General features: G+C 45.6%; 31 non-coding genes and 2 pseudogenes across 31 annotated transcripts; all 33 read left to right on the forward strand.

Moving 5' to 3' along the window:
* Positions 1-889: 889 nt before the first annotated feature.
* Positions 890-1,080, forward strand: LOC141205931 (U2 spliceosomal RNA). Its single transcript, XR_012276603.1, has one exon. It is a non-coding gene; the product is annotated as a U2 spliceosomal RNA (small nuclear RNA).
* A 1,115-nt stretch (positions 1,081-2,195) lies between these two features.
* LOC141205933 (U2 spliceosomal RNA) lies at positions 2,196-2,386 on the forward strand. The gene has a single exon (XR_012276605.1). It is a non-coding gene; the product is annotated as a U2 spliceosomal RNA (small nuclear RNA).
* Positions 2,387-8,833: 6,447 nt separating this feature from the next.
* LOC141206303 (U2 spliceosomal RNA) lies at positions 8,834-9,029 on the forward strand. The gene has a single exon (XR_012276940.1). It is a non-coding gene; the product is annotated as a U2 spliceosomal RNA (small nuclear RNA).
* Positions 9,030-10,144: 1,115 nt separating this feature from the next.
* LOC141205934 (U2 spliceosomal RNA) lies at positions 10,145-10,335 on the forward strand. Its single transcript, XR_012276606.1, has one exon. It is a non-coding gene; the product is annotated as a U2 spliceosomal RNA (small nuclear RNA).
* A 1,115-nt stretch (positions 10,336-11,450) lies between these two features.
* On the forward strand, positions 11,451-11,641 carry LOC141205935 (U2 spliceosomal RNA). Its single transcript, XR_012276607.1, has one exon. It is a non-coding gene; the product is annotated as a U2 spliceosomal RNA (small nuclear RNA).
* A 1,112-nt stretch (positions 11,642-12,753) lies between these two features.
* Positions 12,754-12,944, forward strand: LOC141205936 (U2 spliceosomal RNA). Its single transcript, XR_012276608.1, has one exon. It is a non-coding gene; the product is annotated as a U2 spliceosomal RNA (small nuclear RNA).
* Positions 12,945-14,059: 1,115 nt separating this feature from the next.
* LOC141206024 (U2 spliceosomal RNA) lies at positions 14,060-14,250 on the forward strand. Its single transcript, XR_012276692.1, has one exon. It is a non-coding gene; the product is annotated as a U2 spliceosomal RNA (small nuclear RNA).
* Positions 14,251-21,879: 7,629 nt separating this feature from the next.
* Positions 21,880-22,070, forward strand: LOC141205937 (U2 spliceosomal RNA). The gene has a single exon (XR_012276609.1). It is a non-coding gene; the product is annotated as a U2 spliceosomal RNA (small nuclear RNA).
* Positions 22,071-23,185: 1,115 nt separating this feature from the next.
* Positions 23,186-23,376, forward strand: LOC141205939 (U2 spliceosomal RNA). Its single transcript, XR_012276610.1, has one exon. It is a non-coding gene; the product is annotated as a U2 spliceosomal RNA (small nuclear RNA).
* A 1,115-nt stretch (positions 23,377-24,491) lies between these two features.
* LOC141206009 (U2 spliceosomal RNA) lies at positions 24,492-24,682 on the forward strand. The gene has a single exon (XR_012276678.1). It is a non-coding gene; the product is annotated as a U2 spliceosomal RNA (small nuclear RNA).
* Positions 24,683-25,797: 1,115 nt separating this feature from the next.
* On the forward strand, positions 25,798-25,988 carry LOC141205940 (U2 spliceosomal RNA). Its single transcript, XR_012276611.1, has one exon. It is a non-coding gene; the product is annotated as a U2 spliceosomal RNA (small nuclear RNA).
* A 1,115-nt stretch (positions 25,989-27,103) lies between these two features.
* On the forward strand, positions 27,104-27,294 carry LOC141205941 (U2 spliceosomal RNA). Its single transcript, XR_012276612.1, has one exon. It is a non-coding gene; the product is annotated as a U2 spliceosomal RNA (small nuclear RNA).
* A 1,115-nt stretch (positions 27,295-28,409) lies between these two features.
* Positions 28,410-28,487, forward strand: LOC141206381 (U2 spliceosomal RNA; annotated as a pseudogene).
* A 5,564-nt stretch (positions 28,488-34,051) lies between these two features.
* Positions 34,052-34,243, forward strand: LOC141206222 (U2 spliceosomal RNA). The gene has a single exon (XR_012276887.1). It is a non-coding gene; the product is annotated as a U2 spliceosomal RNA (small nuclear RNA).
* Positions 34,244-41,091: 6,848 nt separating this feature from the next.
* LOC141206281 (U2 spliceosomal RNA) lies at positions 41,092-41,264 on the forward strand (annotated as a pseudogene).
* A 1,109-nt stretch (positions 41,265-42,373) lies between these two features.
* On the forward strand, positions 42,374-42,564 carry LOC141206052 (U2 spliceosomal RNA). Its single transcript, XR_012276718.1, has one exon. It is a non-coding gene; the product is annotated as a U2 spliceosomal RNA (small nuclear RNA).
* Positions 42,565-43,673: 1,109 nt separating this feature from the next.
* Positions 43,674-43,864, forward strand: LOC141206062 (U2 spliceosomal RNA). Its single transcript, XR_012276728.1, has one exon. It is a non-coding gene; the product is annotated as a U2 spliceosomal RNA (small nuclear RNA).
* A 6,384-nt stretch (positions 43,865-50,248) lies between these two features.
* On the forward strand, positions 50,249-50,437 carry LOC141206237 (U2 spliceosomal RNA). The gene has a single exon (XR_012276899.1). It is a non-coding gene; the product is annotated as a U2 spliceosomal RNA (small nuclear RNA).
* Positions 50,438-51,546: 1,109 nt separating this feature from the next.
* Positions 51,547-51,737, forward strand: LOC141205942 (U2 spliceosomal RNA). The gene has a single exon (XR_012276613.1). It is a non-coding gene; the product is annotated as a U2 spliceosomal RNA (small nuclear RNA).
* Positions 51,738-52,846: 1,109 nt separating this feature from the next.
* Positions 52,847-53,037, forward strand: LOC141205943 (U2 spliceosomal RNA). Its single transcript, XR_012276614.1, has one exon. It is a non-coding gene; the product is annotated as a U2 spliceosomal RNA (small nuclear RNA).
* A 1,109-nt stretch (positions 53,038-54,146) lies between these two features.
* Positions 54,147-54,337, forward strand: LOC141206084 (U2 spliceosomal RNA). The gene has a single exon (XR_012276750.1). It is a non-coding gene; the product is annotated as a U2 spliceosomal RNA (small nuclear RNA).
* Positions 54,338-60,722: 6,385 nt separating this feature from the next.
* LOC141206318 (U2 spliceosomal RNA) lies at positions 60,723-60,914 on the forward strand. Its single transcript, XR_012276953.1, has one exon. It is a non-coding gene; the product is annotated as a U2 spliceosomal RNA (small nuclear RNA).
* A 1,109-nt stretch (positions 60,915-62,023) lies between these two features.
* On the forward strand, positions 62,024-62,214 carry LOC141206034 (U2 spliceosomal RNA). Its single transcript, XR_012276700.1, has one exon. It is a non-coding gene; the product is annotated as a U2 spliceosomal RNA (small nuclear RNA).
* Positions 62,215-68,596: 6,382 nt separating this feature from the next.
* LOC141206254 (U2 spliceosomal RNA) lies at positions 68,597-68,786 on the forward strand. The gene has a single exon (XR_012276910.1). It is a non-coding gene; the product is annotated as a U2 spliceosomal RNA (small nuclear RNA).
* A 1,109-nt stretch (positions 68,787-69,895) lies between these two features.
* On the forward strand, positions 69,896-70,086 carry LOC141205945 (U2 spliceosomal RNA). Its single transcript, XR_012276616.1, has one exon. It is a non-coding gene; the product is annotated as a U2 spliceosomal RNA (small nuclear RNA).
* A 1,109-nt stretch (positions 70,087-71,195) lies between these two features.
* On the forward strand, positions 71,196-71,386 carry LOC141205946 (U2 spliceosomal RNA). Its single transcript, XR_012276617.1, has one exon. It is a non-coding gene; the product is annotated as a U2 spliceosomal RNA (small nuclear RNA).
* A 1,109-nt stretch (positions 71,387-72,495) lies between these two features.
* LOC141205947 (U2 spliceosomal RNA) lies at positions 72,496-72,686 on the forward strand. The gene has a single exon (XR_012276618.1). It is a non-coding gene; the product is annotated as a U2 spliceosomal RNA (small nuclear RNA).
* A 1,109-nt stretch (positions 72,687-73,795) lies between these two features.
* LOC141205948 (U2 spliceosomal RNA) lies at positions 73,796-73,986 on the forward strand. Its single transcript, XR_012276619.1, has one exon. It is a non-coding gene; the product is annotated as a U2 spliceosomal RNA (small nuclear RNA).
* Positions 73,987-80,155: 6,169 nt separating this feature from the next.
* On the forward strand, positions 80,156-80,345 carry LOC141206255 (U2 spliceosomal RNA). The gene has a single exon (XR_012276911.1). It is a non-coding gene; the product is annotated as a U2 spliceosomal RNA (small nuclear RNA).
* Positions 80,346-81,454: 1,109 nt separating this feature from the next.
* Positions 81,455-81,645, forward strand: LOC141206172 (U2 spliceosomal RNA). The gene has a single exon (XR_012276838.1). It is a non-coding gene; the product is annotated as a U2 spliceosomal RNA (small nuclear RNA).
* A 1,109-nt stretch (positions 81,646-82,754) lies between these two features.
* LOC141205949 (U2 spliceosomal RNA) lies at positions 82,755-82,945 on the forward strand. The gene has a single exon (XR_012276620.1). It is a non-coding gene; the product is annotated as a U2 spliceosomal RNA (small nuclear RNA).
* A 12,404-nt stretch (positions 82,946-95,349) lies between these two features.
* Positions 95,350-95,540, forward strand: LOC141205950 (U2 spliceosomal RNA). The gene has a single exon (XR_012276621.1). It is a non-coding gene; the product is annotated as a U2 spliceosomal RNA (small nuclear RNA).
* Positions 95,541-96,649: 1,109 nt separating this feature from the next.
* LOC141205951 (U2 spliceosomal RNA) lies at positions 96,650-96,840 on the forward strand. The gene has a single exon (XR_012276622.1). It is a non-coding gene; the product is annotated as a U2 spliceosomal RNA (small nuclear RNA).
* Positions 96,841-141,825: the final 44,985 nt, after the last annotated feature.

Raw genomic sequence — 141,825 nt, forward strand, 5'->3', positions numbered from 1 at the left:
CTCCCTTTTTACTTCCTTTTGAATAAACAGACATATTAGGCAAGCATTTTGGAGCTTTCACCTAAATAACTACAGGTGGTGAGATAAGCTGCACAATATAATTGACCTTTCAGTATATTGTTGCACACACACCATCTATTTAGCAAATGCCCTTGTTATCAACAGCAGCCTTTTAAACTCACCTGAGCTAACAGGTATGTGCGCTGGTTACTCTGCTGCGCTTAAAATTTCTTTTTTGGTTTGCTACAATGCCTTTTCTGAAACGTTGTCTCCCTCTGCTGGAACACTGACTTCTTTCATTTAATGCCTGCAGACTATAAAAGAGAACCCAACCCAAAAAGTTTGGTTGATTAGTCTGTGGCATTCTGTTAAACTGTTGCTTATGGCGGTCTCTGTGAGCTTCTCAGCGACATTCAGCCAGCCAGGTATCCTGCCTGCAGTAGATGGAATGTGGCAATGGAACGCTGGCTGCGCGTGTCATAATAGGCTCTGAGCCTTTATATACCTGTGCACAGCAGCAGCCACCTTCAGTCTGCTGCTGGACAGCCAGCAGCAGCAGCAGCAGGAGAGGTATGTAATCAGGAGCCCTCCTGCTAAGGGTAGACAGCTGCTCGTTCCACCCCACCCCCCGCCTTAATTGGTTCTCCTCCCTTCCAACGGTGTTGAGGCGGGTGGGAACAGCAGGGGGTGAAGGTGCTGTGTTTAAAGAGGTGGAGTTATGCAGATCTAAAACGCGTGGATTGCAGCAGCAGCAAGCCGAAAAGTGCAGGCATGTAAGGGATCTAGAGGTTGACAACATGTCTTCTTAACGGGAGTCCAGGAGCTCATCTCCACAAATGGACTTTTCAGGATCCTTGGGTGGCTCCGTAGTTTGAAACCAATTCTGGTTATCGCTTCTCGGCCTTTTGGCTAAGATCAAGTGTAGTATCTGTTCTTATCAGTTTAATATCTGATACGTCCCCTATCTGGGGACCATATATTAAATGGATTTTTAGAACAGGGAGATGGAAAAAGAGCTTGCTCTGTCCACTCCACGCATTGACCTGGTATTGCAGTATCTCCAGGACCGGTGCACCCCTTCTTTAATGCAGTTTCTAAAATCAGAAAGAATTGAATTCAATGTTTTTTGTTCATTTTGCTTGTTTGTCGGATTTTGGGATGGACTCTTTGGCTTTGCTTTTCTTCTCCTCATTGGATTTTTCATGTTCAAAGTTGCAGAAGCCAGATTACAAGCTCATTTTGGTTCAACTTCAGCAACTGTGCATTGCATTGCCATGTAATGTGATGCAATGCTATCTTTCTAGCTCTCCCTTTTTACTTCCTTTTGGATAAACAGACATATTAGGCAAGCATTTTGGAGCTTTCACCTAAATAACTACAGGTGGTGAGATAAGCTGCACAATATAATTGACCTTTCAGTATATTGTTGCACACACACCATCTATTTAGCAAATGCCCTTGTTATCAACAGCAGCCTTTTAAACTCACCTGAGCTAACAGGTATGTGCGCTGGTTACTCTGCTGCGCTTAAAATTTCTTTTTTGGTTTGCTACAATGCCTTTTCTGAAACGTTGTCTCCCTCTGCTGGAACACTGACTTCTTTCATTTAATGCCTGCAGACTATAAAAGAGAACCCAACCCAAAAAGTTTGGTTGATTAGTCTGTGGCATTCTGTTAAACTGTTGCTTATGGCGGTCTCTGTGAGCTTCTCAGCGACATTCAGCCAGCCAGGTATCCTGCCTGCAGTAGATGGAATGTGGCAATGGAACGCTGGCTGCGCGTGTCATAATAGGCTCTGAGCCTTTATATACCTGTGCACAGCAGCAGCCACCTTCAGTCTGCTGCTGGACAGCCAGCAGCAGCAGCAGCAGGAGAGGTATGTAATCAGGAGCCCTCCTGCTAAGGGTAGACAGCTGCTCGTTCCACCCCACCCCCCGCCTTAATTGGTTCTCCTCCCTTCCAACGGTGTTGAGGCGGGTGGGAACAGCAGGGGGTGAAGGTGCTGTGTTTAAAGAGGTGGAGTTATGCAGATCTAAAACGCGTGGATTGCAGCAGCAGCAAGCCGAAAAGTGCAGGCATGTAAGGGATCTAGAGGTTGACAACATGTCTTCTTAACGGGAGTCCAGGAGCTCATCTCCACAAATGGACTTTTCAGGATCCTTGGGTGGCTCCGTAGTTTGAAACCAATTCTGGTTATCGCTTCTCGGCCTTTTGGCTAAGATCAAGTGTAGTATCTGTTCTTATCAGTTTAATATCTGATACGTCCCCTATCTGGGGACCATATATTAAATGGATTTTTAGAACAGGGAGATGGAAAAAGAGCTTGCTCTGTCCACTCCACGCATTGACCTGGTATTGCAGTATCTCCAGGACCGGTGCACCCCTTCTTTAATGCAGTTTCTAAAATCAGAAAGAATTGAATTCAATGTTTTTTGTTCATTTTGCTTGTTTGTCGGATTTTGGGATGGACTCTTTGGCTTTGCTTTTCTTCTCCTCATTGGATTTTTCATGTTCAAAGTTGCAGAAGCCAGATTACAAGCTCATTTTGGTTCAACTTCAGCAACTGTGCATTGCATTGCCATGTAATGTGATGCAATGCTATCTTTCTAGCTCTCCCTTTTTACTTCCTTTTGGATAAACAGACATATTAGGCAAGCATTTTGGAGCTTTCACCTAAATAACTACAGGTGGTGAGATAAGCTGCACAATATAATTGACCTTTCAGTATATTGTTGCACACACACCATCTATTTAGCAAATGCCCTTGTTATCAACAGCAGCCTTTTAAACTCACCTGAGCTAACAGGTATGTGCGCTGGTTACTCTGCTGCGCTTAAAATTTCTTTTTTGGTTTGCTACAATGCCTTTTCTGAAACGTTGTCTCCCTCTGCTGGAACACTGACTTCTTTCATTTAATGCCTGCAGACTATAAAAGAGAACCCAACCCAAAAAGTTTGGTTGATTAGTCTGTGGCATTCTGTTAAACTGTTGCTTATGGCGGTCTCTGTGAGCTTCTCAGCGACATTCAGCCAGCCAGGTATCCTGCCTGCAGTAGATGGAATGTGGCAATGGAACGCTGGCTGCGCGTGTCATAATAGGCTCTGAGCCTTTATATACCTGTGCACAGCAGCAGCCACCTTCAGTCTGCTGCTGGACAGCCAGCAGCAGCAGCAGCAGGAGAGGTATGTAATCAGGAGCCCTCCTGCTAAGGGTAGACAGCTGCTCGTTCCACCCCACCCCCCGCCTTAATTGGTTCTCCTCCCTTCCAACGGTGTTGAGGCGGGTGGGAACAGCAGGGGGTGAAGGTGCTGTGTTTAAAGAGGTGGAGTTATGCAGATCTAAAACGCGTGGATTGCAGCAGCAGCAAGCCGAAAAGTGCAGGCATGTAAGGGATCTAGAGGTTGACAACATGTCTTCTTAACGGGAGTCCAGGAGCTCATCTCCACAAATGGACTTTTCAGGATCCTTGGGTGGCTCCGTAGTTTGAAACCAATTCTGGTTATCGCTTCTCGGCCTTTTGGCTGCGATCTAGTGTTGGTTTTACTGGCATTGGTTGTAGTTGGAAGGTGCCTGGGGTACCCCGCCTCTTGGCCTTGGGTTCGGGTCCCACTCTTGTAGTGGGGCTTAGGCCCTTGCTGCTATAAGGAGGTGGGCTTAGTCCCTGGGCAACGGGTTGCGATCCCAGCTGTACAGTCCTAGGATTGTTCAGCGACTCCTTAGTTGCGGAAATCCCCCATTATTGGTTGCGGAAATCCCCGTTTTCCTGTTGCGGAAATCCTTGTTTCACCATGGATTCAGATCCAGGTGAAATTCCGACCTATGCCCGGTTACGGCATACGGTGCGGTTTTACTTCCATGAGGGAGGTAAAGATAACAGAGGTTTACGTTTTATTGTGGATGATCTTCTTGTGAAATTTTTTTCAATCCAGAAATCCGAGATCCTGGCAATCCAAGACTACCCGAAGCGTGGTGTATACGATGTCACATTCACTGAAAAAGGTATCCACCAAGATTTTTGCCGTAAAGTGAATGATCCTGATATAATTTACCAGAGAAAGCCAATCTTTAAAGGTGTTAAAATTGTCGAACATGAATTAGATGTGATAAAAACTGTAATTGTTAAAATTTACTCTCCTTATACAAAAGAAAGCGATGTTATTTCATTTTTATCCAATTATTTCAGCAAAGTGGTAAGCCATGGAAAAGTTATGAATGAGTGCGGAGTTTGGGCGTGTAAGTGGAAATTTACGGTGACATGTATTAAGGACCCTTCAAGCCCGGGGGGCATAAGACTTCCCCCAGCACGTTTTAGAATTGGAAACACGAATGGTGACCTCTTTTTTAATGGGATGCCAGCATTCTGTAGGAAATGCAAAAAATACGGCCATTCTAACTGTGACATTACTTGTGTAGCCTGTGGGAGCAAAGACCATAAAACTGAAAATTGTACAACTGGAATTTTTTGTAGCAACTGTGTTTCCAGAGGTCATGCTTTTTCTCATTGTCCTTTTAGGAATACCTCAAAGAGAGCTCAAGCTGGGCAAACAGAGAGACCTTCACCCCCTGAACCAGAAAAGCCCTCACCCCCTGACCAACCCTCGGCTGGTTCGGACAAGCCCGCGGAGGAGAATGAGGGGGAGAGTATGGAAATACCGACCGAGGATGGTGAGCCATGGTGTACTGTTGGAAACTCGAAGCAAAAGAGGGAACGGCGTGGTAACCCACAAACAGAAACCCCTGCGGAGGGACCGAGGGTGGGTGCTACAGGCCAATCCTCACCTTCGAATCCTCCTGGGAATACTCAAGGGCGCGAACAGTCTGGGCCAAAAAAACGCAGGTTGCACGGAGTGGATAGGGCACCTAAGGAAGTACCCCCACCGGAACCCCCGAATGGAAGTGGGAAACCTCAAACGGTGCCTTTACAGGGTGAGGAGGTTGCCAATGTCCCACCCCCTTCAGAAATGGAGGGGGAGATGGAGATGGCTGACTCAGTGATCCTGGAAACTCCTGAAAATAAGTGGTCAACGTCTGAGATGCATGTGCTCGATACGATTCCCCCAGATGGTGCCTCGATAGGGGTCCAAATGGGGGTTCGTGAGCAAAGAGGCAGGCAATACGACCAAGCAGAGTTGGACAGAATGGAACAAGAGTATATCCTGGGAGGTCTACGGTCTGGGACACTAACAGATGAGGAGTCCTCCGTGACGGGCTCTCTGTTGACGATCAATGATCCCTCATCTCCTGGAATAGAAATATAAACCAGCTGAGGTAAGAGTTTGAAAGAATGCTAAATTTCCTTTTTTTCTCTTATGGCAGGGATTAGCGGTTTTTCTCTTAACGCTAGAGGGTTGAAAACTAAGACCAGAAGAGTTGCTCTCTTTGATTTTTTATCCTCTCTAACAGCTACAGTTTTCTTTTTACAGGAATGCTGCATCCCACACAGTTTAAATTATACAGAATATGAGACTGATTGGGCACATGGACCCTCAGTATGGTCAGGATCAAACGGGTCCAGGTCAGCAGGGGTCGCCATTCTTTTTAAAGGGAATGTTTTTATTGACTCTATTCAAGAGGTTTTACCAGGTAGAATTTTATTAGTAAAAGCTTTTATTGATGGTTTTAAATGGCAATTTTTAAACTTTTATGGAGCCACAGATAAGCAAGAAAGAGCTGATATGTTGAATATGTTACCCTTATTTATTAATGATTCTGTCCCTCTTATTTTATCAGGAGATTTTAATTGCATTTTAGGTGGAGAAAAAAGGTTCTCAAGCTCCACAAGTAGGAATTATGATAAAACGTCTTTTATGTTAAAAAATGTCATACAAGATTTTAATTTAACAGATGTTTTTAAGGAGTGTAATAAAGACTTGCCTGCAGAGGAATGGGTAACCTGGAGCAACGTGAATTGTAGCTCCAGGATTGATTTTATTTTCTGCTCTAAAAATGTATTGCCTTTTAAATGTGAGCTTTTATCTAATGTTTTTTCTGATCACAAACTTTTATCCTTTTATGTGAAATGTAATGATTTTAAGAAAAAAGGAAAAGGTACCTGGAAGTTAAACATTTCTCTTTTAGAAGACCCCCAAGTTTTATCTGATTTTACTGAATTTTATTTACATTTTAAAAGAATAAGAGACCCCCATATCCCTATAAGTAGGTGGTGGGAAAAGATGAAAAAGAACATAAGAGATTTTTTTATGAAGGTTGGGGTCCAGAAAGCTAAAGAGAAAAGAGAATTTTATTGGCAACTCAACACTAGATTGGAGACCTTATATAAATTGAAGAGCCATGAGATTGAAGTAGATAAAGAAATTAGTGACTTAAAAAGTGAAATTCAGCATACCTTAGAACAGAGAGGTAAAGAGTTAATTTTCCATGCAAAGGTCCAACATGTTGAAAATAATGAAACCTGTTCACGATATTTTTTTAAATGTATGGTGAAAAATCGTGTTTTTATTGAATCAATGGAAGGTAAACAAGACATAGAGGGTATTTTAGCTAAAGTGCATGAATTTTATTCCGAGCTTTTTAACACAAAATCTGTTGATGACCATTTTATGAAAAGTACTTTGGATGAAATTACAACTGTTTTAGACCCTGTCTCACAAGATGTTTTATTACAGAGTCTAACTGAAGATGAGATATCTGAGACCATAAGAAGCTTTAAGTCTGGTAAAGTACCGGGGCCTGATGGTATACCCATAGAGTTTTATAAGGTTTTTTATGATATTTTACAGGAGGATTTCTTTTATGTTTTTAGCGAGGTTTTTAATACAAAAACCCTACCGAACTCCTGGAAGAAAGGTGAGGTCTCCCTTATATACAAAAAGGAAGACAAAACGCAACTAAGACATTGGAGACCTATCACCCTTCTAAATTGTGATTACAAAATAATGGCAAAAATTTGTGCAAATAGACTTAAAAAGGTAATAGGTAACATAATCCACCCAAACCAAGTGTGTGGCATACCAGGAAGGAGTGTTTGGGAAAATTTGAATCTAATCAAAGATGTAATAGATGACACAAAGTCGAGGGGAAGTAAGCTGGCGGTCCTGTCTCTCGACTTTGAAAAAGCATTTGATAGAGTGTCACACCAATTCCTTTTTAATGTTTTAGCTAAAATGGGTATACCAGAAGGTTTTTTATGCTCTCTCAAAGCATTTTATCATGGTTGCACTAGTAAGGTTTTAGTAAATGGTTTTAAGACAAGTGATGTGTTTTTAAATTCTGGTGTAAAACAAGGTTGCCCTCTGTCCCCCTTGTTATTTATTTGTGCCCTTGAACCCCTACTCAGTGTCTTAAGGAGAGACAAGCAAATCCGAGGCGTCCATTTGCCAGGTGGGGGAGGGTTAGAAGCAAAAGTTACTGGATATATGGATGATGTAGCCATAACATGTAAAGATGCCCTGTCTATCCGGAAAACACTACGGCAAGTGGAATACTTCTGTGGTGGATCTGGTTTTAAAGTAAATTTTAACAAAAGCTGTATTTTAAATGTGGGGAATATGATTTTAAATGATGTACCGGTTCCTGAATGTGACTCTGTAAAGATTCTAGGTGTGATTTTTAACGAAACAAACAAAGGTAAAGAAAGCTGGGATCTTGTGGCACAAAAGGTAAATCAAAAACTATGTATGTGGAGGTTGAGGAAATTAACAATGGAAGGGAAGGTACTAGTTATAAAAATGGTAATTGTGCCTTTGTTATTGTACTTAAGTTTGGTGTTTCCCCCACCCACACATACCTTTACGAAAATAATCAAAGCTTGTTTCACTTTTTTCTGGAGCTCCAAGATGGAGAAATTGAAAAGAGAGTTAGTGGTCAAGCCTAAAGAGAAAGGCGGTAAAGATTTCCCCGATTTTAGAGCTTTTGTTTTAATAAGATTTTTTGTTTTATGTTTTAATGCACTGTCGAAAAATAGTTTATTGGTCATATTTTATCCGTTTTAACACAGGTTATTTTATGAAACGTCATGGATGGTTTGAAACAGTTTTAAGTTCCCCATATGCTCTTAATACACCAGAAAGCTATAAGATTTTAGGAACTATTGTAAACACGTATGACTTAAAAGGGAAAAGTGCAGAAGACTTAAGAGATAGCAAGATGATTTTAAATGGTTTCAAACAAAAGGAATCAATTGTACAGATTGGGAATTTTAATGATAATAAATGTACTGACATATGGAAAGTTATTAATGAACCCTATCTTTTTAATTCCCAGAAGGACCTGGCCTGGAGCTGTGTGCATGATTGTCTTCCATGTCGGGCATTCCAACACCGAAGAGGACTCGTGAGAACTGCCAGATGTCCAAGACAAAGATGCCTCGGAGATGAGACTGTTTTACATGTTTTATGGACTTGTCACTTTGCACGACAAACATGGACTACAATATTTCCTTTGCTTCAAAAAATGACAAACATTAAGGATCTTACTTTTGAAACTGTCTTATTTGGTCGTGTGGAGTGCCCCAACGCCAGCAAGAGGATCATCGCATGGAAGACAATCAGTACCATCAAAGAAGCTCTATGGAAGGCCAGGAACATCCTTCTTTTTAAACACGATGTTTTATCTGTGAAAGATGTTTTAGAGTTGGCTTTTAGTGAAATGTATATGTATTATTTATTGGATGAAAAGAGAAATGTAATTTTATCAAAACAATGGCTGGTAAAAAAATGGAACACAGCAATCTAAACACATTGTCTGTATTTTAATGTAATTTTACTGCCTTATTGAACTGAAATCAATTTATGTACGAATGCATTTTAAAATGTAATGATTTTATGTTCATATCTAATGTATTGTAATTAAGTTTTATCCAATAAACGGGTGTACCTATGTTTGGGTACATTCCAAGTCAAAAAAAAAAAAAAAAATCTGTTCTTATCAGTTTAATATCTGATACGTCCCCTATCTGGGGACCATATATTAAATGGATTTTTAGAACAGGGAGATGGAAAAAGAGCTTGCTCTGTCCACTCCACGCATTGACCTGGTATTGCAGTATCTCCAGGACCGGTGCACCCCTTCTTTAATGCAGTTTCTAAAATCAGAAAGAATTGAATTCAATGTTTTTTGTTCATTTTGCTTGTTTGTCGGATTTTGGGATGGACTCTTTGGCTTTGCTTTTCTTCTCCTCATTGGATTTTTCATGTTCAAAGTTGCAGAAGCCAGATTACAAGCTCATTTTGGTTCAACTTCAGCAACTGTGCATTGCATTGCCATGTAATGTGATGCAATGCTATCTTTCTAGCTCTCCCTTTTTACTTCCTTTTGGATAAACAGACATATTAGGCAAGCATTTTGGAGCTTTCACCTAAATAACTACAGGTGGTGAGATAAGCTGCACAATATAATTGACCTTTCAGTATATTGTTGCACACACACCATCTATTTAGCAAATGCCCTTGTTATCAACAGCAGCCTTTTAAACTCACCTGAGCTAACAGGTATGTGCGCTGGTTACTCTGCTGCGCTTAAAATTTCTTTTTTGGTTTGCTACAATGCCTTTTCTGAAACGTTGTCTCCCTCTGCTGGAACACTGACTTCTTTCATTTAATGCCTGCAGACTATAAAAGAGAACCCAACCCAAAAAGTTTGGTTGATTAGTCTGTGGCATTCTGTTAAACTGTTGCTTATGGCGGTCTCTGTGAGCTTCTCAGCGACATTCAGCCAGCCAGGTATCCTGCCTGCAGTAGATGGAATGTGGCAATGGAACGCTGGCTGCGCGTGTCATAATAGGCTCTGAGCCTTTATATACCTGTGCACAGCAGCAGCCACCTTCAGTCTGCTGCTGGACAGCCAGCAGCAGCAGCAGCAGGAGAGGTATGTAATCAGGAGCCCTCCTGCTAAGGGTAGACAGCTGCTCGTTCCACCCCACCCCCCGCCTTAATTGGTTCTCCTCCCTTCCAACGGTGTTGAGGCGGGTGGGAACAGCAGGGGGTGAAGGTGCTGTGTTTAAAGAGGTGGAGTTATGCAGATCTAAAACGCGTGGATTGCAGCAGCAGCAAGCCGAAAAGTGCAGGCATGTAAGGGATCTAGAGGTTGACAACATGTCTTCTTAACGGGAGTCCAGGAGCTCATCTCCACAAATGGACTTTTCAGGATCCTTGGGTGGCTCCGTAGTTAGAAACCAATTCTGGTTATCGCTTCTCGGCCTTTTGGCTAAGATCAAGTGTAGTATCTGTTCTTATCAGTTTAATATCTGATACGTCCCCTATCTGGGGACCATATATTAAATGGATTTTTAGAACAGGGAGATGGAAAAAGAGCTTGCTCTGTCCACTCCACGCATTGACCTGGTATTGCAGTATCTCCAGGACCGGTGCACCCCTTCTTTAATGCAGTTTCTAAAATCAGAAAGAATTGAATTCAATGTTTTTTGTTCATTTTGCTTGTTTGTCGGATTTTGGGATGGACTCTTTGGCTTTGCTTTTCTTCTCCTCATTGGATTTTTCATGTTCAAAGTTGCAGAAGCCAGATTACAAGCTCATTTTGGTTCAACTTCAGCAACTGTGCATTGCATTGCCATGTAATGTGATGCAATGCTATCTTTCTAGCTCTCCCTTTTTACTTCCTTTTGGATAAACAGACATATTAGGCAAGCATTTTGGAGCTTTCACCTAAATAACTACAGGTGGTGAGATAAGCTGCACAATATAATTGACCTTTCAGTATATTGTTGCACACACACCATCTATTTAGCAAATGCCCTTGTTATCAACAGCAGCCTTTTAAACTCACCTGAGCTAACAGGTATGTGCGCTGGTTACTCTGCTGCGCTTAAAATTTCTTTTTTGGTTTGCTACAATGCCTTTTCTGAAACGTTGTCTCCCTCTGCTGGAACACTGACTTCTTTCATTTAATGCCTGCAGACTATAAAAGAGAAACCAACCCAAAAAGTTTGGTTGATTAGTCTGTGGCATTCTGTTAAACTGTTGCTTATGGCGGTCTCTGTGAGCTTCTCAGCGACATTCAGCCAGCCAGGTATCCTGCCTGCAGTAGATGGAATGTGGCAATGGAACGCTGGCTGCGCGTGTCATAATAGGCTCTGAGCCTTTATATACCTGTGCACAGCAGCAGCCACCTTCAGTCTGCTGCTGGACAGCCAGCAGCAGCAGCAGCAGGAGAGGTATGTAATCAGGAGCCCTCCTGCTAAGGGTAGACAGCTGCTCGTTCCACCCCACCCCCCGCCTTAATTGGTTCTCCTCCCTTCCAACGGTGTTGAGGCGGGTGGGAACAGCAGGGGGTGAAGGTGCTGTGTTTAAAGAGGTGGAGTTATGCAGATCTAAAACGCGTGGATTGCAGCAGCAGCAAGCCGAAAAGTGCAGGCATGTAAGGGATCTAGAGGTTGACAACATGTCTTCTTAACGGGAGTCCAGGAGCTCATCTCCACAAATGGACTTTTCAGGATCCTTGGGTGGCTCCGTAGTTTGAAACCAATTCTGGTTATCGCTTCTCGGCCTTTTGGCTAAGATCAAGTGTAGTATCTGTTCTTATCAGTTTAATATCTGATACGTCCCCTATCTGGGGACCATATATTAAATGGATTTTTAGAACAGGGAGATGGAAAAAGAGCTTGCTCTGTCCACTCCACGCATTGACCTGGTATTGCAGTATCTCCAGGACCGGTGCACCCCTTCTTTAATGCAGTTTCTAAAATCAGAAAGAATTGAATTCAATGTTTTTTGTTCATTTTGCTTGTTTGTCGGATTTTGGGATGGACTCTTTGGCTTTGCTTTTCTTCTCCTCATTGGATTTTTCATGTTCAAAGTTGCAGAAGCCAGATTACAAGCTCATTTTGGTTCAACTTCAGCAACTGTGCATTGCATTGCCATGTAATGTGATGCAATGCTATCTTTCTAGCTCTCCCTTTTTACTTCCTTTTGGATAAACAGACATATTAGGCAAGCATTTTGGAGCTTTCACCTAAATAACTACAGGTGGTGAGATAAGCTGCACAATATAATTGACCTTTCAGTATATTGTTGCACACACACCATCTATTTAGCAAATGCCCTTGTTATCAACAGCAGCCTTTTAAACTCACCTGAGCTAACAGGTATGTGCGCTGGTTACTCTGCTGCGCTTAAAATTTCTTTTTTGGTTTGCTACAATGCCTTTTCTGAAACGTTGTCTCCCTCTGCTGGAACACTGACTTCTTTCATTTAATGCCTGCAGACTATAAAAGAGAACCCAACCCAAAAAGTTTGGTTGATTAGTCTGTGGCATTCTGTTAAACTGTTGCTTATGGCGGTCTCTGTGAGCTTCTCAGCGACATTCAGCCAGCCAGGTATCCTGCCTGCAGTAGATGGAATGTGGCAATGGAACGCTGGCTGCGCGTGTCATAATAGGCTCTGAGCCTTTATATACCTGTGCACAGCAGCAGCCACCTTCAGTCTGCTGCTGGACAGCCAGCAGCAGCAGCAGGAGAGGTATGTAATCAGGAGCCCTCCTGCTAAGGGTAGACAGCTGCTCGTTCCACCCCACCCCCCGCCTTAATTGGTTCTCCTCCCTTCCAACGGTGTTGAGGCGGGTGGGAACAGCAGGGGGTGAAGGTGCTGTGTTTAAAGAGGTGGAGTTATGCAGATCTAAAACGCGTGGATTGCAGCAGCAGCAAGCCGAAAAGTGCAGGCATGTAAGGGATCTAGAGGTTGACAACATGTCTTCTTAACGGGAGTCCAGGAGCTCATCTCCACAAATGGACTTTTCAGGATCCTTGGGTGGCTCCGTAGTTTGAAACCAATTCTGGTTATCGCTTCTCGGCCTTTTGGCTAAGATCAAGTGTAGTATCTGTTCTTATCAGTTTAATATCTGATACGTCCCCTATCTGGGGACCATATATTAAATGGATTTTTAGAACAGGGAGATGGAAAAAGAGCTTGCTCTGTCCACTCCACGCATTGACCTGGTATTGCAGTATCTCCAGGACCGGTGCACCCCTTCTTTAATGCAGTTTCTAAAATCAGAAAGAATTGAATTCAATGTTTTTTGTTCATTTTGCTTGTTTGTCGGATTTTGGGATGGACTCTTTGGCTTTGCTTTTCTTCTCCTCATTGGATTTTTCATGTTCAAAGTTGCAGAAGCCAGATTACAAGCTCATTTTGGTTCAACTTCAGCAACTGTGCATTGCATTGCCATGTAATGTGATGCAATGCTATCTTTCTAGCTCTCCCTTTTTACTTCCTTTTGGATAAACAGACATATTAGGCAAGCATTTTGGAGCTTTCACCTAAATAACTACAGGTGGTGAGATAAGCTGCACAATATAATTGACCTTTCAGTATATTGTTGCACACACACCATCTATTTAGCAAATGCCCTTGTTATCAACAGCAGCCTTTTAAACTCACCTGAGCTAACAGGTATGTGCGCTGGTTACTCTGCTGCGCTTAAAATTTCTTTTTTGGTTTGCTACAATGCCTTTTCTGAAACGTTGTCTCCCTCTGCTGGAACACTGACTTCTTTCATTTAATGCCTGCAGACTATAAAAGAGAACCCAACCCAAAAAGTTTGGTTGATTAGTCTGTGGCATTCTGTTAAACTGTTGCTTATGGCGGTCTCTGTGAGCTTCTCAGCGACATTCAGCCAGCCAGGTATCCTGCCTGCAGTAGATGGAATGTGGCAATGGAACGCTGGCTGCGCGTGTCATAATAGGCTCTGAGCCTTTATATACCTGTGCACAGCAGCAGCCACCTTCAGTCTGCTGCTGGACAGCCAGCAGCAGCAGCAGCAGGAGAGGTATGTAATCAGGAGCCCTCCTGCTAAGGGTAGACAGCTGCTCGTTCCACCCCACCCCCCGCCTTAATTGGTTCTCCTCCCTTCCAACGGTGTTGAGGCGGGTGGGAACAGCAGGGGGTGAAGGTGCTGTGTTTAAAGAGGTGGAGTTATGCAGATCTAAAACGCGTGGATTGCAGCAGCAGCAAGCCGAAAAGTGCAGGCATGTAAGGGATCTAGAGGTTGACAACATGTCTTCTTAACGGGAGTCCAGGAGCTCATCTCCACAAATGGACTTTTCAGGATCCTTGGGTGGCTCCGTAGTTTGAAACCAATTCTGGTTATCGCTTCTCGGCCTTTTGGCTAAGATCAAGTGTAGTATCTGTTCTTATCAGTTTAATATCTGATACGTCCCCTATCTGGGGACCATATATTAAATGGATTTTTAGAACAGGGAGATGGAAAAAGAGCTTGCTCTGTCCACTCCACGCATTGACCTGGTATTGCAGTATCTCCAGGACCGGTGCACCCTGTAACATACCTGGCGGCGTCCTTGCATAGTGGTCCATCTCCCACTGTGCAAGAGCGCGCACTTGATCTCCTGTCCAGAATGTCTCTCTGGCTTCCCTTCATGCTGTCTGTTTGTGTCTGTTTCTGCTGCTTAAGGGCGGCGCCCGATCACTTCCTGCTTTTTGTACCTGCTGTGGGTCACACCCCTTGTGCGTCCTCAGCCTATTGCTGTCTGTCACCTGGTATATAGCTCTGCTGCTCCCATCTATCCCTGCCTGAGCATAGTGTTTCATTCAGTGTGTGCTTGCACTCTGAAGGTGCCAGGTCCCGTTCTGTGTTCTCTTGTCTGCCTATCCTGGAGGCTGTATTTCCAGGCCTGTCTGAACACGCTCCTAGCCTGTTCCTCCTGCCTTCTAGGGGCCGATTACCTAGACCCGTTCCTGTATCTTGTCTGACCTGTCTGAACACGCTCCTAGCCTGTTTCTCCTGCCTTCTAGGGGCCGATTACCTAGACCTGCTCCTGTATCTTGTCTGTCCTGTCTGAACACGCACCTTGCCTGTTCGTCCTGCCTCTCTGGGGGCCGTATTCCCAGACCCGCTCCTGTATTCCGCTGCAGTGTCGGTCTCCTCCGTACACTCAGTTCCAGTCTGAACTCTCTCCTATCCTTTACCTGTTTCGCCTCTATGTCCGTTCCCTTCCTTTTTCTGCAGAGTCTGAACTCGTACCTAACTCCTGCTTGTTGTCTCTGTACTCCCGTTTGTGAGTTTGTGGTCCACTCGCTACTTCTCTGCTAGTACCCTGTGGGTGTCTGGCTCTGCCTTTCCCTTCCTGTCTGTTCCGTGTGAACAGAGCCCTGTCCCCCCTACTCAGCCTAGCCTGCTCTGACTCCTTTGCTCACCGCTCCGGTGGTTCTAGCCTGCTCTGACTCCTTTGCTCACCGCTCCGGCGGTTCTAGTCTGCTCTGACTCCTTTGCTTACCGCTCCGGCGGTTCTAGCCTGCCCTGCTTCTGCCCACTGCTCCGGCAGTCCTGTCCTGCCCTGCTTCTGCCCGCTGCTCCGGCAGTTCTGTCCTGCCCTGCTTCTGCCCGCTGCTCCGGCAGTCCTGTCCTGCCCTGCTTCTGCCCGCTGCTCCGGCAGTCCTGTCCTGCCCTGCTTCTGCCCGCTGCTCCGGCAGTCCTGTCCTGCCCTGCTTCTGCCCGCTGCTCCGGCAGTCCTGTCCTGCCCTGCTTCTGCCCGCTGCTCCGGCAGTCCTGTCCTGCCCTGCTTCTGCCCGCTGCTCCGGCAGTCCTGTCCTGCCCTGCTTCTGCCCGCTGCTCCGGCAGTCCTGTCCTGCCCTGCTTCTGCCCGCTGCTCCGGCAGTCCTGTCCTGCCCTGCTTCTGCCCGCTGCTCCGGCAGTCCTGTCCTGCCCTGCTTGTGCCCGCTGCTCCGGCAGCCCCGTCCTGCTCTGTTCTTGCCCACCGCTTCGGGCGTTCCCTCTCTGCTGTGGTTGTCTACCGCATCTGCGGTTCTGTGACCCAGTCTGTACTGGGTCTTAACCTTTCTGTGCTCCAGCCCGTCCTTTCGGCCAGTACCTCCCTGCCTGCATACTCGCCTGTATCCACCCATCTGCATACCTGCCGTGTTGGTTATATCCACCAGTCTGTGCCAGCCTAACCTGCCTGTTCCTGAGTCCCAGTGTGTACTGGGTCCTATCCCGCCTGTGTTCCTACCTGCTAGTGCCTCCCTGTCTGCACTCTAGCTGTGCTTGCCTGTACCCCTCTACCTGTATTGTTCCTGAGTCCCAGTGTGTACTGGGTCCTATCCCGCCTGTGTTCCTACCTGCTAGTGCCTCCCTGTCTGCACTCTAGCTGCGCTTGCCTTTACCCGCCTGCCTGCATACCAGTCGTGCCTGCCTATACCCTCCAGTCTGTGCGCCAGCCTAACCAGCCTGATCCAGTAATCCCTGTGTGGGTCAACCCCCGTGTCCGGAGTTTGACCTGGAGTAGCACCTGGTCCATCTGCCCGGTTTCTCCCTGGTGCACTGGCGTCGTATGCCGTCGTGCCATCTTGGTCGGATCGGCCAGATACTTAGTCACGCCCCTCCAGGCACTCTCCGGTTCATGGTCCAGTGGAATCACTACAATCACACGCACACGCCGCTCAGCCCGGGCGTGTGCATAACAGCATGCTCAGGCCATGGTTCCCATTGAGCCCCACGGCCTTCGCTCTCTGAGAAGTTTTCCAGCGAATACATGCATTAAAATAAATAAATAAATATTTTTTTTTTCCTTTAGCTGAGTTCCAGGCGAATTACGCACCCGTCCAGATGGATCTATCTGCTCTCGTTCCCGCGGATCCGCTACGTTATTATGGGGATCCTAGACAAAGTCGTGCATTTGTGGAGCAATGCATGCTACACTTCAAGTTCTACCCTCTATGTTTTCCCACCGATCGGGTTAAGGTGGCATTCATTATGTCTTACCTGGCGGGTGATGCCTTGGAATGGATCAACCCCCTATATGAAACACAGGATCCGATCCTCCTGGACCTAATGGCCTTCCTGGTGGCCTTTCTAATGGTCTTCGATGATCCTAACCCGGAGGCTCCTGCTGAAGCTTCACTTCCCAATATCCCGGAGCAGCCCCAATGGGTAATGTGTGTGGGTAGCGCAATAGTCCTCCAGCCCAATGAGACTACTGCCCACCCAGAATCCTCACAGGGTGACTACGCTTTCCGGAATACTTCTCCCAACCTCAAGAGGCAGTCCAGACGTGCTAGACGTAGAGGCAAGCCGTCACGCCAGGGTCTGTCCTCCCTGAGACCTCCTGACCCCAACCTTGAAGTCCCTACTGAAGCTTCATCTCCCTGTATCCCGGAGAAGCCCCAACGGGTAATGTGCGTGGGTAGTGCACCAGTTCTCCTGCCCGAAGAGACTTCTGCCCATCCAGACTCCACACAGGAGAACTTCCTGCACCCGGCATCAGATGCTTCACCCACTTTAACCGGTGTGCATGTCCAAGGATGCTCCAAAGCTGTGGTTACCTCAGAGTCTGTGCACCTCTACTACCTGGCGGAGGACCCCCTGTTGCCTCCTGAATCCTCCGGGATACCACTCGATGACAAATGGAGAGAGAATTCTCTACACCCGGTACTCAATACTTTGTCCGCTTCGTCCTGTGAGCCTGACAATGGGTACCCCAAAGTGGTAGTTACCCCCGAGTCTCTACACCCCTCCGACCAGGCGGAGGACCTCCAGTTGTCTCCTGAACCCTTCGGGGTGCTACCTGGTAGCGAAAGGACAGAGACTCTCCTATACTCTGTACCTGATACCTCGCTCGCTTCGTCCAGTGAGTCCAACCTAGTGTACTCCGAAGCAGAGGTTACTCCCGAGTCTCTACACCCCTCCGACCAGGCGGAGGACCTCCAGTTGTCTCCTGAACCCTTCGGGGTGCTACCTGGTAGCGAAAGGACAGAGACTCTCCTATACTCTGTACCTGATACCTCGCTCGCTTCGTCCAGTGAGTCCAACCTAGTGTACTCTGAAGCAGTGGTTACTCCCGAGTCTCTACACTCCTCTGACCAGGCGGAGGACCTCCAGTTGTCTCCAGAACCCTTCGGGGTGCCACCTGGTGGTAAATGGACAGAGACTTTCCTATATCCTGGATCTGATACCTCGCTTGCTTCGTCCAGTGAGTCCGACCTAGTGTACTCTGAAGCAGAGGTTACCCGTGAGTCTCCACACCCCTCTGACCAGGCGGAGGACCGCCAGTTGTCTCCAGAACCCTTCGGGGTGCCACCTGGTGGAGAATTGCCAGAGACTTTCCTATACTCGGTACCCGATACCTCGCCTGCTTCGTCCAGTGAGTCCGACCTAGTGTACTCTGAAGCAGATGTTTTCTCTGAGCCTCTGCACTCTTCTGACCCGGCGGAGGACCTCCAGTTGTTTCCTGAATCCTCCGGGGTACCACCAGAAAACAAAGAGACAGTGACTTTTCCTCATTATGTACCTGATAACCCGTCTATTTCTTCCTGTGAGCTTGACAAGATGTACCTCGAAGCAGAGATTACCCCCAAGTCTCTGTCCCCCTCCAACCCGGTGGAGGACTTCCAGTTGTCTCCTGTACCCTCTGGGGTGCCACCTGAAAATATGTGGAGAGAGACTTCCTTGTGTGCTGTTCCTGGTACTCCACCCGTTTCGTCTGTTGCTAAGGGTGGCTGGATGGGAGGTAGCATCCTAGCTACCCAGAGGAGACCAGTTTTTCCGGTGGACAGGGGAAGTGATCTCTTCGAAGTGAAGAATTGGCCCTCGAATTCCCTGCGGAAGATTCTGGCAGGCCTGAAGAAGAGGGGGCGTAAGGGGGGGGGTACTGTAACATACCTGGCGGCGTCCTTGCATAGTGGTCCATCTCCCACTGTGCAAGAGCGCGCACTTGATCTCCTGTCCAGAATGTCTCTCTGGCTTCCCTCCATGCTGTCTGTTTGTGTCTGTTTCTGCTGCTTAAGGGCGGCGCCCGATCACTTCCTGCTTTTTGTACCTGCTGTGGGTCACACCCCTTGTGCGTCCTCAGCCTATTGCTGTCTGTCACCTGGTATATAGCTCTGCTGCTCCCATCTATCCCTGCCTGAGCATAGTGTTTCATTCAGTGTGTGCTTGCACTCTGAAGGTGCCAGGTCCCGTTCTGTGTTCTCTTGTCTGCCTATCCTGGAGTCTGTATTTCCAGGCCTGTCTGAACACGCTCCTAGCCTGTTCCTCCTGCCTTCTAGGGGCCGATTACCTAGACCCGTTCCTGTATCTTGTCTGACCTGTCTGAACACGCTCCTAGCCTGTTCCTCCTGCCTTCTAGGGGCCGATTACCTAGACCTGCTCCTGTATCTTGTCTGTCCTGTCTGAACACGCACCTTGCCTGTTCGTCCTGCCTCTCTGGGGGCCGTATTCCCAGACCCGCTCCTGTATTCCGCTGCAGTGTCGGTCTCCTCCGTACACTCAGTTCCAGTCTGAACTCTCTCCTATCCTTTACCTGTTTCGCCTCTATGTCCGTTCCCTTCCTTTTTCTGCAGAGTCTGAACTCGTACCTAACTCCTGCTTGTTGTCTCTGTACTCCCGTTTGTGAGTTTGTGGTCCACTCGCTACTTCTCTGCTAGTACCCTGTGGGTGTCTGGCTCTGCCTTTCCCTTCCTGTCTGTTCCGTGTGAACACAGCCCTGTCCCCCCTACTCAGCCTAGCCTGCTCTGACTCCTTTGCTCACCGCTCCGGTGGTTCTAGCCTGCTCTGACTCCTTTGCTCACCGCTCCGGCGGTTCTAGTCTGCTCTGACTCCTTTGCTTACCGCTCCGGCGGTTCTAGCCTGCCCTGCTTCTGCCCACTGCTCCGGCAGTCCTGTCCTGCCCTGCTTCTGCCCGCTGCTCTGGCAGTTCTGTCCTGCCCTGCTTCTGCCCGCTGCTCCGGCAGTCCTGTCCTGCCCTGCTTCTGCCCGCTGCTCCGGCAGTCCTGTCCTGCCCTGCTTCTGCCCGCTGCTCCGGCAGTCCTGTCCTGCCCTGCTTCTGCCCGCTGCTCCGGCAGTCCTGTCCTGCCCTGCTTCTGCCCGCTGCTCCGGCAGTCCTGTCCTGCCCTGCTTCTGCCCGCTGCTCCGGCAGTCCTGTCCTGCCCTGCTTCTGCCCGCTGCTCCGGCAGTCCTGTCCTGCCCTGCTTCTGCCCGCTGCTCCGGCAGTCCTGTCCTGCCCTGCTTCTGCCCGCTGCTCCGGCAGTCCTGTCCTGCCCTGCTTCTGCCCGCTGCTCCGGCAGTCCTGTCCTGCCCTGCTTGTGCCCGCTGCTCCGGCAGCCCCGTCCTGCTCTGTTCTTGCCCACCGCTTCGGGCGTTCCCTCTCTGCTGTGGTTGTCTACCGCATCTGCGGTTCTGTGACCCAGTCTGTACTGGGTCTTAACCTTTCTGTGCTCCAGCCCGTCCTTTCGGCCAGTACCTCCCTGCCTGCATACTCGCCTGTATCCACCCATCTGCATACCTGCCGTGTTTGCTTATATCCACCAGTCTGTGCCAGCCTAACCTGCCTGTTCCTGAGTCCCAGTGTGTACTGGGTCCTATCCCGCCTGTGTTCCTACCTGCTAGTGCCTCCCTGTCTGCACTCTAGCTGTGCTTGCCTGTACCCCTCCACCTGTATTGTTCCTGAGTCCCAGTGTGTACTGGGTCCTATCCCGCCTGTGTTCCTACCTGCTAGTGCCTCCCTGTCTGCACTCTAGCTGCGCTTGCCTTTACCCGCCTGCCTGCATACCAGTCGTGCCTGCCTATACCCTCCAGTCTGTGCGCCAGCCTAACCAGCCTGATCCAGTAATCCCTGTGTGGGTCAACCCCCGTGTCCGGAGTTTGACCTGGAGTAGCACCTGGTCCCTCTGCCCGGTTTCTCCCTGGTGCACTGGCGTCGTATGCCGTCGTGCCATCTTGGTCGGATCGGCCAGATACTTAGTCACGCCCCTCCAGGCACTCTCCGGTTCATGGTCCAGTGGAATCACTACAATCACACGCACACGCCGCTCAGCCCGGGCGTGTGCATAACACACCCCTTCTTTAATGCAGTTTCTAAAATCAGAAAGAATTGAATTCAATGTTTTTTGTTCATTTTGCTTGTTTGTCGGATTTTGGGATGGACTCTTTGGCTTTGCTTTTCTTCTCCTCATTGGATTTTTCATGTTCAAAGTTGCAGAAGCCAGATTACAAGCTCATTTTGGTTCAACTTCAGCAACTGTGCATTGCATTGCCATGTAATGTGATGCAATGCTATCTTTCTAGCTCTCCCTTTTTACTTCCTTTTGGATAAACAGACATATTAGGCAAGCATTTTGGAGCTTTCACCTAAATAACTACAGGTGGTGAGATAAGCTGCACAATATAATTGACCTTTCAGTATATTGTTGCACACACACCATCTATTTAGCAAATGCCCTTGTTATCAACAGCAGCCTTTTAAACTCACCTGAGCTAACAGGTATGTGCGCTGGTTACTCTGCTGCGCTTAAAATTTCTTTTTTGGTTTGCTACAATGCCTTTTCTGAAACGTTGTCTCCCTCTGCTGGAACACTGACTTCTTTCATTTAATGCCTGCAGACTATAAAAGAGAACCCAACCCAAAAAGTTTGGTTGATTAGTCTGTGGCATTCTGTTAAACTGTTGCTTATGGCGGTCTCTGTGAGCTTCTCAGCGACATTCAGCCAGCCAGGTATCCTGCCTGCAGTAGATGGAATGTGGCAATGGAACGCTGGCTGCGCGTGTCATAATAGGCTCTGAGCCTTTATATACCTGTGCACAGCAGCAGCCACCTTCAGTCTGCTGCTGGACAGCCAGCAGCAGCAGCAGCAGGAGAGGTATGTAATCAGGAGCCCTCCTGCTTAGGGTAGACAGCTGCTCGTTCCACCCCACCCCCCGCCTTAATTGGTTCTCCTCCCTTCCAACGGTGTTGAGGCGGGTGGGAACAGCAGGGGGTGAAGGTGCTGTGTTTAAAGAGGTGGAGTTATGCAGATCTAAAACGCGTGGATTGCAGCAGCAGCAAGCCGAAAAGTGCAGGCATGTAAGGGATCTAGAGGTTGACAACATGTCTTCTTAACGGGAGTCCAGGAGCTCATCTCCACAAATGGACTTTTCAGGATCCTTGGGTGGCTCCGTAGTTTGAAACCAATTCTGGTTATCGCTTCTCGGCCTTTTGGCTAAGATCAAGTGTAGTATCTGTTCTTATCAGTTTAATATCTGATACGTCCCCTATCTGGGGACCATATATTAAATGGATTTTTAGAACAGGGAGATGGAAAAAGAGCTTGCTCTGTCCACTCCACGCATTGACCTGGTATTGCAGTATCTCCAGGACCGGTGCACCCCTTCTTTAATGCAGTTTCTAAAATCAGAAAGAATTGAATTCAATGTTTTTTGTTCATTTTGCTTGTTTGTCGGATTTTGGGATGGACTCTTTGGCTTTGCTTTTCTTCTCCTCATTGGATTTTTCATGTTCAAAGTTGCAGAAGCCAGATTACAAGCTCATTTTGGTTCAACTTCAGCAACTGTGCATTGCATTGCCATGTAATGTGATGCAATGCTATCTTTCTAGCTCTCCCTTTTTACTTCCTTTTGGATAAACAGACATATTAGGCAAGCATTTTGGAGCTTTCACCTAAATAACTACAGGTGGTGAGATAAGCTGCACAATATAATTGACCTTTCAGTATATTGTTGCACACACACCATCTATTTAGCAAATGCCCTTGTTATCAACAGCAGCCTTTTAAACTCACCTGAGCTAACAGGTATGTGCGCTGGTTACTCTGCTGCGCTTAAAATTTCTTTTTTGGTTTGCTACAATGCCTTTTCTGAAACGTTGTCTCCCTCTGCTGGAACACTGACTTCTTTCATTTAATGCCTGCAGACTATAAAAGAGAACCCAACCCAAAAAGTTTGGTTGATTAGTCTGTGGCATTCTGTTAAACTGTTGCTTATGGCGGTCTCTGTGAGCTTCTCAGCGACATTCAGCCAGCCAGGTATCCTGCCTGCAGTAGATGGAATGTGGCAATGGAACGCTGGCTGCGCGTGTCATAATAGGCTCTGAGCCTTTATATACCTGTGCACAGCAGCAGCCACCTTCAGTCTGCTGCTGGACAGCCAGCAGCAGCAGCAGCAGGAGAGGTATGTAATCAGGAGCCCTCCTGCTAAGGGTAGACAGCTGCTCGTTCCACCCCACCCCCCGCCTTAATTGGTTCTCCTCCCTTCCAACGGTGTTGAGGCGGGTGGGAACAGCAGGGGGTGAAGGTGCTGTGTTTAAAGAGGTGGAGTTATGCAGATCTAAAACGCGTGGATTGCAGCAGCAGCAAGCCGAAAAGTGCAGGCATGTAAGGGATCTAGAGGTTGACAACATGTCTTCTTAACGGGAGTCCAGGAGCTCATCTCCACAAATGGACTTTTCAGGATCCTTGGGTGGCTCCGTAGTTTGAAACCAATTCTGGTTATCGCTTCTCGGCCTTTTGGCTAAGATCAAGTGTAGTATCTGTTCTTATCAGTTTAATATCTGATACGTCCCCTATCTGGGGACCATATATTAAATGGATTTTTAGAACAGGGAGATGGAAAAAGAGCTTGCTCTGTCCACTCCACGCATTGACCTGGTATTGCAGTATCTCCAGGACCGGTGCACCCCTTCTTTAATGCAGTTTCTAAAATCAGAAAGAATTGAATTCAATGTTTTTTGTTCATTTTGCTTGTTTGTCGGATTTTGGGATGGACTCTTTGGCTTTGCTTTTCTTCTCCTCATTGGATTTTTCATGTTCAAAGTTGCAGAAGCCAGATTACAAGCTCATTTTGGTTCAACTTCAGCAACTGTGCATTGCATTGCCATGTAATGTGATGCAATGCTATCTTTCTAGCTCTCCCTTTTTACTTCCTTTTGGATAAACAGACATATTAGGCAAGCATTTTGGAGCTTTCACCTAAATAACTACAGGTGGTGAGATAAGCTGCACAATATAATTGACCTTTCAGTATATTGTTGCACACACACCATCTATTTAGCAAATGCCCTTGTTATCAACAGCAGCCTTTTAAACTCACCTGAGCTAACAGGTATGTGCGCTGGTTACTCTGCTGCGCTTAAAATTTCTTTTTTGGTTTGCTACAATGCCTTTTCTGAAACGTTGTCTCCCTCTGCTGGAACACTGACTTCTTTCATTTAATGCCTGCAGACTATAAAAGAGAACCCAACCCAAAAAGTTTGGTTGATTAGTCTGTGGCATTCTGTTAAACTGTTGCTTATGGCGGTCTCTGTGAGCTTCTCAGCGACATTCAGCCAGCCAGGTATCCTGCCTGCAGTAGATGGAATGTGGCAATGGAACGCTGGCTGCGCGTGTCATAATAGGCTCTGAGCCTTTATATACCTGTGCACAGCAGCAGCCACCTTCAGTCTGCTGCTGGACAGCCAGCAGCAGCAGCAGCAGGAGAGGTATGTAATCAGGAGCCCTCCTGCTAAGGGTAGACAGCTGCTCGTTCCACCCCACCCCCCGCCTTAATTGGTTCTCCTCCCTTCTAACGGTGTTGAGGCGGGTGGGAACAGCAGGGGGTGAAGGTGCTGTGTTTAAAGAGGTGGAGTTATGCAGATCTAAAACGCGTGGATTGCAGCAGCAGCAAGCCGAAAAGTGCAGGCATGTAAGGGATCTAGAGGTTGACAACATGTCTTCTTAACGGGAGTCCAGGAGCTCATCTCCACAAATGGACTTTTCAGGATCCTTGGGTGGCTCCGTAGTTTGAAACCAATTCTGGTTATCGCTTCTCGGCCTTTTGGCTAAGATCAAGTGTAGTATCTGTTCTTATCAGTTTAATATCTGATACGTCCCCTATCTGGGGACCATATATTAAATGGATTTTTAGAACAGGGAGATGGAAAAAGAGCTTGCTCTGTCCACTCCACGCATTGACCTGGTGTTGCAGTATCTCCAGGACCGGTGCACCCCTTCTTTAATGCAGTTTCTAAAATCAGAAAGAATTGAATTCAATGTTTTTTGTTCATTTTGCTTGTTTGTCGGATTTTGGGATGGACTCTTTGGCTTTGCTTTTCTTCTCCTCATTGGATTTTTCATGTTCAAAGTTGCAGAAGCCAGATTACAAGCTCATTTTGGTTCAACTTCAGCAACTGTGCATTGCATTGCCATGTAATGTGATGCAATGCTATCTTTCTAGCTCTCCCTTTTTACTTCCTTTTGGATAAACAGACATATTAGGCAAGCATTTTGGAGCTTTCACCTAAATAACTACAGGTGGTGAGATAAGCTGCACAATATAATTGACCTTTCAGTATATTGTTGCACACACACCATCTATTTAGCAAATGCCCTTGTTATCAACAGCAGCCTTTTAAACTCACCTGAGCTAACAGGTATGTGCGCTGGTTACTCTGCTGCGCTTAAAATTTCTTTTTTGGTTTGCTACAATGCCTTTTCTGAAACGTTGTCTCCCTCTGCTGGAACACTGACTTCTTTCATTTAATGCCTGCAGACTATAAAAGAGAACCCAACCCAAAAAGTTTGGTTGATTAGTCTGTGGCATTCTGTTAAACTGTTGCTTATGGCGGTCTCTGTGAGCTTCTCAGCGACATTCAGCCAGCCAGGTATCCTGCCTGCAGTAGATGGAATGTGGCAATGGAACGCTGGCTGCGCGTGTCATAATAGGCTCTGAGCCTTTATATACCTGTGCACAGCAGCAGCCACCTTCAGTCTGCTGCTGGACAGCCAGCAGCAGCAGCAGCAGGAGAGGTATGTAATCAGGAGCCCTCCTGCTAAGGGTAGACAGCTGCTCGTTCCACCCCACCCCCCGCCTTAATTGGTTCTCCTCCCTTCCAACGGTGTTGAGGCGGGTGGGAACAGCAGGGGGTGAAGGTGCTGTGCTTAAAGAGGTGGAGTTATGCAGATCTAAAACGCGTGGATTGCAGCAGCAGCAAGCCGAAAAGTGCAGGCATGTAAGGGATCTAGAGGTTGACAACATGTCTTCTTAACGGGAGTCCAGGAGCTCATCTCCACAAATGGACTTTTCAGGATCCTTGGGTGGCTCCGTAGTTTGAAACCAATTCTGGTTATCGCTTCTCGGCCTTTTGGCTAAGATCAAGTGTAGTATCTGTTCTTATCAGTTTAATATCTGATACGTCCCCTATCTGGGGACCATATATTAAATGGATTTTTAGAACAGGGAGATGGAAAAAGAGCTTGCTCTGTCCACTCCACGCATTGACCTGGTATTGCAGTATCTCCAGGACCGGTGCACCCCTTCTTTAATGCAGTTTCTAAAATCAGAAAGAATTGAATTCAATGTTTTTTGTTCATTTTGCTTGTTTGTCGGATTTTGGGATGGACTCTTTGGCTTTGCTTTTCTTCTCCTCATTGGATTTTTCATGTTCAAAGTTGCAGAAGCCAGATTACAAGCTCATTTTGGTTCAACTTCAGCAACTGTGCATTGCATTGCCATGTAATGTGATGCAATGCTATCTTTCTAGCTCTCCCTTTTTACTTCCTTTTGGATAAACAGACATATTAGGCAAGCATTTTGGAGCTTTCACCTAAATAACTACAGGTGGTGAGATAAGCTGCACAATATAATTGACCTTTCAGTATATTGTTGCACACACACCATCTATTTAGCAAATGCCCTTGTTATCAACAGCAGCCTTTTAAACTCACCTGAGCTAACAGGTATGTGCGCTGGTTACTCTGCTGCGCTTAAAATTTCTTTTTTGGTTTGCTACAATGCCTTTTCTGAAACGTTGTCTCCCTCTGCTGGAACACTGACTTCTTTCATTTAATGCCTGCAGACTATAAAAGAGAACCCAACCCAAAAAGTTTGGTTGATTAGTCTGTGGCATTCTGTTAAACTGTTGCTTATGGCGGTCTCTGTGAGCTTCTCAGCGACATTCAGCCAGCCAGGTATCCTGCCTGCAGTAGATGGAATGTGGCAATGGAACGCTGGCTGCGCGTGTCATAATAGGCTCTGAGCCTTTATATACCTGTGCACAGCAGCAGCCACCTTCAGTCTGCTGCTGGACAGCCAGCAGCAGCAGCAGCAGGAGAGGTATGTAATCAGGAGCCCTCCTGCTAAGGGTAGACAGCTGCTCGTTCCACCCCACCCCCCGCCTTAATTGGTTCTCCTCCCTTCCAACGGTGTTGAGGCGGGTGGGAACAGCAGGGGGTGAAGGTGCTGTGTTTAAAGAGGTGGAGTTATGCAGATCTAAAACGCGTGGATTGCAGCAGCAGCAAGCCGAAAAGTGCAGGCATGTAAGGGATCTAGAGGTTGACAACATGTCTTCTTAACGGGAGTCCAGGAGCTCATCTCCACAAATGGACTTTTCAGGATCCTTGGGTGGCTCCGTAGTTTGAAACCAATTCTGGTTATCGCTTCTCGGCCTTTTGGCTAAGATCAAGTGTAGTATCTGTTCTTATCAGTTTAATATCTGATACGTCCCCTATCTGGGGACCATATATTAAATGGATTTTTAGAACAGGGAGATGGAAAAAGAGCTTGCTCTGTCCACTCCACGCATTGACCTGGTATTGCAGTATCTCCAGGACCGGTGCACCCCTTCTTTAATGCAGTTTCTAAAATCAGAAAGAATTGAATTCAATGTTTTTTGTTCATTTTGCTTGTTTGTCGGATTTTGGGATGGACTCTTTGGCTTTGCTTTTCTTCTCCTCATTGGATTTTTCATGTTCAAAGTTGCAGAAGCCAGATTACAAGCTCATTTTGGTTCAACTTCAGCAACTGTGCATTGCATTGCCATGTAATGTGATGCAATGCTATCTTTCTAGCTCTCCCTTTTTACTTCCTTTTGGATAAACAGACATATTAGGCAAGCATTTTGGAGCTTTCACCTAAATAACTACAGGTGGTGAGATAAGCTGCACAATATAATTGACCTTTCAGTATATTGTTGCACACACACCATCTATTTAGCAAATGCCCTTGTTATCAACAGCAGCCTTTTAAACTCACCTGAGCTAACAGGTATGTGCGCTGGTTACTCTGCTGCGCTTAAAATTTCTTTTTTGGTTTGCTACAATGCCTTTTCTGAAACGTTGTCTCCCTCTGCTGGAACACTGACTTCTTTCATTTAATGCCTGCAGACTATAAAAGAGAACCCAACCCAAAAAGTTTGGTTGATTAGTCTGTGGCATTCTGTTAAACTGTTGCTTATGGCGGTCTCTGTGAGCTTCTCAGCGACATTCAGCCAGCCAGGTATCCTGCCTGCAGTAGATGGAATGTGGCAATGGAACGCTGGCTGCGCGTGTCATAATAGGCTCTGAGCCTTTATATACCTGTGCACAGCAGCAGCCACCTTCAGTCTGCTGCTGGACAGCCAGCAGCAGCAGCAGCAGGAGAGGTATGTAATCAGGAGCCCTCCTGCTAAGGGTAGACAGCTGCTCGTTCCACCCCACCCCCCGCCTTAATTGGTTCTCCTCCCTTCCAACGGTGTTGAGGCGGGTGGGAACAGCAGGGGGTGAAGGTGCTGTGTTTAAAGAGGTGGAGTTATGCAGATCTAAAACGCGTGGATTGCAGCAGCAGCAAGCCGAAAAGTGCAGGCATGTAAGGGATCTAGAGGTTGACAACATGTCTTCTTAACGGGAGTCCAGGAGCTCATCTCCACAAATGGACTTTTCAGGATCCTTGGGTGGCTCCGTAGTTTGAAACCAATTCTGGTTATCGCTTCTCGGCCTTTTGGCTAAGATCAAGTGTAGTATCTGTTCTTTTAAGAACACAAGAGCTACGATCTACACTTGACGAGAGTGATCGAACTCGGAAGGAGAAGAGCTTCGGAGCCCAGCTGACATCAGAGAACGAAGGCGGATATCGGTGGGAGGAAGAAGCTCTAAAGAATCCAGAAGAAGACGAAGACTCGGAGAAGAATCGGGCTGTCCTGTGGAATCTTCGAGGAAGAAAATCATCGAGACAAAGACCTTTCGGGGAATTTGTCCAGAACACGACGGGAGAAGAATCTGCATAGCTCCACCCATTCCGGGAAGAGTTCCAGATCCAGCTCCAAGAAGTAACTGCAGGAGGAAAGCCATGGCAAGCGCTGCGAGGAAGGCCGAAAAGAAGAGCCTGGAGCTGGGGACAGCCAGGAGGGCCCAGCCAGGAGCCGATTCTGACCCCAAGGACTCTGCCTCCACGACTGGCCAGCAGAAGGGACCCCAGAAGCCCCGCCACGAAGCTCCAGCCCTGGAGCCATGGATGCGGCAGACGGTGGCCCTGAAGCTGAAGGAAGTGGATGGGAGGGTGCCGGACATGTCCTCGGACGTGTTCTGCCAGAAGATGCTGCTGGATCGAGGCTTCTCCAGGTCGGACACCCTCAGCATCCAGACCTTCTTGACGGGGATCTTCTTCGTCACCTTCGCCACTGTGAACACCTGCAGGAGGTTCTGGGAAATGGTAAGCGCAAAAGGACCGGATAATTCTTTCTCTGCCTTTACAGGTAGCTGCCCTATCCAGAGGGATGAAAGGAGGATCACGGTCTCCATGCGCAACCCGCACACCCCAGGCCAAGACATCTGTACCTTCCTGAGACGCTTCTGTTTGGTTGTGAAGGAACCCTCTCACATCCTGAATGGACTCGGCTTCTGGACAGGTAAGTGGTCGGTGACCGTTAGACTTCACAGGGACCTGGCGTACTCAGACGGACTTCGGCACCTGCCCCCGACATTCTCCCTGGGCAACTCCTACGGCCTCATCTATTACCCGGACATGCCGCGGAACTGCAGGAGATGCGGCAAGAACGGCCACGAGATGAAGGACTGCAAGGAGGATGCCTGCAGGATTTGTCGAGTGACGGGACACAGCTCGAAGGACTGCCCGAAGAAGACGTCCTGCAACCTGTGTGGGCTGGCGGCTCATCTGTACAAGGATTGCCCCAGGCGTGAGAGATCCTGGGCATCGGTGGTTGCGACGACCCCAGCTACGGAGGACAAGGCCCCGACGACCAGGCCTGTGAAGGTCAAGGACGCGACGACCAAGGCCCCAGCGGCCAAGGCCGAGACGACCAAGGCCAAAGCGGTCAAGGAGTCGGTGGCCAAAGCCCCAGCGACGGTCCCAGCAGCTCCGAAGCAGAAGAAAAAGTCAAAGGAGGGTAAGAGTTCTGTCACCCCTCTCTCGATCCCTCCCCCTGCCACCCCCGTCCAATCCCCCCCCACCCCGGCCACCCCTGCTGAGGATTCCACTTCCTCTTCCTCCTTCCCCTACTCCTCAGCAGGTGTCCTTTCCCCTGCCCCGGCAGCCACTCTCCCTCCCCAGACCATGGTAGCGGTGGAATTAACCTTTCCTCCACCCGCCGCTATCTATTCCGAGGAGGATTTTCCCCTTCTTGTCTCCCCAGTTCCAACCCGGGGAAAGAGGAAGGTGGAGGACAGCCCTGCTACTGAATCCTCCAAAAAGAAGATTCTGGATTTCGTAGGCGAAAAGGAGGATACCCTCCCTGAGCCAGAAGAGATGGAGCACATGGTTGAGACCCTGGTGGCCGAGCCAGAAGAGGAGGAACTGGTGGTCGCCGAGATTGAGGCCGCGCTGCTTGACCAGATGGAGGAAGAGGGCCTGCTGGTGATCCCGTCACCAGCAGTCAACACCGACGAGGGACCACCCGACCGGAGTGGTAACTAAGGTGTATTGCCTGCGCTAACTTTTTCTTTTTTCCCTACATGATGGCTAATATTAACTTATTTTCCATTAATGTCAGGAGCATCAAGGACAAGTTCAGACGTCAGACTATTTATGCCTTCCTTACTTCCCAGTTGTGTGATGTTTATATGTTGCAGGAATGTTCCCTTCCCTCCTCTAGGTCCTTCAAACATCTGGCCAGGGAGTGGTCCCACGGTCCATCCTACTGGTCCGGTGGGGGTGACTGCAAGTCTGCGGGGGTCGCAATTCTGATCAGGGGGGGCGCATTCACGCTTGAGTCCGTCCAGGAGCTCATCTGCGGCAGGGCTCTTGTTGTAGATGGCAACTGGGCGGGAGAACCTGTCAGGTTCATCAACGTGTATGCGTCCCCACTGAAGAATGAGCGTTTGGAGCTTTTCCAGACCCTGCAGCTTCAGCTTGCCACCACCAGGACCTTAGTGATGGCCGGGGATTTCAACTGCCCCATCGAGGAGGACGGTCGTAGTTCTGGCACATCTGCCAAGTTGGACATCACGTCCAAGCTGCTCATCGAGATGGTAACCGAGGCCTCTCTTCAGGACGTGGTGGGCTCCATGGGGAGAGGCTCCACGAACTATTCGTGGAGCCGACCCGATGGCTCACTCCGCTCCAGGATTGACTTTGTGTTCACCTCTCGGGCAGTCAGGCAGAGTAGGCACTCGATGGTCTCCTGCTTCTTCTCCGACCACAGAGCCATTCACTTACAAGGTGTCCTCGGCGACGGTTTTCTGTCCGGCCCCGGCTCCTGGAAGCTGAATTGTGCTCTGCTGGCTCAGGATGAAGTCGTGGAGGAGCTGAGAGCAGCCTACGCAATGTGGCAGTCCTACAAGGGTAGCTTCCAAACAGTCTCTGATTGGTGGGAATATGTTAAACTTGAGTTTCGCTGTTTCTTTCAGGCCAAGGGTCGACAACAGGCGTGTGAGAAGAGGAGGGACTTCAGAGGGCTGCAGCGCGAGCTGCGGTCGCTGCAGGACCTTCTTCACTGCGGCTGGGACGTGAGGGAGGAGCTGGAGGAGACCAAGAAGAGCCTGAAAAGGCACTTTGAGGAGGAGTCCAAGCGAATCATCTTCCGTTCCAAAGTGGAGAATCTGGAGAAGGGTGAGAAATGTAACTCATTCTTTTTCAGGAAACTTCATGCCGGTCACACGCCCCTGAACGAGCTGCGAGACGAGAGCGGAAACATGCGACGTGGGAAGGAGGACGTGATGAGGGTCGTCAGCGACTTCTACAGCGAACTCTACTCCCACAAGACTACCGACCCCGACGCTGCTGATAAGTTCCTGTCAGGTATCACTAACCATCTTGATCCTGCAGGCACGGCAGCCTTGGACAAACCTCTGATGGTGGGCGAATTGCTCTCTGCCGCTAAATCCTTTAGGACCGGCAGGACCCCGGGCAGTGATGGTCTTCCAGCGGAGCTCTATGTAGCGCTGGGAGACCTCATCTGTCCGGACCTGTTGGACCTGTACGAGGAGATGGTGGTGGAGGGTAGAATGCCTCCATCTTTGAGGGAAGGAATGGTCACGATCCTGTACAAGCGGAAGGGAGAGAGGTGCGACCTGAGGAATTGGCGTCCCATCACTCTGCTCAACGTGGACTACAAGATCCTGGCCAAGACGATGGCGACACGACTTAAGACGGTCATCGGACGGATCATCCACCCGGACCAGACCTGCGGCATCCCTGGACGTCGCATCGCAGACAGCCTCGCTCTCGTGCGGGACACGGTCGAGTACATCAAGGTCCGCCGCGCACACGCGGCCCTGGTCTCCTTGGATCAGGAGAAGGCCTTCGACCGGGTTTCCCACGAGTTCATGGGCCGAGCTCTGCACCGGTTAGGTTTGGGTAACATGTTTTGTTCGTATGTCCGTCTGATGTATTTTGATATCCACAGCTCGGTGTTGGTGAACGGCTGGAAGACTGACCCCTTCCCTGTCCTCTCTGGGGTCAGACAAGGCTGCCCTCTATCACCTCTTCTTTTTGTTTGTGTTATAGAACTCTTCGCAGAGGCTATCCGGCAGAATGGAGAGATCAGAGGGATCACCGCACCGGGTCCGGGACGACACGAGGTCAAGTGCTCGCTCTACATGGACGACGTCACCGTCTTCTGCGCTGATCGTGGTTCAGTCGACGCCCTCGTCCAGACGTGTGAGAGGTTCGGCCGGGCTTCAGGGGCCAAAGTCAACTGCAGGAAGTCGGAAGCCATGCTCTTCGGGGATTGGCAGCCGGCCTCCTCCGCCCCCTTCCCCTTCAACATTCAACCGGATTTCCTCAAGGTGCTGGGAGTCTGGTTCGGGAAGGAAGGAGCGGCCCTCAAGTCCTGGCAAGAACGCTTGGCCAAGGTGAAGCAACGGATCGGACTCTGGAGCCTCAGACACCTCACTTGTGAGGGTAAGGCACTCGTCCTGCGTAATGAGGTCCTGCCCGTCTTGCAGTACACGGCGCAGGCCTGGCCCCCACACGTCACTGTGTGCAGGGCCATTACCAGGACAGTGTTTCACTTTGTCTGGGGATCCAAGATGGACAGAGTCAGGCGGGCCGTCATGTACAAGGAGCCTCGCAAGGGTGGGAAGGGCGTTCCAGATATCCCCACCCTCCTGCGATCCTCTTTTGTGTGTGATTGTGTCCGCCGGACTTTGCAAGTCAAGAATGGCTCCGCGGGCAGGTCCATGTCTCGCTTCTTCCTGCTTCCTCTTTGGAGGCGACTCGGCTGGGACAAGTGGGACAGCTCCTTCCCCTACAACTGGACGACGCCATGGTTCTACGGAGACGTCGTTCGATTTGTGGGGGAGCATCAACTGGAGGGACTCAAGCCCGACTTGTGGAAGCCCAAAACTATCCACAAGCTAATCAGAGCCAAGGATGACGTGGAGAACATCACAGGACTTCACCAGGACACGCTGGAGACTGTGTGGACAAATGTGTCGTCTGACAGGCTGACCAACGGGCACAAGGACTTGTCGTGGATGGCGATTCAGGGCGGACTGCCCGTCCGGTCATTCATGCATGCCCGGAACCTGTGCAAGACCCGGTACTGCCCAAGGTGCCCCTTCGTGGAGGAAACATCTTTGCACACTTTTTGGGACTGCGGATTTGCACAGCGCCTATTGACTGCACTTGAGGACGACCTGAGGAACTCTGTCCCCAGGGCGAGCCTATCGCACCATTCTGTGCTTTACGGACTCTTCCCTGGGGTTCATACCGTCGGAGCCATCCAGGAGGCTTGGCGCCTTATGAACTGCTTCAAGGATGCCGTTTGGGTCGCCAGGAACCGGCTCATCTTGAGGAGGGAGAGGATGTCCATCCAGGACTGCCGCAGGCTGATCCACAGCCTGCTCAGAGACTATTCCATCATGGACGGTCCGGAGGACGAGGACGAGGACTAAACCCCTCCTCCCCCTCTCCCCTTATGTGTCTTGTCTTTCAATAAAGCTTCGGGCCTGTGATTTTCCCCTCCCCATCCCCTTTTTCCCAATCCCCATCCCTTATCACGGTTCGTCGTACTGTATTGATTGACATGCTTTTTCTTTCAGATTGAGTGTTTTGTGTAGCATAGGGGTGTGATGTGTCTAGTTAGTGCGTCGTATCCTCATGCTATGTAAATATGATGTAGAATTCTGTGTGTACTGGGCTGCGGCACTGTACACTGTCTGTTAACTTATTTTTTGTGCTAATAAAAGATATATTCAATCAAAAATCTGTTCTTATCAGTTTAATATCTGATACGTCCCCTATCTGGGGACCATATATTAAATGGATTTTTAGAACAGGGAGATGGAAAAAGAGCTTGCTCTGTCCACTCCACGCATTGACCTGGTATTGCAGTATCTCCAGGACCGGTGCACCCCTTCTTTAATGCAGTTTCTAAAATCAGAAAGAATTGAATTCAATGTTTTTTGTTCATTTTGCTTGTTTGTCGGATTTTGGGATGGACTCTTTGGCTTTGCTTTTCTTCTCCTCATTGGATTTTTCATGTTCAAAGTTGCAGAAGCCAGATTACAAGCTCATTTTGGTTCAACTTCAGCAACTGTGCATTGCATTGCCATGTAATGTGATGCAATGCTATCTTTCTAGCTCTCCCTTTTTACTTCCTTTTGGATAAACAGACATATTAGGCAAGCATTTTGGAGCTTTCACCTAAATAACTACAGGTGGTGAGATAAGCTGCACAATATAATTGACCTTTCAGTATATTGTTGCACACACACCATTTATTTAGCAAATGCCCTTGTTATCAACAGCAGCCTTTTAAACTCACCTGAGCTAACAGGTATGTGCGCTGGTTACTCTGCTGCGCTTAAAATTTCTTTTTTGGTTTGCTACAATGCCTTTTCTGAAACGTTGTCTCCCTCTGCTGGAACACTGACTTCTTTCATTTAATGCCTGCAGACTATAAAAGAGAACCCAACCCAAAAAGTTTGGTTGATTAGTCTGTGGCATTCTGTTAAACTGTTGCTTATGGCGGTCTCTGTGAGCTTCTCAGCGACATTCAGCCAGCCAGGTATCCTGCCTGCAGTAGATGGAATGTGGCAATGGAACGCTGGCTGCGCGTGTCATAATAGGCTCTGAGCCTTTATATACCTGTGCACAGCAGCAGCCACCTTCAGTCTGCTGCTGGACAGCCAGCAGCAGCAGCAGCAGGAGAGGTATGTAATCAGGAGCCCTCCTGCTAAGGGTAGACAGCTGCTCGTTCCACCCCACCCCCCGCCTTAATTGGTTCTCCTCCCTTCCAACAGTGTTGAGGCGGGTGGGAACAGCAGGGGGTGAAGGTGCTGTGTTTAAAGAGGTGGAGTTATGCAGATCTAAAACGCGTGGATTGCAGCAGCAGCAAGCCGAAAAGTGCAGGCATGTAAGGGATCTAGAGGTTGACAACATGTCTTCTTAACGGGAGTCCAGGAGCTCATCTCCACAAATGGACTTTTCAGGATCCTTGGGTGGCTCCGTAGTTTGAAACCAATTCTGGTTATCGCTTCTCGGCCTTTTGGCTGAGATCAGGTGCAGTGATCTAACGGTTGCTGCCTTGGTCTTGGCTGAGAGGTGCCCGGGGTACCCGGCTCCTTGGCCTGGGGGGATCGTCTCACCTTTTGGTGGGACTTCACCCCCCTGCTGCTATTAGGGAGCTGGCTTAGTCCCCGGGCAACAAGTTGCGATCCCCAGGCGAAAGGCCGAGCCCGTAGTGACGGTAAGCCTTTGCCACTTTGGTGAGATGCCTTGTTCATTTCAATTTTCCACTGGCTCCGGCCAGATCAGGAACTCGGTGCGTATCGAGGTTCCAGCAAACCATGTCGGATATGACAACCCCCGTGAGTTCTATGTACAGATTTTGAGAGATCTGTTGAACGTGAAAGATCATGATGTTTACTGCCTGCAGGAGAAGGGGCAGAGTACATATATTCTCACGTTCTCGACCAAGGTTGCCTGCCAGCACTTTTACGAATGCGTTAAGGGCCACCGCAACAGCAAGCTGTTGGACGGAGTGATTTTTACAGGTCTATATGGCGGAGTTGACGTTCCCCTTGTGGTATACATGTTTAACCCCCATGTGTCCACAGATGATATTGAGCTTTTTCTGAGCAGATATTGTACATCTGTCAGATTTACGGGGAACGTCAAAGGTCGGAGCGGTTTCTGGAATGGGAAACGACGCTTTATGGTACGCTTCAGACTTGACCCTGGGGGTGTAGAAGGCCTTATGCACCCCCCCTCCACAGTGGTGCCGGGAAGAGACCATGGCTACCTCTTCTATGATGGACAACCATTCAGGTGTCGTAGGTGTGGTGACCTTGGTCACATACAGAGCGATTGTAAGAACGAGCGGATGAGTCAGTGCCACAATTGTGGACAATGGGGTCATGCCTCAAAGGACTGTAAGAACAGTAAGACCTGCAGTGGGTGCGGAATGTCTACTCACCTGTTCAGTAATTGTCCGATGCGGACAAGGTCTCGTGGTGGCTCTCGGGCGCCTGCGGCTAGTTCCGCAGGAGTTCCTGCTGATGCCAGCAGGGTCAGCCCGGGTGACCCCAGAAAAAGCTTTGTGGACATTACTAAAGGTCAAAAACAGTCTGACTCAGTCGATGCTCAGTCGGTACCTTTGCGGAAAAACCCGGCCTCTGTAGCCGAGGTCACGCCTTTGCCTACTCCTGCAGGGGTCCAGGTTTCACCTGGTGGGGAGATGGCACCTTCTCAGAGCGGAAATGAGAGGGAACCAAAAAAGAGGCGAAAATCTGGAGCTGTTGGTACCAATCCAGATGTCCATCCAGATACCCCTGCTGATGCCAGCACAGATGTTGGACCAGATGTCTGCCCTGATGCCAGTCCAGACGGATGCCCTGATGCCAATCCAGATGGATGCCCTGATGCCAATCCAGACGGATGCCCTGATGCCAATCCAGATGGATGTCCTGATGCCAACCCAGATGGATGCCCTGATGCCAGTCCAGATGGATGTCCTGATGCCAGTCCAGATGGATGTCCTGATGCCAGTCCAGATGGATGTCCTGGAACCATTCCTGATGGATGTCCTGTTGCCTGCCTGGATGATAGAGGTCGTGCAGTGGTTGGTGAACCTGTTGCTGGTCCTGATGGTCATCCTGCTCCGGAGATGATGTCCCTTGGTGCTCCTGGAGGGTCTGCGGGTATTCCACCTGCTGCAGTGCCTGGTGAGGATCGGGTGGATTTGGAGGATCGGATGGATCTCAGCGCCAGTGGTAAGAGAAGTCGTGAAGAGGCACAGGAGGAGCATAACCTGCCTCAGATGTCCCGTAAAGTCTTTCTATCTAGTGCTGCAAAAATTCTCAGCCCAGAGGGGACTAACTTAATTGAGGATTTCACGGACTCAGATGAAACGGACAGTTTACGAACTGTGTCATCCCTTCCTTCACCTTCTCTGTCACAAATTATTGATTCAGATTCAGAGTATAATGAATCAATAAAAAACACCTAACATGGCAGAAATCCGTGTTGCCTCACTAAATGTGAGAAGCCTAAAGAGCCCTGTTAGACGGGCTGCTTTGTTTGCTTGGTTACTGACTCTGAACTTTGACATTTTTTTCCTGCAAGAATGCGGTATTGATCACGATTTGTCATACCCCAACTTAAAAATGGACTGGTCAGCAGGACCCTCTATTTGGTCAGGGTCCAATGAAAATAAAGCTGCCGGGGTTGGGATTTTATTCAAATGTCAAAATGTTAATGTTTTATCCATCACTGAAATAGTTCCAGGTCGTGCCTTATCAACTCATGTTATTTTAAATGGTTTTACCTGTCGTCTTATTAATGTTTATGCATCCCCAGAGAAAAATGAGCGTGCTTCCCTTTTTAATGTCATCCCTTTGTTTTTATCAGGTCCGTCCCCTGTGATAGTGGGAGGGGATTTTAACTGTGTCATGTTGGGGGAGGGGAGGAGTGGAGGTGATACTAATGGAAGAACAGACAAAACATCCAGTCTGTTAAAACATTTGACAACGGACCTCAAATTATTAGATGCTTGGAGAAAGTCCTACCCTACTGACCCTGGGCATACATGGAGGGGTAGAGGGATGTCATCTCGTATTGATTTTATTTTTTCCTCTTCTGATGTTTTTAAACCTAGGAATGCTGGTCTAATAGAAAATATTTTTTCTGATCATGTATTACTATACAATGTATTGCAAACTCCACAGGAAGCAAAAGTTGGAAAAGGTATGTGGAAATTGAATGTGCTCTTATTAGAAGACGAACTGGTAAGGGCGGAGTTTTATGCAAAGTATGAGAGTTGGAGAAAACGGAAACACCCAAATCAGAGTATGTTGGGGTGGTGGGAGTGTGTTAAAACCCGTATTAAAGAATTTTTTATTAAAATTGGTAAAAGGAAGGCACGTGAAAAAAGGAAATGTTTTAAAGATTTTAATGTCAGGATGCAAACTCTCCATAAGCTTAAGGGGTGGGGAGTGCCTGGTGTGGATGGTGAGATTGCCAAGATCCAGACAGAAATCCAAAAATTCCTGGAACAAAAGGGTAAAGAAATTATATTTAATGCCCGTGTGAAATATTTGGAAGAGGGTGAGACCTGCTCAAGGTTCTTCTTTAAAAAAATGAGTGACAAAAAACAAGTGATTACTGAGCTAGAAGGACAATCTTCCACTGAGAGCATTTTAGAGCATACTGCTAATTTTTATAGAGATCTTTTTAGTATTAAAAATGTTGATGAACCTGCTTTTACAGAGAATCTTAATGTTTTATCCCAGTTTTTAAATAAAGATGACCAGATTTTTTTAGCTAAAGAACTTTTACCCAGTGAAATTGAAGAGACCCTTAAGAGTTTTAATAAAGGTAAGGCTCCTGGATCAGATGGCCTTCCTATTGAATTTTATCTTTGCTTTTGGGATCTAATTAAGGAGGATTTTATACAAGTAGTTTGTGAAGCCTCTAAGGCTGATTTATTACCATATTCATGGCGTAAAAGTATGATTACATTAATTTTTAAGAAAGGTGATAAATCAAAGTTGGAGAATTGGAGGCCTATTTCACTATTAAATACAGACTACAAGATTTTAGCTAAAGTTGTTGCTGGTCGTCTTAAAGCAGTTATTAAAAATGTAATTCATCCAGATCAGGTTTGTGGTGTCCCCGGGAGATCAATCTGGGAGCATCTAAACCTAATTCGTGATCTTATCTGGTTTCAAAAAGATAGAAAACAGCCACTAGCTATTTTATCTTTGGATTTTATGAAAGCGTTTGATAGGGTCTCCCACTTTTATCTTTTTAAAGTTATGGGAAAGATGGGGTTCCCTGATTCTTTTATTCAGAAAATTGCGCTTTTATACAAACAGTCATCTGCCCGGATTTTAGTCAATGGTTTTTTAACTAGAGAGGTGGAGCTTCTTTCCGGTGTTAAACAAGGTTGCCCCATGTCCCCACTTTTATTTGTCTGCTCCATTGAGCCACTGTTGTGCCTGCTGCGTCGGGACAAGGTGGTTAGGGGCATTTTTATTCCGGGTGGGGGTGGACAACAAGTTAAAGCCATTGGATATATGGATGACATATCTGTATATGGCACTAGCTCAGCATCTATTAACAGAGCAATTCTAATTACTGAAATTTTTAGTGCTGGGTCTGGGTTTAAGTTGAATATAAATAAATGTGACTGTATGATTATGGGTCAATGGGAGTCAGATCCGCCTAGGGTTCCCACACAAACAGTAGGAATCAAGATCCTGGGTGTCTTGTTTAATCCTGCTAATGATGGTATTGAAAACTGGGATTTGGTTTTGAATAAATTAAATCAGAAGATCTCTTTATGGCAAACTCGAAAACTAACAATGGAGGGCAAGATTCTTGTAATTAAAATGGTTTTGCTTCCTATCATTTTGTATGCCGCTATGGTTTTTCCCCCTAATTCTCTGTATCTTAAAAGACTTATGAAGCCCATGTTTTATTTTCTGTGGGGATCCAAAATGGAGAAATTGAGGAGGGAGGTGGTATGTAAAAGCAAGAAAAATGGGGGTAAAGGGTTCCCTGATTTAAAATTGTTTTTATTTATCAAGTTTTTTGTATTTTGTTGCAAAAGCTTGAATAATGTTGGGGCTTTCTCTTGTTTTCTTAGATATACAACTGGGTTTCTTTTCCGAAAGTTGAACTTCAGTATGACTGTTAATTGTCCTTTTCTCTTATCTCCCCCTAGCATTACAAGATCTTGGAGAAGGTCATTTCAGAATATGATCTGACCCAAGTTGATCGTCAGCTTTTATTTGATCAACGTAAGTTAACAGTTATTTGTAAGGGACATGAGGAGATGGAGGATGTGTCTAATTTTTCCATCTCCAGGTGCCGCCTGGTGTGGAACAACGTGGCCTGTCCTGCACTTAGCAACTCACAAAAGGATTTAGCTTGGCAGGTTGTTCACCAATGTCTCCCTACGAGAGCTTTTCAGCATCATAGGGGGCTGGTGGCTAGTGCTAGATGTCCCAGAGAAAGATGCGCCCCAAACGAGTCAGTGTTTCATTTACTGTGGGATTGCCCCTACGCACAAGAGCTATGGCAGACGGTGGGCACCCTCCTAAAATGGATATGTGGTATACAAACCCTTAATTGTGACATTATAATATATGGGATAATTAATTGCCCAACCATGAAACAAGCACGAGTCGCATGGCTTATAATAAACTGTTTAAAAGAAGCTTTATGGAAAGTGCGCAATATATTATTGTTTAAACGTGAATTTATTCCTGTCAAAGATTGTATTGGGCTTGCTCTTTGTGAAATGTTTACATACTACCTGAGAGATTGTAAAAAGATGGGAATCAATGAAGCAAAAAAGCTATGGTGTTTGCAAATTTGGAATATGTATTTATTTATGTAAATTATATGCAAAACTGTGTTTTATGCTTTTTATGCTTTTAAGTGCATTTTAATTCTGACTCTGTATTAGTTTTATGTCATATTTTATTCCAGTATTTGTGATTTGTTTCAAATATTGTATCGGATATGTTCTTTGTGAAAAGTTTTCATACTACCTGATTGTAAAAAGATAAAGTTAAAAAGCTATGGTGTTTGCATTTGACATATGTATTTATTTATGCAAATTATATGCAAAACTGTGTTTTATGATTTTTATGCTTTTATGCGCTTTTTAAATCTGACCTTGTATTTGTTTTATGTCATATTTTATTCAAGTCTTTGTGATTTGTTTGTAATTTATGATGTATGTCTGATTTAAATAAAGCTTGTTTGAAAACGGATCTGTTCTTATCAGTTTAATATCTGATACGTCCCCTATCTGGGGACCATATATTAAATGGATTTTTAGAACAGGGAGATGGAAAAAGAGCTTGCTCTGTCCACTCCACGCATTGACCTGGTATTGCAGTATCTCCAGGACCGGTGCACCCCTTCTTTAATGCAGTTTCTAAAATCAGAAAGTATTGAATTCAATGTTTTTTGTTCATTTTGCTTGTTTGTCGGATTTTGGGATGGACTCTTTGGCTTTGCTTTTCTTCTCCTCATTGGATTTTTCATGTTCAAAGTTGCAGAAGCCAGATGACAAGCTCATTTTGGTTCAACTTCAGCAACTGTGCATTGCATTGCCATGTAATGTAACGCAATGCTATCTTTCTAGCTCTCCCTCTTTACTTCCTTTTGGATAAACAGACATATTAGGCAAGCATTTTGGAGCTTTCACCTAAATAACTACAGGTGGTGAGATAAGCTGCACAATATAATTGACCTTTCAGTATATTGTTGCACACACACCATCTATTTAGCAAATGCCCTTGTTATCAACAGCAGCCTTTTAAACTCACCTGAGCTAACAGGTATGTGCGCTGGTTACTCTGCTGCGCTTAAAATTTCTTTTTTGGTTTGCTACAATGCCTTTTCTGAAACGTTGTCTCCCTCTGCTGGAACACTGACTTCTTTCAATTAATGCCTGCAGACTATAAAAGAGAACCCAACCCAAAAAGTTTGGTTGATTAGTCTGTGGCATTCTGTTAAACTGTTGCTTATGGCGGTCTCTGTGAGCTTCTCAGCGACATTCAGCCAGCCAGGTATCCTGCCTGCAGTAGATGGAATGTGGCAATGGAACGCTGGCTGCGCGTGTCATAATAGGCTCTGAGCCTTTATATACCTGCGCACAGCAGCAGCCACCTTCAGTCTGCTGCTGGACAGCCAGCAGCAGCAGGAGAGGTAAGTAATCAGCAGCCCTCCTGCTAAGGGTAGACAGCTGCTCGTTCCACCCCACCCCCCGCCTTAATTGGTTCTCCTCCCTTCCAACGGTGTTGAGGCGGGTGGGAACAGCAGGGGGTGAGGGTGCTGTGTTTAAAGAGGTGGAGTTATGCAGATCTAAAACGCGTGGATTGCAGCAGCAGCAAGCCGAAAAGTGCAGGCATGTAAGGGATCTAGAGGTTGACAACATGTCTTCTTAACGGGAGTCCAGGAGCTCATCTCCACAAATGGACTCTTCAGGATCCTTGGGTGGCTCCGTAGTTCGAAACCAATTCTGGTTATCGCTTCTCGGCCTTTTGGCTAAGATCAAGTGTAGTATCTGTTCTTATCAGTTTAATATCTGATACGTCCCCTATCTGGGGACCATATATTAAATGGATTTTTAGAACAGGGAGATGGAAAAAGAGCTTGCTCTGTCCACTCCAAGCATTGACCTGGTATTGCAGTATCTCCAGGACTGGTGCACCCCTTCTTTAATGCAGTTTCTAAAATCAGAAAGTATTGAATTCAATGTTTTTTGTTCATTTTGCTTGTTTGTCGGATTTTGGGATGGACTCTTTGGCTTTGCTTTTCTTCTCCTCATTGGATTTTTCATGTTCAAAGTTGCAGAAGCCAGATGACAAGCTCATTTTGGTTCAACTTCAGCAACTGTGCATTGCATTGCCATGTAATGTAACGCAATGCTATCTTTCTAGCTCTCCATCTTTACTTCCTTTTGGATAAACAGACATATTAGGCAAGCATTTTGGAGCTTTCACCTAAATAACTACAGGTGGTGAGATAAGCTGCACAATATAATTGACCTTTCAGTATATTGTTGCACACACACCATCTATTTGGCAAATGCCCTTGTTATCAACAGCAGCCTTTTAAACTCACCTGAGCTAACAGGTATGTGCGCTGGTTACTCTGCTGCGCTTAAAATTTCTTTTTTGGTTTGCTACAATGCCTTTTCTGAAACGTTGTCTCCCTCTGCTGGAACACTGACTTCTTTCAATTAATGCCTGCAGACTATAAAAGAGAACCCAACCCAAAAAGTTTGGTTGATTAGTCTGTGGCATTCTGTTAAACTGTTGCTTATGGCGGTCTCTGTGAGCTTCTCAGCGACATTCAGCCAGCCAGGTATCCTGCCTGCAGTAGATGGAATGTGGCAATGGAACGCTGGCTGCGCGTGTCATAATAGGCTCTGAGCCTTTATATACCTGCGCACAGCAGCAGCCACCTTCAGTCTGCTGCTGGACAGCCAGCAGCAGCAGGAGAGGTAAGTAATCAGCAGCCCTCCTGCTAAGGGTAGACAGCTGCTCGTTAAACCCCACCCCCCGCCTTAATTGGTTCTCCTCCCTTCCAACGGTGTTGAGGCGGGTGTGATCAGCAGGGGGTGAGGGTGCTGTGTTTAAAGAGGTGGAGTTATGCAGATCTAAAACGCGTGGATTGCAGCAGCAGCAAGCCGAAAAGTGCAGGCATGTAAGGGATCTAGAGGTTGACAACATGTCTTCTTAACGGGAGTCCAGGAGCTCATCTCCACAAATGGACTCTTCAGGATCCTTGGGTGGCTCCGTAGTTCAAAACCAATTCTGGTTATCGATTCTCGGCCTTTTGGCTAAGATCAAGTGTAGTATCTGTTCTTATCAGTTTAATATCTGATACGTCCCCTATCTGGGGACCATATTTTAAATGGATTTTTAGAACAGGGAGATGGAAAAAGAGCTTGCTCTGTCCACTCCACGCATTGACCTGGTATTGCAGTATCTCCAGGACCGGTGCACCCCTTCTTTAATGCAGTTTCTAAAATCAGAAAGTATTGAATTCAATGTTTTTTGTTCATTTTGCTTGTTTGTCGGATTTTGGGATGGACTCTTTGGCTTTGCTTTTCTTCTCCTCATTGGATTTTTCATGTTCAAAGTTGCAGAAGCCAGGTGACAAGCTCATTTTGGTTCAACTTCAGCAACTGTGCATTGCATTGCCATGTAATGTAACGCAATGCTATCTTTCTAGCTCTCCCTCTTTACTTCCTTTTGGATAAACAGACATATTAGGCAAGCATTTTGGAGCTTTCACCTAAATAACTACAGGTGGTGAGATAAGCTGCACAATATAATTGACCTTTCAGTATATTGTTGCACACACACCATCTATTTAGCAAATGCCCTTGTTATCAACAGCAGCCTTTTAAACTCACCTGAGCTAACAGGTATGTGCGCTGGTTACTCTGCTGCGCTTAAAATTTCTTTTTTGGTTTGCTACAATGCCTTTTCTGAAACGTTGTCTCCCTCTGCTGGAACACTGACTTCTTTCAATTAATGCCTGCAGACTATAAAAGAGAACCCAACCCAAAAAGTTTGGTTGATTAGTCTGTGGCATTCTGTTAAACTGTTGCTTATGGCGGTCTCTGTGAGCTTCTCAGCGACATTCAGCCAGCCAGGTATCCTGCCTGCAGTAGATGGAATGTGGCAATGGAACGCTGGCTGCGCGTGTCATAATAGGCTCTGAGCCTTTATATACCTGCGCACAGCAGCAGCCACCTTCAGTCTGCTGCTGGACAGCCAGCAGCAGCAGGAGAGGTAAGTAATCAGCAGCCCTCCTGCTAAGGGTAGACAGCTGCTCGTTCCACCCCACCCCCCGCCTTAATTGGTTCTCCTCCCTTCCAACGGTGTTGAGGCGGGTGGGAACAGCAGGGGGTGAGGGTGCTGTGTTTAAAGAGGTGGAGTTATGCAGATCTAAAACGCGTGGATTGCAGCAGCAGCAAGCCGAAAAGTGCAGGCATGTAAGGGATCTAGAGGTTGACAACATGTCTTCTTAACGGGAGTCCAGGAGCTCATCTCCACAAATGGACTCTTCAGGATCCTTGGGTGGCTCCGTAGTTCGAAACCAATTCTGGTTATCGCTTCTCGGCCTTTTGGCTACGATCAAGTGCTTTATTGCAGGAGATTGTGGTTGAAGGGCACTCGGGTACCCCTCTCCTTGGCCTGGCAGGATCGTCCACTTTGGTGGACTTAACCTGCTTGCTGCTATTAGGGAGAGGGCTTAGTCCCAGGGTAACGAGTTGCGATCCCCCAGCTTCCAGGTGTTTTTCGCTGCAAGAACACTGGGAGCGCAGATTGCAAGCGGCTGCAATTTGCAACCTTGTTGCGTTTTTCCATGGAGGTTGACCCTAACCTCGTGCCTCTTTATGCGAGGCTAAAAAACTCTATCCGAGTTCACTTCACGGCGGGTGGCTCGGATATGAGGAAATTAGGGTATGTAGTCCAGGACGTGCTCAGGAACCTTCTTGGCGTACAAAGGAATGAAATTCTCTCCATCCAGGATTATCCCAGAAGAGGTGACTATGACATCACATTCACCGGAGAAGGTATTTTTAGAGATGTACTAGAAAAGTTAAAAAAAGTTGAAAATAGTCCTGTTTTGAAAGGGATACAAATTGTTGAGCACGTCCTGGATGAGGTAAGACTGGTTATTGTAAAAGTATTTTCGCCCTTTGTTTCTGCTCCAGAAGTAATGTCATTTCTAGCAATTTATTTTAAAAGTGTTAAATGTATTGGGAAGATATTAAACGAATATAACATATGGACATCTAAGTGGAAATTCCTTGTGAAGTGTACAAGAGATCCAAATACACCAGGTGGTATACGGCTCCCCCCTGCCCGTTTCAAAATTGGGCAAACAAATGGGGATTTCTTCTTTTCTGGGATGCCAGTATATTGCAGAAATTGTGGGCGCTATGGTCATTCAAAAGAAAACTGTCATGTATCATGTAGAAATTGTGCTAGTGAAGAACATGAGACAAAAGAATGCCCTAAGGAAAAGAAATGCAGTTTTTGCCAGACTCCAGGTCACTTTTATTTTTCTTGCCCTCACAGATTTCGGGAAGATGAGCAAAAGGGGAAGTCCAAGACGTCCGACCAAGGACCAAAAGATCAGACCACCCCTCAGGAGGAGGAACAACAACCTGGAGCCTCTGGAGACAATAAGGGCGTACCAAATAGTGAAGTGTCTCCAGAGTCTATGACAGGTAAAATACCAAATCCCAAAACCTGGCTGCAGGACCTGCGGGAGTCCAAAAGGAGGGCTGAGAAGGAGCAGAAGGGCACTACTGGTAAGGTCAAAAGGGACCGGCAAAAGGCCGACACAGAAGCCCATGCCCAGTCTGGGTCTCCTAGGGCTGAGGGCGCTGAGTGGATAAAGGTGGGTCCTAAGAAAAAGAAAAAGGGTGGTTCGGAGGAGGCAGCAGGAGGTGAACAGATGGACACTTCTCCAGAAGGGGACGTGGACGCTGGACCCTCAGAGGTTTCGGTCTCCACTGCTACAGGTGGGGAACGGGATCTTGCTGCCTCTGAAGAGTCAGAGGCTCTGCCTTGTGCGCAACCTCCTCCTATAGGACGACCTTCTACAGGTCAAACAGGGGCGGCGGAACCCCTCGGGGACCCACCTGATGAGGAACTGCATGGCCAGCCAATGGAGACCCAGCGGGTTCTGCCAGCCAGCCCTCCGAGCTATGCCAGTGTAGCGTCGGGTTTATATAAATGTGGTAATCTTTCCTCCTCCACGGAGACTCTCGTGACGATACTATCAGATGAGGAGGGAGGTGCAAGCCCAGTGGTCTGATCAGGTTCATCGGACAGGTAAATCCGTTGCTCTTAGTTACCTAAGTAAAATTTTTACATTTTCTAATGATGGCTGAACTCAAAGGTATTTCCCTCAACGTGAGAGGCATAAAATCTAACATGAGAAGAACTGCTCTTTTTAATTTTTTTACGTGTTTTACTGCATCTGTATTTTTTCTGCAAGAATGTAATATCCCACATGAAATGTCATATCAAAAATATAAAGATGAGTGGAAGTGTGGGCCATCTGTCTGGTCCGGATCAAATGCTGCAGGATCAGCGGGTGTAGCCATACTTTTTAAAGGGAACGTTTTAATTGATTTTATTCAGGAAATTTTACCAGGTCGTATTTTATTAGTGAAAGCTTTTATTGATGGTATTAGATGGCAGTTTTTAAATTTTTATGGATCCCCAGAGAAAAATGAAAGAGCCGAAATGCTTGATCTTTTACCATTATTTATTAATAACTCTGAACCTTTTATCTTAGCAGGGGATTTTAATTGTGTTTTAAAAGGTGAAAACCGGCGCTCCAGCTCTGTAAGCAGGAACTACGATAAAACCTCAGGTATGCTACATGATATAGTCAAAGATGCTAAATTGATAGACATATATAAAGAGTGTCATAGTAACAGCCCAGAGGACGCCGGTTTCACTTGGAGCAATGCTAATTGTAGCTCTAGGATTGATTTTATTTTTGGTTCAGATAAAACAATACCTGCCAAATGTGAAGTTTTAACTAATATATTTTCAGACCATAAACTTTTATCCTTTACCATAAAAGTAAATGATAACAAAAAATGTGGTAAGAAAAGCTGGAAAATGAACGTATCCCTTTTAACCGACCCGCAGATTTTATCAGATTTTATTGAGTTTTATAGGAAATGTAGAAAAGGGAAAAAAACAAATGAGACTATGAGTGTATGGTGGGATAGAATGAAAGTAAAAATAAAAGACTTTTTTATTAAAAAGAGTATATGTAGAGCCAAAGAAAAATATGAAGAATATAGAATTTTAAATACCCGCCTACAAACATTATTTAAGCTCAGAGACAATGGGATAGATGTACAACTTGATATTTCAAACTTAAAAGAAGAGATTTCAAAATGGCTAGAACAAAAAGGAAAAGAGATAATTTTTCGTTCTAGAGTACAACATATAGAAGAAAATGAAAAGTGTTCCAGATATTTTTTTAGGAAAAATAAAAAAGAAAAAGTGATAATTGACCATATAGATGGTGAGAATAATATAAAAAATATGCTGGGTAAAGTTGAGGTTTTTTTTTCTAATCTTTTTAATGGAAAAAATATAGATAATAAATTAATGGATGATTCGCTGCAAGGACTAACAGCTGTTTTAGATCCTGCATCCCAAGAGTTTTTATCCCAAGTTTTAACGGAACAAGAAGTGTTAAAAACTATTAAAAGTTTTAAAACTGGAAAGGTCCCTGGTCCTGATGGCATCCCAATAGAATTTTATGTATGTTTTTATGATATTTTAAAAGATGATTTGTTTTATTTGTTTACTGAGGTTTTTAATAATAAGGTTTTATTAAATTCCTGGAAGAAAGGTGAAGTCTCCCTCCTATACAAAAAAGGTGATAAATCAAAATTAGAAAACTGGAGACCAATAACACTTTTAAATTGTGACTATAAAATAATGGCTAAAATTTGTGCAAATCGTCTAAAAGAAGTCATCAGCAAAGTTATTCATTCTAATCAAGTGTGTGGGGTGCCGGGGCGCAGTATATGGGACAATCTGAATTTAGTGAAAGACTGTATTGAGGATGTGAAAGACAGAAAGGGGAAAATGGCGATTTTATCTATTGATTTTGAAAAAGCATTTGACCGTGTCTCACACTTTTATCTTTTTAAAGTTTTAGAGAAAATGGGCATACCAGAAGGGTTTTTACTATCGCTTAAAGCATTTTACAAGGATTGTACAAGTAAGATTTTAGTGAATGGTTTTAAGACACAAGAGGTATTTTTACGGTCAGGGGTGAAACAGGGATGCCCTCTGTCCCCCCTACTGTTTATCTGTGCACTGGAACCAATGTTATGTGCAATACGCCAAAATAAACAGATATGCGGTGTCCCTCTGCCTGGAAGCGGTGGTTTGGAGGCCAAGGTTGTAGGCTACATGGATGACGTGGCGGTCTTGTGTACAGATGCACCATCACTTACGGCCACTCTCCATCAAGTGCAATCCTTTTGCCTAGCTTCTGGTTTTAAAATCAATTTTAATAAGTGTAACATTTTAAGTGTTGGGGGGATGATTTTACGTGATGTACCAATTAATGTCTCCGAATCCATTTCCATTTTAGGTATATCATTCACTGAAAATAATGATGGTTATAATAGTTGGGAAACAGTTACACAGAAAGTAAATACGAAAATATGTATGTGGAACATGAGGAGACTTACAATGGAGGGTAAAGTATTGGTTTTAAAGATGGTGATTTTACCTCTTTTATTGTATCTTAGCATGGTTTTCCCCCCGCCTGTTAATGTTTTAAAAAAGATAACCAAAACCTGTTTTACCTTCTTTTGGAACTCAAAAATGGAAAAGCTGAAAAGAGAAATCGTGATGAAATCAAAAGTAAAAGGTGGTAAAGATTTTCCAGATTTTAATAGGTTTCTTTTAATCCATCTGTTCGTTTACTGTTTTAATGCCCTTTTTAAGAATCACTATTGGTCCTTTTTTATGCGTTTTAATACAGGATTTTTTATGAGAAAGTTTGGATGGTATGAAGTTAATATATCTGTGCCCCATGCTTTTAATTTGTTGACGCATTATGAGATTTTAAGGAAAATAGTGTCCGATTTTAATTTAGGGACTAAGAAAATAGAGGAATTAAGAAATAGTAAGAAACTAATTAAAGAAATACGTAAAAGTGAGGAAATATGTAATGTTGACAGATATGATGATGACAAATCTATGTCTATCTGGAAAATGATTAACGTTTTCTATCTTTTTAATGAACAGAGAGATCTGGCTTGGAGTTGCATGCACCGCTGTCTTCCTTGCCGGGCATTCCAATACAGAAGAGGATTTGTGAGGTCTGCCATCTGCCCAAGAGCCGGATGCCAAGAAGAGGAAACGGTGGAACATCTATTATGGACATGTAATTTTGCAAAGGATTTCTGGAGAAGACTGCTCCCCCTACTGGAAAGGGTGGCAGACCTCAAGGACTTTACATATAAAACTGTGCTATACGGACTTATGGAATGCCCCACAATGGACCAGTACACAATGGCTTGGAAGACAGTGAACTGCGCCAAGTCATCTCTCTGGAAAGCGCGCAACATTGCTATTTTTAAACAAGATGTTTTATCAGTGAATGATGTTTTAAGTTTATGTTTATGTGAAATGTATACTTATTATTTAATTGACAAAAAGAAGAATGTACATATTTCCAAAAAATGGCTTGTTGACCAATGGAACCTAATTATTTAAAATCTTTGTATTTTTTTGTTTTGTAAATTTCATTTGTCTTTTAACGTTTGGTATTTGTTAAATTATGCTTGTAATTTGTTAAAGTTTTAATAAACGGTTTTATCCCTCTGCAGGGGATAGCCAAATTAAAAAAAAAATCTGTTCTTATCAGTTTAATATCTGATACGTCCCCTATCTGGGGACCATATATTAAATGGATTTTTAGAACAGGGAGATGGAAAAAGAGCTTGCTCTGTCCACTCCACGCATTGACCTGGTATTGCAGTATCTCCAGGACCGGTGCACCCCTTCTTTAATGCAGTTTCTAAAATCAGAAAGTATTGAATTCAATGTTTTTTGTTCATTTTGCTTGTTTCTCGGATTTTGGGATGGACTCTTTGGCTTTGCTTTTCTTCTCCTTATTGGATTTTTCATGTTCAAAGTTGCAGAAGCCAGATGACAAGCTCATTTTGGTTCAACTTCAGCAACTGTGCATTGCATTGCCATGTAATGTAACGCAATGCTATCTTTCTAGCTCTCCCTCTTTACTTCCTTTTGGATAAACAGACATATTAGGCAAGCATTTTGGAGCTTTCACCTAAATAACTACAGGTGGTGAGATAAGCTGCACAATATAATTGACCTTTCAGTATATTGTTGCACACACACCATCTATTTAGCAAATGCCCTTGTTATCAACAGCAGCCTTTTAAACTCACCTGAGCTAACAGGTATGTGCGCTGGTTACTCTGCTGCGCTTAAAATTTCTTTTTTGGTTTGCTACAATGCCTTTTCTGAAACGTTGTCTCCCTCTGCTGGAACACTGACTTCTTTCAATTAATGCCTGCAGACTATAAAAGAGAACCCAACCCAAAAAGTTTGGTTGATTAGTCTGTGGCATTCTGTTAAACTGTTGCTTATGGCGGTCTCTGTGAGCTTCTCAGCGACATTCAGCCAGCCAGGTATCCTGCCTGCAGTAGATGGAATGTGGCAATGGAACGCTGGCTGCGCGTGTCATAATAGGCTCTGAGCCTTTATATACCTGCGCACAGCAGCAGCCACCTTCAGTCTGCTGCTGGACAGCCAGCAGCAGCAGGAGAGGTAAGTAATCAGCAGCCCTCCTGCTAAGGGTAGACAGCTGCTCGTTCCACCCCACCCCCCGCCTTAATTGGTTCTCCTCCCTTCCAACGGTGTTGAGGCGGGTGGGAACAGCAGGGGGTGAGGGTGCTGTGTTTAAAGAGGTGGAGTTATGCAGATCTAAAACGCGTGGATTGCAGCAGCAGCAAGCCGAAAAGTGCAGGCATGTAAGGGATCTAGAGGTTGACAACATGTCTTCTTAACGGGAGTCCAGGAGCTCATCTCCACAAATGGACTCTTCAGGATCCTTGGGTGGCTCCGTAGTTCGAAACCAATTCTGGTTATCGCTTCTCGGCCTTTTGGCTAAGATCAAGTGTAGTATCTGTTCTTATCAGTTTAATATCTGATACGTCCCCTATCTGGGGACCATATATTAAATGGATTTTTAGAACAGGGAGATGGAAAAAGAGCTTGCTCTGTCCACTCCACGCATTGACCTGGTATTGCAGTATCTCCAGGACCGGTGCACCCCTTCTTTAATGCAGTTTCTAAAATCAGAAAGTATTGAATTCAATGTTTTTTGTTCATTTTGCTTGTTTGTCGGATTTTGGGATGGACTCTTTGGCTTTGCTTTTCTTCTCCTCATTGGATTTTTCATGTTCAAAGTTGCAGAAGCCAGATGACAAGCTCATTTTGGTTCAACTTCAGCAACTGTGCATTGCATTGCCATGTAATGTAACGCAATGCTATCTTTCTAGCTCTCCCTCTTTACTTCCTTTTGGATAAACAGACATATTAGGCAAGCATTATGGAGCTTTCACCTAAATAATTACAGGTGGTGAGATAAGCTGCACAATATAATTGACCTTTCAGTATATTGTTGCACACACACCATCCATTTAGCAAATGCCCTTGTTATCAACAGCAGCCTTTTAAACTCACCTGAGCTAACAGGTATGTGCGCTGGTTACTCTGCTGCGCTTAAAATTTCTTTTTTGGTTTGCTACAATGCCTTTTCTGAAACGTTGTCTCCCTCTGCTGGAACACTGACTTCTTTCAATTAATGCCTGCAGACTATAAAAGAGAACCCAACCCAAAAAGTTTGGTTGATTAGTCTGTGGCATTCTGTTAAACTGTTGCTTATGGCGGTCTCTGTGAGCTTCTCAGCGACATTCAGCCAGCCAGGTATCCTGCCTGCAGTAGATGGAATGTGGCAATGGAACGCTGGCTGCGCGTGTCATAATAGGCTCTGAGCCTTTATATACCTGCGCACAGCAGCAGCCACCTTCAGTCTGCTGCTGGACAGCCAGCAGCAGCAGGAGAGGTAAGTAATCAGCAGCCCTCCTGCTAAGGGTAGACAGCTGCTCGTTCCACCCCACCCCCCGCCTTAATTGGTTCTCCTCCCTTCCAACGGTGTTGAGGCGGGTGGGAACAGCAGGGGGTGAGGGTGCTGTGTTTAAAGAGGTGGAGTTATGCAGATCTAAAACGCGTGGATTGCAGCAGCAGCAAGCCGAAAAGTGCAGGCATGTAAGGGATCTAGAGGTTGACAACATGTCTTCTTAACGGGAGTCCAGGAGCTCATCTCCACAAATGGACTCTTCAGGATCCTTGGGTGGCTCCGTAGTTCGAAACCAATTCTGGTTATCGCTTCTCGGCCTTTTGGCTAAGATCAAGTGTAGTATCTGTTCTTATCAGTTTAATATCTGATACGTCCCCTATCTGGGGACCATATATTAAATGGATTTTTAGAACAGGGAGATGGAAAAAGAGCTTGCTCTGTCCACTCCACGCATTGACCTGGTATTGCAGTATCTCCAGGACCGGTGCACCCCTTCTTTAATGCAGTTTCTAAAATCAGAAAGTATTGAATTCAATGTTTTTTGTTCATTTTGCTTGTTTGTCGGATTTTGGGATGGACTCTTTGGCTTTGCTTTTCTTCTCCTCATTGGATTTTTCATGTTCAAAGTTGCAGAAGCCAGATGACAAGCTCATTTTGGTTCAACTTCAGCAACTGTGCATTGCATTGCCATGTAATGTAACGCAATGCTATCTTTCTAGCTCTCCCTCTTTACTTCCTTTTGGATAAACAGACATATTAGGCAAGCATTATGGAGCTTTCACCTAAATAATTACAGGTGGTGAGATAAGCTGCACAATATAATTGACCTTTCAGTATATTGTTGCACACACACCATCCATTTAGCAAATGCCCTTGTTATCAACAGCAGCCTTTTAAACTCACCTGAGCTAACAGGTATGTGCGCTGGTTACTCTGCTGCGCTTAAAATTTCTTTTTTGGTTTGCTACAATGCCTTTTCTGAAACGTTGTCTCCCTCTGCTGGAACACTGACTTCTTTCAATTAATGCCTGCAGACTATAAAAGAGAACCCAACCCAAAAAGTTTGGTTGATTAGTCTGTGGCATTCTGTTAAACTGTTGCTTATGGCGGTCTCTGTGAGCTTCTCAGCGACATTCAGCCAGCCAGGTATCCTGCCTGCAGTAGATGGAATGTGGCAATGGAACGCTGGCTGCGCGTGTCATAATAGGCTCTGAGCCTTTATATACCTGCGCACAGCAGCAGCCACCTTCAGTCTGCTGCTGGACAGCCAGCAGCAGCAGGAGAGGTAAGTAATCAGCAGCCCTCCTGCTAAGGGTAGACAGCTGCTCGTTCCACCCCACCCCCCGCCTTAATTGGTTCTCCTCCCTTCCAACGGTGTTGAGGCGGGTGGGAACAGCAGGGGGTGAGGGTGCTGTGTTTAAAGAGGTGGAGTTATGCAGATCTAAAACGCGTGGATTGCAGCAGCAGCAAGCCGAAAAGTGCAGGCATGTAAGGGATCTAGAGGTTGACAACATGTCTTCTTAACGGGAGTCCAGGAGCTCATCTCCACAAATGGACTCTTCAGGATCCTTGGGTGGCTCCGTAGTTCGAAACCAATTCTGGTTATCGCTTCTCGGCCTTTTGGCTAAGATCAAGTGTAGTATCTGTTCTTATCAGTTTAATATCTGATACGTCCCCTATCTGGGGACCATATATTAAATGGATTTTTAGAACAGGGAAATGGAAAAAGAGCTTGCTCTGTCCACTCCACGCATTGACCTGGTATTGCAGTATCTCCAGGACCGGTGCACCCCTTCTTTAATGCAGTTTCTAAAATCAGAAAGTATTGAATTCAATGTTTTTTGTTCATTTTGCTTGTTTGTCGGATTTTGGGATGGACTCTTTGGCTTTGCTTTTCTTCTCCTCATTGGATTTTTCATGTTCAAAGTTGCAGAAGCCAGATGACAAGCTCATTTTGGTTCAACTTCAGCAACTGTGCATTGCATTGCCATGTAATGTAACGCAATGCTATCTTTCTAGCTCTCCCTCTTTACTTCCTTTTGGATAAACAGACATATTAGGCAAGCATTATGGAGCTTTCACCTAAATAACTACAGGTGGTGAGATAAGCTGCACAATATAATTGACCTTTCAGTATATTGTTGCACACACACCATCCATTTAGCAAATGCCCTTGTTATCAACAGCAGCCTTTTAAACTCACCTGAGCTAACAGGTATGTGCGCTGGTTACTCTGCTGCGCTTAAAATTTCTTTTTTGGTTTGCTACAATGCCTTTTCTGAAACGTTGTCTCCCTCTGCTGGAACACTGACTTCTTTCAATTAATGCCTGCAGACTATAAAAGAGAACCCAACCCAAAAAGTTTGGTTGATTAGTCTGTGGCATTCTGTTAAACTGTTGCTTATGGCGGTCTCTGTGAGCTTCTCAGCGACATTCAGCCAGCCAGGTATCCTGCCTGCAGTAGATGGAATGTGGCAATGGAACGCTGGCTGCGCGTGTCATAATAGGCTCTGAGCCTTTATATACCTGCGCACAGCAGCAGCCACCTTCAGTCTGCTGCTGGACAGCCAGCAGCAGCAGGAGAGGTAAGTAATCAGCAGCCCTCCTGCTAAGGGTAGACAGCTGCTCGTTCCACCCCACCCCCCGCCTTAATTGGTTCTCCTCCCTTCCAACGGTGTTGAGGCGGGTGGGAACAGCAGGGGGTGAGGGTGCTGTGTTTAAAGAGGTGGAGTTATGCAGATCTAAAACGCGTGGATTGCAGCAGCAGCAAGCCGAAAAGTGCAGGCATGTAAGGGATCTAGAGGTTGACAACATGTCTTCTTAACGGGAGTCCAGGAGCTCATCTCCACAAATGGACTCTTCAGGATCCTTGGGTGGCTCCGTAGTTCGAAACCAATTCTGGTTATCGCTTCTCGGCCTTTTGGCTACGATCAAGTGCTTTATTGCAGGAGATTGTGGTTGAAGGGCACTCGGGTACCCCTCTCCTTGGCCTGGCAGGATAGTCCACTTTGGTGGACTTAACCTGCTTGCTGCTATTAGGGAGAGGGCTTAGTCCCAGGGTAACGAGTTGCGATCCCCCAGCTTCCAGGTGTTTTTCGCTGCAAGAACACTGGGAGCGCAGATTGCAAGCGGCTGCAATTTGCAACCTTGTTGCCTTTTTCCATGGAGGTTGACCCTAACCTCGTGCCTCTTTATGCGAGGCTAAAAAACTCTATCCGAGTTCACTTCACGGCGGGTGGCTCGGATATGAGGAAATTAGGGTATGTAGTCCAGGACGTGCTCAGGAACCTTCTTGGCGTACAAAGGAATGAAATTCTCTCCATCCAGGATTATCCCAGAAGAGGTGACTATGACATCACATTCACCGGAGAAGGTATTTTTAGAGATGTACTAGAAAAGTTAAAAAAAGTTGAAAATAGTCCTGTTTTGAAAGGGATACAAATTGTTGAGCACGTCCTGGATGAGGTAAGACTGGTTATTGTAAAAATATTTTCGCCCTTTGTTTCTGCTCCAGAAGTAATGTCATTTCTAGCAATTTATTTTAAAAGTGTTAAATGTATTGGGAAGATATTAAACGAATATAACATATGGACATCTAAGTGGAAATTCCTTGTGAAGTGTACAAGAGATCCAAATACACCAGGTGGTATACGGCTCCCCCCTGCCCGTTTCAAAATTGGGCAAACAAATGGGGATTTCTTCTTTTCTGGGATGCCAGTATATTGCAGAAATTGTGGGCGCTATGGTCATTCAAAAGAAAACTGTCATGTATCATGTAGAAATTGTGCTAGTGAAGAACATGAGACAAAAGAATGCCCTAAGGAAAAGAAATGCAGTTTTTGCCAGACTCCAGGTCACTTTTATTTTTCTTGCCCTCACAGATTTCGGGAAGATGAGCAAAAGGGGAAGTCCAAGACGTCCGACCAAGGACCAAAAGATCAGACCACCCCTCAGGAGGAGGAACAACAACCTGGAGCCTCTGGAGACAATAAGGGCGTACCAAATAGTGAAGTGTCTCCAGAGTCTATGACAGGTAAAATACCAAATCCCAAAACCTGGCTGCAGGACCTGCGGGAGTCCAAAAGGAGGGCTGAGAAGGAGCAGAAGGGCACTACTGGTAAGGTCAAAAGGGACCGGCAAAAGGCCGACACAGAAGCCCATGCCCAGTCTGGGTCTCCTAGTGCTGAGGGCGCTGAGTGGATAAAGGTGGGTCCTAAGAAAAAGAAAAAGGGTGGTTCGGAGGAGGCAGCAGGAGGTGAACAGATGGACACTTCTCCAGAAGGGGACGTGGACGCTGGACCCTCAGGGGTTTCGGTCTCCGCTGCTACAGGTGGGGACCGGGATCTTGCTGCCTCTGAAGAGTCAGAGGCTCTGCCTTGTGCGCAACCTCCTCCTTTAGGACGACCTTCTACAGGTCAAACAGGGGCGGCGGAACCCCTCGGGGACCCACCTGATGAGGAACTGCATGGCCAGCCAATGGAGACCCAGCGGGTTCTGCCAGCCAGCCCTCCGAGCTATGCCAGTGTAGCGTCGGGTTTATATAAATGTGGTAATCTTTCCTCCTCCACGGAGACTCTCGTGACGATACTATCAGATGAGGAGGGAGGCGCAAGCCCAGTGGTCTGATCAGGTTCATCGGACAGGTAAATCCGTTGCTCTTAGTTACCTAAGTAAAATTTCTACATTTTCTAATGATGGCTGAACTCAAAGGTATTTCCCTCAACGTGAGAGGCATAAAATCTAACACGAGAAGAACTGCTCTTTTTAATTTTTTTACGTGTTTTACTGCATCTGTATTTTTTCTGCAAGAATGTAATATCCCACATGAAATGTCATATCAAAAATATAAAGATGAGTGGAAGTGTGGGCCATCTGTCTGGTCCGGATCGAATGCTGCAGGATCAGCGGGTGTAGCCATACTTTTTAAAGGGAACGTTTTAATTGATTTTATTCAGGAAATTTTACCAGGTCGTATTTTATTAGTGAAAGCTTTTATTGATGGTATTAGATGGCAGTTTTTAAATTTTTATGGATCCCCAGAGAAAAATGAAAGAGCCGAAATGCTTGATCTTTTACCATTATTTATTAATAACTCTGAACCTTTTATCTTAGCAGGGGATTTTAATTGTGTTTTAAAAGGTGAAAACCGGCGCTCCAGCTCTGTAAGCAGGAACTACGATAAAACCTCAGGTATGCTACATGATATAGTCAAAGATGCTAAATTGATAGACATATATAAAGAGTGTCATAGTGACAGCCCAGAGGACGCCGGTTTCACTTGGAGCAATGCTAATTGTAGCTCTAGGATTGATTTTATTTTTGGTTCAGATAAAACAATACCTGCCAAATGTGAAGTTTTAACTAATATATTTTCAGACCATAAACTTTTATCCTTTACCATAAAAGTAAATGACAACAAAAAATGTGGTAAGAAAAGCTGGAAAATGAACGTATCCCTTTTAACCGACCCGCAGATTTTATCAGATTTTATTGAGTTTTATAGGAAATGTAGAAAAGGGAAAAAAACAAATGAGACTATGAGTGTATGGTGGGATAGAATGAAAGTAAAAATAAAAGACTTTTTTATTAAAAAGAGTATATGTAGAGCCAAAGAAAAATATGAAGAATATAGAATTTTAAATACCCGCCTACAAACATTATTTAAGCTCAGAGACAATGGGATAGATGTACAACTTGATATTTCAAACTTAAAAGAAGAGATTTCAAAATGGCTAGAACAAAAAGGAAAAGAGATAATTTTTCGTTCTAGAGTACAACATATAGAAGAAAATGAAAAGTGTTCCAGATATTTTTTTAGGAAAAATAAAAAAGAAAAAGTGATAATTGACCATATAGATGGTGAGAATAATATAAAAAATATGCTGGGTAAAGTTGAGGTTTTTTTTTCTAATCTTTTTAATGGAAAAAATATAGATAATAAATTAATGGATGATTCGCTGCAAGGACTAACAGCTGTTTTAGATCCCGCATCCCAAGAGTTTTTATCCCAAGTTTTAACGGAACAAGAAGTGTTAAAAACTATTAAAAGTTTTAAAACTGGAAAGGTCCCTGGTCCTGATGGCATCCCAATAGAATTTTATGTATGTTTTTATGATATTTTAAAAGATGATTTGTTTTATTTGTTTACTGAGGTTTTTAATAATAAGGTTTTATTAAATTCCTGGAAGAAAGGTGAAGTCTCCCTCCTATACAAAAAAGGCGATAAATCAAAATTAGAAAACTGGAGACCAATAACACTTTTAAATTGTGACTATAAAATAATGGCTAAAATTTGTGCAAATCGTCTAAAAGAAGTCATCAGCAAAGTTATTCATTCTAATCAAGTGTGTGGGGTGCCGGGGCGCAGTATATGGGACAATCTGAATTTAGTGAAAGACTGTATTGAGGATGTGAAAGACAGAAAGGGGAAAATGGCGATTTTATCTATTGATTTTGAAAAAGCATTTGACCGTGTCTCACACTTTTATCTTTTTAAAGTTTTAGAGAAAATGGGCATACCAGAAGGGTTTTTACTATCGCTTAAAGCATTTTACAAGGATTGTACAAGTAAGATTTTAGTGAATGGTTTTAAGACACAAGAGGTATTTTTACGGTCAGGGGTGAAACAGGGATGCCCTCTGTCCCACCTACTGTTTATCTGTGCACTGGAACCAATGTTATGTGCAATACGCCAAAATAAACAGATATGCGGTGTCCCTCTGCCTGGAAGCGGTGGTTTGGAGGCCAAGGTTGTAGGCTACATGGATGACGTGGCGGTCTTGTGTACAGATGCACCATCACTTACGGCCACTCTCCATCAAGTGCAATCCTTTTGTCTAGCTTCTGGTTTTAAAATCAATTTTAATAAGTGTAACATTTTAAGTGTTGGGGGGATGATTTTACGTGATGTACCAATTAATGTCTCCGAATCCATTTCCATTTTAGGTATATCATTCACTGAAAATAATGATGGTTATAATAGTTGGGAAACAGTTACACAGAAAATAAATACGAAAATATGTATGTGGAACATGAGGAGACTTACAATGGAGGGTAAAGTATTGGTTTTAAAGATGGTGATTTTACCTCTTTTATTGTATCTTAGCATGGTTTTCCCCCCGCCTGTTAATGTTTTAAAAAAGATAACCAAAACCTGTTTTACCTTCTTTTGGAACTCAAAAATGGAAAAGCTGAAAAGAGAAATCATGATGAAATCAAAAGTAAAAGGTGGTAAAGATTTTCCAGATTTTAATAGGTTTCTTTTAATCCATCTGTTCGTTTACTGTTTTAATGCCCTTTTTAAGAATCACTATTGGTCCTTTTTTATGCGTTTTAATACAGGATTTTTTATGAGAAAGTTTGGATGGTATGAAGTTAATATATCTGTGCCCCATGCTTTTAATTTGTCGACGCATTATGAGATTTTAAGGAAAATAGTGTCCGATTTTAATTTAGGGACTAAGAAAATAGAGGAATTAAGAAATAGTAAGAAACTAATTAAAGAAATACGTAAAAGTGAGGAAATATGTAATGTTGACAGATATGATGATGACAAATCTATGTCTATCTGGAAAATGATTAACGTTTTTTATCTTTTTAATGAACAGAGAGATCTGGCTTGGAGTTGCATGCACCGCTGTCTTCCTTGCCGGGCATTCCAATACAGAAGAGGATTTGTGAGGTCTGCCATCTGCCCAAGAGCCGGATGCCAAGACGAGGAAACGGTGGAACATCTATTATGGACATGTAATTTTGCAAAGGATTTCTGGAGAAGACTGCTCCCCCTACTGGAAAGGGTGGCAGACCTCAAGGACTTTACATATAAAACTGTGCTATACGGACTTATGGAATGCCCCACAATGGACCAGTACACAATGGCTTGGAAGACAGTGAACTGCGCCAAGTCATCTCTCTGGAAAGCGCGCAACATTGCTATTTTTAAACAAGATGTTTTATCAGTGAATGATGTTTTAAGTTTATGTTTATGTGAAATGTATACTTATTATTTAATTGACAAAAAGAAGAATGTACATATTTCCAAAAAATGGCTTGTTGACCAATGGAACCTAATTATTTAAAATCTTTGTATTTTTTTGTTTTGTAAATTTCATTTGTCTTTTAACATTTTGGTATTTGTTTAATTATGCTTGTAATTTGTTAAAGTTTTAATAAACGGTTTTATCCCTCTGCAGGGGATAGCCAAATTAAAAAAAAAAAAATCTGTTCTTATCAGATTAATATCTGATACGTCCCCTATCTGGGGACCATATATTAAATGGATTTTTAGAACAGGGAGATGGAAAAAGAGCTTGCTCTGTCCACTCCACGCATTGACCTGGTATTGCAGTATCTCCAGGACCGGTGCACCCCTTCTTTAATGCAGTTTCTAAAATCAGAAAGTATTGAATTCAATGTTTTTTGTTCATTTTGCTTGTTTGTCGGATTTTGGGATGGACTCTTTGGCTTTGCTTTTCTTCTCCTCATTGGATTTTTCATGTTCAAAGTTGCAGAAGCCAGATGACAAGCTCATTTTGGTTCAACTTCAGCAACTGTGCATTGCATTGCCATGTAATGTAACGCAATGCTATCTTTCTAGCTCTCCCTCTTTACTTCCTTTTGGATAAACAGACATATTAGGCAAGCATTTTGGAGCTTTCACCTAAATAACTACAGGTGGTGAGGTAAGCTGCACAATATAATTGACCTTTCAGTATATTGTTGCACACACACCATCTATTTAGCAAATGCCCTTGTTATCAACAGCAGCCTTTTAAACTCACCTGAGCTAACAGGTATGTGCGCTGGTTACTCTGCTGCGCTTAAAATTTCTTTTTTGGTTTGCTACAATGCCTTTTCTGAAACGTTGTCTCCCTCTGCTGGAACACTGACTTCTTTCAATTAATGCCTGCAGACAATAAAAGAGAACCCAACCCAAAAAGTTTGGTTGATTAGTCTGTGGCATTCTGTTAAACTGTTGCTTATGGCGGTCTCTGTGAGCTTCTCAGCGACATTCAGCCAGCCAGGTATCCTGCCTGCAGTAGATGGAATGTGGCAATGGAACGCTGGCTGCGCGTGTCATAATAGGCTCTGAGCCTTTATATACCTGCGCACAGCAGCAGCCACCTTCAGTCTGCTGCTGGACAGCCAGCAGCAGCAGGAGAGGTAAGTAATCAGCAGCCCTCCTGCTAAGGGTAGACAGCTGCTCGTTCCACCCCACCCCCCGCCTTAATTGGTTCTCCTCCCTTCCAACGGTGTTGAGGTGGGTGGGAACAGCAGGGGGTGAGGGTGCTGTGTTTAAAGAGGTGGAGTTATGCAGATCTAAAACGCGTGGATTGCAGCAGCAGCAAGCCGAAAAGTGCAGGCATGTAAGGGATCTAGAGGTTGACAACATGTCTTCTTAACGGGAGTCCAGGAGCTCATCTCCACAAATGGACTCTTCAGGATCCTTGGGTGGCTCCGTAGTTCGAAACCAATTCTGGTTATCGCTTCTCGGCCTTTTGGCTAAGATCAAGTGTAGTATCTGTTCTTATCAGCTTAATATCTGATACGTCCCCTATCTGGGGACCATATATTAAATGGATTTTTAGAACAGGGAGATGGAAAAAGAGCTTGCTCTGTCCACTCCACGCATTGACCTGGTATTGCAGTATCTCCAGGACCGGTGCACCCCTTCTTTAATGCAGTTTCTAAAATCAGAAAGTATTGAATTCAATGTTTTTTGTTCATTTTGCTTGTTTGTCGGATTTTGGGATGGACTCTTTGGCTTTGCTTTTCTTCTCCTCATTGGATTTTTCATGTTCAAAGTTGCAGAAGCCAGATGACAAGCTCATTTTGGTTCAACTTCAGCAACTGTGCATTGCATTGCCATGTAATGTAACGCAATGCTATCTTTCTAGCTCTCCCTCTTTACTTCCTTTTGGATAAACAGACATATTAGCCAAGCATTTTGGAGCTTTCACCTAAATAACTACAGGTGGTGAGATAAGCTGCACAATATAATTGACCTTTCAGTATATTGTTGCACACACACCATCTATTTAGCAAATGCCCTTGTTATCAACAGCAGCCTTTTAAACTCACCTGAGCTAACAGGTATGTGCGCTGGTTACTCTGCTGCGCTTAAAATTTCTTTTTTGGTTTGCTACAATGCCTTTTCTGAAACGTTGTCTCCCTCTGCTGGAACACTGACTTCTTTCAATTAATGCCTGCAGACTATAAAAGAGAACCCAACCCAAAAAGTTTGGTTGATTAGTCTGTGGCATTCTGTTAAACTGTTGCTTATGGCAGTCTCTGTGAGCTTCTCAGCGACATTCAGCCAGCCAGGTATCCTGCCTGCAGTAGATGGAATGTGGCAATGGAACGCTGGCTGCGCGTGTCATAATAGGCTCTGAGCCTTTATATACCTGCGCACAGCAGCAGCCACCTTCAGTCTGCTGCTGGACAGCCAGCAGCAGCAGGAGAGGTAAGTAATCAGCAGCCCTCCTGCTAAGGGTAGACAGCTGCTCGTTTCACCCCACCCCCCGCCTTAATTGGTTCTCCTCCCTTCCAACGGTGTTGAGGCGGGTGGGAACAGCAGGGGGTGAGGGTGCTGTGTTTAAAGAGGTGGAGTTATGCAGATCTAAAACGCGTGGATTGCAGCAGCAGCAAGCCGAAAAGTGCAGGCATGTAAGGGATCTAGAGGTTGACAACATGTCTTCTTAACGGGAGTCCAGGAGCTCATCTCCACAAATGGACTCTTCAGGATCCTTGGGTGGCTCCGTAGTTCGAAACCAATTCTGGTTATCGCTTCTCGGCCTTTTGGCTACGATCAAGTGCTTTATTGCAGGAGATTGTGGTTGAAGGGCACTCGGGTACCCCTCTCCTTGGCCTGGCAGGATCGTCCACTTTGGTGGACTTAACCTGCTTGCTGCTATTAGGGAGAGGGCTTAGTCCCAGGGTAACGAGTTGCGATCCCCCAGCTTCCAGGTGTTTTTCGCTGCAAGAACACTGGGAGCGCAGATTGCAAGCGGCTGCAACTTGCAACCTTGTTGCGTTTTTCCATGGAGGTTGACCCTAACCTCGTGCCTCTTTATGCGAGGCTAAAAAACTCTATCCGAGTTCACTTCACGGCGGGTGGCTCGGATATGAGGAAATTAGGGTATGTAGTCCAGGACGTGCTCAGGAACCTTCTTGGCGTACAAAGGAATGAAATTCTCTCCATCCAGGATTATCCCAGAAGAGGTGACTATGACATCACATTCACCGGAGAAGGTATTTTTAGAGATGTACTAGAAAAGTTAAAAAAAGTTGAAAATAGTCCTGTTTTGAAAGGGATACAAATTGTTGAGCACGTCCTGGATGAGGTAAGACTGGTTATTGTAAAAATATTTTCGCCCTTTGTTTCTGCTCCAGAAGTAATGTCATTTCTAGCAATTTATTTTAAAAGTGTTAAATGTATTGGGAAGATATTAAACGAATATAACATATGGACATCTAAGTGGAAATTCCTTGTGAAGTGTACAAGAGATCCAAATACACCAGGTGGTATACGGCTCCCCCCTGCCCGTTTCAAAATTGGACAAACAAATGGGGATTTCTTCTTTTCTGGGATGCCAGTATATTGCAGAAATTGTGGGCGCTATGGTCATTCAAAAGAAAACTGTCATGTATCATGTAGAAATTGTGCTAGTGAAGAACATGAGACAAAAGAATGCCCTAAGGAAAAGAAATGCAGTTTTTGCCAGACTCCAGGTCACTTTTATTTTTCTTGCCCTCACAGATTTCGGGAAGATGAGCAAAAGGGGAAGTCCAAGACGTCCGACCAAGGACCAAAAGATCAGACCACCCCTCAGGAGGAGGAACAACAACCTGGAGCCTCTGGAGACAATAAGGGCGTACCAAATAGTGAAGTGTCTCCAGAGTCTATGACAGGTAAAATACCAAATCCCAAAACTTGGCTGCAGGACCTGCGGGAGTCCAAAAGGAGGGCTGAGAAGGAGCAGAAGGGCACTACTGGTAAGGTCAAAAGGGACCGGCAAAAGGCCGACACAGAAGCCCATGCCCAGTCTGGGTCTCCTAGTGCTGAGCGCGCTGAGTGGATAAAGGTGGGTCCTAAGAAAAAGAAAAAGGGTGGTTCGGAGGAGGCAGCAGGAGGTGAACAGATGGACACTTCTCCAGAAGGGGACGTGGACGCTGGACCCTCAGGGGTTTCGGTCTCCGCTGCTACAGGTGGGGACCGGGATCTTGCTGCCTCTGAAGAGTCAGAGGCTCTGCCTTGTGCGCAACCTCCTCCTATAGGACGACCTTCTACAGGTCAAACAGGGGCGGCGGAACCCCTCGGGGACCCACCTGATGAGGAACTGCATGGCCAGCCAATGGAGACCCAGCGGGTTCTGCCAGCCAGCCCTCCGAGCTATGCCAGTGTAGCGTCGGGTTTATATAAATGTGGTAATCTTTCCTCCTCCACGGAGACTCTCGTGACGATACTATCAGATGAGGAGGGAGGTGCAAGCCCAGTGGTCTGATCAGGTTCATCGGACAGGTAAATCCGTTGCTCTTAGTTACCTAAGTAAAATTTCTACATTTTCTAATGATGGCTGAACTCAAAGGTATTTCCCTCAACGTGAGAGGCATAAAATCTAACACGAGAAGAACTGCTCTTTTTAATTTTTTTACGTGTTTTACTGCATCTGTATTTTTTCTGCAAGAATGTAATATCCCACATGAAATGTCATATCAAAAATATAAAGATGAGTGGAAGTGTGGGCCATCTGTCTGGTCCGGATCGAATACTGCAGGATCAGCGGGTGTAGCCATACTTTTTAAAGGGAACGTTTTAATTGATTTTATTCAGGAAATTTTACCAGGTCGTATTTTATTAGTGAAAGCTTTTATTGATGGTATTAGATGGCAGTTTTTAAATTTTTATGGATCCCCAGAGAAAAATGAAAGAGCCGAAATGCTTGATCTTTTACCATTATTTATTAATAACTCTGAACCTTTTATCTTAGCAGGGGATTTTAATTGTGTTTTAAAAGGTGAAAACCGGCGCTCCAGCTCTGTAAGCAGGAACTACGATAAAACCTCAGGTATGCTACATGATATAGTCAAAGATGCTAAATTGATAGACATATATAAAGAGTGTCATAGTGACAGCCCAGAGGACGCCGGTTTCACTTGGAGCAATGCTAATTGTAGCTCTAGGATTGATTTTATTTTTGGTTCAGATAAAACAATACCTGCCAAATGTGAAGTTTTAACTAATATATTTTCAGACCATAAACTTTTATCCTTTACCATAAAAGTAAATGACAACAAAAAATGTGGTAAGAAAAGCTGGAAAATGAACGTATCCCTTTTAACTGACCCGCAGATTTTATCAGATTTTATTGAGTTTTATAGGAAATGTAGAAAAGGGAAAAAAACAAATGAGACTATGAGTGTATGGTGGGATAGAATGAAAGTAAAAATAAAAGACTTTTTTATTAAAAAGAGTATATGTAGAGCCAAAGAAAAATATGAAGAATATAGAATTTTAAATACCCGCCTACAAACATTATTTAAGCTCAGAGACAATGGGATAGATGTACAACTTGATATTTCAAACTTAAAAGAAGAGATTTCAAAATGGCTAGAACAAAAAGGAAAAGAGATAATTTTTCGTTCTAGAGTACAACATATAGAAGAAAATGAAAAGTGTTCCAGATATTTTTTTAGGAAAAATAAAAAAGAAAAAGTGATAATTGACCATATAGATGGTGAGAATAATATAAAAAATATGCTGGGTAAAGTTGAGGTTTTTTTTTCTAATCTTTTTAATGGAAAAAATATAGATAATAAATTAATGGATGATTCGCTGCAAGGACTAACAGCTGTTTTAGATCCCGCATCCCAAGAGTTTTTATCCCAAGTTTTAACGGAACAAGAAGTGTTAAAAACTATTAAAAGTTTTAAAACTGGAAAGGTCCCTGGTCCTGATGGCATCCCAATAGAATTTTATGTATGTTTTTATGATATTTTAAAAGATGATTTGTTTTATTTGTTTACTGAGGTTTTTAATAATAAGGTTTTATTAAATTCCTGGAAGAAAGGTGAAGTCTCCCTCCTATACAAAAAAGGTGATAAATCAAAATTAGAAAACTGGAGACCAATAACACTTTTAAATTGTGACTATAAAATAATGGCTAAAATGTGTGCAAATCGTCTAAAAGAAGTCATCAGCAAAGTTATTCATTCTAATCAAGTGTGTGGGGTGCCGGGGCGCAGTATATGGGACAATCTGAATTTAGTGAAAGACTGTATTGAGGATGTGAAAGACAGAAAGGGGAAAATGGCGATTTAATCTATTGATTTTGAAAAAGCATTTGACCGTGTCTCACACTTTTATCTTTTTAAAGTTTTAGAGAAAATGGGCATACCAGAAGGGTTTTTACTATCGCTTAAAGCATTTTACAAGGATTGTACAAGTAAGATTTTAATGAATGGTTTTAAGACACAAGAGGTATTTTTACGGTCAGGGGTGAAACAGGGATGCCCTCGGTCCCCCCTGCTGTTTATCTGTGCACTGGAACCAATGTTATGTGCAATACGCCAAAATAAACAGATATGCGGTGTCCCTCTGCCTGGAAGCGGTGGTTTGGAGGCCAAGGTTGTAGGCTACATGGATGACGTGGCGGTCTTGTGTACAGATGCACCATCACTTACGGCCACTCTCCATCAAGTGCAATCCTTTTGTCTAGCTTCTGGTTTTAAAATCAATTTTAATAAGTGTAACATTTTAAGTGTTGGGGGGATGATTTTACGTGATGTACCAATTAATGTCTCCGAATCCATTTCCATTTTAGGTATATCATTCACTGAAAATAATGATGGTTATAATAGTTGGGAAACAGTTACACAGAAAGTAAATACGAAAATATGTATGTGGAACATGAGGAGACTTACAATGGAGGGTAAAGTATTGGTTTTAAAGATGGTGATTTTACCTCTTTTATTGTATCTTAGCATGGTTTTCCCCCCGCCTGTTAATGTTTTAAAAAAGATAACCAAAACCTGTTTTACCTTCTTTTGGAACTCAAAAATGGAAAAGCTGAAAAGAGAAATCGTGATGAAATCAAAAGTAAAAGGTGGTAAAGATTTTCCAGATTTTAATAGGTTTCTTTTAATCCATCTGTTCGTTTACTGTTTTAATGCCCTTTTTAAGAATCACTATTGGTCCTTTTTTATGCGTTTTAATACAGGATTTTTTATGAGAAAGTTTGGATGGTATGAAGTTAATATATCTGTGCCCCATGCTTTTAATTTGTCGACGCATTATGAGATTTTAAGGAAAATAGTGTCCGATTTTAATTTAGGGACTAAGAAAATAGAGGAATTAAGAAATAGTAAGAAACTAATTAAAGAAATACGTAAAAGTGAGGAAATATGTAATGTTGACAGATATGATGATGACAAATCTATGTCTATCTGGAAAATGATTAACGTTTTTTATCTTTTTAATGAACAGAGAGATCTGGCTTGGAGTTGCATGCACCGCTGTCTTCCTTGCCGGGCATTCCAATACAGAAGAGGATTTGTGAGGTCTGCCATCTGCCCAAGAGCCGGATGCCAAGACGAGGAAACGGTGGAACATCTATTATGGACATGTAATTTTGCAAAGGATTTCTGGAGGACTGCTCCCCCTACTGGAAAGGGTGGCAGACCTCAAGGACTTTACATATAAAACTGTGCTATACGGACTTATGGAATGCCCCACAATGGACCAGTACACAATGGCTTGGAAGACAGTGAACTGCGCCAAGTCATCTCTCTGGAAAGCGCGCAACATTGCTATTTTTAAACAAGATGTTTTATCAGTGAATGATGTTTTAAGTTTATGTTTATGTGAAATGTATACTTATTATTTAATTGACAAAAAGAAGAATGTACATATTTCCAAAAAATGGCTTGTTGACCAATGGAACCTAATTATTTAAAATCTTTGTATTTTTTTGTTTTGTAAATTTCATTTGTCTTTTAACGTTTGGTATTTGTTTAATTATGCTTGTAATTTGTTAAAGTTTTAATAAACGGTTTTATCCCTCTGCAGGGGATAGCCAAATTAAAAAAAAAAATCTGTTCTTATCAGTTTAATATCTGATACGTCCCCTATCTGGGGACCATATATTAAATGGATTTTTAGAACAGGGAGATGGAAAAAGAGCTTGCTCTGTCCACTCCACGCATTGACCTGGTATTGCAGTATCTCCAGGACCGGTGCACCCCTTCTTTAATGCAGTTTCTAAAATCAGAAAGTATTGAATTCAATGTTTTTTGTTCATTTTGCTTGTTTGTCGGATTTTGGGATGGACTCTTTGGCTTTGCTTTTCTTCTCCTCATTGGATTTTTCATGTTCAAAGTTGCAGAAGCCAGATGACAAGCTCATTTTGGTTCAACTTCAGCAACTGTGCATTGCATTGCCATGTAATGTAACGCAATGCTATCTTTCTAGCTCTCCCTCTTTACTTCCTTTTGGATAAACAGACATATTAGGCAAGCATTTTGGAGCTTTCACCTAAATAACTACAGGTGGTGAGATAAGCTGCACAATATAATTGACCTTTCAGTATATTGTTGCACACACACCATCTATTTAGCAAATGCCCTTGTTATCAACAGCAGCCTTTTAAACTCACCTGAGCTAACAGGTATGTGCGCTGGTTACTCTGCTGCGCTTAAAATTTCTTTTTTGGTTTGCTACAATGCCTTTTCTGAAACGTTGTCTCCCTCTGCTGGAACACTGACTTCTTTCAATTAATGCCTGCAGACTATAAAAGAGAACCCAACCCAAAAAGTTTGGTTGATTAGTCTGTGGCATTCTGTTAAACTGTTGCTTATGGCGGTCTCTGTGAGCTTCTCAGTGACATTCAGCCAGCCAGGTATCCTGCCTGCAGTAGATGGAATGTGGCAATGGAACGCTGGCTGCGCGTGTCATAATAGGCTCTGAGCCTTTATATACCTGCGCACAGCAGCAGCCACCTTCAGTCTGCTGCTGGACAGCCAGCAGCAGCAGGAGAGGTAAGTAATCAGCAGCCCTCCTGCTAAGGGTAGACAGCTGCTCGTTCCACCCCACCCCCCGCCTTAATTGGTTCTCCTCCCTTCCAACGGTGTTGAGGCGGGTGGGAACAGCAGGGGGTGAGGGTGCTGTGTTTAAAGAGGTGGAGTTATGCAGATCTAAAACGCGTGGATTGCAGCAGCAGCAAGCCGAAAAGTGCAGGCATGTAAGGGATCTAGAGGTTGACAACATGTCTTCTTAACGGGAGTCCAGGAGCTCATCTCCACAAATGGACTCTTCAGGATCCTTGGGTGGCTCCGTAGTTCGAAACCAATTCTGGTTATCGCTTCTCGGCCTTTTGGCTAAGATCAAGTGTAGTATCTGTTCTTATCAGTTTAATATCTGATACGTCCCCTATCTGGGGACCATATATTAAATGGATTTTTAGAACAGGGAGATGGAAAAAGAGCTTGCTCTGTCCACTCCACGCATTGACCTGGTATTGCAGTATCTCCAGGACCGGTGCACCCCTTCTTTAATGCAGTTTCTAAAATCAGAAAGTATTGAATTCAATGTTTTTTGTTCATTTTGCTTGTTTGTCGGATTTTGGGATGGACTCTTTGGCTTTGCTTTTCTTCTCCTCATTGGATTTTTCATGTTCAAAGTTGCAGAAGCCAGATGACAAGCTCATTTTGGTTCAACTTCAGCAACTGTGCATTGCATTGCCATGTAATGTAACGCAATGCTATCTTTCTAGCTCTCCCTCTTTACTTCCTTTTGGATAAACAGACATATTAGCCAAGCATTTTGGAGCTTTCACCTAAATAACTACAGGTGGTGAGATAAGCTGCACAATATAATTGACCTTTCAGTATATTGTTGCACACACACCATCTATTTAGCAAATGCCCTTGTTATCAACAGCAGCCTTTTAAACTCACCTGAGCTAACAGGTATGTGCGCTGGTTACTCTGCTGCGCTTAAAACTTCTTTTTTGGTTTGCTACAATGCCTTTTCTGAAACGTTGTCTCCCTCTGCTGGAACACTGACTTCTTTCAATTAATGCCTGCAGACTATAAAAGAGAACCCAACCCAAAAAGTTTGGTTGATTAGTCTGTGGCATTCTGTTAAACTGTTGCTTATGGCGGTCTCTGTGAGCTTCTCAGCGACATTCAGCCAGCCAGGTATCCTGCCTGCAGTAGATGGAATGTGGCAATGGAACGCTGGCTGCGCGTGTCATAATAGGCTCTGAGCCTTTATATACCTGCGCACAGCAGCAGCCACCTTCAGTCTGCTGCTGGACAGCCAGCAGCAGCAGGAGAGGTAAGTAATCAGCAGCCCTCCTGCTAAGGGTAGACAGCTGCTCGTTCCACCCCACCCCCCGCCTTAATTGGTTCTCCTCCCTTCCAACGGTGTTGAGGCGGGTGGGAACAGCAGGGGGTGAGGGTGCTGTGTTTAAAGAGGTGGAGTTATGCAGATCTAAAACGCGTGGATTGCAGCAGCAGCAAGCCGAAAAGTGCAGGCATGTAAGGGATCTAGAGGTTGACAACATGTCTTCTTAACGGGAGTCCAGGAGCTCATCTCCACAAATGGACTCTTCAGGATCCTTGGGTGGCTCCGTAGTTCGAAACCAATTCTGGTTATCGCTTCTCGGCCTTTTGGCTAAGATCAAGTGTAGTATCTGTTCTTATCAGTTTAATATCTGATACGTCCCCTATCTGGGGACCATATATTAAATGGATTTTTAGAACAGGGAGATGGAAAAAGAGCTTGCTCTGTCCACTCCACGCATTGACCTGGTATTGCAGTATCTCCAGGACCGGTGCACCCCTTCTTTAATGCAGTTTCTAAAATCAGAAAGTATTGAATTCAATGTTTTTTGTTCATTTTGCTTGTTTGTCGGATTTTGGGATGGACTCTTTGGCTTTGCTTTTCTTCTCCTCATTGGATTTTTCATGTTCAAAGTTGCAGAAGCCAGATGACAAGCTCATTTTGGTTCAACTTCAGCAACTGTGCATTGCATTGCCATGTAATGTAACGCAATGCTATCTTTCTAGCTCTCCCTCTTTACTTCCTTTTGGATAAACAGACATATTAGGCAAGCATTTTGGAGCTTTCACCTAAATAACTACAGGTGGTGAGATAAGCTGCACAATATAATTGACCTTTCAGTATATTGTTGCACACACACCATCTATTTAGCAAATGCCCTTGTTATCAACAGCAGCCTTTTAAACTCACCTGAGCTAACAGGTATGTGCGCTGGTTACTCTGCTGCGCTTAAAATTTCTTTTTTGGTTTGCTACAATGCCTTTTCTGAAACGTTGTCTCCCTCTGCTGGAACACTGACTTCTTTCAATTAATGCCTGCAGACTATAAAAGAGAACCCAACCCAAAAAGTTTGGTTGATTAGTCTGTGGCATTCTGTTAAACTGTTGCTTATGGCGGTCTCTGTGAGCTTCTCAGCGACATTCAGCCAGCCAGGTATCCTGCCTGCAGTAGATGGAATGTGGCAATGGAACGCTGGCTGCGCGTGTCATAATAGGCTCTGAGCCTTTATATACCTGCGCACAGCAGCAGCCACCTTCAGTCTGCTGCTGGACAGCCAGCAGCAGCAGGAGAGGTAAGTAATCAGCAGCCCTCCTGCTAAGGGTAGACAGCTGCTCGTTTCACCCCACCCCCCGCCTTAATTGGTTCTCCTCCCTTCCAACGGTGTTGAGGCGGGTGGGAACAGCAGGGGGTGAGGGTGCTGTGTTTAAAGAGGTGGAGTTATGCAGATCTAAAACGCGTGGATTGCAGCAGCAGCAAGCCGAAAAGTGCAGGCATGTAAGGGATCTAGAGGTTGACAACATGTCTTCTTAACGGGAGTCCAGGAGCTCATCTCCACAAATGGACTCTTCAGGATCCTTGGGTGGCTCCGTAGTTCGAAACCAATTCTGGTTATCGCTTCTCGGCCTTTTGGCTAAGATCAAGTGTAGTATCTGTTCTTATCAGTTTAATATCTGATACGTCCCCTATCTGGGGACCATATATTAAATGGATTTTTAGAACAGGGAGATGGAAAAAGAGCTTGCTCTGTCCACTCCACGCATTGACCTGGTATTGCAGTATCTCCAGGACCGGTGCACCCCTTCTTTAATGCAGTTTCTAAAATCAGAAAGTATTGAATTCAATGTTTTTTGTTCATTTTGCTTGTTTGTCGGATTTTGGGATGGACTCTTTGGCTTTGCTTTTCTTCTCCTCATTGGATTTTTCATGTTCAAAGTTGCAGAAGCCAGATGACAAGCTCATTTTGGTTCAACTTCAGCAACTGTGCATTGCATTGCCATGTAATGTAACGCAATGCTATCTTTCTAGCTCTCCCTCTTTACTTCCTTTTGGATAAACAGACATATTAGCCAAGCATTTTGGAGCTTTCACCTAAATAACTACAGGTGGTGAGATAAGCTGCACAATATAATTGACCTTTCAGTATATTGTTGCACACACACCATCTATTTAGCAAATGCCCTTGTTATCAACAGCAGCCTTTTAAACTCACCTGAGCTAACAGGTATGTGCGCTGGTTACTCTGCTGCGCTTAAAACTTCTTTTTTGGTTTGCTACAATGCCTTTTCTGAAACGTTGTCTCCCTCTGCTGGAACACTGACTTCTTTCAATTAATGCCTGCAGACTATAAAAGAGAACCCAACCCAAAAAGTTTGGTTGATTAGTCTGTGGCATTCTGTTAAACTGTTGCTTATGGCGGTCTCTGTGAGCTTCTCAGCGACATTCAGCCAGCCAGGTATCCTGCCTGCAGTAGATGGAATGTGGCAATGGAACGCTGGCTGCGCGTGTCATAATAGGCTCTGAGCCTTTATATACCTGCGCACAGCAGCAGCCACCTTCAGTCTGCTGCTGGACAGCCAGCAGCAGCAGGAGAGGTAAGTAATCAGCAGCCCTCCTGCTAAGGGTAGACAGCTGCTCGTTCCACCCCACCCCCCGCCTTAATTGGTTCTCCTCCCTTCCAACGGTGTTGAGGCGGGTGGGAACAGCAGGGGGTGAGGGTGCTGTGTTTAAAGAGGTGGAGTTATGCAGATCTAAAACGCGTGGATTGCAGCAGCAGCAAGCCGAAAAGTGCAGGCATGTAAGGGATCTAGAGGTTGACAACATGTCTTCTTAACGGGAGTCCAGGAGCTCATCTCCACAAATGGACTCTTCAGGATCCTTGGGTGGCTCCGTAGTTCGAAACCAATTCTGGTTATCGCTTCTCGGCCTTTTGGCTAAGATCAAGTGTAGTATCTGTTCTTATCAGTTTAATATCTGATACGTCCCCTATCTGGGGACCATATATTAAATGGATTTTTAGAACAGGGAGATGGAAAAAGAGCTTGCTCTGTCCACTCCACGCATTGACCTGGTATTGCAGTATCTCCAGGACCGGTGCACCCCTTCTTTAATGCAGTTTCTAAAATCAGAAAGTATTGAATTCAATGTTTTTTGTTCATTTTGCTTGTTTGTCGGATTTTGGGATGGACTCTTTGGCTTTGCTTTTCTTCTCCTCATTGGATTTTTCATGTTCAAAGTTGCAGAAGCCAGATGACAAGCTCATTTTGGTTCAACTTCAGCAACTGTGCATTGCATTGCCATGTAATGTAACGCAATGCTATCTTTCTAGCTCTCCCTCTTTACTTCCTTTTGGATAAACAGACATATTAGGCAAGCATTTTGGAGCTTTCACCTAAATAACTACAGGTGGTGAGATAAGCTGCACAATATAATTGACCTTTCAGTATATTGTTGCACACACACCATCTATTTAGCAAATGCCCTTGTTATCAACAGCAGCCTTTTAAACTCACCTGAGCTAACAGGTATGTGCGCTGGTTACTCTGCTGCGCTTAAAATTTCTTTTTTGGTTTGCTACAATGCCTTTTCTGAAACGTTGTCTCCCTCTGCTGGAACACTGACTTCTTTCAATTAATGCCTGCAGACTATAAAAGAGAACCCAACCCAAAAAGTTTGGTTGATTAGTCTGTGGCATTCTGTTAAACTGTTGCTTATGGCGGTCTCTGTGAGCTTCTCAGCGACATTCAGCCAGCCAGGTATCCTGCCTGCAGTAGATGGAATGTGGCAATGGAACGCTGGCTGCGCGTGTCATAATAGGCTCTGAGCCTTTATATACCTGCGCACAGCAGCAGCCACCTTCAGTCTGCTGCTGGACAGCCAGCAGCAGCAGGAGAGGTAAGTAATCAGCAGCCCTCCTGCTAAGGGTAGACAGCTGCTCGTTTCACCCCACCCCCCGCCTTAATTGGTTCTCCTCCCTTCCAACGGTGTTGAGGCGGGTGGGAACAGCAGGGGGTGAGGGTGCTGTGTTTAAAGAGGTGGAGTTATGCAGATCTAAAACGCGTGGATTGCAGCAGCAGCAAGCCGAAAAGTGCAGGCATGTAAGGGATCTAGAGGTTGACAACATGTCTTCTTAACGGGAGTCCAGGAGCTCATCTCCACAAATGGACTCTTCAGGATCCTTGGGTGGCTCCGTAGTTCGAAACCAATTCTGGTTATCGCTTCTCGGCCTTTTGGCACGATCTATCAGGTTTACCTGTGTGGTCTTGCCTGTGAGGTGCTCTTGGTACCCTTTCTCTCGGCCTGGGGGGATCGTTCTTCTTCGGAGGGACTTAACCCCCCTGCTGCTATTGGGAGGAAGGATTAGTCCGGGAGCAACGGGAAGGGATCCCATGAAGCCTTGCGCCTTTCAGAGAGAAGAGTCGGTACGTTCCTGAGTGAAGGATGCCGGCAACGCTCACATATTCATCGGGTGATGCCCGGATGCGGAACACCGTGAGGATTGAAGTTGGAGCAGCATCGAGGATGGAGAAGAATTTGGACTACATCTGCCATAGGATTCTTCTTGGATTTCTGGAGTTTCGGCGGGAAGACATATTCTGCTTCCAGGACAACGAGTACAAGGGGACATACACCATCACCTTCAAGAGCCAGGGATGCTGTCAGCAACTCGTACAAAAGGTAAACGAGAAAAACTACTTAGATGAATTGGATGGACTAACCTTTTGTCTCTTGTATGCTTATGACGAGATCCCCATCGTGGTGCATTTCCCGAACCCCTTTGTGGAAGCTGCAGACATCTCGACCTACCTTACCCGCTATTGTGATGATCTGAGATACCTGGGTACTGTGAAGAACGCGGTAGGCTTCTGGTGCGGCAAGAGAAGGTATATGGCCCGTCTAAAGAGGGACCTTAGTGGAGTGGGAGGAATGCTACACCCTCCCTCAACCTTCGTAATCGGTAAGAGCAGAGGCTACTTATTTTATCCTGGAATGCCAGTATGTTGCAGGAACTGTGGACAAATGGGTCATACCCAAACGTCCTGCATGGGCAGGAAAGTAGACCGCTGCAATAATTGCAGCTGTTACGGACATTTAATGAAGGACTGTCCCGCTGGGAGGAAATGTAATCTCTGCGGTGAGGCGGGGCACATGTTCCGAGGATGCCCCAGCAGGACCAGGACCAGGACCTACGCAGAAGCTGCATCTTCTGAAGCTGAGCCGATGCGCCCACCGGTCTTCACTGGCAGGCCGGCGTCGGAGGGCGGTTCGAAGGGCGAGAAGGCTGGGATGGAGCAGGGAGCCGGAGGCCCCTCTGGGGCGGCACCTGCATCGAAGTCCCTTAACGATGGGCGGACCTCGCATGGACCGGAGCGGGGGGGTCCTCCTTCTGGGAGGGTATCCTCCGTATCGATGGTTCCCGATACCGATCCTGTTGGGCTGGAGGGTGGTGCCCCTGTGCGGTTGGCTACAGGGGACCACGCAGCGATGGCCTCAGGATCTTCCAGGGCGATTAGCCAGCCAGATGAGGGGGCTTTGCTTCTAGGTGGCGAACATCAGGAAATCTGTGTTGCTGATCTTGTCCTGATGGACCAGTCTCCCCCCCTGGAGGAGGTGGAGGAAGAGGAGGACTGCACCAGTGACCTAGTGGAGTCTGCCCCGAAAAAGAGACGGAATGTCGAGGCCCCAGCGTCTCCTGGAATGTGGCTGGGAACCGTGACCTACGAGGGGGCAACCGCCGGCTCACAGAATATCGAGTCGTTTGGGTCCTCTAGCCCGGATGTCCTGGAGCAATTTGATATACAGGGCTTTGAGTCAGGTGTCCTCATGGAAGATCCACCACCCTGACCTATGAATGCCCACATTAAGACTTGTCTCACTGAATGTGAGGTCATTAAAGAGCCCAGTTCGTAGGGCTGCTCTATTCAAGTATTTAGAAACCACTGACTTTGACATATGTTTATTACAGGAATGCGGGATACAACATGCACTAAATTATAATGATATCAAGACAGATTGGAGACTGGGGCCCTCCATCTGGTCTGGCTCCAATGACAACAAGTCAGCGGGGGTGGGCTTCCTCTGTCGTGGGAGAAATATTACTATAAATGCTGTCACAGAAATAGTACCAGGCAGAGTGGTTTTAGTGCATTTTAAATTTAATGGTTTTACCCTACGTGTAATGAATATTTATGCTCCCCCTGATAAGCAAGAGAGAATTAATTTATTTGGGATATTGCCATTGTACTGTACTGGGTCATCTCCCCTGATCGTAGGGGGTGATTTTAATTGTCTTTGTGCTAGTGAACAACGAGCAGGGGGTGACCCTTTACGCAAATTGGATAAGTCATGTCATCTATTGAAAGATTTTATAACTGATTTTAAATTATGCGATGCGTGGAGGTCACTCCTGCCGACGGACCCTGGTTATACGTGGTCCGGAAGAGGGGTGTCCTCCAGGATCGATTTTATTTTCCTATCAGATGATTTTAACCCTGTAAAATGTGTTTTAACATCAAATATATTTTCTGACCATAAGGGCTTGGAGGTGCATCTAGAATACCGGGATGAACAGAGGGTCAACAGGGGCCTCTGGCGTCTAAGTACATACCTGCTGGAGGACCCTCTGATTCGACAAGACTTTGGTAAAGCCTATCAAGCCTGGCGGCGACAAAAACCTTCTGATGCCCCTATGGTAACCTGGTGGGAAAATTTGAAAAAAAAAGTCAGAATGTTTTTTATAAAAGCAGGGAGACGTAAAGCTAGAGAGAAAAAAAGATGTTTTAGTGATCTTAACACCAAACTACAAACACTTTTTAAATTCAAAGAGCTAGGGGTGGAGGTGGGAGATGATATTGCTAGCCTAAAAACTGAAATTCAGAACTGCATAGACACAAAGGGGAAAGAGATTATTTTTAACTCTAGAGTGCAGCACTTGGAGGAGGGGGAGAAGTGCTCTCGCTTCTTCTTCAAAAAAGTCATGGATAAAAGAGAAGTGATCACAAATCTAGAGGGTGAAACATCTATGCAGGGAATGTTGAATGCTACTTTTAACTTTTATAAGCATCTTTTTAGTAAAAAGTGTATAGATGAGTCCTTTTTATCTGATGCTCTTAATGATCTCGATTTTAAGTTAAATTTTACAGACCAGGAGTTTTTAGAACGCGATATTGTTTTAGAGGAATTATTTTATGTTTTTAAAAGTTTCTCTAAGGGTAAAGCACCTGGGTGTGACGGACTACCTGTAGAATTTTACCTTACTTTTTGGGACATTTTAAAAGAGGACCTTTTTATGCTTTTTAAAGAAGTTTTTATTTGTGAACAGTTGCCATTTTCGTGGAGGAGAGGAGTGGTGTCTTTGATATATAAAAAAGGTGACCGCAGTACTCTAGCGAATTGGAGACCCATAACTCTCCTAAATGTTGATTACAAGGTACTTGCTAAGGTGGTTGCAGACCGGCTCAGGAGTGTCATTGCCAAACTAATCCAGCCTGAGCAGGTTTGTAGTGTACCAGGCAGAAGTATTTCAGAGGTTTTAAACGTATTAAGGGATGTAATTTGGTATTCCAGAGACCGGGGTCAAAATGTAGCTCTTTTAGCCCTAGATTTTGAAAAAGCTTTCGATAGAGTCTCTCATAGATTTCTTTTTAGAGTTTTAAAAAGAATGGGTATCCCTAATATGCTTTTAAATTGTATTAAGATTTTATATAAAAATTGTTTTAGTCAAATTTCTCTTAATGGCTTTTTAACAGATGGAGTTCCCCTTGAGTCCGGAGTGAAGCAGGGATGCCCCTTGTCGCCCATCCTGTTCATCTGCGCCATGGAGCCCCTGCTGAGTGCAATAAGGAAAGACAAAGTGATTAGAGGGGTTCCTGTTCCAGGCGGAGGTGGCAGTGATGTGAGAGTCTTTGGCTACATGGATGACGTGACGGTTGTGTGCGTGGACCCTGCTTCCCTCCGGAGGGCGGTGTTGCGCATTGATTTTTTTTCCCAGGCATCCGGTTTTAAACTTAATTTAAATAAATCTGAATGTCTGACTTTGGGATCCTGGGACACCGCCCAACTCCCGCAGCTCACTATAAAACGAGACAATGTAAAAATTCTTGGAGTTGTTTTTAACGAGGAGAATGTGGGAACTCAAAGCTGGGAGAATGTCATAGAAAAAATGTCAAAGAAAATATCATTTTGGGGTTTGAGGTCCCTAACAATGGAGGGGAAAATTTTAATTATAAAATCAGTGTTGTTACCCCTCATACTGTATATAGCTATGGTGTACCCCCCCTCTGATGTTTTAATTAAAAAAATGACTAGGATGATCTTTATGTTTTTATGGAACTCCAAAATGGAAAAATTAAGGCGAGAAATAATGAGGAAGAATAAAATGAACGGCGGAAGGGATGTCCCCGATTTACATATTTATTTGCATTTAAATTATTTCTGCTTTTGTTTCAAACATTTTAATGGTAATAGTGCGCTAAGTTATTTTTTAAAATATACTTGTGGGATGATTTTTAAAAGATGGTTTAAGTTGTCGTTGAATTCCCCTGTTTTACTATGCCCCCCCAAACACCAAGCAATCTTAGAAAAGACTGTTCGATTTTATAGCCTTGGTGATTTTAATATGGACATTTTTAAAGACCGCAAGAAGCTTTTATCTTTTCTGAGGAGGAATGAAGATGTGACCCCCATAGTAAATTTCTCAGAAGAGAGATCGAAGCAAGTTTGGAAGAATGTCTTCGGGAAATTCTTAGCAAATGGACATAAGGACATCGCATGGATGGTGGTCCACCAGTGCCTCCCCACCAGAGAGTTTCAACACAGGAGAGGCCTGGTGGCCAGAGCCAAATGCCCCAGAGACTCATGTGTTAATGACGAAACCACCTTGCACCTTATGTGGAATTGCCCATTTGCACAGGAACTTTGGCACAAAGTTGGGATTCTTTTAAAATGGACTTGCGGTTTAAGAGATTTTAACCATGAATATGTTTTATATGGCCTTTTTAAATGTCCGACCCCTCAACAGTATTGTATATGTTGGTGTATGATTAACTGTTTTAAAGACGCCCTTTGGAAGGCACGCAATATTTTACTTTTTAAACGTGATGCTATTTCTGTGAAGGATTGTCTTAAAATTGCTTTTAGCCAGATGTATATTTATTACTTGAGGGATGTCAAATGTATTGGGAGGAGGGACGCTAATCGTATATGGGGTTTTTATGGGTGGAATTCTGTGTTTTAATAATGTACTGTTTGTGTTGTTGTTTTTGATTGTAAACCATCTTTTACGCACTTAATAAATTATGTTGAAACCTGATCTGTTCTTATCAGTTTAATATCTGATACGTCCCCTATCTGGGGACCATATATTAAATGGATTTTTAGAACAGGGAGATGGAAAAAGAGCTTGCTCTGTCCACTCCACGCATTGACCTGGTATTGCAGTATCTCCAGGACCGGTGCACCCTTTCTTTAATGCAGTTTCTAAAATCAGAAAGTATTGAATTCAATGTTTTTTGTTCATTTTGCTTGTTTGTCGGATTTTGGGATGGACTCTTTGGCTTTGCTTTTCTTCTCCTCATTGGATTTTTCATGTTCAAAGTTGCAGAAGCCAGATGACAAGCTCATTTTGGTTCAACTTCAGCAACTGTGCATTGCATTGCCATGTAATGTAACGCAATGCTATCTTTCTAGCTCTCCCTCTTTACTTCCTTTTGGATAAACAGACATATTAGGCAAGCATTTTGGAGCTTTCACCTAAATAACTACAGGTGGTGAGATAAGCTGCACAATATAATTGACCTTTCAGTATATTGTTGCACACACACCATCTATTTAGCAAATGCCCTTGTTATCAACAGCAGCCTTTTAAACTCACCTGAGCTAACAGGTATGTGCGCTGGTTACTCTGCTGCGCTTAAAATTTCTTTTTTGGTTTGCTACAATGCCTTTTCTGAAACGTTGTCTCCCTCTGCTGGAACACTGACTTCTTTCAATTAATGCCTGCAGACTATAAAAGAGAACCCAACCCAAAAAGTTTGGTTGATTAGTCTGTGGCATTCTGTTAAACTGTTGCTTATGGCGGTCTCTGTGAGCTTCTCAGCGACATTCAGCCAGCCAGGTATCCTGCCTGCAGTAGATGGAATGTGGCAATGGAACGCTGGCTGCGCGTGTCATAATAGGCTCTGAGCCTTTATATACCTGCGCACAGCAGCAGCCACCTTCAGTCTGCTGCTGGACAGCCAGCAGCAGCAGGAGAGGTAAGTAATCAGCAGCCCTCCTGCTAAGGGTAGACAGCTGCTCGTTCCACCCTACCCCCCGCCTTAATTGGTTCTCCTCCCTTCCAACGGTGTTGAGGCGGGTGGGAACAGCAGGGGGTGAGGGTGCTGTGTTTAAAGAGGTGGAGTTATGCAGATCTAAAACGCGTGGATTGCAGCAGCAGCAAGCCGAAAAGTGCAGGCATGTAAGGGATCTAGAGGTTGACAACATGTCTTCTTAACGGGAGTCCAGGAGCTCATCTCCACAAATGGACTCTTCAGGATCCTTGGGTGGCTCCGTAGTTCGAAACCAATTCTGGTTATCGCTTCTCGGCCTTTTGGCTAAGATCAAGTGTAGTATCTGTTCTTATCAGTTTAATATCTTATACGTCCCCTATCTGGGGACCATATATTAAATGGATTTTTAGAACAGGGAGATGGAAAAAGAGCTTGCTCTGTCCACTCCACGCATTGACCTGGTATTGCAGTATCTCCAGGACCGGTGCACTCCTTCTTTAATGCAGTTTCTAAAATCAGAAAGTATTGAATTCAATGTTTTTTGTTCATTTTGCTTGTTTGTCGGATTTTGGGATGGACTCTTTGGCTTTGCTTTTCTTCTCCTCATTGGATTTTTCATGTTCAAAGTTGCAGAAGCCAGATGACAAGCTCATTTTGGTTCAACTTCAGCAACTGTGCATTGCATTGCCATGTAATGTAACGCAATGCTATCTTTCTAGCTCTCCCTCTTTACTTCCTTTTGGATAAACAGACATATTAGGCAAGCATTTTGGAGCTTGCACCTAAATAACTACAGGTGGTGAGATAAGCTGCACAATATAATTGACCTTTCAGTATATTGTTGCACACACACCATCTATTTAGCAAATGCCCTTGTTATCAACAGCAGCCTTTTAAACTCACCTGAGCTAACAGGTATGTGCGCTGGTTACTCTGCTGCGCTTAAAATTTCTTTTTTGGTTTGCTACAATGCCTTTTCTGAAACGTTGTCTCCCTCTGCTGGAACACTGACTTCTTTCAATTAATGCCTGCAGACTATAAAAGAGAACCCAACCCAAAAAGTTTGGTTGATTAGTCTGTGGCATTCTGTTAAACTGTTGCTTATGGCGGTCTCTGTGAGCTTCTCAGCGACATTCAGCCAGCCAGGTATCCTGCCTGCAGTAGATGGAATGTGGCAATGGAACGCTGGCTGCGCGTGTCATAATAGGCTCTGAGCCTTTATATACCTGCGCACAGCAGCAGCCACCTTCAGTCTGCTGCTGGACAGCCAGCAGCAGCAGGAGAGGTAAGTAATCAGCAGCCCTCCTGCTAAGGGTAGACAGCTGCTCGTTCCACCCCACCCCCCGCCTTAATTGGTTCTCCTCCCTTCCAACGGTGTTGAGGCGGGTGGGAACAGCAGGGGGTGAGGGTGCTGTGTTTAAAGAGGTGGAGTTATGCAGATCTAAAACGCGTGGATTGCAGCAGCAGCAAGCCGAAAAGTGCAGGCATGTAAGGGATCTAGAGGTTGACAACATGTCTTCTTAACGGGAGTCCAGGAGCTCATCTCCACAAATGGACTCTTCAGGATCCTTGGGTGGCTCCGTAGTTCGAAACCAATTCTGGTTATCGCTTCTCGGCCTTTTGGCTAAGATCAAGTGTAGTATCTGTTCTTATCAGTTTAATATCTGATACGTCCCCTATCTGGGGACCATATATTAAATGGATTTTTAGAACAGGGAGATGGAAAAAGAGCTTGCTCTGTCCACTCCACGCATTGACCTGGTATTGCAGTATCTCCAGGACCGGTGCACCCCTTCTTTAATGCAGTTTCTAAAATCAGAAAGTATTGAATTCAATGTTTTTTGTTCATTTTGCTTGTTTGTCGGATTTTGGGATGGACTCTTTGGCTTTGCTTTTCTTCTCCTCATTGGATTTTTCATGTTCAAAGTTGCAGAAGCCAGATGACAAGCTCATTTTGGTTCAACTTCAGCAACTGTGCATTGCATTGCCATGTAATGTAACGCAATGCTATCTTTCTAGCTCTCCCTCTTTACTTCCTTTTGGATAAACAGACATATTAGGCAAGCATTTTGGAGCTTTCACCTAAATAACTACAGGTGGTGAGATAAGCTGCACAATATAATTGACCTTTCAGTATATTGTTGCACACACACCATCTATTTAGCAAATGCCCTTGTTATCAACAGCAGCCTTTTAAACTCACCTGAGCTAACAGGTATGTGCGCTGGTTACTCTGCTGCGCTTAAAATTTCTTTTTTGGTTTGCTACAATGCCTTTTCTGAAACGTTGTCTCCCTCTGCTGGAACACTGACTTCTTTCAATTAATGCCTGCAGACTATAAAAGAGAACCCAACCCAAAAAGTTTGGTTGATTAGTCTGTGGCATTCTGTTAAACTGTTGCTTATGGCGGTCTCTGTGAGCTTCTCAGCGACATTCAGCCAGCCAGGTATCCTGCCTGCAGTAGATGGAATGTGGCAATGGAACGCTGGCTGCGCGTGTCATAATAGGCTCTGAGCCTTTATATACCTGCGCACAGCAGCAGCCACCTTCAGTCTGCTGCTGGACAGCCAGCAGCAGCAGGAGAAGTAAGTAATCAGCAGCCCTCCTGCTAAGGGTAGACAGCTGCTCGTTCCACCCCACCCCCCGCCTTAATTGGTTCTCCTCCCTTCCAACGGTGTTGAGGCGGGTGGGAACAGCAGGGGGTGAGGGTGCTGTGTTTAAAGAGGTGGAGTTATGCAGATCTAAAACGCGTGGATTGCAGCAGCAGCAAGCCGAAAAGTGCAGGCATGTAAGGGATCTAGAGGTTGACAACATGTCTTCTTAACGGGAGTCCAGGAGCTCATCTCCACAAATGGACTCTTCAGGATCCTTGGGTGGCTCCGTAGTTCGAAACCAATTCTGGTTATCGCTTCTCGGCCTTTTGGCTAGGATCAGGTGCAGTGATCTAACGGTTGCTGCCTTGGTCTCGGCTAGGAGGTGCCTGGGGTACCCGACTTGTTGGCCTTGGGGGATCGCTCTCTCTTAACGGAGGGAGCTTCACCCCCTTGCAGCTATTGGCAGGTCGGCTTAGTCCCCGGACAACGGGAAGCGATCGCGTCTTGTCTTCGGGGCGACCCGAGGAAATAAGGGCGTTTTCCTTTGCTGAGCTTTATCGCTTAGTGGGCTGTGTAAGTTCTTGGGGTACCCCTCCCTCGGTCTTGGGTTTGTTCCTGCTTTTGTGGGATTCATTCCCTTGTTACTATTGGGGGAGGGCTTAGTCCCTGAGGGCCGAAAATGCCTTTTTCTTTTGGATTTGCGGTGGGGGAGACTCCACTGCGACAGTCCATTAGAATCATGGTGGATGAGTGCCAGCGCCATGAGAAGAATCTGCAGTACATCGTGCATGAGATTCTTTTTGGGTTCTTCCACCTGGAGCGAGATAAGATCCTGTGTCTTTACGATCAGGAATTCCGTGGGCGATATACCATTTCCTTTATGGCTAAATCATGCTGTGATAATATCCATGCAGCACTGATGGTTGCGGACAAGGACGATGAGAGACTGAACGGGCTGAGCTTTGACTTCCTGTACGGTGAAGAGGAAGTACCCTTGGTGATCTTCATGTACAGCCCATTCGTCTCTGAGGGCGATATCGAAACCTTTTTGAAGCGTTACTGCAAGTCAGTGCGCTTCTCACATGATATCCTCAACTCCCAGCGCTTCTGGAATGGGAAGAGGAAATACCTGGTGAAGTTCCATCCAGATCAGAGCGGCATTGGTGGTCTTCACCACCCGCCTGCTAATTTTGCCATTGGTAATGTCAGGGGATTCCTACGCTACCCAGGAATGCCCCTTCAATGCCGGAATTGTCATGAATATGGGCATACACGAGAAAATTGTACAAGGGCTCATGTAGTCTTTTGCAACAAGTGCGGTAAGAGTGGGCACACCTCCGCTACGTGTGACTCTGAGATCGTATGTAACCTATGTGGGAAGGCAGGTCACGCCTTCAGGAATTGTCCGAGCAAAAAGTCAAAAACATATGACATGTTTAAGTCAGGTCAACTGACTATCCAAGAATACTTCGGAGGGAGTATTACTACACCTGCCCCTGGACCTGGGTTGGCGCACGCTGACGGGTCCGGACCAAATCCTTCAACGGCTCCGCCAGAGGGCCCGCTGGTAGTTCCACAGAAGGACGGTCGTAGGGGTTCCATAAGATTAACCGAGGGTTCGCTCTCTGTGGAATTGATCGATGTTCTGGCTCTAGATGTTGCCGTATCTCAGAGTCAAGAGGAAGGGTCCTCATCCAGCATGAATGCACCACCGGCATTATGTGGAACTGAGGAGACCTCTAGTACCCCGATTAAGCAAGCACCCAGATTCGCCACACCATCATCGGTGATCTTGGGTAAGGGCAAAAAGGGTACGCTCCTTAATCGATCAACCAGTGTGTCGGAAAGAGAGACCTCTAGGGCGCAAAGTAAAAAGGACCCGGCTAAGACCCAGTCGAGCCCTGGTCCTCGAACCAGAAGTCGCAGTAGTTCCGTGACCAGACCAGAGGACAAGACGACCCAGAGGGATGACACCCGTTCCATAGACCAGACCGCCATGAGGACTGCAGATGCACAGGACTTGGAAAAGATGGACAGCTCCCAGCCTCTGAAAAGGCAACGGGAGGACGTAAAGCAACCTGATATCCAAAGAAAACACGGATGTCGAGGTCCAGATGAGGAGCCAAAAGTGGATGATGCCTTTTTGCCTGCTTCAGATCCCGGTAATATTAAACAAATCCTGACCCCTGGAGATGCGGAGGAGGAGGTGCCGTGTATTGACTTCTTCCCATCTTCAGATCCTGATTCTTCTTAATGTCTGTTCCTCTTAAAATCTCCTCACTAAATGTGAGGTCCCTAAAGAGCCCTACACGTAGGGCTGCTTTATTTTCTTATTTAGAGACATTGGACTTTGATTTCTGCTTTCTACAAGAATGTGGTATACAGAGTAATTTAAATTATAAGGACTTAAAAGAAGACTGGAAACTGGGCGCTTCTGTGTGGTCCGGTGCTAATGACTGTCGTGCTGCCGGAGTTGGACTACTTTGCCGTGGACATTCTACCATCATTCAATCTGTGACTGAAATTATACCTGGCAGAGCTATTTTAATACATCTTGTTTTTAATGGACTTTCTTTACGTTTATTAAATGTGTACGCTCCTCCTGGGAAGCAGGAAAGGGCGGATTTACTTGAAATATTGCCATTATTTTGTGTTGGGTCAACCCCCCTGCTAGTGGGAGGAGATTTTAATTGTTTACGTGATGGGGAATCCCGGCAGGGTGGGGATGTGAATCGTAAAGACCGTACCTCCTATTTGTTGAAAAGTTTAATTGATGATTTTAGATTACAGGACTGCTGGAAGGAACTCTTGCCGGCGGATCCAGGTGTTACATGGTCCAATGGAAGAGTTTCTTCTAGAATTGATTTCATATTTGCTTCTACTGCCTTTAAACCTTGTAAATGTTTTCTTTTATCTAATTTATTCTCTGATCATAAAGTTTTATCTGTGTTTTTAGAGTTAGCAGGGGAACAAAATACCTCAAGAGGCCCATGGAGATTAAATACAACTCTCCTAGAGGATATTGATATTCAAAAGAGGTTTGTGCAGGCCTACCAGTGCTGGCAATCAAAGAGAGACCCCCGCGCCTCGATGCTGGATTGGTGGGAGAGCATTAAACCTAAGATTAAATTATTTTTTATTAAGGCAGGGAAAATGAAAGCAAAAAAGAAAAAGCAGTGGTTTTATGTTTTTAACCCCTTAATAACATCTGACGTACTAATACGCGTCTGTGCCCTGGGACTTAAGAGCCAGACCCGTATTAGTACGTCATCGCGATCGCGCCCGCACACAGGCTGTGCGGGTGCGATCGCCGCCGGGTGTCAGCTGATTGTCACAGCTGACACCCGGTACTATGTGCAGGGAGCGGTCACGCACCGCTCCCAGCACATTAACCCCCGCGATGCTGCGATCGAAGTCGATCGCGGCATTGCGGGGGCAAGGGGAGGTGATCGGCGATACTCACCTCCTCTTCCGGCTTCCAGCGCAGTCTGCAAAGGCTTCCCGGGTGTTGCCATGACGACCCGATGTCGTCATGACAACATCCGGGTCACCAGAGAGCAGGAAGATTGCTTGGACATGCGCAGTGCATCTCCAAGCAATCTTCACACTGTGCACTTCTGACAGCCTTCATGGCATAGGGATGGTGCTCCATTCCTGTGCCATGCAGGCGATCAGAAAAAAAAAAGTGAAAGTCCCAGAGTGGGACAAAGTAATAAAGTGTATAAACTGTGTGAAAGTGGAAAAAAAAAAAAAAAAAAATGTGCAAAAATATTATAAAAAAATAAAAAAAATAATACACCAAAAATAAAAATATAATGTACCCATCAATAAATATTATTATAAAAAAAATAAAAAAAAAACAATAAAAGTACACATATTTGGTATCGCCGCGTCCAGAACAACCTGACCTATAAAACTGTCCCACTAGTTAACCCCTTCAGTGAACACGGTAAAAAAAAAAAAAAAAAAACAAGCAAAAAACAATGCTTTATCACCATACCGCCAAACAAAAAGTGGAATAACACGCGATCAAAAAGACGCATATAAATAAAAATGATACCGCTGAAAACGTCATCTCGTCCCGCAAAAAACAAGCCGCCATATAGCTCCATCAGCCGAAAAATAAAAAAGTTATAGCTCTCAGAATAAAGCGATACTAAAAAATATTTTTTTCTATAAAATAGCTTTTATTGTGTATAAGCGCCAAAACATAGAAAAATGATACAAATGTGGTACCGCTGTAAACGTACTGACCCGAAGAGTAAAGCTGCCTCATCAATTTTACCACACGCGGCACAGAATAAAAAAAAAAAAACCAAACAATTCCTGAATTGTTGGTTTTTGTTTATTCTGCCTCCCAAAAATCGGAATAGAAAGCGATCAAAAAATGTCACGTGCCTGAAAATGGCACCAATAACAACGTCAAGTCATCCCGCAAAAAACGAGCCGTCAGATGACTGTCTGCCAAAATCTGGAAAAATTATAGCTCTCAAAATATGGCGATGCAAAAACTAGATTTTACAAAAAATGCGTCTTTTAGTGTGTGACAGCTGTCAGTCATAAAAACCCCATATGATTCTGGCATTGCTGTAATCACACCGACCCGAAGAATAAAGTCGTCTAATCACTTATACCGCACAAGGAACGGCGTCAAAAATAAACTCTTGAGTTAGGATTGGGCTAGGGTTAGGGCTGGGTTTGGGGCTAGGGTTGTGCTGGGGCTAGGGTTGTGCTGGGGCTAGGGTTGTGCTGGGGCTAGGGTTGTGCTGGGGCTAGGGTTGTGCTAGGGCTAGGGCTGGGGTTGGGATTTTTTTCAAAAGTAAGAAAAAAAGATGACGATATGGCGACTAGTGTTGAGAGCAAGTGCTCGCTACTTGAGTTTGCATCGGGTGCTCTGGTATGCATTTAGTATCGTGGGTATTTGCGTGACATGCTCGAGTCTCTGCCCCATATGCTTCGCGGCCAAAAAACTTTACGGGGATTGCCTGCCATGCACGAGCGATCCCCGCATGTTTTTTTTTGGGTGTCTAATAACCGTGAAACATGCGGAGCAGGGACTCGAGCATGTCACTCGAGCACACGCTGTACATGGTGCATACCTGAGTACCCGATGCAAACTCAAGTAGCGAGCACTTGCGCTCAAGAATAATGAAAACTTATTCAATATGATGACCTAATGTAAACAAATAATGTGCCGTACCTCTGGGTTCAAAATGTTCACTATACACCTTAATAAAATCTTTGAGGGGTATAGTTTCCAAAATGGGGACACTTGTGGGGGAGCTCCACTGTTTAGGCACATCACGGACTCTCCAAACGCGACATGGTGTCCGCTAACAAATTGAATGGAAAATCGGCTCAAATTGTTAGCGGACGCCATGTTGCGTTTGGAGAGCCCCTGTGTGTCCAAACATTGGAGCTCCCCCACAAGTGACCCCATTTTGGAAACTAGACCCCCCAAGGCACCTATCTAGATGCATAGTGAGCACTTAGAACCCCCAGGTGCTTCACAAATTGATTCGTAAAAATGAAAAAGTGAAAATAAAACACTTTTTCATTTTTATGAATCAATTTGTGAAGCACCTGGGGTTCCAAGTGCTCACTATGAATCTAGATAGGTGCCTTGGGGGGTCTAGTTTCCAAAATGGGGTCACTTGTGGGGGAGCTCCAATGTTTGGGCACACAGGGACTCTCTAAATGCAACATGGTATCCGCTAACAAATTGAATGGAAAATCGGCTCAAATTGCTAGCGGACACCACATTGCGTTTGGAGAGCCCCTCTGTGCCCAAACTTTGGAGCTCCCCCACAAGTGACCCCATTTTGGAAACTAGACCCCCCAAGGCACCTTTCTAGATGCATAGTGAGCACTTGGAACCCCCAGGTGCTTCACAAATTGATTCGTAAAAATGAAAAAGTGAAAAAAAAAACACTTTTTCATTTTTATGAATCAATTTGTGAAGCACCTGGGGTTCCAAGTGCTCACTATGAATCTAGATAGGTGCCTTGGGGGGTCTAGTTTCCAAAATGGGGTCACTTGTGGGGGAGCTCCAATGTTTGGGCACACAGGGACTCTCCAAATGCAACATGATATCCGCTAACAAATTGTCGGCTCAAATTGTTAGCGGATATCATGTTGCATTTGGAGAGTCCCTGTGTGCCCAAACATTGGAGCTCCTCCACAAGTGACCTCATTTTGGAAACTAGACCCCCCAAGGCACCTATCTAGATGCATAGTGAGCACTTGGAACCCCTAGGTGCTTCACAAATTGATTCGTAAAAATGAAAAAGTGTTTTTTTTTTCACTTTTTCATTATTACGAATCAATTTGTGAAGCACCTGGGGGTTCCAAGTGCTCACTATGCATCTAGAAAGGTGCCTTGGGGGGTCTAGTTTCCAAAATGGGGTCACTTGTGGGGGAGCTCCAAAGTTTGGGCACAGAGGGGCTCTCCAAACGCAATGTGGCGTCCGCTAACAATTTGAGCCGATTTTCCATTCAATTTGTTAGCGGATACCATGTTGCATTTAGAGAGTCCCTGTGTGCCCAAACATTGGAGCTCCCCCACAAGTGACCCCATTTTGGAAACTAGACCCCCCAAGGCACCTATCTAGATGCATAGTGAGCACTTGGAACCCCTAGGTGCTTCACAAATTGATTCGTAAAAATGAAAAAGTGTTTTTTTTTTCACTTTTTCATTATTACGAATCAATTTGTGAAGCACCTGGGGGTTCCAAGTGCTCACTATGCATCTAGAAAGGTGCCTTGGGGGGTCTAGTTTCCAAAATGGGGTCACTTGTGGGGGAGCTCCAAAGTTTGGGCACAGAGAAGCTCTCCAAACGCAATGTGGTGTCCGCTAACAATTTGAGCCGATTTTCCATTCAATTTGTTAGCGGATACCATGTTGCATTTAGAGAGTCCCTGTGTGCCCAAACATTGGAGCTCTCCCACAAGTGACCCCATTTTGGAAACTAGACCCCCCAAGGCACCTATCTAGATGCATAGTGAGCAGTTGGAACCCCCAGGTGCTTCACAAATTGATTCATAAAAATGAAAAAGTGTTTTTTTTTTCACTTTTTCATTGTTACGAATCAATTTGTGAAGCACCTGGGGGTTCCAAGTGCTCACTATGCATCTAGATAGGTGCCTTGGGGGGTCTAGTTTCCAAAATGGGGTCACTTGTGGGGGAGCTCCAATGTTTGGGCACACAGCAGCTCTCCAAACGCAACATGGTGTCGCTAACAATTTGAGCCAATTTTGCGTTAAATTTGTTAGCGGACACCATGTTGCATTTAGAGAGCCGCTGTGTGCCCAAATATTGGAGCTCCCCCACAAGTGACCCCATTTTGGAAACTAGACCACCCAAGGCACCTATCTAGATGCATAGTGAGCACTTGGAACCCTCAGGTGCTTCACAAATTGATTCATACAAATGAAAAAGTGTTTTTTTTTTCACTTTTTCATTGTTACGAATCAATTTGTGAAGCACCTGGGGGTTCCAAGTGCTCACTATGCATCTAGATAGGTGCCTTGGGGGGTCTAGTTTCCAAAATGGGGTCACTTGTGGGGGAGCTCCAATGTTTGGGCACACAGGGACTCACTAAATGCAACATGGTGTCCTCTAACAAATTTAACGGAAAATCGGCTCAAATTGTTAGCGACACCATGTTGCGTTTGGAGAGCCGCTGTGTGCCCAAACATTGGAGCTCCCCCACAGGTGACCCCATTTTGGAAACTAGACCCCCCAAGGCACCTATCTAGATGCATTGTGAGCACTTGGAACACTCAGGTGCTTCACAAATTGATTCATAAAAATGAAAAAGTGTTTTTTTTTTTCACTTTTTCATTGTTACGAATCAATTTGTGAAGCACCTGGGGGTTCCAAGTGCTCACTATGCATCTAGAAAGGTGCCTTGGGGGGTCTAGTTTCCAAAATGGGGTCACTTGTGGGGGAGCTCCAAAGTTTGGGCACACATGGGCTCTCCAAACACAACATGGCGTCCGCTAATTATTCAAGCAAATTTTACAATCAAAAAGTCAAATAGCGCTCCTTCCCTTCCGAGCCCTGCCGTGCGCCCAAACAGTATTTTTTCCCCAAATATTGGGTATCTGCGTGCCCAGGGGAAATTGCACAACAAATTTTGGGGTCCATTTTTTCTTGTTACCCCTGTGAAAATAAAAAAAATTGGGTCTAAATTAACATTTTTGTGAAAAAAGTTAAATGTTCATTTTTTTCTTCCACATTCAAAAAATTCCTGTGAAGCACCTGAAGGGTTAATAAAGTTCTTGAATGTGGTTTTGAGCACCTTGAGGGGTGCAGTTTTTAGAATGGTGTCACTTTTGGGTATTTTCTGTCATAAAGACCTCTCAAAGTGACTTCAAATGTGATGTGGTCCCTAAAAAAATGGTTTTGTAAATTTTGTTGGAAAAATGAGAAATCGCTGGTCAACTTTTAACCCTTATAGCTCCCTAACAAAAAAAAATTTTGGTTCCAAAATTGTGCTGATGTAAAGTAGACATGTGGGAAATGTTATTTATTAACTCTTTTGTGTGACATATCGCTCTGATTTCAGGGCTTAAAAATTCAAATTTTGAAAATTGCAAAATTTTCGCCAAATTTCCATTTTTTTCACAAATAAACGCAAGTGATATCGAAGAAATTTTTCCACAATCATGAAGTACAATATGTCACGAAAAAACAATCTCAGAATCAGGGGGATCCGTTGAAGCGTTCGAGAGTAATTACCTCATAAAGTGACAGTGGTCAGAATTGTAAAAATTGGCCCGGTCATTAACGTGCAAACCACCCGCGGGGCTTAAGGGGTTAATATGAGACTACAAGTACTCTTTAAACTAAAAGAAGTTGGTATTGATGTGGATGATGATATTGCAAATCTTAAGTCTGAAATAAAAAATGCTCTTAATGAAAAAGGAAAACAAATAATTTTTAACTCCCATGTACAGCACCTGGAGGAAGGAGAGAAATGCTCCCGATTCTTCTTCAAAAAGGTAATGGGGAGGAGGGACGCAATCCTAAATCTTGAAGGTGAAAATGATATTAAGGGTATGTTAGGAAAAGCTTTTAATTTTTATCAACTTCTTTTTAACACTAAAGTTATAGATCCATCCTTTTTAGAGTATGCTATTAATTCCCTTGATTTTAAGTTAGATATTTTAGACCAGGGTGTTTTATCTAGGGATCTCACCAGTGAGGAACTTTTACAGATTTTTAAAAGTTTCTCCAGTGGGAAAGCCCCTGGGGAAGACGGTCTACCGATTGAGTTTTATCTGACTTTTTGGGGAATTTTAAAGAACGATATGTTTTTATTGTTTAAAGAAGCTTTTAATACTAATAAATTACCCCCATCTTGGAGGAGAGGTCTGGTATCTTTAATATATAAAAAAGGGGATAGGAGCCAACTTAAAAACTGGCGGCCTATTACGCTTTTAAACCTTGATTATAAAATTTTAGCTAAACTTATTGCAGTCCGTTTAAAACCCTTTATAGCCAAATTAATTCACCCTAACCAGGTATGTGGTGTTCCCGGAAGAACCATAGCTGAGTCCCTCAACATAATTAGGGATACCATATGGTATTCAAAAGAGAGAAGTCAAAACCTTGCTATTTTATCCTTAGACTTTGAAAAAGCTTTTGACAGGGTATCGCATGAATTTCTTTTTATGGTTCTTAAAAAAATGGCGTTTCCAGAGAAAATTTTAACCCGCATTATGCTTTTATATCATTCTTGTTTTAGTCAAATTTCTGTAAATGGGTTTTTAACGAAGGGGGTTCCTCTATTATCAGGGGTGAAACAAGGGTGCCCTCTCTCACCACTGCTCTTTATCTGTGTTATGGAACCACTATTAACCATACTGAGAAAAGATAAAGTAATTAAAGGGGTACCTATTCCTGGGAGTAGGGGTATGCAACTTAAAGCCCTAAGTTACATGGATGATGTTACCATACTATGTCCAGATTCCACATCTCTGAGGAGGGTATTGAGAAACACACAATTTTTCTGTGAAGCCTCAGGTTTTAAATTAAATATAGATAAATGTGACTGTTTTAATGTGGGTGGATGGGACTCCTCTTTGACCCCTGGGATAGTGATACAGAAAAATCACATAAAAATTTTAGGAATTATTTTTAACCAAGCCAATGAGGGGGACCCTAACTGGGACTCTGCAATGGATAAAATAGAAAAAAAGATCTCATTGTGGAATTTAAGGAACCTTAGTATGGAAGGTAAAATTTTAATTATTAAAGCCGTTTTAATTCCCATTATGTTGTATGTTGCAATGGTGTTTCCCCCTTCCAATTTACAAATCAAGAAAGTAACAAGAATTGTTTTTATGTTTTTATGGGGTTCAAAAATGGAAAAGTTAAAAAGAGATCTGATGTACAAATGTAAATCTAATGGAGGTAAAGATGTACCCAATTTTTTTACCTTTTTCCATATAAAGTATTTCTGCTTATGTTTTAAGGTTTTTAAATCTGATGGCATTTTTAGTTATTTTTTAAAATATGCAGCAGGAATGATTTTTAAAAGGTGGTTTAGCCTACCTTTAAGTTCTCCTGTGCTCCTGTGCCCACCTAAACAGTATGTGATACTTGAGAAAACGGTCAGACTTTTAGGTCTCCAGGAATTGGAGCCTGATATATTGGGGGACCAAAGGAAGGTATCTATTGCTTGCAGACACTCTGAGGACACAATTCCTGTCTCCAATTTTTCACAGGCAAGGTCCAAAACGGTGTGGCGAAATGTGTACGGGAAATATCTTGCAAATGTACACAAGGACCTTGCCTGGGCTATCGTCCACCAGTGCCTCCCTACCCGTGAGTTTCAACATAGGCGGGGGCTGGTGGCGAGAGCCAAATGTCCAAGAGATATATGCGGGGAAAGTGAGTCTGTATTGCATCTCTTTTGGAATTGTCATTTTGCACAGGAGGTTTGGAGAAAGGTAGGCCCACTTTTAAAATGGGCATGTGGCCTGAAAGATTTTAATCACTTTTATGTCTTTTATGGTCTTTTTAAGTGTCCAAATTTTAAACAATTCCGAGTTGCCTGGATTATTATTAATTGTTTTAAAAATGCCATGTGGAAAGTTAGAAATATTTTACTCCTCAAATATGATCATATTGATTCAACAGACTGTATAAAAATTGCTTTAAGTGAAATGTATATTTACTATCTCAGAGATAAAAAACTGTATGGAGCAAAAGAAGCGGCTTCTATGTGGTGTGTACAATTATGGAACACAATTAGTGGTAATTAAATAAACCCAAGTACATCTGTAATTATGATTTTCTTAATTGTTACAATGGTTTTATGATGGTAAATTGTGTTTTTTACAAAACACTTGAATTGATTATTATCATGTTTTATCATTTTATTGTAATGTTATCAATGTTCTTTTTTAAAACCTTTGTAAATATACTTTTGAATCAATAAAATTGCGTTGAAACCTTATCTGTTCTTATGTGCAGGCATGTAAGGGATCTAGAGGTTGACAACATGTCTTCTTAACGGGAGTCCAGGAGCTCATCTCCACAAATGGACTCTTCAGGATCCTTGGGTGGCTCCGTAGTTCGAAACCAATTCTGGTTATCGCTTCTCGGCCTTTTGGCTAAGATCAAGTGTAGTATCTGTTCTTATCAGTTTAATATCTGATACGTCCCCTATCTGGGGACCATATATTAAATGGATTTTTAGAACAGGGAGATGGAAAAAGAGCTTGCTCTGTCCACTCCACGCATTGACCTGGTATTGCAGTATCTCCAGGACCGGTGCACCCCTTCTTTAATGCAGTTTCTAAAATCAGAAAGTATTGAATTCAATGTTTTTTGTTCATTTTGCTTGTTTGTCGGATTTTGGGATGGACTCTTTGGCTTTGCTTTTCTTCTCCTCATTGGATTTTTCATGTTCAAAGTTGCAGAAGCCAGATGACAAGCTCATTTTGGTTCAACTTCAGCAACTGTGCATTGCATTGCCATGTAATGTAACGCAATGCTATCTTTCTAGCTCTCCCTCTTTACTTCCTTTTGGATAAACAGACATATTAGGCAAGCATTTTGGAGCTTTCACCTAAATAACTACAGGTGGTGAGATAAGCTGCACAATATAATTGACCTTTCAGTATATTGTTGCACACACACCATCTATTTAGCAAATGCCCTTGTTATCAACAGCAGCCTTTTAAACTCACCTGAGCTAACAGGTATGTGCGCTGGTTACTCTGCTGCGCTTAAAATTTCTTTTTTGGTTTGCTACAATGCCTTTTCTGAAACGTTGTCTCCCTCTGCTGGAACACTGACTTCTTTCAATTAATGCCTGCCGACTATAAAAGAGAACCCAACCCAAAAAGTTTGGTTGATTAGTCTGTGGCATTCTGTTAAACTGTTGCTTATGGCGGTCTCTGTGAGCTTCTCAGCGACATTCAGCCAGCCAGGTATCCTGCCTGCAGTAGATGGAATGTGGCAATGGAACGCTGGCTGCGCGTGTCATAATAGGCTCTGAGCCTTTATATACCTGCGCACAGCAGCAGCCACCTTCAGTCTGCTGCTGGACAGCCAGCAGCAGCAGGAGAGGTAAGTAATCAGCAGCCCTCCTGCTAAGGGTAGACAGCTGCTCGTTCCACCCCACCCCCCGCCTTAATTGGTTCTCCTCCCTTCCAACGGTGTTGAGGCGGGTGGGAACAGCAGGGGGTGAGGGTGCTGTGTTTAAAGAGGTGGAGTTATGCAGATCTAAAACGCGTGGATTGCAGCAGCAGCAAGCCGAAAAGTGCAGGCATGTAAGGGATCTAGAGGTTGACAACATGTCTTCTTAACGGGAGTCCAGGAGCTCATCTCCACAAATGGACTCTTCAGGATCCTTGGGTGGCTCCGTAGTTCGAAACCAATTCTGGTTATCGCTTCTCGGCCTTTTGGCTAAGATCAAGTGTAGTATCTGTTCTTATCAGTTTAATATCTGATACGTCCCCTATCTGGGGACCATATATTAAATGGATTTTTAGAACAGGGAGATGGAAAAAGAGCTTGCTCTGTCCACTCCACGCATTGACCTGGTATTGCAGTATCTCCAGGACCGGTGCACCCCTTCTTTAATGCAGTTTCTAAAATCAGAAAGAATTGAATTCAATGTTTTTTGTTCATTTTGCTTGTTTGTCGGATTTTGGGATGGACTCTTTGGCTTTGCTTTTCTTCTCCTCATTGGATTTTTCATGTTCAAAGTTGCAGAAGCCAGATGACAAGCTCATTTTGGTTCAACTTCAGCAACTGTGCATTGCATTGCCATGTAATGTAACGCAATGCTATCTTTCTAGCTCTCCCTCTTTACTTCCTTTTGGATAAACAGACATATTAGGCAAGCATTTTGGAGCTTTCACCTAAATAACTACAGGTGGTGAGATAAGCTGCACAATATAATTGACCTTTCAGTATATTGTGGCACACACACCATCTATTTAGCAAATGCCCTTGTTATCAACAGCAGCCTTTTAAACTCACCTGAGCTAACAGGTATGTGCGCTGGTTACTCTGCTGCGCTTAAAATTTCTTTTTTGGTTTGCTACAATGCCTTTTCTGAAACGTTGTCTCCCTCTGCTGGAACACTGACTTCTTTCATTTAATGCCTGCAGACTATAAAAGAGAACCCAACCCAAAAAGTTTGGTTGATTAGTCTGTGGCACACTATTAAAATCCCACTTATTAAACCTGACAGGGCACACCTGTGAAGTGAAAACCATTTCCGGTGACTACCTCTTGAAGCTCATCAAGAGAATGCCAAGAGTGTGCAAAGCAGTCATCAAAGCAAAAGGTGGCTACTTTGAAGAACCTAGAATATAAGACATATTTTCTGTTGTTTCACACTTTTTTGTTAAGTATATAATTCCACGTGTGTTAATTCACAGTTTTGATGCCTTCAGTGTGAATGTACAATTTTCATAGTCATGAAAATACAGAAAAATCTTTAAATGAGAAGGTGTGTCCAAACTTTTGGTCTGTACTGTATATCTGATTTAAGGGCATGGAAATTAAAATTTTGAAAATTGTGACATTTTCAAAATTTTCATCAAATTTCTGATTTTTTTCACAAATAAATGCAAGTGATATCGAAGAAATTTTACCACTAACATGGAGTGCAATATGTCACGAAAGGACAGTCTCAGAATCAGGGGGATCCGTTGAAGCGTTCCAGAGTTATTACCTCATAAAGTGACAGTGGACAGAATTGTAAAAATTGGCCTGATCATTAAGGGCATAATTGTCTCCGTCCTTAAGGGGTTAATGTAGTTTTGAAAAAAATACTGTTTTATTAGCAGCAGATTATCAGGACTACTTGGCCTGATGCTAGGTAGTCCAACCCCGCCTCCATCACTGATTGGCAGCTCAGTGGTATGAGGGCGGAGCTATCTAGATCTCAGAATTCAGAGATCTCTTAGATCTGTGGCAGATAAAACAGTTTTTAATCAATACTGCAGCACCCAGTAAAGTAAGTGATACATCGCTGTAATCATGGTCTCTGCCTCTACATCATGCTGGTGGTTACAGATTCTCTTTAATAAATTTTAGTGTGATTAATATAACTCAACTAAAAATAGCAATAAAATACCGCAGTAATATACAACCATGATGAATGCAAGCAGAAAGAACTTCAATACTACTCCTTTTTGTAAGGTAATAACATTATTCCAGCCATTAATTCACTGAGAGAAAATCTAATAACGCTCAGTTTCCAGCCTATCTAGAAATTTCAAAAACACAAGTCTCTAAGTAAAAAGGATTATACATTCAGATAACTCCTACTCCTCCATTCTCATCAGTCAGACTGATGAGCAGAAATTGTCAAGAACTCGAAGTATGGCTCACTGCGCTTTTATTTCGTGTCTGCTTTGAAGTTATCTATTACTTGCAGCCCACCCCCTTGGGGAACCTGAATATATATTTTATTCCATCTGCTCCAAACTCAGAATTCAGTAGAAGAAATAAACTGCAACACAGGAGACAATGAGAAGCAAAGAGCCAATGCATCGGGAAATAGTGAGATTCCAAGCTGCGGGAAAAGATTTTATGATAAAGGTAAATTATCAACATTATAGATGATGAGCCCAGATGGGGGCTGGAAAAAAAAGATTCCTGGAGCAGGCATTTATGAAGACTCTGAACTGACATGTTGTCATGTTAAAGGGAAGCTGTCACATCCTAGTTACTATGTAAACTGCCCTCATAGCGTTGGTAGTGATGCAATGTACATCACTAACACACTTTTTTCATTATAATTGGTGCAACTATAATGAGTGTATAGCACTTTATATACTTATACCCTACCTACTCGTTCAGTCATAGGGGTGTGATCCTCACATTCAGTCACGGGTGGCGCCGCCCAGGTGTTTGAATTTTGCTCCCGGTGAGCGTTGAAGTTATGGGACGCTTGTGCAGTATGACACAGCTGACAGCAAAGCTTGTAGCGCTGGGAGCCGCGCATGCGCTGTGACGATTGGGGGTGAGGGGTACCACGCATACCAGGATTGAGGGGTACCACGCATACCAGGATTGAGGGATGAGGGGTACCACGCATACCAGGATTGGGGGTGAGGGGTACCACGCATACCAGGATTGGGGGGTGAGGGGTGCCACGCATACCGGGATTGGGGGTGAGGGGTGCCAGGCATACTGGGATTGGGGATGAGGGGTGCCATGCATACCGGGATTGGGGATGAGGGGTGCCACGCATACCGGGATTGGGAATGAGGGATGGGGTGCCATGCATACCAGGATGAGGGATACCATACACACCAGGATAGGGATGGGGTACCATGCATACCAGGATGAGGGATACCATACACACCAGGATAAGGATGAGGGGTGCCATGAATACCGGGATTGGGGGTGAGGGGTTCCACGCATACCGGGATTGGGGGTGAGGGGAGCCACGCATACCAGGATGAAGGGTGCCATGCATAACGGGAATGGGGGTGAGGGGAGCCACGCATACCGGGATGAGGGGTGCCACGCATAACGGGAATGGGGGTGAGGGGTGCCACGCATACCGGATTGGGAGTGAGGGATAGGGTGCCATGCATACCAGGATGAGGGATACCATACACACCAGGATAGGGATGAGGAGTGCCACGCATACCGGGATTGGGGGGATGAGGGGTGCCAGGCATACTAGGATTGGGGGTGAGGGGTGCCACGCATAACAGGATTGGGAGTGAGGGATAGGGTGCCATGCATACCAGGATGAGGGATACCATACACACCAGGATAGGGGTGAGGGGTGCCACGCATACCAGGATTGGGGGTGAGGGGTGCCATGCATACCAGGATTGGGGGTGAGGGGTACCACGCATACCAGGATTGGGGGTGAGGGGTGCCACGCATACCAGGATTGGGGGTGAGGGGTGCCACGCATACCAGGATTGGGGGTGAGGGGGGCCACGCATACCAGGATTGGATGGTGGGGACAGGATGGGGGCAGCACAAATACAAGGAGGGGGGCAGCACATACCAGCATGGGAGACCATATACCAATAAAAATGCTCGCCACCTGGACGTAGAACGGGTTCAATAGCTAGTAAGTATGTAAAGTGCTATACACTCATTATAGTTGCACCAATTATAATGAAAAAAGTGTGTTAGTGATGTACATTGCATCACTACCAACGCTATAGGGGCAGTTTACATAGCAGCTAGGACGTTTCCCTTTAAGGAAATAGATGGCATTTAGATGAGTTTAATGATGCTTGGACACATCGCACAATATTGATCTGTGCTCTCCATTCATCTCCACCTTTTATCGCACAGCTGGGAAGTTAGAATGACAGGGGGCAATGCTCTTTCCAGGATTAATCTGTTTTTTTTTCTAGGCTTTAACATCAAAATGACACTGAAAAAAATCACATTGAGATATCTAAACTAAGGTGGGGGCATAGACCGAGGGTGGGGAGAGGTGGAGTATGGACTGGGGGTAGGGTAAGGTGGGGCATGGACCGGGGGTGGGGCAGAGGTGGGGGCATAGACCGAGGGTGGGGTAGAGGTGGGGGCATGGACCGGGGGTGGGGTAGAGGTGGGGGCATGGACCGGTAGTGGGGTGGAGGTGGGGGCATGGACCGGGGTGCGGGGTGGAGGTGGGGGCATGGACCGGGGGGTGGGGCATGGACCTGGGGTGGGGCATGGACCGGGGGTGGGGTGGAGGTGGGGGCATGCCCGGGGTGCGGGGTGGAGGTGGGGGCATGGACCGGGGGTGGGGTAGAGGTGGGGGCATGGACCGGTAGTGGGGTGGAGGTGGGGGCATGGACCGGGGTGCGGGGTGGAGGTGGGGGCATGGACCGGGGGTGGGGGCATGGACCGGGGGGTGGGGCATGGACCAGGAGTGGGGTAGAGGTGGGGGCATGGACCTGGGGTGGGGGCATGGACCTGGGGTGGGGCATGGACCGGGGTGGGGTAGAGGTGGGGCATGGACTGGGGGGGTGGGGTATAGGTGGGGCATGGACCGGGGGTGGGGCATGGACTGGGAGTGGGGCAGAGGTGGGGCATAGGAGGGGCATGGACCGGGGGTGGGGCATGGACCAGGGGTGGGGGCATAGACCGAGGATGGGGCATGGACCGAGGGTGGGGCATGGACCAAAGTGGGGCAGAGGTGGGGCATGTACCGGGGGTGGGGCAGAGGGGGGCATGGACCGGGGGTGGGGCATGGACCGGGGGTGGGGCAGAGGTGGGGGCATGGACCGGGGGTGGGGCAGAGGTGGGGGCATGGACCGGGGATGGGGCAGAGGTGAGGCATGGACCGGGGCAGAGGTGGGGCATGTGCCTTGGGCACTGTTAGCCGGGAGAGCTGTCACTGTGTGGTCAGTGTTGTGGCACCAGTCACCTGCCATCACCTTCCCCAGCAGCTCACCCATCACACCTGTCCCTGTGCTGTAGCTGCTCTGTGTCCAGCTGACAATCCTCTCCTGCTCCTCACAGACCTGTATAATGGAGCAGCTCTTCTGAAGGATAACGTCACCAGGCGGCAGAGCTTCCCACAGTGCGGAGCTCATACACGGAGGCCGCAGCACAGTCCGCAGGTCACTACGAGGAGCCCGGTCCTGCAGGCTGAAGTGATGTAGTAGCGCAGCTACCGGGGGCAAAGACTGTGACCGCCCCGGGCCCCGCGCTCTGAGGGGCCACCCGGAGCTGAAAAGGTTAAACTGTGTGGCTTTGCCTCTATTGGGCCCTTTGAGCTGGGGGCCCCTCCGCAGGGTCACTGTATAGGCGACATCTGCAGATACACTTGAAAGCGATGGAGGACGAAACGTCACAGCTGACGCTCCCTCCCCCATCGTTCTATCTCAGCGTCTAACGTCTCAGCACGATGACGTCACTACGTAGCGTCCTCTACGCTGGGAGGTGCGACGCATAAAACACAAGCTGCGGCGACCGCGGAGGAGAGGTGAGTATTGTATTTTTTTTTTTTAGGACATTGTTGTGGCCATTAAATTACATTTAAGACTATGGGGCTGCATTATACTATATGGGAGTGCTTTACACTGAATGGGCAATAGGGGTGCATTATACTATATGGGGCTGCATTATACAGAGCTATATAGAGGGTCTGAGAGGGGGGATATACTGCAGGATGGGACGGTATATAGATGAGAGGGGGGATATACTGCAGGATGGGACGGTATATAGATGAGAGGGGGGATATACTGCAGGATGGGACGGTATATAGATGAGAGGTGGGATATACTGCAGGATGGGACGGTATATAGATGAGAGGTGGGATATACTGCAGGATGGGGCTGTATATAGATGAGAGGGGGGATATACTGCAGGATGGGGCTGTATATAAGTGAGAGGTGGGATATACTACAGGATGGGGCTGTATATAGGTGAGAGGTGGGATATACTGCAGGATGGGGCTGTATATAGATGAGAGGTGGGATATACTGCAGGATGGGACGGTATATAGATGAGAGATGGGATATACTGCAGGATGGGACGGTATATAGATGAGAGGTGGGATATACTGCAGGATGGGGCTGTATATAGATGAGAGGGGGGATATACTGCAGGATGGGGCTGTATATAAGTGAGAGGTGGGATATACTACAGGATGGGGCTGTATATAGGTGAGAGGTGGGATATACTGCAGGATGGGGCTGTATATAGATGAGAGGGGGGATATACTACAGGATGGGGCTGTATATAGGTGAGAGGTGGGATATACTGCAGGATGGGACGGTATATAGATGAGAGATGGGATATACTGCAGGATGGGACGGTATATAGATGAGAGGTGGGATATACTGCAGGATGGGGCTGTATATAGATGAGAGGGGGGATATACTGCAGGATGGGGCTGTATATAAGTGAGAGGTGGGATATACTACAGGATGGGGCTGTATATAGGTGAGAGGTGGGATATACTGCAGGATGGGGCTGTATATAGATGAGAGGTGGGATATACTGCAGGATGGGACGGTATATAGGTGAGAGGTGGCATATACTACAGGCTGGGGCTGTATATAGATGAGAGGTGGGATATACTGGAGGATGGGGCTGTATATAGGTGAGAGGTAGGATATACTACAGGATGGGGCTGTATATAGATGAGAGGTGGGATATACTGCAGCATGGGACGGTATATAGGTGAGAGGTGGGATATACTACAGGATGGGATGGTATATAGGTGAGAGGTGGGATATACTACAGGATGGGATGGTATATAGATGAGAGGTGGGATATACTACAGGATGGGATGGTATATAGGTGAGAGGTGGGATATACTGCAGGATGGGGCTGTATATAGGTGAGAGGTGGGATATACTGCAGGATGGGGCTGTATATAGGTGAGAGGTAGGATATACTACAGGATGGGGCTGTATATAGGTGAGAGGTGGGATATACTGCAGGATGGGGCTGTATATAGGTGAGAGGTGGGATATACTGCAGGATGGGGCTGTATATAGGTGAGAGGTGGGATATACTACAGGATGGGATGGTATATAGGTGAGAGGTGGGATATACTACAGGATGGGATGGTATATAGGTGAGAGGTGGGATATACTGCAGGATGGGGCTGTATATAGGTGAGAGGTGGGATATACTACAGGATGGGATGGTATATAGGTGAGAGGTGGGATATACTACAGGATGGGATGGTATATAGGTGAGAGGTGGGATATACTGCAGGATGGGGCTGTATATAGGTGAGAGGTGGGATATACTGCAGGATGGGACGGTATATAGATGAGAGGTGGGATATACTACAGGCTGGGGCTGTATATAGGTGAGAGGTGGGATATACTGCAGGATGGGGCTGTATATAGGTGAGAGGTGGGATATACTGCAGGATGGGACGGTATATAGGTGAGACGTGGGATATACTGCAGGCTGGGGCTGTATATAGGTGAGAGGTGGGATATACTGCAGGATGGGGCTGTATAGGTGAGAGGTGGGATATACTGCAGGATGGGGCTGTATATAGGTGAGAGGTGGGATATACTACAGGATGGGGCTGTATATAGGTGAGAGGTGGGATATACTGCAGGATGGGACGGAATATAGGTGAGAGGTGGGAAATACTGCAGGATGGGGCTGTATATAGGTGAGAGGTGGGATATACTGCAGGATGGGGCTGTATATAAGTGAGAGGTGGGAAATACTGCAGGATGGGGCTGTATATAGGTGAGAGGTGGGAAATACTGCAGGATGGGGCTTTATATAGGTGAGAGGTGGGATATACTACAGGATGGGGCTGTATATAGGTGAGAGGTGGGATATACTGCAGGATGGGGCTGTATATAGGTGAGAGGTGGGATATACTGCAGGATGGGGCTGTATATAGGTGAGAGGTGGCATATACTACAGGATGGGGCTGTATATAGGTGAGAGGTGTGATATACTGCAGGATAGGGCTGTATATAGGTGAGAGGTAGGATATACTACAGGATGGGACGGTATATAGGTGAGAGGTGGGATATACTACAGGATGGGGCTGTATATAGGTGAGAGGTGGGATATACTGCAGGATGGGGCTGTATATAGGTGAGAGGTGGGATATACTACAGGATGGGGCTGTATATAGGTGAGAGGTGGGATATACTGCAGGATGGGACCGAATATAGGTGAGAGGTGGGAAATACTGCAGGATGGGGCTGTATATAGGTGAGAGGTGGGATATACTGCAGGATGGGGCTGTATATAGGTGAGAGGTGGGATATACTGCAGGATGGGGCTGTATATAAGTGAGAGGTGGGAAATACTGCAGGATGGGGCTGTATATAGGTGAGAGGTGGGAAATACTACAGGATGGGGCTGTATATAGGTGAGAGGTGGGAAATACTGCAGGATGGGGCTGTATATAGGTGAGAGGTGGGATATACTACAGGATGGGGCTGTATATAGGTGAGAGGTGGGATATACTGCAGGATGGGGCTGTATATAGGTGAGAGGTGGGATATACTGCAGGATGGGGCTGTATATAGGTGAGAGGTGGCATATACTACAGGATGGGGCTGTATATAGGTGAGAGGTGTGATATACTGCAGGATAGGGCTGTATATAGGTGAGAGGTGGGATATACTACAGGATGGGGCTGTATATAGGTGGGAGGTGAGATATACTGCAGGATGGGGCTGTATCACTATTCTGCTGTTACATCGTGTCTTATCCTCCATTCACCTCCAGAGCTACACTCACTATTCTGCTGTTACATCGTGTCTTATCCTCCAATAAACTCCAGAGCTGCAGTCACTATTCTGCTGTTACATCGTGTCTTATCCTCCAGTCACCTCCAGAGCTGCAGTCACTATTCTACTGTTAAATCAGGTCTTATCCTCCAGTCACCTCCAGAGCTGCACTCACTATTCTGCTGTTACATCGTGTCTTATCCTCCAGTAAACTCCAGAGCTGCAGTCACTATTCTGCTGTTACATCGTGTCTTATCCTCCAGTCACCTCCAGAGCTGCAGTCACTATTCTGCTGTTACATCATGTCTTATCCTCCAGTCATCTCCAGAGCTGCAGTCACTCTTCTGCTGTTACATTATGACCTATCTTCCAGTCACCTCCAGAGCTGCAATCACTATTCTGCTGTTAAATCATGTCCTATCTTCCAGTCACCTCCAGAGCTGCAGTCACTATTCTGGTGTTACATCAAGTCTTATCCTCCAGTCATTTCCAGAGCTGCAGTCACTATTCTGCTGTAATATCGTGTCTTATCCTCAAGAGCTGCACTCACTATTCTGCTGTTACATCATGTCTTATCCTCCAGTCTCCTCCAGAGCTGCAATCACTATTCTGCTGTTACATCGTGTCTTATCCTCCAGTCACCTCCCAAGCTGTAGTCACTATTCTGCCGTTACATCGTGTCTTATCCTCCAGTCACCTCCAGAGCTGCACTCACTCTTCTGCTGTTACATCGTGTCTTATCCTCCAGTCACCTCAAGAGCTGCAGTCACTATTCTGCTATTACATCGTGTCTTATCCTCCAGTCACCTCAAGAGCTGCAGTCACTATTCTGCTGTTACATCGTGTCTTGTCCTCCAGTCACCTCCAGAGCTGCACTCACTATTATGCTATTGCTTCATGTCTTATCCTCCAGTCACCTCCAGAGCTGCAGTCACTATTCTGCTGTTACATCGTGTCTTATCCTCCAGCCACCTTCAGAGCTGCACTCACTATTCTGCTGTTACATCGTGTCTTATCCTCCAGTAAACTCCAGAGCTGCAGTCACTATTCTGCTGTTACATCGTGTCTTATCCTACAGTCACCTCCAGAGCTGCAGTCACTATTCTGCTGTTACATCAGGTCTTATCCTCCAATCACCTCCAGAGCTGCACTCACTATTCTGCTGTTGCATCGTGTCTTATCCTCCAGTCACCTCCAAAGCTGCACTCACCATTCTGCTGTTACACTGTGTCTTATCATCCAGTCACCTCCAGAGCTGTAGTCACTATTCTGCTGTTACATCATGTCTTATCCTCCAGTCACCTCCAGAGCTGCAGTCACTATTCTACTCTTACATCATGTCCTATCTTCCAGTGACCTCCAGAGCTGCAGTCATTATTCTGCTGTTACATCATGTCTTATCCTCCAGTCACCTCCAGAGCTGCAGTCACTATTCTACTCTTACATCATGTCCTATCTTCCAGTGACCTCCACAGCTGCAGTCATTATTCTGCTGTTACATCAGGTCTTATCCCCCAGTCACCTCCAGAGCTGCAGTCACTATTCTGCTGTAATATCGTGTCTTATCCTCCAGTGACCTCAAGAGCTGCACTCACTATTCTGCTGTTACATCATGTCTTATCCTTCAGTCACCTCCAGAGCTGCAATTACTATTCTGCTGTTACATCGTGTCTTATCCTCCAGTCACCTCCCGAGCTGTAATCTCGATTTTGCTGTTACATCATGTCTTATCCTCCAGTCACCTCCAGAGCTGCGTCACTATTCTGCTGTTACATCAGGTCTTATCCTCCAGTCACCTCCAGATCTGCACTCACTATTCTGATGTTACATCGTGTCTTATTCTCCAGACACCTCCAGAGCTGCAGTCACTATTCTGCTGTTACATCGTGTCTTATCCTCCAGCCACCTCCAGAGCTGCACTCACTATTCTGCTGTTACATCGTGTCTTATACTCCAGACACCTCCAGAGCTGCAGACACTATTCTGCTGTTACATCGTGTCTTATCCTCCAGTCACCTCAAGAGCTGCACTCACTATTCTGCTGTTACATAGTGTCTTATCCTCCAGTCACCTCCAGAGCTGCACTCACTATTTTGCTGTTACATCGTGTCTTATCCTCCAGTCACCTCAAGAGCTGCACTCACTATTATTTTGTTACATCGTATCTTATCCTCCATTCACCTCCAGAGCTGCAGTCACTATTCTGCTGTTACATCGTGTCTTATACTCCAGTCATCTCCAGAGCTCCAGTCTCTATTCTGCTGTAACATCGTGTCTTATCCTCCAGTCACCTCCAGAGCTGCAGTCACTATTCTGCTGTTACATCGTGTCTTATCCTCCGTTCACCTCCAGAGCTGCAGTCACTATTCTGCTGTTACATCGTGTCTTATCCTCCAGACACCTCCAGAGCTGCAGACACTATTCTGCTGTTACATCGTGTCTTATCCTCCAGTCACCTCCAGAGCTGCAATCACTATTCTGCTGTTACATCGTGTCTTATCCTCCGTTCACCTCCAGATCTGCACTCACTATTCTGCTGTTACATCGTGTCTTATCCTCCAGCCACCTCCAGAGCTGCACTCACTATTCTGCTGTTACATCGTGTCTTATACTCCAGACACCTCCAGAGCTGCAGACACTATTCTGCTGTTACATCGTGTCTTATCCTCCAGTCACCTCAAGAGCTGCACTCACTATTCTGCTGTTACATCGTGTCTTATCCTCCAGTAAACTCCAGAGCTGCAGTCACTATTCTGCTGTTACATCGTGTCTTATCCTCCAGTCACCTCCAGAGCTGCAGTCACTATTCTGCTGTTACATCATGTCTTATCCTCCAGTCACCTCCAGAGCTGCAGTCACTCTTCTGCTGTTACATTATGACCTATCTTCCAGTCACCTCCAGAGCTGCAATCACTATTCTGCTGTTAAATCATGTCCTATCTTCCAGTCACCTCCAGAGCTGCAGTCACTATTCTGGTGTTACATCAAGTCTTATCCTCCAGTCATTTCCAGAGCTGCAGTCACTATTCTGCTGTAATATCGTGTCTTATCCTCAAGAGCTGCACTCACTATTCTGCTGTTACATCATGTCTTATCCTCCAGTCTCCTCCAGAGCTGCAATCACTATTCTGCTGTTACATCGTGTCTTATCCTCCAGTCACCTCCCAAGCTGTAGTCACTATTCTGCCGTTACATCGTGTCTTATCCTCCAGTCACCTCCAGAGCTGCACTCACTCTTCAGCTGTTACATCGTGTCTTATCCTCCAGTCACCTCAAGAGCTGCAGTCACTATTCTGCTATTACATCGTGTCTTATCCTCCAGTCACCTCAAGAGCTGCAGTCACTATTCTGCTGTTACATCGTGTCTTGTCCTCCAGTCACCTCCAGAGCTGCACTCACTATTATGCTATTGCTTCATGTCTTATCCTTCTGTCACCTCCAGTGCTGCAGTCACTATTCTGCTGTTACATCGTGTCTTATCCTCCAGCCACCTTCAGAGCTGCACTCACTATTCTGCTGTTACATCGTGTCTTATCCTCCAGTAAACTCCAGAGCTGCAGTCACTATTCTGCTGTTACATCGTGTCTTATCCTACAGTCACCTCCAGAGCTGCAGTCACTATTCTGCTGTTACATCAGGTCTTATCCTCCAATCACCTCCAGAGCTGCACTCACTATTCTGCTGTTGCATCGTGTCTTATCCTCCAGTCACCTCCAAAGCTGCACTCACCATTCTGCTGTTACACTGTGTCTTATCCTCCAGTCACCTCCAGAGCTGTAGTCACTATTCTGCTGTTACATCATGTCTTATCCTCCAGTCACCTCCAGAGCTGCAGTCACTATTCTACTCTTACATCATGTCCTATCTTCCAGTCACCTCCAGAGCTGCAGTCATTATTCTGCTGTTACATCATGTCTTATCCTCCAGTCACCTCCAGAGCTGCAGTCACTATTCTACTCTTACATCATGTCCTATCTTCCAGTGACCTCCACAGCTGCAGTCATTATTCTGCTGTTACATCAGGTCTTATCCCCCAGTCACCTCCAGAGCTGCAGTCACTATTCTGCTGTAATATCGTGTCTTATCCTCCAGTGACCTCAAGAGCTGCACTCACTATTCTGCTGTTACATCATGTCTTATCCTCCAGTCACCTCCAGAGCTGCAATTACTATTCTGCTGTTACATCGTGTCTTATCCTCCAGTCACCTCCCGAGCTGTAATCTCGATTTTGCTGTTACATCATGTCTTATCCTCCAGTCACCTCCAGAGCTGCGTCACTATTCTGCTGTTACATCAGGTCTTATCCTCCAGTCACCTCCAGATCTGCACTCACTATTCTGATGTTACATCGTGTCTTATTCTCCAGACACCTCCAGAGCTGCAGTCACTATTCTGCTGTTACATCGTGTCTTATCCTCCAGCCACCTCCAGAGCTGCACTCACTATTCTGCTGTTACATCGTGTCTTATACTCCAGACACCTCCAGAGCTGCAGACACTGTTCTGCTGTTACATCAGGTCTTATCCTCCAGTCACCTCCAGATCTGCACTCACTATTCTGATGTTACATCGTGTCTTATTCTCCAGACACCTCCAGAGCTGCAGTCACTATTCTGCTGTTACATCGTGTCTTATCCTCCAGCCACCTCCAGAGCTGCACTCACTATTCTGCTGTTACATCGTGTCTTATACTCCAGACACCTCCAGAGCTGCAGACACTGTTCTGCTGTTACATCGTGTCTTATCCTCCAGTCACCTCAAGAGCTGCACTCACTATTCTGCTGTTACATAGCGTCTTATCCTCCAGTCACCTCCAGAGCTGCACTCACTATTTTGCTGTTACATCGTGTCTTATCCTCCAGTCACCTCAAGAGCTGCACTCACTATTATTTTGTTACATCGTGTCTTATCCTCCATTCACCTCCAGAGCTGCAGTCACTATTCTGCTGTTACATCGTGTCTTATACTCCAGTCATCTCCAGAGCTCCAGTCTCTATTCTGCTGTAACATCGTGTCTTATCCTCCAGTCACCTCCAGAGCTGCAGTCACTATTCTGCTGTTACATCGTGTCTTATCCTCCGTTTACCTCCAGAGCTGCAGTCACTATTCTGCTGTTACATCGTGTCTTATCCTCCAGACACCTCCAGAGCTGCAGACACTATTCTGCTGTTACATCGTGTCTTATCCTCCAGTCACCTCCAGAGCTGCAATCACTATTCTGCTGTTACATCGTGTCTTATCCTCCGTTCACCTCCAGATCTGCACTCACTATTCTGCTGTTACATCGTGTCTTATCCTCCAGCCACCTCCAGAGCTGCACTCACTATTCTGCTGTTACATCGTGTCTTATACTCCAGACACCTCCAGAGCTGCAGACACTATTCTGCTGTTACATCGTGTCTTATCCTCCAGTCACCTCAAGAGCTGCACTCACTATTCTGCTGTTACATCGTGTCTTATCCTCCAGTCACCTCAAGAGCTGTAGTCTCTATTCTGCTGTTTCATAAGGTCTTATCCTCCAGTCACCTCCAGAGCTGCACTCACTATTCTGCTGTTACATCGTGTCTTATCCTCCAGTCACCTCCAGAGCTGCAGTCACTATTCTGCTGTTACATCGTGTCTTATCCTCCAGCCACCTCCAGAGCTGCACTCACTATTCTGCTGTTACATCGTGTCTTATCCTCCAGACACCTCCAGAGCTGCAGACACTATTCTGCTGTTACATCGTGTCTTATCCTCCAGTCACATCCAGAGCTGCGTCTCTATTCTGCTGTTACATCAGGTCTTATCCTCCAGTCACCTCCAGATCTGCACTCCCTATTCTGCTGTTACATCGTGTCTTATCCTCCAGTCACCTCCAGAGCTGCAGTCACTATTCTGCTGTTACATCGTGTCTTATCCTCCAGCCACCTCCAGAGCTGCACTCACTATTCTGCTGTTACATCGTGTCTTATCCTCCAGACACCTCCAGAGCTGCAGACACTATTCTGCTGTTACATCGTGTCTTATCCTCCAACCACCTCCAGAGCTGCAGTCACTATTCTGCTGTTACATCGTGTCTTATCCTCCAGACACCTCCAGAGCTGCAGACACTATTCTGCTGTTAAATCGTGTCTTATCCTCCAGTCACCTCCAGATCTGCACTCACTATTCTGCTGTTACATCGTGTCTTATCCTCCAGACACCTCGAGAGCTGCACTCACTATTCTGCTGTTACATCGTGTCTTATCCTCCAGTCACCTCCAGAGCTCCAGTCTCTATTCTGCTGTTACATCGTGTCTTATCCTCCAGTCACCTCCAGAGCTGCAGTCACTATTCTGCTGTTACATCTTGTCTTATCCTCCGTTCACCTCCAGAGCTGCACTCACTATTCTGCTGTTACATCGTGTCTTATCCTCCAGTCACCTCAAGAGCTGCACTCAATATTATTTTGTTACATCGTATCTTATCCTCCATTCACCTCCAGAGCTGCAGTCACTATTCTGCTGTTACATCGTGTCTTATACTCCAGTCATCTCCAGAGCTCCAGTCTCTATTCTGTTGTTACATCGTGTCTTATCCTCCAGTCACCTCCAGAGCTGCAGTCACTATTCTGCTGTTACATCGTGTCTTATCCTACGTTCACCTCCAGAGCTGCACTCACTGTTCTGCTGTTACATCGTGTCTTATCCTCCAGACACCTCCAGAGCTGCAGACACTATTCTGTTGTTACATCGTGTCTTATCCTCCAGTCACCTCCAGAGCTGCAATCACTATTCTGCTGTTACATAGTGTCTTATCCTCCGTTCACTTCCAGAGCTGCACTCACTATTCTGCTGTTACATCGTGTCTTATCCTCCAGACACCTCCAGAGCTGCAGTCACTATTCTGCTGTTACATCAGGTCTTATCCTCCAGCCACCTCCAGAGCTGCACTCACTATTCTGCTGTTACATCGTGTCTTATACTCCAGACACCTCCAGAGCTGCAGACACTATTCTGCTGTTACATCGTGTCTTATCCTCCAGTCACCTCAAGAGCTGCACTCACTATTCTGCTGTTACATCGTGTCTTATCCTCCAGTCACCTCAAGAGCTGTAGTCTCTATTCTGCTGTTTCATAAGGTCTTATCCTCCAGTCACCTCCAGAGCTGCACTCACTATTCTGCTGTTACATCGTGTCTTATCCTCTAGTCACCTCCAGAGCTGCAGTCACTATTCTGCTGTTACATCGTGTCTTATCCTCTAGACACCTCCATAGCTGCACTCACTATTCTGCTGTTACATCATGTCTTATCCTCCAGTCACCTCCAGAGCTGCGTCTCTATTCTGCTGTTACATCACGTCTTATCCTCCAGTCACCTCCAGATCTGCACTCCCTATTCTGCTGTTACATCGTGTCTTATCCTCCAGTCACCTCCAGAGCTGCAGTCACTATTCTGCTGTTACATCGTGTCTTATCCTCCAGCCACCTCCAGAGCTGCACTCACTATTCTGCTGTTACATCGTGTCTTATCCTCCAGACACCTCCAGAGCTGCACTCACTATTTTGCTGTTACATCGTGTCTTATCCTCCAGTCACCTCAAGAGCTGCACTCACTATTATTTTGTTACATCGTATCTTATCCTCCATTCACCTCCAGAGCTGCAGTCACTATTCTGCTGTTACATCGTGTCTTATACTCCAGTCATCTCCAGAGCTCCAGTCTCTATTCTGCTGTTACATCGTGTCTTATCCTCCAGTCACCTCCAGAGCTGCAGTCACTATTCTGCTGTTACATTGTGTCTTATCCTCCGTTCACCTCCAGAGCTGCAGTCACTATTCTGCTGTTACATCGTGTCTTATCCTCCAGACACCTCCAGAGCTGCAGACACTATTCTGCTGTTACATCGTGTCTTATCCTCCAGTCACCTCCAGAGCTGCAATCACTATTCTGCTGTTACATCGTGTCTTATCCTCCGTTCACCTCCAGATCTGCACTCACTATTCTGATGTTACATCGTGTCTTATTCTCCAGACACCTCCAGAGCTGCAGTCACTATTCTGCTGTTACATCGTGTCTTATCCTCCAGCCACCTCCAGAGCTGCACTCACTATTCTGCTGTTACATCGTGTCTTATACTCCAGACACCTCCAGAGCTGCAGACACTATTCTGCTGTTACATCGTGTCTTATCCTCCAGTCACCTCAAGAGCTGCACTCACTATTCTGCTGTTACATCGTGTCTTATCCTCCAGTCACCTCAAGAGCTGTAGTCTCTATTCTGCTGTTTCATAAGGTCTTATCCTCCAGTCACCTCCAGAGCTGCACTCACTGTTCTGCTGTTATATCGTGTCTTATCCTCCAGTCACCTCCAGAGCTGCAGTCACTATTCTGCTGTTACATCGTGTCTTATCCTCCAGCCACTTCCAGAGCTGCACTCACTATTCTGCTGTTACATCTTGTCTTATCCTCCAGACACCTCCAGAGCTGCAGACACTATTCTGCTGTTACATCGTGTCTTATCCTCCAGCCACCTCCAGAGCTGCAGTCACTATTCTGCTGTTACATCGTGTCTTATCCTCCAGACACCTCCAGAGCTGCAGACACTATTCTGCTGTTACATCGTGTCTTATCCTCCAGTCACCTCCAGAGCTGCGTCTCTATTCTGCTGTTACATCAGGTCTTATCCTCCAGTCACCTCCAGATCTGCACTCCCTATTCTGCTGTTACATCGTGTCTTATCCTCCAGTCACCTCCAGAGCTGCAGTCACTATTCTGCTGTTACATCGTGTCTTATCCTCCAGCCACCTCCAGAGCTGCACTCACTATTCTGCTGTTACATCGTGTCTTATCCTCCAGACACCTCCAGAGCTGCAGACACTATTCTGCTGTTACATCGTGTCTTATCCTCCAGCCACCTCCAGAGCTGCAGTCACTATTCTGCTGTTACATCGTGTTTTATCCTCCAGACACCTCCAGAGCTGCAGACACTATTCTGCTGTTACATCGTGTCTTATCCTCCAGTCACCTCCAGATGTGCACTCACTATTCTGCTGTTACATCGTGTCTTATCCTCCAGACACCTCCAGAGCTGCACTCACTATTCTGCTGTTACATCGTGTCTTATCCTCCAGTCACCTCAAGAGCTGCACTCAATATTATTTTGTTACATCGTATCTTATCCTCAATTCACCTCCAGAGCTGCAGACACTATTCTGCTGTTACATCGTGTCGTATACTCCAGTCATCTCCAGAGCTCCAGTCTCTATTCTGCTGTTACATCGTGTCTTATCCTCCAGTCACCTCCAGAGCTGCAGTCACTATTCTGCTGTTACATCGTGTCTTATCCTCTGTTCACCTCCAGAGCTTCACTCACTATTCTGCTGTTACATCGTGTCTTATACTCCAGTCACCTCCAGAGCTGCAGTGACTATTCTGCTGTTACATCATGTCATATCCTCCAGTCACCTCCAGAGCTGCACTCACTATTCTGATGTTACATCATGTTTTATCCTCCAGTCACCTCCAGAGCTGCACTCACTATTCTGCTGTTACATCACGTCTTATCCTCCAGTCACCTCCAGAGCTGCTCTCACTATTCTGCTGTTACATCATGTTTTATCCGTCCAGTCACCTCCAGAGCTGCACTCACTATTCTGTTGTTACACCGTGTCTTATCCTCCAGTCACCTCCAGAGCTGCACTCACTATTCTGCTGTTACATCATGTTTTATCCGCCAGTCACCTCCAGAGCTGCACTCACTATTCTGCTGTTACATCATGTCTTATCCTCCTGTCACTTCCTGAACTGCAGTCACTATTCTGCTGTTACATCGTGTCTTATCCTCCAGTCACCTCCAGAGCTGCGTCACTATTCTGCTGTTACATCAGGTCTTATCCTCCAGTCACCTCCAGATCTGCACTCACTATTCTGCTGTTACATCAGGTCTTATCCTCCAGTCACCTCCAGATCTGCACTCACTATTCTGCTTTTACATCGCCTCTTATCCTCCAGTCACCTCCACAGCTGCTCTCATCATTCTGCTGTTACATTGTGTCTTATCCTCCAGTCAACTCCAGAGCTGTAGTCACTATTCTGCTGTTACATCATGTCTTATCCTCCAGCCACCTCCAGAGCCGTAGTCTCTTTTCTGCTGTTACATCATTTCTTATCCTCCAGCCACCTCCAGAGCTGCAGTCACTATTCTGCTGTTTCATCTTGTCTTATCCTCCAGTCACCTCCTAAGCTGTAGTCACTATTCTGCTGTTTCATCGTGTCTTATCTTCCTGTCACCTCCAGAGCTGCAGTCTATATTCTGCTGTTACATCACGTCTTATCCTCCAGTCACCTCCATAGCTGCACTCACTATTCTGCTGTTACATCGTATCTTATCCTCCAGTCACCTCCAGAGCTGCAGTCACTATTCTGCTGTTACATCATGTCATATCCTCCAGTCACCTCCAGAGCTGCACTCACTATTCTGATGTTACATCATGTTTTATCCTCCAGTCACCTCCAGAGCTGCACTCACTATTCTGCTGTTACATCACGTCTTATCCTCCAGTCACCTCCAGAGCTGCTCTCACTATTCTGCTGTTACATCATGTTTTATCCGTCCAGTCACCTCCAGAGCTGCACTCACTATTCTGTTGTTACACCGTGTCTTATCCTCCAGTCACCTCCAGAGCTGCACTCACTATTCTGCTGTTACATCATGTTTTATCCGCCAGTCACCTCCAGAGCTGCACTCACTATTCTGCTGTTACATCATGTCTTATCCTCCTGTCACTTCCTGAACTGCAGTCACTATTCTGCTGTTACATCGTGTCTTATCCTCCAGTCACCTCCAGAGCTGCGTCACTATTCTGCTGTTACATCAGGTCTTATCCTCCAGTCACCTCCAGATCTGCACTCACTATTCTGCTGTTACATCAGGTCTTATCCTCCAGTCACCTCCAGATCTGCACTCACTATTCTGCTGTTACATCGCCTCTTATCCTCCAGTCACCTCCAGAGCTGCACTCATCATTCTGCTGTTACATTGTGTCTTATCCTCCAGTCAACTCCAGAGCTGTAGTCACTATTCTGCTGTTACATCATGTCTTATCCTCCAGCCACCTCCAGAGCTGTAGTCTCTTTTCTGCTGTTACATCATTTCTTATCCTCCAGCCACCTCCAGAGCTGCAGTCACTATTCTGCTGTTTCATCTTGTCTTATCCTCCAGTCACCTCCTAAGCTGTAGTCACTATTCTGCTGTTTCATCGTGTCTTATCCTCCTGTCACCTCCAGAGCTGAAGTCACCATTCTGCTTTTACATCATGTCTTATCCTCCAGTCACCTCCAGAGCTACACTAACTATTCTGCTGTTACATAGTGTATTATCCTCCAGTCACCTCCAGAGCTGCACTCACTATTCTGCTGGTACATCATGTCTTATCCTCCTGTCACCTCCAGAGCTGCAGTCACTATACTGCTGTTACATCATCTATTATCCTCCAGCCACCTCCAGAGCTACAGTCACTATTCTACTGTTACATCGTGTATTATCCTCCAGTTACCTCCAGAGCTGAATTCACCATTCTGCTGTTACATCATGTCTTATCTTCCAGTCACCTCCAGAGCTGCTGTCACTATTCTGCTCTTACATCAGGTCTTATCCTCTAGTCACCTCCAGAGCTGCAATCATTATTCTTCTGTTACATCGTGTCTTATCCTCCTGTCACCTCCAGAGCTGCAATCACTATTCTACTGTTACATCCTGTCTTATCCTCCAGTCACCTCCAGAGCTGCAGTCACTATTCTGCTGTTACATCACGTCTTATCCTCCAGTCACCTCCATAGCTGTACTCACTATTCTGCTGTTACATCGTATCTTATCCTCCAGTCACCTCCAGAGCTGCAGTCACTATTCTGCTGTTACATCAAGTCATATCCTCCAGTCACCTCCAGAGCTGCACTCACTATTCTATTGTTACACCGTGTCTTATCCTCCAGTCACCTCCAGAGCTGCACTCACTATTCTGCTGTTACATCATGTTTTATCCGCCAGTCACCTCCAGAGCTGCACTCACTATTCTGCTGTTACATCATGTCTTATCCTCCAGTCACTTCCTGAACTGCAGTCACTATTCTGCTGTTACATCGTGTCTTATCCTCCAGTCACCTCCAGAGCTGCGTCACTATTCTGCTGTTACATCAGGTCTTATCCTCCAGTCACCTCCAGATCTGCACTCACTATTCTGCTGTTACATCAGGTCTTATCCTCCAGTCACCTCCAGATCTGCACTCACTATTCTGCTGTTACATCGCCTCTTATCCTCCAGTCAGCTCCAGAGCTGCAGTCACTGTTCTGCTGTTACATCATGTCTTATCCTCCAGCCACCTCCAGAACTGCACAAACTATTCTGCTGTTACATCATGTCTTATCCTCCAGTCACCTCCAGAGCTGCAGTCACTATTCTGCTGTTACATCAGGTCTTATCCTCCACTCACCTCCAGAGCTGCAGTCACTATTCTGCTGTTACATCATGTCCTATCCTCCAGTCACCTCCAGAGCTGCTGTCACTATTCTGCTGTTACATCAGGTCTTATCCTCCATTCACCTCCAGAGATGGACTCACTACTGTTACATCGTGTCTTATCCTCCAGTTACCTCCAGAGCTGAATTCATCATTCTGCTGTTACATCATGTCTTATCCTCCAGTCATCTACAGAGCTGCACTCACCATTCTGCTGTTAAATCATGTCTTATCTTCCACTCACCTCCAGAGCTGCAGTCACTATTCTACTGTTACATCAGGTCTTATCCTCCAGTCACCTCCAGAGCTGCAATCATTATTCTGCTGTTACATCGTGTCTTATCCTCCTGTCACCTCCAGAGCTGCACTCACTATTCTGCTGTTACATCGTATCTTATCCTCCAGTCAACTCCAGAGCTGCAGTCACTATTCTGCTGTTAAATCATGTCTTATCCTCCAGCCACCTCCAAAGCTGCACTCACTATTCTGCTGTTAAATCATGTCTTATCCTCCAGTCACCTCCATAGCTGCACTCACTATTCTGCTGTTACATCGTATCTTATCCTCCAGTCACCTCCAGAGCTGCAGTCACTATTCTGCTGTTACATCATGTCATATCCTCCAGTCACCTCCAAAGCTGCACTCACTATTCTGTTGTTACACCGTGTCTTATCCTCCAGTCACCTCCAGAGCTGCACTCACTATTCTGCTGTTACATCATGTTTTATCCGCCAGTCACCTCCAGAGCTGCACTCACTATTCTGCTGTTACATCATGTCTTATCCTCCTGTCACTTCCTGAACTGCAGTCACTATTCTGCTGTTACATCGTGTCTTATCCTCCAGTCACCTCCAGAGCTGCGTCACTATTCTGCTGTTACATCAGGTCTTATCCTCCAGTCACCTCCAGATCTGCACTCACTATTCTGCTGTTACATCGCCTCTTATCCTCCAGTCACCTCCAGAGCTGCACTCATCATTCTGCTGTTTCTTCATGTCTTATCCTTCAGTCACCTCCAGAGCTGCAGTCACTGTTCTGCTGTTACATCATGTCTTATCCTCCAGCCACCTCCAGAACTGCACAAACTATTCTGCTGTTACATCATGTCTTATCCTCCAGTCACCTCCAGAGCTGCAGTCACTATTCTGCTGTTACATCAGGTCTTATCCTCCACTCACCTCCAGAGCTGCCCTCACTATTCTGCTGTTACATCGTATCTTATCCTCCAGTCACCTCCAGAGCTGCAGTCACTATTCTGCTGTTACATCATGTCATATCCTCCAGTCACCTCCAGAGCTGCACTCACTATTCTGTTGTTACACCGTGTCTTATCCTCCAGTCACCTCCAGGGCTGCACTCACTATTCTGCTGTTACATCATGTTTTATCCGCCAGTCACCTCCAGAGCTGCACTCACTATTCTGCTGTTACATCATGTCTTATCCTCCAGTCACTTCCTGAACTGCAGTCACTATTCTGCTGTTACATCGTGTCTTATCCTCCAGTCACCTCCAGAGCTGCGTCACTATTCTGCTGTTACATCAGGTCTTATCCTCCAGTCACCTCCAGATCTGCACTCACTATTCTGCTGTTACATCAGGTCTTATCCTCCAGTCACCTCCAGATCTGCACTAACTATTCTGCTGTTACATCGCCTCTTATCCTCCAGTCACCTCCAGAGCTGCACTCATCATTCTGCTGTTACTTCATGTCTTATCCTTCAGTCACCTCCAGAGCTGCAGTCACTGTTCTGCTGTTACATCATGTCTTATCCTCCAGCCACCTCCAGAACTGCACAAACTATTCTGCTGTTACATCATGTCTTATCCTCCAGTCACCTCCAGAGCTGCAGTCACTATTCTGCTGTTACATCAGGTCTTATCCTCCAGTCACCTCCAGATCTGCACTCACTATTCTGCTGTTACATCGTATCTTATCCTCCAGTCACCTCCAGAGCTGCAGTCACTATTCTGCTGTTACATCATGTCATATCCTCCAGTCACCTCCAAAGCTGCACTCACTATTCTGTTGTTACACCGTGTCTTATCCTCCAGTCACCTCCACAGCTGCACTCACTATTCTGCTGTTACATCATGTTTTATCCGCCAGTCACCTCCAGAGCTGCACTCACTATTCTGCTGTTACATCATGTCTTATTCTCCAGTCACTTCCTGAACTGCAGTCACTATTCTGCTGTTACATCGTGTCTTATCCTCCAGTCACCTCCAGAGCTGCGTCACTATTCTGCTGTTACATCAGGTCTTATCCTCCAGTCACCTCCAGATCTGCACTCACTATTCTGCTGTTACATCAGGTCTTATCCTCCAGTCACCTCCAGATCTGCACTCACTATTCTGCTGTTACATCGCCTCTTATCCTCCAGTCACCTCCAGAGCTGCACTCATCATTCTGCTGTTTCTTCATGTCTTATCCTTCAGTCACCTCCAGAGCTGCAGTCACTGTTCTGCTGTTACATCATGTCTTATCCTCCAGCCACCTCCAGAACTGCACAAACTATTCTGCTGTTACATCATGTCTTATCCTCAAGTCACCTCCAGAGCTGCAGTCACTATTCTGCTGTTACATCAGGTCTTATCCTCCACCCACCTCCAGAGCTGCACTCACTATTCTGCTGTTACATCGTATCTTATCCTCCAGTCACCTCCAGAGCTGCAGTCACTATTCTGCTGTTACATCATGTCATATCCTCCAGTCACCTCCAGAGCTGCACTCACTATTCTGTTGTTACACCGTGTCTTATCCTCCAGTCACCTCCAGAGCTGCACTCACTATTCTGCTGTTACATCATGTTTTATCCGCCAGTCACCTCCAGAGCTGCACTCACTATTCTGCTGTTACATCATGTCTTATCCTCCAGTCACTTCCTGAACTGCAGTCACTATTCTGCTGTTACATCGTGTCTTATCCTCCAGTCACCTCCAGAGCTGCGTCACTATTCTGCTGTTACATCAGGTCTTATCCTCCAGTCACCTCCAGATCTGCACTCACTATTCTGCTGTTACATCAGGTCTTATCCTCCAGTCACCTTCAGATCTGCACTAACTATTCTGCTGTTACATCGCCTCTTATCCTCCAGTCACCTCCAGAGCTGCACTCATCATTCTGCTGTTACTTCATGTCTTATCCTTCAGTCACCTCCAGAGCTGCAGTCACTGTTCTGCTGTTACATCATGTCTTATCCTCCAGCCACCTCCAGAACTGCACAAACTATTCTGCTGTTACATCATGTCTTATCCTCCAGTCACCTCCAGAGCTGCAGTCACTATTCTGCTGTTACATCAGGTCTTATCCTCCAGTCACCTCCAGATCTGCACTCACTATTCTGCTGTTACATCGCCTCTTATCCTCCAGTCACCTCCAGAGCTGCACTCATCATTCTGCTGTTACATTGTGTGTTATCCTCCAGTCAACTCCAGAGCTGTAGTCACTATTCTGCTGTTACATCATGTCTTATCCTCCAGCCACCTCCAGAGCTGTAGTCTCTTTTCTGCTGTTACATCATTTCTTATCCTCCAGCCACCTCCAGAGCTGCAGTCACTATTCTGCTGTTTCATCTTGTCTTATCCTCCAGTCACCTCCTAAGCTGTAGTCACTATTCTGCTGTTTCATCGTGTCTTATCCTCCTGTCACCTCCAGAGCTGAAGTCACCATTCTGCTTTTACATCATGTCTTATCCTCCAGTCACCTCCAGAGCTACACTAACTATTCTGCTGTTACATAGTGTATTATCCTCCAGTCACCTCCAGAGCTGCACTCACTATTCTGCTGGTACATCATGTCTTATCCTCCTGTCACCTCCAGAGCTGCAGTCACTATTCTGCTGTTACATCATCTATTATCCTCCAGCCACCTCCAGAGCTACAGTCACTATTCTACTGTTACATCGTGTATTATCCTCCAGTTACCTCCAGAGCTGAATTCACCATTCTGCTGTTACATCATGTCTTATCTTCCAGTCACCTCCAGAGCTGCAGTCACTATTCTGCTCTTACATCGTGTCTTATTCTCCTGTCACCTCCAGAGCTGCAATCACTATTCTACTGTTACATCCTGTCTTATCCTCCAGTCACCTCCAGAGCTGCAGTCACTATTCTGCTGTTACATCACGTTTTATCCTCCAGTCACCTCCATAGCTGTACTCAATATTCTGCTGTTACATCGTATCTTATCCTCCAGTCACCTCCAGAGCTGCACTCACTATTCTGCTGTTACATCATGTCATATCCTCCAGTCACCTCCAGAGCTGCACTCACTATTCTATTGTTACACCGTGTCTTATCCTCCAGTCACCTCCAGAGCTGCACTCACTATTCTGCTGTTACATCATGTTTTATCCGCCAGTCACCTCCAGAGCTGCACTCACTATTCTCCTGTTACATCATGTCTTATCCTCCAGTCACTTCCTGAACTGCAGTCACTATTCTGCTGTTACATCGTGTCTTATCCTCCAGTCACCTCCAGAGCTGCGTCACTATTCTGCTGTTACATCAGGTCTTATCCTCCAGTCACCTCCAGATCTGCACTCACTATTCTGCTGTTACATCAGGTCTTATCCTCCAGTCACCTCCAGATCTGCACTCACTATTCTGCTGTTACATCGCCTCTTATCCTCCAGTCAGCTCCAGAGCTGCACTCATCATTCTGCTGTTACTTTATGTCTTATCCTTCAGTCACCTCCAGAGCTGCAGTCACTGTTCTGCTGTTACATCATGTCTTATCCTCCAGCCACCTCCAGAACTGCACAAACTATTCTGCTGTTACATCATGTCTTATCCTCCAGTCACCTCCAGAGCTGCAGTCACTATTCTGCAGTTACATCAGGTCTTATCCTCCACTCACCTCCAGAGCTGCAGTCACTATTCTGCTGTTACATCATGTCCTATCCTCCAGTCACCTCCAGAGCTGCTGTCACTATTCTGCTGTTACATCAGGTCTTATCCTCCATTCACCTCCAGAGATGGACTCACTACTGTTACATCGTGTCTTATCCTCCAGTTACCTCCAGAGCTGAATTCATCATTCTGCTGTTACATCATGTCTTATCCTCCAGTCATCTACAGAGCTGCACTCACCATTCTGCTGTTAAATCATGTCTTATCTTCCACTCACCTCCAGAGCTGCAGTCACTATTCTACTGTTACATCAGGTCTTATCCTCCAGTCACCTCCAGAGCTGCAATCATTATTCTGCTGTTACATCGTGTCTTATCCTCCTGTCACCTCCAGAGCTGCACTCACTATTCTGCTGTTACATCGTATCTTATCCTCCAGTCAACTCCAGAGCTGCAGTCACTATTCTGCTGTTAAATCATGTCTTATCCTCCAGCCACCTCCAGAGCTGCACTCACTATTCTGCTGTTAAATCATGTCTTATCCTCCAGTCACCTCCATAGCTGCACTCACTATTCTGCTGTTACATCGTATCTTATCCTCCAGTCACCTCCAGAGCTGCAGTCACTATTCTGCTGTTACATCATGTCATATCCTCCAGTCACCTCCAAAGCTGCACTCACTATTCTGTTGTTACACCGTGTCTTATCCTCCAGTCACCTCCAGAGCTGCACTCACTATTCTGCTGTTACATCATGTTTTATCCGCCAGTCACCTCCAGAGCTGCACTCACTATTCTGCTGTTACATCATGTCTTATCCTCCAGTCACTTCCTAAACTGCAGTCACTATTCTGCTGTTACATCGTGTCTTATCCTCCAGTCACCTCCAGAGCTGCGTCACTATTCTGCTGTTACATCAGGTCTTATCCTCCAGTCACCTCCAGATCTGCACTCACTATTCTGCTGTTACATCAGGTCTTATCCTCCAGTCACCTCCAGATCTGCACTCACTATTCTGCTGTTACATCGCCTCTTATCCTCCAGTCACCTCCAGAGCTGCACTCATCATTCTGCTGTTTCTTCATGTCTTATCCTTCAGTCACCTCCAGAGCTGCAGTCACTGTTCTGCTGTTACATCATGTCTTATCCTCCAGCCACCTCCAGAACTGCACAAACTATTCTGCTGTTACATCATGTCTTATCCTCCAGTCACCTCCAGAGCTGCAGTCACTATTCTGCTGTTACATCAGGTCTTATCCTCCACTCACCTCCAGAGCTGCACTCACTATTCTGCTGTTACATCGTATCTTATCCTCCAGTCACCTCCAGAGCTGCAGTCACTATTCTGCTGTTACATCATGTCATATCCTCCAGTCACCTCCAGAGCTGCACTCACTATTCTGTTGTTACACCGTGTCTTATCCTCCAGTCACCTCCAGAGCTGCACTCACTATTCTGCTGTTACATCATGTTTTATCCGCCAGTCACCTCCAGAGCTGCACTCACTATTCTGCTGTTACATCATGTCTTATCCTCCAGTCACTTCCTGAACTGCAGTCACTATTCTGCTGTTACATCGTGTCTTATCCTCCAGTCACCTCCAGAGCTGCGTCACTATTCTGCTGTTACATCACGTCTTATCCTCCAGTCACCTCCAGATCTGCACTCACTATTCTGCTGTTACATCAGGTCTTATCCTCCAGTCACCTCCAGATCTGCACTAACTATTCTGCTGTTACATCGCCTCTTATCCTCCAGTCACCTCCAGAGCTGCACTCATCATTCTGCTGTTACTTCATGTCTTATCCTTCAGTCACCTCCAGAGCTGCAGTCACTGTTCTGCTGTTACATCATGTCTTATCCTCCAGCCACCTCGCACAAACTATTCTGCTGTTACATCATGTCTTATCCTCCAGTCACCTCCAGAGCTGCAGTCACTATTCTGCTGTTACATCAGGTCTTATCCTCCACTCACCTCCAGAGCTGCAGTCACTATTCTGCTGTTACATCATGTCCTATCCTCCAGTCACCTCCAGAGCTGCTGTCACTATTCTGCTGTTACATCAGGTCTTATCCTCCATTCACCTCCAGAGATGGACTCACTACTGTTACATCGTGTCTTATCCTCCAGTTACCTCCAGAGCTGAATTCATCATTCTGCTGTTACATCATGTCTTATCCTCCAGTCACCTACAGAGCTGCACTCACCATTCTGCTGTTAAATCATGTCTTATCTTCCACTCACCTCCAGAGCTGCAGTCACTATTCTACTGTTACATCAGGTCTTATCCTCCAGTCACCTCCAGATCTGCACTCACTATTCTGCTGTTACATCAGGTCTTATCCTCCAGTCACCTCCAGATCTGCACTCACTATTCTGCTGTTACATCGCCTCTTATCCTCCAGTCAGCTCCAGAGCTGCACTCATCATTCTGCTGTTACTTTATGTCTTATCCTTCAGTCACCTCCAGAGCTGCAGTCACTGTTCTGCTGTTACATCATGTCTTATCCTCCAGCCACCTCCAGAACTGCACAAACTATTCTGCTGTTACATCATGTCTTATCCTCCAGTCACCTCCAGAGCTGCAGTCACTATTCTGCTGTTACATCAGGTCTTATCCTCCACTCACCTCCAGAGCTGCACTCACTATTCTGCTGTTACATCGTATCTTATCCTCCAGTCACCTCCAGAGCTGCAGTCACTATTCTGCTGTTACATCATGTCATATCCTCCAGTCACCTCCAGAGCTGCACTCACTATTCTGTTGTTACACCGTGTCTTATCCTCCAGTCACCTCCAGAGCTGCACTCACTATTCTGCTGTTACATCATGTTTTATCCGCCAGTCACCTCCAGAGCTGCACTCACTATTCTGCTGTTACATCATGTCTTATCCTCCAGTCACTTCCTGAACTGCAGTCACTATTCTGCTGTTACATCGTGTCTTATCCTCCAGTCACCTCCAGAGCTGCGTCACTATTCTGCTGTTACATCAGGTCTTATCCTCCAGTCACCTCCAGATCTGCACTCACTATTCTGCTGTTACATCAGGTCTTATCCTCCAGTCACCTCCAGATCTGCACTAACTATTCTGCTGTTACATCGCCTCTTATCCTCCAGTCACCTCCAGAGCTGCACTCATCATTCTGCTGTTACTTCATGTCTTATCCTTCAGTCACCTCCAGAGCTGCAGTCACTGTTCTGCTGTTACATCATGTCTTATCCTCCAGCCACCTCCAGAACTGCACAAACTATTCTGCTGTTACATCATGTCTTATCCTCCAGTCACCTCCAGAGCTGCAGTCACTATTCTGCTGTTACATCAGGTCTTATCCTCCAGTCACCTCCAGATCTGCACTCACTATTCTGCTGTTACATCGCCTCTTATCCTCCAGTCACCTCCAGAGCTGCACTCATCATTCTGCTGTTACATTGTGTCTTATCCTCCAGTCAACTCCAGAGCTGTAGTCACTATTCTGCTGTTACATCATGTCTTATCCTCCAGCCACCTCCAGAGCTGTAGTCTCTTTTCTGCTGTTACATCATTTCTTATCCTCCAGCCACCTCCAGAGCTGCAGTCACTATTCTGCTGTTTCATCTTGTCTTATCCTCCAGTCACCTCCTAAGCTGTAGTCACTATTCTGCTGTTTCATCGTGTCTTATCCTCCTGTCACCTCCAGAGCTGAAGTCACCATTCTGCTTTTACATCATGTCTTATCCTCCAGTCACCTCCAGAGCTACACTAACTATTCTGCTGTTACATAGTGTATTATCCTCCAGTCACCTCCAGAGCTGCACTCACTATTCTGCTGGTACATCATGTCTTATCCTCCTGTCACCTCCAGAGCTGCAGTCACTATTCTGCTGTTACATCATCTATTATCCTCCAGCCACCTCCAGAGCTACAGTCACTATTCTACTGTTACATCGTGTATTATCCTCCAGTTACCTCCAGAGCTGAATTCACCATTCTGCTGTTACATCATGTCTTATCTTCCAGTCACCTCCAGAGCTGCAGTCACTATTCTGCTCTTACATCGTGTCTTATCCTCCTGTCACCTCCAGAGCTGCAATCACTATTCTACTGTTACATCCTGTCTTATCCTCCAGTCACCTCCAGAGCTGCAGTCACTATTTTGCTGTTACATCACGTCTTATCCTCCAGTCACCTCCATAGCTGTACTCACTATTCTGCTGTTACATCGTATCTTATCCTCCAGTCACCTCCAGAGCTGCAGTCACTATTCTGCTGTTACATCATGTCATATCCTCCAGTCACCTCCAGAGCTGCACTCACTATTCTATTGTTACACCCTGTCTTATCCTCCAGTCACCTCCAGAGCTGCACTCACTATTCTGCTGTTACATCATGTTTTATCCGCCAGTCACCTCCAGAGCTGCACTCACTATTCTCCTGTTACATCATGTCTTATCCTCCAGTCACTTCCTGAACTGCAGTCACTATTCTGCTGTTACATAGTGTCTTATCCTCCAGTCACCTCCAGAGCTGCGTCACTATTCTGCTGTTACATCAGGTCTTATCCTCCAGTCACCTCCAGATCTGCACTCAATATTCTGCTGTTACATCGCCTCTTATCCTCCAGTCAGCTCCAGAGCTGCACTCATCATTCTGCTGTTACTTTATGTCTTATCCTTCAGTCACCTCCAGGGCTGCAGTCACTGTTCTGCTGTTACATCATGTCTTATCCTCCAGCCACCTCCAGAACTGCACAAACTATTCTGCTGTTACATCATGTCTTATCCTCCAGTCACCTCCAGAGCTGCAGTCACTATTCTGCTGTTACATCAGGTCTTATCCTCCACTCACCTCCAGAGCTGCAGTCACTATTCTGCTGTTACATCATGTCCTATCCTCCAGTCACCTCCAGAGCTGCTGTCACTATTCTGCTGTTACATCAGGTCTTATCCTCCATTCACCTCCAGAGATGGACTCACTACTGTTACATCGTGTCTTATCCTCCAGTTACCTCCAGAGCTGAATTCATCATTCTGCTGTTACATCATGTCTTATCCTCCAGTCATCTACAGAGCTGCACTCACCTTTCTGCTGTTAAATCATGTCTTATCTTCCACTCACCTCCAGAGCTGCAGTCACTATTCTACTGTTACATCAGGTCTTATCCTCCAGTCACCTCCAGAGCTGCAATCATTATTCTGCTGTTACATCGTGTCTTATCCTCCTGTCACCTCCAGAGCTGCACTCACTATTCTGCTGTTACATCGTATCTTATCCTCCAGTCAACTCCAGAGCTGCAGTCACTATTCTGCTGTTAAATCATGTCTTATCCTCCAGCCACCTCCAGAGCTGCACTCACTATTCTGCTGTTAAATCATGTCTTATCCTCCAGTCACCTCCATAGCTGCACTCACTATTCTGCTGTTACATCGTATCTTATCCTCCAGTCACCTCCAGAGCTGCAGTCACTATTCTGCTGTTACATCATGTCATATCCTCCAGTCACCTCCAAAGCTGCACTCACTATTCTGTTGTTACACCGTGTCTTATCCTCCAGTCACCTCCAGAGCTGCACTCACTATTCTGCTGTTACATCATGTCTTATCCTCCAGTCACTTCCTGAACTGCAGTCACTATTCTGCTGTTACATCGTGTCTTATCCTCCAGTCACCTCCAGAGCTGCGTCACTATTCTGCTGTTACATCACGTCTTATCCTCCAGTCACCTCCAGATCTGCACTCACTATTCTGCTGTTACATCAGGTCTTATCCTCCAGTCACCTCCAGATCTGCACTAACTATTCTGCTGTTACATCGCCTCTTATCCTCCAGTCACCTCCAGAGCTGCACTCATCATTCTGCTGTTACTTCATGTCTTATCCTTCAGTCACCTCCAGAGCTGCAGTCACTGTTCTGCTGTTACATCATGTCTTATCCTCCAGCCACCTCGCACAAACTATTCTGCTGTTACATCATGTCTTATCCTCCAGTCACCTCCAGAGCTGCAGTCACTATTCTGCTGTTACATCAGGTCTTATCCTCCACTCACCTCCAGAGCTGCAGTCACTATTCTGCTGTTACATCATGTCCTATCCTCCAGTCACCTCCAGAGCTGCTGTCACTATTCTGCTGTTACATCAGGTCTTATCCTCCATTCACCTCCAGAGATGGACTCACTACTGTTACATCGTGTCTTATCCTCCAGTTACCTCCAGAGCTGAATTCATCATTCTGCTGTTACATCATGTCTTATCCTCCAGTCACCTACAGAGCTGCACTCACCATTCTGCTGTTAAATCATGTCTTATCTTCCACTCACCTCCAGAGCTGCAGTCACTATTCTACTGTTACATCAGGTCTTATCCTCCAGTCACCTCCAGATCTGCACTCACTATTCTGCTGTTACATCAGGTCTTATCCTCCAGTCACCTCCAGATCTGCACTCACTATTCTGCTGTTACATCGCCTCTTATCCTCCAGTCAGCTCCAGAGCTGCACTCATCATTCTGCTGTTACTTTATGTCTTATCCTTCAGTCACCTCCAGAGCTGCAGTCACTGTTCTGCTGTTACATCATGTCTTATCCTCCAGCCACCTCCAGAACTGCACAAACTATTCTGCTGTTACATCATGTCTTATCCTCCAGTCACCTCCAGAGCTGCAGTCACTATTCTGCTGTTACATCAGGTCTTATCCTCCACTCACCTCCAGAGCTGCACTCACTATTCTGCTGTTACATCGTATCTTATCCTCCAGTCAGCTCCAGAGCTGCAGTCACTATTCTGCTGTTACATCATGTCATATCCTCCAGTCACCTCCAGAGCTGCACTCACTATTCTGTTGTTACACCGTGTCTTATCCTCCAGTCACCTCCAGAGCTGCACTCACTATTCTGCTGTTACATCATGTTTTATCCGCCAGTCACCTCCAGAGCTGCACTCACTATTCTGCTGTTACATCATGTCTTATCCTCCAGTCACTTCCTGAACTGCAGTCACTATTCTGCTGTTACATCGTGTCTTATCCTCCAGTCACCTCCAGAGCTGCGTCACTATTCTGCTGTTACATCAGGTCTTATCCTCCAGTCACCTCCAGATCTGCACTCACTATTCTGCTGTTACATCAGGTCTTATCCTCCAGTCACCTCCAGATCTGCACTAACTATTCTGCTGTTACATCGCCTCTTATCCTCCAGTCACCTCCAGAGCTGCACTCATCATTCTGCTGTTACTTCATGTCTTATCCTTCAGTCACCTCCAGAGCTGCAGTCACTGTTCTGCTGTTACATCATGTCTTATCCTCCAGCCACCTCCAGAACTGCACAAACTATTCTGCTGTTACATCATGTCTTATCCTCCAGTCACCTCCAGAGCTGCAGTCACTATTCTGCTGTTACATCAGGTCTTATCCTCCAGTCACCTCCAGATCTGCACTCACTATTCTGCTGTTACATCGCCTCTTATCCTCCAGTCACCTCCAGAGCTGCACTCATCATTCTGCTGTTACATTGTGTCTTATCCTCCAGTCAACTCCAGAGCTGTAGTCACTATTCTGCTGTTACATCATGTCTTATCCTCCAGCCACCTCCAGAGCTGTAGTCTCTTTTCTGCTGTTACATCATTTCTTATCCTCCAGCCACCTCCAGAGCTGCAGTCACTATTCTGCTGTTTCATCTTGTCTTATCCTCCAGTCACCTCCTAAGCTGTAGTCACTATTCTGCTGTTTCATCGTGTCTTATCCTCCTGTCACCTCCAGAGCTGAAGTCACCATTCTGCTTTTACATCATGTCTTATCCTCCAGTCTCCTCCAGAGCTACACTAACTATTCTGCTGTTACATAGTGTATTATCCTCCAGTCACCTCCAGAGCTGCACTCACTATTCTGCTGGTACATCATGTCTTATCCTCCTGTCACCTCCAGAGCTGCAGTCACTATTCTGCTGTTACATCATCTATTATCCTCCAGCCACCTCCAGAGCTACAGTCACTATTCTACTGTTACATCGTGTATTATCCTCCAGTTACCTCCAGAGCTGAATTCACCATTCTGCTGTTACATCATGTCTTATCTTCCAGTCACCTCCAGAGCTGCAGTCACTATTCTGCTCTTACATCGTGTCTTATCCTCCTGTCACCTCCAGAGCTGCAATCACTATTCTACTGTTACATCCTGTCTTATCCTCCAGTCACCTCCAGAGCTGCAGTCACTATTTTGCTGTTACATCACGTCTTATCCTCCAGTCACCTCCATAGCTGTACTCACTATTCTGCTGTTACATCGTATCTTATCCTCCAGTCACCTCCAGAGCTGCAGTCACTATTCTGCTGTTACATCATGTCATATCCTCCAGTCACCTCCAGAGCTGCACTCACTATTCTATTGTTACACCCTGTCTTATCCTCCAGTCACCTCCAGAGCTGCACTCACTATTCTGCTGTTACATCATGTTTTATCCGCCAGTCACCTCCAGAGCTGCACTCACTATTCTCCTGTTACATCATGTCTTATCCTCCAGTCACTTCCTGAACTGCAGTCACTATTCTGCTGTTACATCGTGTCTTATCCTCCAGTCACCTCCAGAGCTGCGTCACTATTCTGCTGTTACATCAGGTCTTATCCTCCAGTCACCTCCAGATCTGCACTCACTTTTCTGCTGTTACATCAGGTCTTATCCTCCAGTCACCTCCAGATCTGCACTCACTATTCTGCTGTTACATCGCCTCTTATCCTCCAGTCAGCTCCAGAGCTGCACTCATCATTCTGCTGTTACTTTATGTCTTATCCTTCAGTCACCTCCAGGGCTGCAGTCACTGTTCTGCTGTTACATCATGTCTTATCCTCCAGCCACCTCCAGAACTGCACAAACTATTCTGCTGTTACATCATGTCTTATCCTCCAGTCACCTCCAGAGCTGCAGTCACTATTCTGCTGTTACATCAGGTCTTATCCTCCACTCACCTCCAGAGCTGCAGTCACTATTCTGCTGTTACATCATGTCCTATCCTCCAGTCACCTCCAGAGCTGCTGTCACTATTCTGCTGTTACATCAGGTCTTATCCTCCATTCACCTCCAGAGATGGACTCACTACTGTTACATCGTGTCTTATCCTCCAGTTACCTCCAGAGCTGAATTCATCATTCTGCTGTTACATCATGTCTTATCCTCCAGTCATCTACAGAGCTGCACTCACCTTTCTGCTGTTAAATCATGTCTTATCTTCCACTCACCTCCAGAGCTGCAGTCACTATTCTACTGTTACATCAGGTCTTATCCTCCAGTCACCTCCAGAGCTGCAATCATTATTCTGCTGTTACATCGTGTCTTATCCTCCTGTCACCTCCAGAGCTGCACTCACTATTCTGCTGTTACATCGTATCTTATCCTCCAGTCAACTCCAGAGCTGCAGTCACTATTCTGCTGTTAAATCATGTCTTATCCTCCAGCCACCTCCAGAGCTGCACTCACTATTCTGCTGTTAAATCATGTCTTATCCTCCAGTCACCTCCATAGCTGCACTCACTATTCTGCTGTTACATCGTATCTTATCCTCCAGTCACCTCCAGAGCTGCAGTCACTATTCTGCTGTTACATCATGTCATATCCTCCAGTCACCTCCAAACCTGCACTCACTATTCTGTTGTTACACCGTGTCTTATCCTCCAGTCACCTCCAGAGCTGCACTCACTATTCTGCTGTTACATCATGTTTTATCCGCCAGTCACCTCCAGAGCTGCACTCACTATTCTGCTGTTACATCATGTCTTATCCTCCAGTCACTTCCTAAACTGCAGTCACTATTCTGCTGTTACATCGTGTCTTATCCTCCAGTCACCTCCAGAGCTGCGTCACTATTCTGCTGTTACATCAGGTCTTATCCTCCAGTCACCTCCAGATCTGCACTCACTATTCTGCTGTTACATCAGGTCTTATCCTCCAGTCACCTCCAGATCTGCACTCACTATTCTGCTGTTACATCGCCTCTTATCCTCCAGTCACCTCCAGAGCTGCACTCATCATTCTGCTGTTTCTTCATGTCTTATCCTTCAGTCACCTCCAGAGCTGCAGTCACTGTTCTGCTGTTACATCATGTCTTATCCTCCAGCCACCTCCAGAACTGCACAAACTATTCTGCTGTTACATCATGTCTTATCCTCCAGTCACCTCCAGAGCTGCAGTCACTATTCTGCTGTTACATCAGGTCTTATCCTCCACTCACCTCCAGAGCTGCACTCACTATTCTGCTGTTACATCGTATCTTATCCTCCAGTCACCTCCAGAGCTGCAGTCACTATTCTGCTGTTACATCATGTCATATCCTCCAGTCACCTCCAGAGCTGCACTCACTATTCTGTTGTTACACCGTGTCTTATCCTCCAGTCACCTCCAGAGCTGCACTCACTATTCTGCTGTTACATCATGTTTTATCCGCCAGTCACCTCCAGAGCTGCACTCACTATTCTGCTGTTACATCATGTCTTATCCTCCAGTCACCTCCAGAGCTGCAGTCACTATTCTGCTGTTACATCATGTCTTATCCTCCAGTCACTTCCTGAACTGCAGTCACTATTCTGCTGTTACATCGTGTCTTATCCTCCAGTCACCTCCAGAGCTGCGTCACTATTCTGCTGTTACATCAGGTCTTATCCTCCAGTCACCTCCAGATCTGCACTCACTATTCTGCTGTTACATCAGGTCTTATCCTCCAGTCACCTCCAGATCTGCACTAACTATTCTGCTGTTACATCGCCTCTTATCCTCCAGTCACCTCCAGAGCTGCACTCATCATTCTGCTGTTACTTCATGTCTTATCCTTCAGTCACCTCCAGAGCTGCAGTCACTGTTCTGCTGTTACGTCATGTCTTATCCTCCAGCCACCTCCAGAACTGCACAAACTATTCTGCTGTTACATCATGTCTTATCCTCCAGTCACCTCCAGAGCTGCAGTCACTATTCTGCTGTTACATCAGGTCTTATCCTCCACTCACCTCCAGAGCTGCAGTCACTATTCTGCTGTTACATCATGTCCTATCCTCCAGTCACCTCCAGAGCTGCTGTCACTATTCTGCTGTTACATCAGGTCTTATCCTCCATTCACCTCCAGAGATGGACTCACTACTGTTACATCGTGTCTTATCCTCCAGTTACCTCCAGAGCTGAATTCATCATTCTGCTGTTACATCATGTCTTATCCTCCAGTCACCTACAGAGCTGCACTCACCATTCTGCTGTTAAATCATGTCTTATCTTCCACTCACCTCCAGAGCTGCAGTCACTATTCTACTGTTACATCAGGTCTTATCCTCCAGTCACCTCCAGAGCTGCAATCATTATTCTGCTGTTACATCGTGTCTTATCCTCCTGTCACCTCCAGAGCTGCACTCACTATTCTGCTGTTACATCGTATCTTATCCTCCAGTCAACTCCAGAGCTGCACTCACTATTCTGCTGTTAAATCATGTCTTATCCTCCAGCCACCTCCAGAGCTGCACTCACTATTCTGCTGTTAAATCATGTCTTATCCTCCAGTCACCTCCATAGCTGCACTCACTATTCTGCTGTTACATCGTATCTTATCCTCCAGTCACCTCCAGAGCTGCAGTCACTATTCTGCTGTTACATCATGTCATATCCTCCAGTAACCTCCAGAGCTGCACTCACTATTCTGTTGTTACACCGTGTCTTATCCTCCAGTCACCTCCAGAGCTGCACTCACTATTCTGCTGTTACATCATGTTTTATCCGCCAGTCACCTCCAGAGCTGCACTCACTATTCTGCTGTTACATCATGTCTTATCCTCCAGTCACTTCCTGAACTGCAGTCACTATTCTGCTGTTACATCAGGTCTTATCCTCCAGTCACCTCCAGATCTGCACTCACTATTCTGCTGTTACATCAGGTCTTATCCTCCAGTCACTTCCAGATCTGCACTCACTATTCTGCTGTTACATCGCCTCTTATCCTCCAGTCACCTCCAGAGCTGCACTCATCATTCTGCTGTTACTTCATGTCTTATCCTTCAGTCACCTCCAGAGCTGCAGTCACTGTTCTGCTGTTCCATCATGTCTTATCCTCCAGCCACCTCCAGAACTGCACAAACTATTCTGCTGTTACATCATGTCTTATCCTCCAGTCACCTCCAGAGCTGCAGTCACTATTCTGCTGTTACATCAGGTCTTATCCTCCACTCACCTCCAGAGCTGCAGTCACTATTCTGCTGTTACATCATGTCCTATCCTCCAGTCACCTCCAGAGCTGCTGTCACTATTCTGCTGTTACATCAGGTCTTATCCTCCATTCACCTCCAGAGATGGACTCACTACTGTTACATCGTGTCTTATCCTCCAGTTACCTCCAGAGCTGAATTCATCATTCTGCTGTTACATCATGTCTTATCCTCCAGTCACCTCCAGAGCTGCAGTCACTATTCTGCTGTTACATCGTGTCTTATCCTCCAACCACCTCCAGAGCTGCAGTCACTATTCTGCTGTTACATCAGGTCTTATCCTCCACTCACCTCCAGAGCTGCCGTCACTATTCTGATGTTACATCAGGTCTTATCCTCCAGTCACCTCCAGAGCTGCTGTCACTATTCTGTTGTTACATCAGGTCTTATCCTCCGTTCACCTCCAGAGATGCACTCACTATTCTGTTGTTACATCTTGTCTTATCCTCCAGTCACCTCCAGAGCTGCAGTCACTATTCTGCTGTTACATCGTGTCTTATCCTCCAGTCACCTCAAGAGCTGCAGTCACTATTCTGCTGTTACATCATGTCTTATCCTCCAGTCACCTCATGAGCTGCAGTCACTATTCTGCTGTTACATCGTGTCTTGTCCTCCAGTCACCTCCAGAGCTGCACTCACTATTATGCTGTTACTTCATGTCTTATCCTCCAGTCACCTCCAGAGCTCCAGTCAGTATTCTGCTGTTACATCGTGTCTTATCCTCCCTTCACCTCCAGAGCTGCACTCACTATTCTGCTGTTACATCGTGTCTTATCCTCCAGACACCTCCAGAGCTGCAGTCACTATTCTGCTGTTACATCGTGTCTTATCCTTCAGTCACGTCAAGAGCTGCACTCACTATTATTTTGTTACATCGTATCTTATCCTCCAGTCACCTCCAGAGCTGCTGTCACTATTCTGCTGTTACATTGTGTCTTATACTCCAGTCATCTCCAGAGCTGCAGTCTATATTCTGCTGTTACATCACGTCTTATCCTCCAGTCACCTTCATAGCTGCACTCACTATTCTTCTGTTACATCGTATCTTATCTTCCAGTCACCTCCAGAGCTGCAGTCACTATTCTGCTGTTATATCACGTCATATCCTCCAGTCACCTCCAGAGCTGCACTCACTATTCTGCTGTAACATCATGTTTTTTCCACCAGTCACCTCCAGAGCTGCACTGACTATTCTGCTGTTACATCACGTCTTATCCTCCAGTCACCTCCAGAGCTGCTCTCACTATTCTGCTGTTACATCATGTTTTATCCGTCCAGTCACCTCCAGAGCTGCACTCATCATTCTGCTGTTACATTGTGTCTTATCCTCCAGTCTCCTCCAGAGCTGTAGTCACTATTCTGCTGTTACATCACGTCTTATCCTCCAGCCACCTCCACAGCTGTAGTCTCTTTTCTGCTGTTACATCATTTCTTATCCTCCAGCCACCTCCAGAGCTGCAATCATTATTCTGCTGTTACATCGTGTCTTATCCTCCTGTCACCTCCAGAGCTGCACTCACTATTCTGTTGTTACATCGTGTCTTATCCTCCCGTCACCTCCAGAGCTGCACTCACTATTCTGCTGTTACATAATGTTTTATCCGCCAGTCACCTCCAGAGCTGCACTCACTATTCTGCTGTTACATCATGTCTTATCCTCCAGTCACTTACTGAAGTGGAGTCACTATTCTGCTGTTACATCGTGTCTTATCCTCCAGTCACCTCCAGAGCTGCGTCACTATTCTGCTGTTACATCAGGTCTTATCCTCCAGTCACCTCCAGATCTGCACTCACTATTCTGCTGTTACATCAGGTCTTATCCTCCAGTCACCTCCAGATGAGCACTCACTATTCTGCTGTTACATCGCCTCTTATCCTCCGGTCACCTCCAGAGCTGCACTCATCATTCTGCTGTTACATTGTGTCTTATCCTCCATTCACCTCCAGAGCTGCAGTCACTATTCTGCTGTTACATCATGTCTTATCCTCCAGCCACCTCCAGAGCTGTAGTCTCTTTTCTGCTGTTACATCATTTCTTATCCTCCAGCCACCTCCAGCGCTGCAGTCACTATTCTGCTGTTTCATTGTGTCTTATCCTCCAGACACCTCCAGAGCTGTAGTCACTATTCTGCTGTTACATCGTGTCTTATCCTCCAGTCACCTCCAGAGCTACACTAACTATTCTGCTGTTACATAGTGTATTATCCTCCAGTCACCTCCAGAGCTGCACTCACTATTCTTCTGTTACATCATGTCTTATCCTCCAGTTACCTCCAGAGCTGCAGGCACTATTCTGCTGTTACATCATGTCTTATCTTCCAGTCACCTCCAGAGCTGCAGTCACTATTCTGCTGTTACATCATCTATTATCCTCCAGCCACCTCCAGAACTACAGTCACTATTCTACTGTTACATCGTGTCTTATCCTCCAGTCACCTCAAGAACTGTAGTCAGTATTCTGCTGTTACATCAAGTCTTAATCTCCAGTCACCTCCAGAGCTGCACTCACTATTCTGCTGTTACATCGTGTCTTGTCCTCCAGTCATCTCCAGAGCTGCAGTCACTATTCTGCTGTTACATCATGTCTTATCCTCCAGTCACCTCCAGAGCTGCACTCACTATTCTGCTGTTACATCGTGTCCTATCCACCAGTCACCTCCAGAGCTGCAGTCACTATTCTGCTGTTACATGGTGTCTTATCCTCCAGCCACCTCCAGAGCTGCAGTCACTATTCTGCTGTTACATCAGGTCTTATCCTCCACTCACCTCCAGAGCTGCAGTCACTATTCTGCTGCTACATCATGTCTTATCCTCCAGTCACCTCCAGAGCTGCTGTCACTATTCTGCTGTTACATCAGGTCTTATCCTTCATTCACCTCCAGAGATGCACTCACTATTCTACTGTTAAATCGTGTCTTATCCTCCAGTTACCTCCAGAGCTGCAGTCACTATTCTGCTGTTACATCAGATCTTATCCTCCAGTCAACTCCAGAGCTGCACTCACTATTCTGCTGTTAAATCATGTCTTATCCTCCAGCCATCTCCAGAGCTGCACTCACTATTCTGCTGTTACATCGTGTCTTATCCTCCAGTCACATCCAGAGCTGCAGTCACTATTCTGCTGTTACATCGTGTCTTATCCTCCAGCCACCTCCAGAGCTGCAGTCACTATTCTGCTGTTACATCAGGTCTTATTCTCCACTCACCTCCAGAGCTGCAGTCACTATTCTGATGTTACATCAGGTCTTATCCTCCAGTCACCTCCAGAGCTGCTGTCACTATTCTGTTGTTACATCAGGTCTTATCCTCCGTTCACCTCCAGAGATGCACTCACTATTCTGCTGTTACATCTTGTCTTATCCTCCAGTCACCTCCAGAGCTGCAGTCACTATTCTGCTGTTACATCGTGTCTTATCCTCCAGTCACCTCATGAGCTGCAGTCACTATTCTGCTGTTACATCTTGTCTTGTCCTCCAGTCACCTCCAGAGCTGCACTCACTATTATGCTGTTACTTCATGTCTTATCCTCCACTCATCTCCAGAGCTGCAGTCACTATTCTGCTGTTACATCATGTCTTATCCTCCAGTCACCTCCAGAGCTGCACTCACTATTCTGCTGTTACATCGTGTCCTATCCTCCAGTCACCTCAAGAGCTGCCGTCACTATTCTGCTGTTACATCGTGTCTTATCCTCCAGTCACCTCCAGAGCTGCACTCACTATTCTGCTGTTACATCGTGTCTTGTCCTCCAGTCATCTCCAGACCTGCAGTCACTATTCTGCTGTTACATCATGTCTTATCCTCCAGTCACCTCCAGATCTGCACTCACTATTCTGCTGTTACATCGTGTCCTATCCTCCAGTCACCTCCAGAGCTGCAGTCACTATTCTGCTGTTACATGGTGTCTTATCCTCCAGCCACCTCCAGAGCTGCAGTCACTATTCTGCTGTTACATCAGGTCTTATCCTCCACTCACCTCCAGAGCTGCAGTCACTATTCTGCTGCTACATCATGTCTTATCCTCCAGTCACCTCCTGAGCTGCTGTCACTATTCTGCTGTTACATCAGGTCTTATCCTTCATTCACCTCCAGAGATGCACTCACTATTCTTCTGTTAAATCGTGTCTTATCCTCCAGTTACCTCCAGAGCTGAATTCACCATTCTGCTGTTACATCATGTCTTATCCTCCAGTCACCTACAGAGCTGCACTCACCATTCTGCTGTTAAGTCATGTCTTATCTTCCAGTTACCTCCAGAGCTGCAGTCACTATTCTGCTGTTACATCAGATCTTATCCTCCAGTCACCTCCAGAGCTGCAATCATTATTCTGCTGTTACATCGTATCTTTTCCTCCAGTCAACTCCAGAGCTGCACTCACTATTCTGCTGTTAAATCATGTCTTATCCTCCAGCCACCTCCAGAGCTGCACTCACTATTCTGCTGTTACATCATGTCTTATCCTCCAGTCTCCTCCAGAGCTGCAGTCACTATTCTGCCGTTACATCGTGTCTTATCCTCTAGTCATATCCAGAGCTGCAGTCACTATTCTGCTGTTACATCGTGTCTTATCCTCCAGCCACCTCCAGAGCTGCAGTCACTATTCTGCTGTTACATCAGGTCTTATCCTCCACTCACCTCCAGAGCTGCAGTCACTATTCTGATGTTACATCAGGTCTTATCCTCCAGTCACCTCCACAGCTGCAGTCACTATTCTGCTGTTACATCTTGTCTTATCCTCCAGTCACCTCCAGAGCTGCAGTCACTATTCTGCTGTTACATCGTGTCTTATCCTCCAGTCACCTCAAGAGCTGCAGTCACTATTCTGCTGTTACATCATGTCTTATCTTCCAGTCACCTCATGAGCTGCAGTCACTATTCTGCTGTTACATCTTGTCTTGTCCTCCAGTCACCTCCAGAGCTGCACTCACTATTATGCTGTTACTTCATGTCTTATCCTCCACTCATCTCCAGAGCTGCAGTCACTATTCTGCTGTTACATCATGTCTTATCCTCCAGTCACCTCCAGAGCTGCACTCACTATTCTGCTGTTACATCGTGTCCTATCCTCCAGTCACCTCCAGAGCTGCAGTCACTATTCTGCTGTTACATCATGTCTTATCCTCCAGTCACCTCCAGAGCTGCTGTCACTATTCTGTTGTTACATCGTTTCTTATCCTCCATTCACCTCCAGAGATGCAATCACTGTTCTGCTGTTACATGGTGTCTTATCCTCCAGTCACCTCCAGAGCTGCAGTCACTATTCTGCTGTTACATTGTGTCTTGTCCTCCAGTCACCTCCAGAGCTGCACTCACTATTATGCTGTTACTTCATGTCTTATCCTCCAGTCACCTCAAGAGCTGCACTCACTTTTCTGCTGTTACATTGTGTCTTATCCTCCAGTCACCTCCAGAGCTGCAGTCACTATTCTGCTGTTACATCAGGTCTTATCCTCCAGTCACCTCCAGAGCAGCAATCATTATTCTGCTGTTACATCGTGTCTTATCCTCCTGTCACCTCCAGAGCTGCAATCACTATTCTACTGTTACATCATCTATATTCCTCCAGTCACCTCAAGAGCTGCACTCTCTATTCTGCTGTTACATCGTATCTTATCGTCCAGTCAACTCCAGAGCTGCACTCACTATTCTGCTGTTATTTCATGTCTTATCCTTCAGTCACCTCCAGAGCTGCAGTCACTGTTCTGCTGTTACATCATGTCTTATCCTCCAGCCACCTCCAGAGCTGCACTCACTATTCTGCTGTTACATCATGTCTTATCCTCCAGTCACGTCCAGAGCTGCAGTCACTATTCTGCCGTTACATCGTGTCTTATTCTCCAGTCACCTCCAGAGCTGCAGTCACTATTCTGCTGTTACATCGTGTCTTATCCTCCAGCCACCTCCAGAGCTGCAGTCACTATTCTGCTGTTACATCGTGTCCTATCCACCAGTCACCTCCAGAGCTGCAGTCACTATTCTGCTGTTACATGGTGTCTTATCCTCCAGCCACCTCCAGAGCTGCAGTCACTATTCTGCTGTTACATCAGGTCTTATCCTCCACTCACCTCCAGAGCTGCAGTCACTATTCTGCTGCTACATCATGTCTTATCCTCCAGTCACCTCCAGAGCTGCTGTCACTATTCTGCTGTTACATCAGGTCTTATCCTTCATTCACCTCCAGAGATGCACTCACTATTCTACTGTTAAATCGTGTCTTATCCTCCAGTTACCTCCAGAGCTGCAGTCACTATTCTGCTGTTACATCAGATCTTATCCTCCAGTCAACTCCAGAGCTGCACTCACTATTCTGCTGTTAAATCATGACTTATCCTCCAGCCATCTCCAGAGCTGCACTCACTATTCTGCTGTTACATCGTGTCTTATCCTCCAGTCACATCCAGAGCTGCAGTCACTATTCTGCTGTTACATCGTGTCTTATCCTCCAGCCACCTCCAGAGCTGCAGTCACTATTCTGCTGTTACATCAGGTCTTATTCTCCACTCACCTCCAGAGCTGCAGTCACTATTCTGATGTTACATCAGGTCTTATCCTCCAGTCACCTCCAGAGCTGCTGTCACTATTCTGTTGTTACATCAGGTCTTATCCTCCGTTCACCTCCAGAGATGCACTCACTATTCTGCTGTTACATCTTGTCTTATCCTCCAGTCACCTCCAGAGCTGCAGTCACTATTCTGCTGTTACATCGTGTCTTATCCTCCAGTCACCTCATGAGCTGCAGTCACTATTCTGCTGTTACATCTTGTCTTGTCCTCCAGTCACCTCCAGAGCTGCACTCACTATTATGCTGTTACTTCATGTCTTATCCTCCACTCATCTCCAGAGCTGCAGTCACTATTCTGCTGTTACATCATGTCTTA

The sequence above is a fragment of the Phyllobates terribilis genome, unplaced genomic scaffold (genome assembly GCF_046119375.1).
Source record: "Phyllobates terribilis strain yellow unplaced genomic scaffold, ASM4611937v1 Scaffold_142__1_contigs__length_4687701, whole genome shotgun sequence".
Taxonomy (NCBI): domain Eukaryota; kingdom Metazoa; phylum Chordata; class Amphibia; order Anura; family Dendrobatidae; genus Phyllobates; species Phyllobates terribilis.